The sequence below is a fragment of the Ranitomeya imitator genome, chromosome 3 (genome assembly GCF_032444005.1).
Source record: "Ranitomeya imitator isolate aRanImi1 chromosome 3, aRanImi1.pri, whole genome shotgun sequence".
NCBI classification, from domain to species: Eukaryota; Metazoa; Chordata; class Amphibia; order Anura; family Dendrobatidae; genus Ranitomeya; species Ranitomeya imitator.
In genome coordinates this window covers 396557537-396701715 of record NC_091284.1, presented here as the reverse complement: position 1 = coordinate 396701715, position 144179 = coordinate 396557537, and the positions used below count along the sequence as shown (strand labels likewise).

Genomic DNA, 144179 nt, shown 5'->3' with positions numbered 1-144179 from the left:
AAGGTAGGCTTATTTTCTATCTTCAGGCTAGTTAGTTTCTCAGGCTGTGCCGAGTTGCATAGGCAGAGTTAGGCGCAATCCACGGCTGCCTCTAGTGTTGTTTGGAGAGGATTAGGGATTGCAGTCTGCAGAGTTCCCACGTCTCAGAGCTCGTTCTATGATTTTGGGTTATTGTCAGATCACTGTATGTGCTCTGACCGCTATGTCCATTGTAGTACTGAATTGCCTTTCATAACAGGAGACCCAGGAAGACCCCACTTCTTACCCCGAGACAAAGCCAGGCTAGAGTTTTCCAAGACTTACCTGAAAAAGCCTAAAACGTTTTGGAAGAATTATCTCTGGTCAGAAAAAAGTAGAGCTTTTTGGGCAAAGGCATCAACATAGAGTTTACAGGAGAAAAAAAAGAGGCATTCAAAGAAAAGAACACGGTCCCTACAGTCAAACATGGTGGAGGTTCCCTGATGTTTTGGGGTTGCTTTGCTGCCTCTGGCACTGGACTGCTTGACCGTGTACATGGCATTATGAAGTCTGAATACTACCAACAAATTTTGCAGCATAATCTAGGGCCCAGTGTGGGAAAGCTGGGTCTCCCTCAGAGGTCATGGGTCTTCCAGCAGGACAATGAACCAAAACACACTTCAAAAAGCACTAGAAACTGGTTTGAGAGAAAGCACTGGAGACTTCTAAGGTGTCCAGCAATGAGTCCAGACCTGAATCCCATAGAACACCTGTGGAGAGATCTAAAAATGGAGTTTGGAGAAGGCACCCTTCAAATATCAGGGACCTGGAGCAGTTTGCCAAAGAAGAATGGTCTAAAATTCCAGCAGAGCATTGTAAGAAACTCATTGATGGTTATCGGAAGCGGTTGGTTGCAGTTATTTTGACTAAAGGTTGTGCAACCAAGTATTCGGCTGAGGGTGCCAATACTTTTGTCTGGCCCATTTCTGGAGTTTTGTGTGAAATGATCAATTTTTTGCTTCATTCTCTTTTGTGTTTTTTCATTTAAGACAAATTAAATGAAGATAATAATACCAAATAATTTGTGTTTGCAATCATTTGCAGGAAGAAAATGAGTATTATCTGACAGAATTGCAGGGGTGTCACTACTTTTGGCCATAACTATTATCAATCCATCTATAGATCTATCTTTCTGTGTGTAAACATTCTTCAATGAAGTATGTAAATGAAGAGGTTGGACAAGAAATGACATCACAATTCTTTTTTGTTCAATAATAGATCTTTATTTAGCCTTCAAAAACTCATACAAATCCGCATCAAAAATGCATCAAATCCAAGTGGCTTTTTACCTGCGTTTTCTGCCAAGAGATGCAGAATCTGTTCAGAAAATTCCACAAGCAAATCTGCAACGTGTGCACATACCCTTAAAGATCCACATTGCTGACTTCAGGCTGCATCTCCTTGACTGTCTGTCTTTGTATAAGGACATCCTGATCAGCAGTTGTGCATTGTCTTTTTGTCAGCCCCATTTAACCCCTTAAGGTCCCAGCCACTTTGTAGGTTAATGACCAGGCCTTAAAGGGAACCTGTCACCCCGGTTTTTCAGTACGAGATAAAAATACTGTTAAATAGGGCCTGAGCTGTGCGTTACTATAGTGTATTTTGTGTACCCTGATTCCACCCCTAAGCTGCCGAAATAACTTACCAAAGTCACCATTTTCGCCTGTCAATCAGGCTGGTCAGGTCAGATGGGCGTGGCGACATCGCTGGTTCTTCCCCCAGATCTTGCATATATTTCCGTTGGTGGCGTAGTGGTTTGCGCATGCCCATCTTCTGAATCCACTGGGCAGGAGAAGAAAAAACGTGCGATCGGCGCTATTTCCCTGGTGATCTGTGGGGGCAGCCATCTTTCTGAGGCCGCGCGTACGCATATGGAGTCCTCTGCTGCCCGGGGCAATATTTCTTCAAAATTTCTTGTTTGTGAAAAAAAAGTAAATTTGGCAAACATTTCGAAAATTTCACAATTTTCAAACTTTTAATTTTTACGCCCATAACCCCTCTCTGCCATCCAAAGTACTATTCTGTCCATGTGACCTGTGGACAGAATAGTTTGTCATCGCGATCGGCAGCGCACACAGTGGGTGGGGGGGGTGCGGGTGGGTGTTGGCTGATTCTCACAGCTGACACCCGGCACTAGGTGCCAGGAGTGGTCACAGACCGCTCCCAGCACGTTAACCCCCAAAACACTGTGATCGAACACGATCGCATTTCGGAAGCTGGCGCATGGGCTGCTAGCCCTTCTGCCTTTGCATCAGAGACCCCGCGGTGTGACGCAGGGTCCCGATCGTTGCCACGGTAACCCGATGTCGTCATGAACACATCCGGGTTACCAGAGCCAAGAAACTTCCTGGTCATGCGCAGTGCATGATCAGGAAGTCTCTCAGTGTCAGTGCACAGAGTACAGTGCTGACAGCTTCTATAGCATGCAGATGCTGCTTCATCTGCATGCTATAGAAGCGATCAGCCAGCAAAAAATGATTGTCCCATAGTGGAAAAAAGTGTAAAAGTAAGAATAAAGTAAAGTAAATATCAGTGTCCGTGTGTGTAATACTTGCGGCACACGTGTGGCATGCGTGTGTCGCATCAGTGCCACAAGGACAAGCGCCAGGGAAGAAGCGTTACAGTATGCGCTGTTCCCCAGCGCCGGGTGCTGAATATGGCTCTCATCATTCTCCCCTGCTCTGCTGGCGATCTGTGCAAGCAGGGGAGAATGATAAGAGTTACATTAAAGAAATAAAAGAAACAGCAGGCGGCGGCTGATGGGACTATTACTCCCATCAGCCTACCTATCACGATCAGCTGTAGCCGGCCCAGCCCATAAACGCCCCCAAGCCGACCAAACTCAGAAGGCGTGGGGCGCAAGTCCCCTGGGGACGAAATATGGACCCTTTAAACCGCAGAGGGGACCCGGGCCTACCTGAACTAGGGGAGGGCAGAGACCGGGGTTCTGTGGCAGCTGAGCATGTGGACAAAGAAAGAGACACGTAGGACTTGATTACACCGCACAACTTCAGGTATAGAGAAAGTGAAATTTACTAAAGTAAAGTCACGCAGTACATAAACCAAAACATGACGATGTCAGGCTCCCGATTCCACACCTCCAGAAGGGTACCACCCAGTGGATCCCAAGGCACCAACGGATCACAGAGGCACACATAGGCGGGACATCAGGACCCAGGCAGGACATCAGGGTACACGAAGACATCAGGATACAGACAGGACATCTGGACTCAGGAAAGACCTCAGGACATCAGGATACAGGCAGGGCATCAAGACACAGGAATACTGGATAGACATCTGGGACACTGGCATGGCAGCCCAGGTCATCAGCTGGGACACTGGCGTGGCAGCCCAAGTAATCAGGTTACATCAGGACATCAAACACAGGAAGGACATCAGGACACACAAGAATGTCAGGAAATCCGGGTCCATGAGGTCATCAGGACACAGGCAGGACATCAGGGTACAGACAGGACATCAGGACCCAGGGTCACCGGCAGACATCAGACAGGAGTCGTTCGGTTCTGGACATCCGACACGACCTACAGGCACCACCAGTCATCAGGCTCAAAGCTCATGGCAGCGGTCATCAGGTTCCAGACTGCGGTCCTCAGGCTCCGGGCATCGGACCTAGGAAGGAACTCAAGCGTGATGGTGCAAGCACCGCTGTACTAGAAGTGAGCCAGATGGGGTTAACACCGCATGGTAGTCAGAGCACAGAGTAGTAGATGCTCAACAGAAACACCGGTTTCAAGAGACTCAAAGTCACTGGGAGTGGGGCTCCAGATGCAAAGGGATTCCAGGAACATAATCACAGCAGACACAGTTCAGACAGCCAGGTACAGGACAGGTACAGGATCAAGGATTCGGGCCAGGATATACCGCCTCCAGGACAGGTGCCAGAACAGGACAAAACCGGAATCAAGGCAAGGACTTTGGTACCAAAACATAAACAGGAGAGATGCAGGAACACAAACACATAGCAAAGTTCAGGAGCTTTGTGAGTAGCTCAGGCCCTGCCCATAGGTCAGGGGAACTTTGTATAGGAGGTGCCCCTCAGCAATTGGCTGGGGACAGCATCTCAAGTACACACCCTAACTCTGATAAAAGCAGGGGAGGTGTGGCCGCGCACCCCCTAAGCACAAACAGAAACCATTACAGCACAAACAGTGCAGGATCTGAGGCTCAGGGCACCTGACTGAAACTGCATGCACTGACCCACGTGGAAACTCATCCACCAGCTGCAAATGACCTCACAACCCACGGACAGCTTCACAGCAGCAACCAGGGACCGCACATGAGGAAGGTATGCAACAGGGCAAATACCTAAAAACCCATGTACGACTGCGCAGCAGAGCAGGGAACTGAGAAGGCTCCATCCAAGTAACAGCCAACAGTATCCCAGCTCAAGTTAGGGGGAAAAGAGTAAAGGGTTAAAGCAAACATATGCACTGTCATGCCGAAAACCAGAAACAGAACGGCATGACACTACCCCTGCTGCTGCTAATAACAGTGACAGCAGGAGCGGCGGATGGGAGTATTCATCTGCCGCACCTGCGCTGTAAATAAATATGGTAATTAAAAAAAACAGCATAGGTTCCCCCCTATTTTTGATAACCAGCCAGAAAAAAAACTCGCAGCTGGGAACTGCAACCCTCAGCTGTCAGCAAGGTTGGATATCAAGAGTAGAGGGGTCCCAGGGCATATTTTTTAATTAAATAATAAAAAAAAATGGTGTGGGGTACCCCCCATTTTTGACAACCAGCCTTGCTAAATCTCACAGCTGGGGGCTGGTATTCTCAGGCTGCTAAGGGGCAATGGGTATTGACCTCCCCAGCCTAAAAATAGCAGCCTGCAGCTGCCCAGAGAAGGCACATCTATTCCCTGGTGCTTTGCCCAGATCTTCCCACTTGCCCTGTAGCGGTAGCAAGTGGGGTAATAGTTGTGGGGTTGATGTCACCGGTGACATCAAGCCCACGGCTTAGTAATGGAGAAGCATCTATAAGACACCTATCCATTACTAATCCTATAGTTGTAATGTTAAATAAAGACACAGCCAGAATAAAGTCTTTATTTGAAAAAAAAAAATGACACAGACACCTTTTATTATTCTTAATTAAACCATACTTACTGCAATGCCAAATCCAAGCAAAGCCCTCAATCTCCTGTAATAAAAGTAAAATAAAAAATGAACAATAATACCCATACCTGTCTGTCGTTCTGTCCCACGCCGCAATTCATATCTGGGGGATATACAGTTTTCAACCTGGACAGTGCTAAGATGTGACCGTCCTGGCTGAAAATCACTGGTAAATGAGCTGCTTTGAAGTGGAGCTTCAGTGACCGTGGGTGACATCCTAGAGGTTACCTCCGCTCCGGTCTCTGAGCTCCGTTCCCAGCCGGGCTGAACTGCTATCAGATCCCCGCTAGCACAGTGAGCGGTCATGGTGCTAGCGGGGATCTCACAGAAGTCTCTGCAGTAGTAAACCTCCTGGAAAAGTGGATCCGAGATGGTAAATCCATCTTGCGTCATGCTGCAAGATCAATTTATCCCAGTCACCACCACCCTTCGGTCTATCAATCTTGTCAATTCCCATAAATTTCACTGAAGAGGTAGTACCACTATGGACAGAATAAATGTGCCTTGCTAGTGGTGTATCTCTCTTTTTCACTATGTCTCTCAGGTGTTCACCAAATCTTCACCTGAATTCTCTGATGGTTTTACCAACATAGATTAAACCACATGTACACAAGGCCCTATAGATAATCCCTTCACTTCTGCAGTTAATGAAAGATCTGATCACATATTTCTTGATATTATCTTTAGCATAGAAGACTTTTCCAACTTCAATATTTTTTACAGGCTACACAGCCACTACATTTGTTGCAGCCGGTAACTTTTGAGGTAAGTCATGTTGTTTGTGGGGGTTGAGAGAAATGGCTTAGTACTAGCCGATCCCAAAGTGATTTACCCCTTTGAAATGTAATCTGGGGGTGTGTTGGTAGTAGGTCACCAATATCTCGATCCATCTTAAAAATCAGCCAGTGTTTTTTTTTTTAGAATTTGCCTCAATTCATTGGCACAATTATTGAAGGTGGTAATAAATCGAAGGCCTGAATATTGATCTGATTTAACAGAGGTGGGGGTCAATAATTCAGCCCTCTTCCTATTATGAACATCTTGATAGGCCTCTCTCAAAACCCCATTAGGATAGACCCTATCAAGAAATCTGTTATGTAGGTTGCCTTCTTGCCGCTTAAAATTGTCAGTGTCAGAACAATTTCTACGTATTCTGGTATACTGCCCTTTTGGGATACCTCCTTTCTGGGCCGTGTGGTAACTGCTTTCCCACCTCAGGAGGGAGTTAGTGGTTGTGTATTTTCTGTAGGTGCTGGTACTCAAAGTTCCGTTAGTCATCCTCTCAATCAAAACATCAAGAAAGGGAAGCCTCACCTAATTAGATTCAAAAGTGAAAGTGAGGCCAAGATTATTGGAATTCAATTTGGTGACACAATCAGCACAGATGTCGCCCGTGCCCTTCCATATTACAAACACATCATCAATATATCTTAACCACAAAAGGATATTTTCAATGCCCTTTACCCCTGTTTCACCAAAGATGATGGTTTCCTCCCACCAGCCCAGGAGCAAGTTAGCATACGACGGGGTACAGGGACTCCCCATTGCAGTGCCCCTGAGCTGGTGGAAGTACTTACCATCAAAGGTAAAGGCATTTTGTGTCCAAAGAAAATTCAAACACTCAAGTACAAATTCATTATGATTCATCAAGTGATGGCCCCTACTCCTAAGGTAATAATTAGGTTGTCAGGTTGTAACGAACATCTGGAGAAAATCGACCCAAAGTCTCAATGTCTTTAGAAAGCAATTGATGTCAAATCACTTTGGGGTGGAGGCATTTTCTTACTTTTAGCTTTTAAATCTCCTCATCTTTTTCAATCTCCTCTAGAGTTGGGATCCACATCAGATAAACTATAAAGCATTCTAATATATTCCAGTAATGAATCCGGGACACCCAATTCCATACTTGTTTTTTTTTTGTTTTCTTGGATGTGCGTAGTGGTTACTTGGTTAAAATTGATCTTGCAGCTTGAAGCAAGGTGGATTTACTGTCTCGGATCCACCTTTCCAGGAAGTTTAAATGAAAAACTTACCTTTGGTAGTTTTCTTTGAAGTTTTAGGGCATCCCTAGGGCCTTGTAGTGAGGGTGAGCCGTCGTTGAGTGTGGACATCATTGCGCAGGTCCTAAGGTGCCAACCTCCGCTGTTAGGCAGGGCAATCTAAATAGGGGTAAGTATAGGGGATGGATTTGTGAGGCTTTCCTTTTTTCTATTTTCCCCTTTCTGTTTCATATATATATATATATATATATATATATATATATATATATATATATATATATATAAATAAAAATATATATATATATATATATATATATATATATATATATATATATATATATATATATATATATATATATATATATATATATATATATATATATATAATAGTAAAAAGAAGGCAGCACTCCAAAAATTTCAGGTGAAAAAGGATGAAGTTTTAATCGACCCACATCACTGCGCGACGTTTCGGCTCACTGAGCCTTTTTCAAGCCTCAGTGAGCCGAAACGTCGCGCAGTGATGTGGGTCGATTAAAACGTCATCCTTTTTCACCTGAAATTTTTGGAGTGCTGCCTTCTTTTTACTATTTGGTATACATGTTGGATTAATGTTTGGACCATTTTATCCAGGGGGCTAGGCACCCACCATTGGTGAGCATTGTGCTGTTCCATTTTTTTCTATATATATATATATATATATATATATATATATATGTGTATGTGTGTGTGTGTGTATATGTATATATGTATATATGTGTATATATATATATATATATATATATATATATATATATATATATATATATATATATATATATATATATATATATATATATATATATATATATATATATGTCTAAGGGGCACGTCCGTCTGTTTGTTTGTCACGGAAATCCCGCGGCCACGACCAATCAGCGATAGAACAGTCCGGCCACGAATTCGCCCCTTCCTACTCTGTCAGTGCCCCCTCCAGTCAGCGCTCACACAGGGTGAATGGCTGCGTTATACCGCGTTATGCTGCGGTGTAACGCAGTCCGTTATCACTGCTATTAACCCTGTGTGACCAACTTTTTACTATTGATGCTGCCTATGCAGCATCAATAGTAAAAAATCTAATGTTAAAAATAATTTAAAAAAAAAAAAATCATTACATACTCACCGTCCGACGCCTTTCCCACTCCTCACGATGCTCCAGGCTATGCATTGCGGTCTCGCGAGATGATGACGTAGCGGTCTCACGAGACCGTTACGTCATCATCTCGCGAGACTGCAATGCATTCTTGGGACCGGAGCGTCGCGAGGAGCATCGCTAAACGCCTCGACTGGATCCGGGGCAGACGGAAGGTGAGTATATAACTATTTTTTATTTTAATTCTTTTTTTTTAACAGGGATATGGTGCCCACATTGCTATATACTACGTGGGCTGTGTTAATAATAATAATAATAATCTTTATTTATATAGCGCCAACATATTCCGCAGCGCTTTACAGTTTAACAGTTTCAAACACAAAAGTCATAAGTAACAACGTTAACAATACAATAATTAAAGCAAAATAAGACGACCCTGCTCGTGAGAGCTTACAATCTACAATGAGGTGGGGGAGATACAAAGTACAGGTGTGTATTTACAATGATGTATTTACATTGGTGTTATATACTACATGGGCTGTGCTATATACTGCGTGGGCTGTGTTATATACTACGTCTCTGCTATATACTATGTGGGCTGTGCTATATACTACATCGCTGTTATATACTACGTGGGCTGTGTTATATACTGCGTGAGCTGTGTTATATACTGCGTCTCTGTGCTATATACTACGTGGGCTGTGCAATATATTACGTGGCTGGGCAATATACTACGTGGCTGTGTTATATACTGCATGAGCTGTGCTATATACTGCATCTCTGTGCTATATACTACGTGGGCTGTGATATATACTACATAGCTGTGCAATATATTACGTGGCTAGGCAATATACTACGTGGCTGGGCAATATAATAATAATAATAATAATCTTTATTTTTATGTAGCGCTAACATATTCCGCAGCGCTTTACAGGTTGCACACATTATCATCGCTGTCCCCGTTGGGGCTCACAATCTAGGTTCCCTATCAGTATGTCTTTGGAATGTGGGAGGAAACTGGAGTACCCGGAGGAAACCCACGCAAACACGGAGAGAACATACAAACTCTTTGCAGATGTTGTCCTTGGTGGGGTTTGAACCCAGGACTCCAGTGCTGCAAGGCTGCTGTGCTAACCACTGCGCCACCATGCTGCCCAATATACTACATGAGCTGTGCTATATACTACATGGGCTGTGCTATATACTATGTGGCTGTGTTATATACTACGTGGCTGTTATATACTGTGTGAGCTGTGCTATATACTACGTGGCTGTGTTATATACTACGTGTGCTGTGCTATATACTACGTAGCTCTGCAATATACATGGCTGGGCAATATACTAAGTGGCTGTGTTATATACTACGTGGGCTGTGCTATATACTACGTGGGCTGTGTTATACACTGTGTGGGCTGTGCTATATACTACGTGGGCTGTACTATATGCTACGTGGGTTGTGCTATATGCTACGTGGACTGTGCTATATGCTACGTGGCCTGTGCTATATGCTATGTGGGCTGTGTTATATGCTATGTGGGCTGTGGTATATTTCTCTGCTGTATCTGTGCATCATGAATCGTGGTATGTGTTAAAGAGGGGGGCCCACTGAGACTCTTTCGCCTGGGGCCCTCAAAAACTTGGAGCCGGCCCTGGCTTCAATGATTGGTCACACCCGGCCGGCCGTGAACAATCAGCGACAGGTGCAGTCCGGCTGTGAATTGGTGCGGAATTTGAACCACGCTTTGCTAATTGGTCGCGCCCGGCCGGCTGAATCCTGTGTATAAATTGCATTATTCTGAAAACTTCATAAATAAATTACATACATATTCTAGAGTACCCAATGCGTTAGAATCGAGCCACCATCTAGTAATCTATAAGTGCTGTGGGGTTTGTTTGTGGGTGTTGGTGCCCCCCTCTCCTTCTCTCTTTTTCAATTTTATTCTAAACTAGCTGAAGAGCCTGGCGTTGCCTGGGCATAGTAAATATCTGTGGTTAGTTATAGCACCTCACGTCTCTCATTTTCCCCCTCACATCTCTCATTTTCTCCCTTACACCTCTCATTTTCCCCCTCACATCTCTCATTTTCTCCCTCACTCCTCTCATTCCCCCCTAACACTTGTCATTTCGACCTCACATCTGTCATTTTCCGATCACTCCACTATTTTCCCTCACTCCTCTCATTTTGCACTCACACCTTTTCCTTTTCACCTCACACCCCTCATTTTCACCTCACACCTCTCATTTTCCCCTCAGTATATACATGTTTGTCATCTCCCTTATATATAGTATACACCCGTATGTCATCTCCTGTATATAGTATATACCTGTATGTCATCTCCCCTGTAAATAGTATATACCTGCTGTATATCATCCCCTCCTGTATATTGTATATAACTGTGTCATCTCGTCCTGTATATAGTATATACCTGTATGTCATCTCGTCTGTATATACTGTATACCTGCATGTCATCTCCTCCTATATATAGTATATACCTGTATGTCATCTCCCCTGTATATAGTATATACCTGCTGTATGTCATCTCCTCCTCTATATACCTATGTGTCATCTCCTCTTTTATATAGTATATACCTGTATGTCATCTCCCCTGTATATAGTATATACCTGTGTCATCTCTCCTGTATATAGTATATACCAGTGTGTCATCTCCTCCTGTATATAGTATATACCTGTATGTCATCTCCTCCTGTATATAGTTGTCTCAAGACAAAAATAGGAAGACAGGAGATTAGTAATCTGGGCCCCTGAACTGCCCCTCAGGTTAGGGGAAGCCCTGTCTTTCCTTAACTTGGGGGTACCCTTGAAGGTAGGGAGGCCCAAGTCACCGACCTGTCCCTGTCTCCTGTTAAACCTTGTACTAAACCCCCAACCCCCACCCCAGGGGGTGAACAGTGTAAACAGCACCACAAAGGAAATAAACAATATAAGAGTGAGGGGAACACGATACCAAAAGGTGAATGCACAAACTACAAACTAACAAAACTCAGAACTTAGCTTGTGCACGCTGCTGCAAACTCCACAACAAAGATAGTACAGCAGCTGAGCTCCAAACACCAGACTTGGCTGACACCAGGGAGCTGCTACTGCGAGGTTGGTCTTCTGAAAGGAACTGTATAACCAACAGTCAGCTGATGCACCAGGTGACCTTATAAAGGATGGTGGGAGTGGTCCAAACATCAGCTGACCCAGCAGCAATGCAATGCAATAACACCAGCGGCCACCGGGGGGAGAAAACTGCATTAACCCCCAATGACCAGAAAAGGAAAAAAGGTTTAAATCTGAGGGAAACCAGATCTGCCACAGATCCAAACATGGATCGTGACAATAGTATATACCTCTGTGTCATCTCCCCTGTATATAGTATACACCTGTGTGTCATCTCCCCTGTATATAGTATATACCTGTATGTCATCTCCCCTTTATATAGTATATACCAGTGTGTCATCTCCTCTTGTATATAGTATATACCTGTATGTCATCTCCCCTGTATATAGTATATAGCTGTGTCGTCTCCTCCTGTATATAGTATATACCTGTGTCATCTCTCCTGTATATAGTATATATCTGTGTGTCATCTCCCCTGTATATAGTATATATCTGTTTGTCATCTCCTCCTGTATTAGACCGCGTTCACACATTATTTGGTCAGTATTTTTACCTCAGTATTTGTAAGCTAAATTGTTAGCCTGATAAATCCCCAGCCAACAGGAAGCCCTCCCCCTGGCAGTATATATTAGCTCACACATACACATAATAGACAGATCATGTGACTGACAGCTGCCGTATTTCCTATATGGTACATTTGGTGCTCTTGTAGTTTGTCTGCTTATTAATCAGATTTTTATTTTTGAAGGATAATACCAGACTTGTGTGTGTTTTAGGGTGAGTTTCATGTGTCAAGTTGTGTGTGTTGAGTTGCATGTGGCGACATCCATGTAGCGACTTTTGTGAGATGAGTTTTGTGTGGCGACATGCGTGTAGCAACTTTTTGTGTGTCGAGTTGCATGTGACAGGTTAGTGTAGCAAGTTGTGTGCAGCAAGCTTTGTGCATGGCGAGTTTTGCACGTGGCGAGTTTTATGTGTGGTGCGTTTTGAGTATGTGCAAGTTTTGTGTGAGGCAACGTTTGCATGTGTTGCAACTTTTGTGCATGTGGCAATTTTTCCAAGTGTGCAAGTTTTGCGTGTGGCGAGTTTTTCATGTGGCGAGTTTTGTGCGTGGCGAGTCTTGAGCGGCGACTTTTGTGTTTCGACTTTTATGTGGCGAGGTTGGTGTATGTGTGGTGAAATGTGTGCTGAGGGTGGTATATGTGTTCAAGCATGTGGTAGTGTGTGGCGCATTTTGTGTGTGTGTTCATATCCCCGTGTGTGGTGAGTATCCCATGTCGAGGCCCCACCTTAGCAACTGTATGGTATATACTCTTTGGCGCCATCGCTCTCATTCTTTAAGTCCCCCTTGTTCACATCTGGCAGCTGCCAATTTGCCTCCAACACTTTTCCTTTCACTTTTTCCCCATTATGTAGATAGGGGCAAAATTGTTTGGTGAATTGGAACGCGTGGGGTTAAAATTTCGCCTTATAACATAGCCTATGACGCTCTCGGGGTCCAGACGTGTGACTGTGCAAAATTTTGTGGCTGTAGCTGCAACGGTGCAGATGCCAATCCCGGACATACAGTACACACACACATTCAGCTTTATATATTAGATTCATTCAAATGTACGTTTGGGGCATAGTGGGCAGAGTATCAGTTGTACTGACAAGCCTTTAAGTTCCCCTATGTCCTATTAGGCCTATTTTATTGCATTGCCAGTTGTACTGGTATTGATAACTTTTCTGATAGATAATCAGTCCCCCATTTCAGCATATTTGTGTTTTGGTTGCTTTTTTGGGGAGTTCTGATCTCTACGTCTGTTATGTCTGGATATTTTAATAATTACCATTAAATGTTAAGTTTTAAGTTCCCTATTTTTGCCACCTTCTAATGATACTGAGGGATCCATACCTTTTGACTGCCTGGTTTATACCTTGTTTTGCTTATTTGTATTCCCATAAAATTACTAAAAAAATAATTATAAACACAATAATTTAACTTTTAATACACTTTTAATAAATAAATAAACATCATTTTTTCTACTGATTTTTTTTTTTTCTGCACATTCTCTACAGGTCTTTGCAACACATGACGCAATAACAATCTTTTCTGATTATTGCTTGTTTGATAGGTTTCTTTTATGCGTTTTCCCCCTTGTACTATATTTTTTTTGGCGCAGATGTGAATCCACGTTTCCAGGAAACTGTTCAGTTATGCACTGAAGATGGAACGATTCCTGTTATTGTCCAGCAAGATGGTGCACCAACAAATTATGGGTGTCAGGTCCGAGCATTCCTACATGAACAGTATCCTGTAAAGTGGATTGGTCATCATGGGCCAGTTGAATGGCCACCAAGATCTCCCGATCTGACCCCATTAGACTTTTATCTTTGGGGTCATCTGAAGGCAATTGTCTATGCTGTCAAGATACGAGATGTGCAGCATCTGAAACAACGGATACTGGAAGCCTGTGCTAGCATTTCTTCTGTGGTGTTGCTATCAGTGTGTCAAGAGTGGGAGAAGACGGTTGCATTGACAATCCAACAAAATGGGCAGCACTTTGAACACATTTTATAAGCGGTCATAAACTTGTAAATAACTCATGAAAGAATAGTTATGTTAAAACCAAGCACACCTCTGTTTTTCTTGTGAAATTCTCAATAAGTTTGACCATCTTCCCATTGAAAAAAATAAAGTTCGATCCAAAATGGCCGCCATGGTCACCACCCATCTTGAAAAGTTCTCCCCCTCCCATATACTAATTTGCCACAAACAGGAAGTTGATATCACCAACCATTCCCATTTCATTTAGGTGTATCCATATAAATGGCCCACCCTGTAATTATACATATACATGCAAAAAAACATTCACATTATAAAAGAAAAAGGCATAAGTTCAATATAGAAATAAGCACATACCTTGCAATCAATACAATGTAAAACACTCCCCATATGTGATAACATAAATAACATCATTAGCACGAAGACGACAGCAGCAATCATCAAATGAGAATCAAGCAACAATATAACCCAGGTAACCACCACCCAACAAAAGAACAACCCACCCACATGGTTAGTGAACTTGCATAGATATTGCCCAATCACAAGGCAGACATCCATGATGTCAGGGCCAGACAGGCAATACTGGCAAATGCCAGAAGGGCCTGTCTGGTCGTGGGCTGTCTTATCTGCAATGTTGTTAACAGAATCGCTGTTCTCGAGACAGCCATACTGTTAAGAGTTGTGACGGAGCACAAAGTCGCTAACTCCATCACTTACCCCAGCAGGCCCTGTGTTTCATGAAAAATATTGGTCTTGTATTCAATCTTCCTTTCATCTATCCAGGGTAATATATCCCCATCTGGTGCTTGAGGACGGGGATAACATGGGCCTGTGTGATTTCAAATGCCAGGGCTGAATTTCAGTCCCAGACCGCAACTTAGCGATGACCACAGCACACTGTGCATGTGTCCCACAAAAAAAGCAAGACGTCATATAGTGAAGCTCATATAAAGATGAGAAAGTTCTGACTGCTGTGACTATGAATGAAGGAACAAAAAATAAATCCACAGGTTCCAACTAGAGATACACAGGATGTACAGATGGCCGCATCAGCCTTGACTAATCAAAAACTGCGCCAGGGATGCTAGAAGGTAAGAGATTTGCAGCCTCCCATCCAGCCGCCAGATAACACTGATCTGGATGCTGGACTGGAGACCCGTGTATTGTTCCGCTCATCTCTAGTCCCAAGAGACCTGGATACAGAGGACAGTCCAGGATTTGGGTCTACGCTCTGCAGTCTTGGGCATCTGCTGAGTATCCCTCACTGCTACCGCCCGTCTGACATCTTCTCCTACTTGGGGAGAAAGAAATGGTAAATGGGTGTGGATTGAGGTGTGGCCAATAGCGTGGCCAAAATTTGCCATAATTTGTTCCTCTTTCTGTTCTTCAAAAGAGGTACGGAATCCTGTTTTTTATAGATTTACACAGAAACCCCCACCCAACATAAGTGCTCAGAGTAGCGCACAGGATAAAGGGAAAACGAGCCTAAAACAATTAAAAAAAATGCTATTTACTCCAAAATCGTGTCAATGAAAACCTTCAACTTATTCCCAAAAAAACAAGCCCCCACTCAGGTCTGTCATCCTTCAACAGAAAAATATGGGGTTTCCATATTACTGATGGATCAAAGGATCTGGCAAAGCGACACTGAACTACCACACCTCAAAAGTAAAATCCAGAGAAATCCAAATGCCCCCCTTCCTTCTGAGCTCTGCATTGTGCCTAAACCGTAGTTATGTCCACATTTAGCATTACGGGGTGCATGTCTCCAAAAGAACAACTGTGAACAATGTATTGGCCACAATGTATCAGGCACAAAGCTGGCACATTTGCAGTTTTCCCTCTGTATGCTTATTTCTGAAAAATACTAGCAGAATCAAAATAGATGAATTCCCAGAGGTGCGTAATTTCCAAAACAAGGGATATCGTTGTACTCAGGCAAAGGAGCGCCCAAACAGCAGCTTCTGACCACATGCGAGGTATCGTTGTGCTCAGGTGAATGAGCGCCCAAACAGCAGCCTCTGACCACATGTGGGGTATCGTTGTTTAGGCGAACGAGTGCCCAAACAGCAGCTTCTGACCACATGTGGGGTATCGTTGTGCTCAGGCGAACGAGCGCCCAAACAGCAGCTTCTGACCAAATGTGGGATATCGTTGTACTCAGGCAAAGGAGCGCCCAAACAGCAGCTTCTGACCACATGCGGGGTATCGTTGTGCTCAGGTGAATGAGCGCCCAAACAGCAGCTTCTGACCAAATGTGGGATATCGTTGTACTCAGGCAAAGGAGCGCCCAAACAGCAGCTTCTGACCACATGCGGGGTATCGTTGTGCTCAGGCGAACGAGCGCCCAAACAGCAGCTTCTGACCAAATGTGGGATATCGTTGTACTCAGGCAAAGGAGCGCCCAAACAGCAGCTTCTGACCACATGCGGGGTATCGTTGTGCTCAGGTGAATGAGCGCCCAAACAGCAGCTTCTGACCAAATGTGGGATATCGTTGTACTCAGGCAAAGGAGCGCCCAAACAGCAGCTTCTGACCACATGCGGGGTATCGTTGTGCTCAGGCGAACGAGCGCCCAAACAGCAGCTTCTGACCAAATGTGGGATATCGTTGTACTCAGGCAAAGGAGCGCCCAAACAGCAGCTTCTGACCACATGCGGGGTATCGTTGTGCTCAGGCGAACGAGCGCCCAAACAGCAGCTTCTGACCAAATGTGGGATATCGTTGTACTCAGGCAAAGGAGCGCCCAAACAGCAGCTTCTGACCACATGCGGGGTATCGTTGTGCTCAGGCGAACGAGCGCCCAAACAGCAGCTTCTGACCAAATGTGGGATATCGTTGTACTCAGGCAAAGGAGCGCCCAAACAGCAGCTTCTGACCACATGCGGGGTATCGTTGTGCTCAGGTGAATGAGCGCCCAAACAGCAGCTTCTGACCAAATGTGGGATATCGTTGTGCTGAGGGGAAACTGCCTAATAAATTATGGGGTCCAATTTCTCCTGTGAAAATAAAAAATATGGGCCAAATGAACGTTTTTGTAAAAAAAAAATCTAACATTTTATGTTTGTCCCCCTCCACCCCCGATATTATAAACTTTTGTGCAGCACCGCTCTGGGTCCATCATGGCGAATGTATCCCTAAGTCAAAGGGAAAGTTGCTGCTTATACTTTTAACCCTTTACATATCCTTATCCTAACGAAAAAAAAGATGTTTTAAAACCAACGCTGACACAAAATGCTATAGGGGCTGAGATTTATTATCTGAGGCGTGTGGCTACTGTGACACCCCCTGATTAGGCCTTGGAGGGGCAAGCTGCACCATTCTCGCCACCTCACATGAGAGGCGGGGGGAACTGTATAACCGTCCGTGCGCAGCACAAGGGAAGCGCACAGCCCTGAGCGCTGACTCCTCCCACACACGTGACCGATCACATGGGCTGACGTCACCACAGGTCCTTTAGCTGCTAGGATCCGGCACTTACCAACGTCTTCACCGGACTGTAGTGTCTCACTTCCCCTTCACAGCGTAGACAATGAAGGACCAGGAAATGCAAACTTGCACAACAGCTGCACTTCCAGCCTCCCCCAACAGCTCCCCTGCCCCCATACCAACTCCTGAAGGACAGGACTCTGCAGCTCCATGCACAGCTGCCAGCCAAGGTGAGTGCCCACCCTCACCCTCTAAATGTGCCCCCCACACTGGCCCAGGATGGGGTTATGTGGGTCTTGTTTACAGGGCGAGGAGTTTTGTTGTGTTCCTATTTGTTGCAGATTTTAATGGTTGCTTTTTTATTTGCTTGCACCCCAGCATTGGATAATGAGGAGAGATGACGGGAACATCCCACTTTATCCTCTGAGTCCCAGTTTGGTACCTTGTAAGTCCATTGCGGCCAAGGCTTTATGCAGGCGCCCATAATACTAGTGGATTGTAGCGTCCATACTCCAGCTGCCAGTCTAATGGCATCATGGATCCCTATCATACTGTTGGCTCAGGTTACAAAATCTACTTTCAGGCTGGAACTTGGACGCGTCAAAAAAAAAATTGTTAAAATGTGCCTCAATCAGTGCTATAAGGGGATGTGGAGTTAGGGGCTTTCACCAGGACGTCTTGGGGTATCCGGCACAATTACGTAGCTACGGAAAATGACTTAAAATGACAGCCCCAAGGCCTGAAGTGAGAGATCTGATTGGTGCCCGGTGCATTGTTGTCACGGAGACCACCATATACATAGAGACCACCACATACATTGATGTCCTTGTAGATCCGCCACTGCCCAGACTAGGTGGGACACGGTGCAGTGTGGTGATCTGAACTCAGACCAGGTCTCCCCGACAACACTGCACAAGTGACAGCACCGCAGGAAGTGTGGCATGTAAGTCCACATAAGCCTGAAAAGGGTTTTCCTAGAAAGTACATTTCAATCAATAGGCCTTTGAATAATAATAAGTTCCACAATTGGATGGGTTAAAAAAAATATGTCCCTGTGCTGAGATAATCTTATAACTGTGCCCCTGCTGTGTACTGTGTAATGGCCGTGTCTGGCCATACAGGGACATGGTCTGATCATAGCACAGCTCCTGGGCAGGAGTTGTGTTTTTTGTTTTTTTGTTTGTTTGTGTGTTTTTAACACATCCAATTGTGGAACTTAATAATTATTCCAAGATCTATTAATTAAAATGTACCTTATTTGTACAGCAAACCCTTTAAGCCTCCTCATACACGATAGATATCGGTCAATTAACCAATCAATGATTTGGCTGATATTCTGTTTCCCCAAACTCTTTCACCACAAAAGATACAGCTGGCAGAGCCTATCTGAGAGCCATTGTTTCATCACAGAACAGTGAAATAATAGTATAGAGAGTTGAGACCCAACATCCAAGGAAAATAGTTATAAAAAGAGCTTTACTTCATCACAAAAGATTTCTATATGACCAAGACATTGAGGGTATGTGCACACGTTCAGGATTGCATCAGGATTTGGTCAGGATTTTTCATCAGGATTTGTAAGCCAAAACCAGGAGTGGGTGATAAATACAGAAGTGGTGCATATGTTTCTATTATACTTTTCCTCTATTTGTTCCACCCCTGGTTTTGGCTTACAAATCCTGATGAAAAATCCTGACCAAATCCTGATGCAATCCTGACGTGTGCACATACCCTAAGTGCTAAAAAAAAACAATTAAAAAGACCCCAAATTGCATGTCGCGTCATATTCTAGGTGACAAGAGTATATATTTGTGCACCTGTCACAATATAGAAGTCGTGCATGACCACCTAATTACAACTTAAGTGTCCCATGCCAAATAACGTGAGCAGTGATAATAAATCGCTAGCAAACTCTTAGCAAAAAGTATTATTATAATAGCGCCATTCATTCCATGGCGCTTTACCTGTGGGGTATACATAATAGAAATCAAGTACAATAATCTTGAACAATACAAGTCACGACTGGTACAGGAGGAGAGAGGACCTTGCCCGCGAGGGCTCACAATCTACAAGGGACGGGTGAGAATACAGTAGGCGAGGGTGGAGCTGGTCGTACAGCTGTATAGTGGAATGAAGGTTACTGCAGGTTGTAGGCTTGTCGGAGGTAGATCTTCAGGTTTCTTTTGAAGGTTTCCACAGTAGGAGAGAGTCTGATATTTTGGGGTAGGGCAGATGCACGGGAGAAATCTTGTATGCGATTGTGGGGAGAAGAGATAAGAGGGGAGTAGAGAAGGAGATCTCGAGAGGAACGGAGTTTGCGTGCAGGTAAGTACTGGGAGACTATGTCAGAGATGTATGGAGAAGACTTGTTATGGATGGCTTTCTATGCCGTGTTTAGGGTTTTGAACTGGAGTCTCTGGGCAATGGGGAGCCAGTGAAGGGATTGACGGAGAGGATTGGCTGAGGAATAGCGGGTGGCTTAGTCGGGCAGCAGAATACAAGATAGATTGGAGGGATGCGAGAGTGTTAAAGGGAAGGCCACTGAGTAGGATGTTGTAGTAGTCAAGGTGAGAGATGATGAGGGCATGCAGTAGTGCTTTTGCAGATTATTGGTTAAGGAATGTACAGATCCGGGAGATATTTTTGATTTGGCAGGAGGTGGAAAGGGCTTGGATAAATGGTTTGAAGGAGAGATCAGTCAATGGTTACCCCCGAGGCAGCGAGCTTGTGGGACTGAGGAGAGTGAGCAGCCATTGACTTTGATGGATATGTTTTTTGGGGTGGTTGAATGAGATGGGGTAAAGATGATGATGAATTTTGTTTTGTCCAGGTTGAGTTTTAGAAATTGAGAAGAAGGATGGACTAGCGGACAGACATTGTGGGATTCTGGTTAGTAGGGAGGTGACATCTGGTCCAGAGAGGTAGGTCTGTGTGCCGTCAGCATAGAGATGATACTGAAAGCCGTAGGACTCTATACGCTCTCGTAGACCAAAGGTGTAGATGGAGAAGAGCAGGGGTCCTAGAACTGAAACTTGGTGGACACCGACAGATAGGGGTCATTTCATGGTAACTTACATTACCTTCACAAGCCAAAAACTGGCTACAGACTCTTCTTTGAAGGCAGGCACAAAAAGGAGTGAATGTATATTGTACATTATACTATTCTCAATAGATTTCAACACAGTTTGATTTTTCAACGATAAAATTAAATACAAAATACATTGTTATTACTTGGTAACTTACGTTACAAAAAAAGGAAAGACAATTGTCCATATCACGAGACTGCCAAATTTTCTGTTCTGGTAAACAGGGGAGAAGCACTATTTTTATTGTATTAAAACACCATAGTCCCAGCAACTTTAAAAAAAATTATTTTAACCTCTCAAGTTAAAAGCAACAGTTTTTATTACAAGAAATATAGATAACTTACGTTACCGCACAGTATAGTAACTTCCGTTACTAAGCAGATGGTAACTTACATTACAATATGTTTTATCCATTGGAGTAAGTTACTATATTGTGTTGTAACGTAAGCTACCATGGAATGACCCATAGGTGGGGTGTCAGTGGGAGACGCTGAATGTCCGGTCTGTAAGGTATGAAGAGATCCAGGATAGGACCAAGTCTGTGATGCCAAGAGATGAGAATCTGTAGTAAGTGGGAATGGGTCACTATGTGGAAGGCAGAGGACAGGTCCAGGAGGAGGGGGACAGCAGAGTAGTGTCGCTTTGGCAGTTGGTAGGTTATATGTGACTTTAGTTAGGGCAGTTTTGGGTGAATGATGCAGTCGGAAGCCAGATTGTAACCAGTCAAAGACGGAGCAGGAGAAATGGGAGGACAGTAAATAAGTAAACCTTGAAAAATCCCATATTAACAAAGATCAGTGCTAATGAAAAAAACAAAACTAAAAAACAAACAAACGTGGGGAAGATGTCATGCTAGATAGATCTGTGTTTCAGCAGAAAAATGGAAGGGGGGGAAAAGTCCCAACTTCCCTATACACGAGCTCTTGGCTTTGCTGAGCACTCCTCCTATGTTCTCTATGAAGGAGCCGTTGTAAGGGTACTGTCACACTATACGATTTACCTACGATCACGACCAGCGATACGACCTGGCTGTGATCGTTGGTAAGTCGTAGTGTGGTCGCTGGGGAGCTGTCACACAGACAGCTCTCCAGCGACCAACGATGCCGAGGTCCCCGGGTAACCAGGGTAAACATCGGGTTACTAAGCGCAGGACCGCGCTTAGTAACCCGATGTTTACCCTGGTTACCAGCGTAAAAAAAAAAAAACAGCACATACTTACATTCCGGTGTCTGTCCCTTGCCGTCTGCTTCCCACACTCACTGACTGCCGGCCGTAAAGTGAAAGCACAGCACAGCGGTGACGTCACCGCTGTGCTCTGCTTTCACTTTACGGCCGGCAGTCAGTGAGTGCGGGAAGCAGACGGCAAGGGACCTGACGGACACCGGAATGTAAGTATGTGCTGTTTGTTTTTTTTTTACATTTACGCTGGTAACCAGGGTAAACATCGGGTTACTAAGCGCGGCCCTGCGCTTAGTAACCTGATGTTTACCCTGGTTACAAGCGAACGCATCGCTAGATCGCATCGCTAGATCGGTGTCACACACACCGATCTAGCGATGACAGCGGGAGATCCAGCGACGAAAGAAAGTTCCAAACGATCTGCTACGACGTACGATTCTCAGCAGGATCCCTGATCGCTGCTGCGTGTCAGACACAGCGATATCGTAACGATATCGCTGGAACGTCACGAATCGTACCGTCGTAGCGATCGAAATGGCAGTGTGTGACGGTACCCTAAGACTTCTCTGGTGGTGGCTTATCTCACCAAGAGCAAAGGTATCAGCATTCTGAAATCGGACATGCTGAAGTCTATTCTCTCCTGACATCATCTGTTGGTGGATAGTCAGGAGGCCCCATACACTGTTGGCCGGACCTGCCTATATTGCTAAGATCAGATGCCATTAGTTTGTGTTTGGGGACCATAAAACCCTGTTCACACATTCATGATTTGATAGATTTGTGTGCAGGTCTGTGTGAAAGCATCCGCATCCCCTGTATGTAAATGTGGCTTCCACAATCAATATTTATGTGCTAGAGAAAATTTCCACCCAGATTTTTGGTCACGCTGGAAAAAAATGTACAAGAATAAGTAGCGTGCTATTTACTAGCTATACTGACTGGGGATAATCTTTTTTTCAGATCTGAGAGACTCGGCACATCCATAAGCAGAAAGTGTCATCTTTTGATTTCTGATGTAGTAGTTACATGTGGGATATAATGTGTGACTATAGCCTCATCCCGCTTTCAGATAGTGTATCCAGACAATGCCACACTCCAAGCAGTTACCGTATGCTTTACCCTTACTGATACACTAGTGAATTTACACCACAGCCATTTTTGTCCTGCAAATGATGTATTTAGCCCACTGACTGCATGTATAATTGTATGCTCCTCTTAGGGTACATTTATACAGGCTGATTCGCCTAATCTGACAGCAGCATAATCTAGAGACAGAGACCCTATTGTGTTTGCTAAAATCAGTTGTATCCGCAGGAGATTATCACTGGAGGACTAGCAAATCTGCTGCCATGTAGTCCTCCATATTCATGAGCTGTGTATAACCCCGCCCCCACTACTGATTGGCAGTTTTCTGCCTATGCACCATGCACACAGCTGCAAATCAGTGGTGAGGGCGGTGTTATACAGAGCTCAGCATTTATAGAACTAGATAAAACAGTGACTTATATCAAAATGACAGCAAGCAGCCCATTAAGTGCTACATCGAGGAATCTGGATCTGTGCCACTACATCATGCTACTATCAGATGGGGTCGAAAAACCTGGTTAGAGTCCCTTTAATGATCGCTGATGGAAAACACACAAGTTGTGCGGTGCTCGATAACGTACTTGTTTACATAGGCCAGCAAAAACTGATGGGGACAGCTCACTTCATCATATTGGAAGCACAGACTGAATATGCCATTTACAATGATTATTTTTCCAGGGCATAAAAACGGATTCAATACAAATGAAAGAAAAACAGTTGGCCAATTAACAGATTCCTTTTCCATAGACTTCAAAGTTTAAAAAAACAAATTCGGCAGAGATCATTTATTTAAAAGCGGACTTAAAAGTTCTGTCTGCGCCACTTTTTTTGCCAACGGATTGCTGCTGGATCCGTTCTAAGTTCTAAGTCATCTCTGCTAGACATGTGAACATAGCCTTACTTTGTTTTATTATGTTGCCTTTGCAGGTGAGGGAGCTGTTTGTCATGCTGCTGCTCCTAACTGTGATGTTTCGGAAGAACTTAGCAGGCAATTAGAGGATATTTTGAATACCTATTGTGTGACTGTCGGCCAAGAAGGAATGGCTGACTCTGAAGAAACTGATAAAGGTCCTCCCGAGACTGCTAAGAATGGACAAACTGAGGTTGTGGTGCCAGAAGTTAATGGAGTGAAGGAGGAACTACGTGGTGCGCATGATAACCGGACAATAAGTGACCCAGACAAAGATCAGAAGCGAGTGCCAGACAAGAAAAAGGCAAAGGGGCTCGGTGAGTAATAACTATGCCAGTGCAGAAACCAGATTCATGGTGAGAGTCCTACCCCATGCTGTGTTGTGTATCAAGGAGACATATCAATTACCTACTTGTATCTCATCGGGACCTCTGATAGGTATACATTTTACAATGGAGTTGGTGGTTCTATACGATCTAGTCTCCTGAAAATGTGGAAGCAGCAAAGCAGATATGCAGTTTTTAGAACTTCTAACTGGTGGAAGCGGTCACAGGATCACCATCTGACTCCAAGGAATCACCACTCCTTTTTGGGAATTTGGAGGGCTGTCTAGTGGGTGTGTACTTCTACCAAGTATTAGTGTGAAGAGGCCCTGTATGATAGAGATGTATGCGGGATGAGTAGAAAATGGAATAATGAACACTACTGCCAACCTTTATGCACATTGAGGCTGTGAACTGGTCCTCCAAACTGAATATTCCCATTCAGCCATGTCTTTGAATTTCAGGAAAGGAAATCACCCTGCTGATGCAGACCCTAAATACACTAAGCACCCCAGAAGAAAAGTTGGCTGCCCTGTGCAAGAAATATGCAGAACTGGTGAGAGCTGATAGAAATATGTTTTAATACTTTGTCACTTGATATGATACTAATGTTTACTGTGTTGTCCCCAAAGCTGGAAGAACATAGAACATCTCAAAAACAAATGAGAGTTCTGCAGAAAAAGCAGACTCAGCTCATCCAGGAGAAGGACCAGCTCCGTAATGAACACAGCAAGGCCATTCTAGCTCGTAGTAAATTGGAGAGTCTTTGTAGAGAGTTGCAGAGGCACAACCGGAGTTTAAAGGCAAGTATAAACCTATGTTTCATGTATAGAATACATAGAGGAAGCAATTCCCCCCTGGTGCCTTATGGTGTTCAAAAGCCCCTCTGCCATATAAGACACCAGGAGGTGATGGCCCCTGTACAGAATTTGCATTGGGGCCCAAGAGTTTCAACTTTTGCCTCATGATCCAGGGTTATAACTGTAGGAGGAAGTTGTTGTTTTTTTTCCAGTGCAACCATGTGTTTGTATCCATGAGATATTATCATTAATATGTAGTACAATTGATTTTGAAATATGAAAAAATAAATAAAAAATTAGGACCAGTTTAGACATTTCTGTTTTACCTATACAGGAGGAGGGTGTGCAAAGAGCCCGCGAGGAAGAGGAGAAACGCAAGGAAGTGACTTCTCACTTCCAGTTGACACTGAATGACATCCAGACTCAGATGGAGCAACACAATGAGCGCAACACGAAGCTGCGCCAGGAGAATGTCGAACTAGCGGATAGGCTAAAGAAGCTGATAGAGCAGTATGAGCTGAGGGAGGAGGTATGTAAGTAGTCCGCAAGACGTAAACATGTGAAGGCTGATAATCTCTCGAAGGAACTGGTTTAGCAGACAAAAGAAGCTTCACTGCTCCACTGAAGTAAAATGACAAAAAATGCTTAGGTAAAGGTATACAAATTCTCAGTTTGATGTTGGTTCATTATGATTATAATGTGAAGTCAGAGATGGTTTTTTTTTTGTTTTTTTTGCATCTTTTGGGGAAAATATAGCTTTTGTTGGGGATTTTTTATTTATTTTTTTTTGCTTCTCGTTGGAAGGTGTGTATTTTGTCTACCCCACCAATAGGAATGGGCAGATTTCTTTTACCATGCCTAAGGCATTTTTTTTGGGTGCGACACAATGCATGGAGATACAGTTTTATCGTTAACTACTGTGGAAGCTGTCCCATACTCCTGATAATGCTGCTTAGGCAGTGAAACAAGTTTGGGTACTGTGGGGGAGTAATTGAGTGTTCTCAGTCTAGTGTGTCAAGGAGTTATCCCCACCTTCTTAAAGAGGACTATTCACTTGAATTAGTATTTTTTTTTTTTTTTAAGTGCAAACTGAATCCCTACACCAATTACTGCGGCTGTGCCCCACTGTTTCAAAGTTATGCTTCCCGGTAATAAAGCACATTTTACCTTCAACTAACTGGCTGTATACCCCAGATCTTCTCTGTGGACATCCATCCTGTTAGACAGCGGTTCTGTGGTATATACCCAATTGGATGAAGGTACAATTTGCATCTTTGTTACCAGGGTGCATAAGTTTACAACAGAGGGGCACAAAAAAAAAAGAAAACTGTTCTAGAATCAGTGGAGCATCGGTAATTGGAGAAGGTACTCGGTTTCAGTTACAAAAAACAAATCCACTGAAAGGTCCTCTTTAAATGAGCATTTTGGGTTGTGCTTGTGAAAACCAAACAATTTACTTTTTAATTAAAGTTTATCTCTGATCTTTTTTATTTACTACCAATGAGACCATGCACAGTACTTACGAGCTGTTTGACACTGAGCTTGGAAGCACTGCACTGAGGCTGTCTGGAATTGCAGGAGTGCCATGTTGGCTCCTGATCTCGGCCAGTTTCAGCACCATGGCACTTCCAAGGCTTCAGAAGCAAGGCTCCCTGATAAAGCGACATTGGAGGTCACACAGTTAGGCCAGCAATCCTGCTGGCTTCAACTGTCAATCAAGCAGTAGCGCCCAACTACACCCATCATTTAGGAAGTCTGGAGGCTGGTAAGCAGTGTGCTTCTGCTTAGAAAGATGGGACGGCCATTGACTCCCCAGTGTGTGTGAATAATAAACACACTATTCATTTGGACCCAATTTCTTACTAGGGTCAGACAAAGTATAAAAAATTGTTGCAAATTTTTTTTTTCTCACTTGTCATTCCGATATTTATTTTTCAAATACGCAGCTAATAATAATTTACAAGGCCACTTACAGTTTTCTATGTTAGAGTTGTAAAGTATCCATAAAAATCAGATGCTATACTGTGGCTCTGTATGGCATCAACATTTTTTTTTCTCAGACCCACCTGATTTCAGAGTGATATAATGGTACACTGCAATTTGTTTCAGTCGATGATTGAATAACATTGTCCAAGTGCTGTCCGATTTATATGGTGGTGTGAGCGAAATGTAAGCGTTATTTTCTCTTTTCTTGCATACCAATAAAAATAAGCTGTTATACGTGTGTTTATAAATCGGTTGTGTAACTGGTGGGGCATAGTGCCCTCTTAGTTATGGTCTTCTGTTTAGTTATAGCTGTAATTAATTGCTTCATTACAATTCCTTAGCATTGACAGTGATCAGAGACAGCAGGACAGCCAAGCGCACGTTTTTCCTTCAGTTCCTAGAACTGCCAGATTTTCTCTTATGGCCAGGTCAGCACACGTGACCCCTCTCTCTTCTTCTCCTTTCTACAGCACATTGATAAGGTTTTTAAACACAAAGATCTTCAGCAGCAGCTAGTGGATGCTAAACTGCAGCAGGCTCAAGAAATGCTCAAGGAAGTGGAGGAGCGTCATCAGCGGGAGAAGGACTTTGTAAGTCAAACACCCACGTCTTTTTATATTTCCTTTGTGCTGACCAATATGATCTGCCATATTTTCTCTGCAACTATTTTATTACTGTTCCCTATTTTTCCTAACATTTTTGCTATTTATCAGAGCCACCTTGAGATATTGCGTTGAATCTACAGTTTGTGTGCTGGAGCGCGTTGTATACTTAGTCTGGCACATTCATTGTTGTTGATTTCAAGCTTCCTTCGCATTACGCTGCGTACCTAGAATATGGATGGCTCGTAACTCCATAAGTATGACAGGCTCTCAGTACACCACACTCACAGGTCATATGTCAGCCAATATTCAGCATATGTCTACTTGAGGAACGCATAGCTGGAATCACTACTTGCTGCTGCCTAATACTTAATCACTACTTAAGAGTGGACAAATTCTTTTTACTCACTTGTAAAAACATTTAGAATATAGCACCTGACTCATTCTTTGCTGTTGTATCCATCTGTGATATCCATAACCTCTCTTTTGGGAGGTTATTTGTTCAGGCAAAAACAACTAAATGTGAGAGCTTGTTCACACGCTGTGTTTTTTCCGCAGGGAAAAAAAAAGCAGCGTTTTGCAATAAGAGCAAAATGATGGAGATGATGGAATCTCATGCATATGCAGCTTTTTTTCGTTGGTTTAAACCATTAAGGCTATGTGCACACGTTCAGGATTTTTCGCAGTTTTCGCTATAAAAACGCGATAAAACCACAAAAAAACGCATACATTAAGCATCCTATTATTGGAATGCAATCTGCAATTTTTGTGCACATGTTGCATTTTTGCAGCATGTTCATTCCTTGTGCGGAATCGTGGGGATTCCGCACACATAGGAATGCATTGATCCGCTTACTTTCCGCATGTGGCTATGCCCACCATGCAGGAAGTAAGCGGATCATGTGCGGTTGGTACCCAGGGTGGAGGAGAGGAGACTCTCCTCCAGGCCCTGGGAACCATGCCAAAAGGAGAGCAATTCAGAGCAATGATTTATAAAACAAACTTTAATTGCCATAAATAATACAAAAACATATATCAAAATATTACATAATCTAATGACTAGAGCACCGGATGAATGTCCCAGGAATGCTGGAAAAGCGCCCATCCCCCCACTCCCCCAGATGTAAATACCCTTGTAATGGTATGCATAAGAAAAAGCACCTACACTATCCAACCAAGGTCACCCCAAAGCAGTGGGATTCTATAGTAATGCCATTAAGTATGGTGGTGGAAAAAGGGTGCTAGCACTTACCACTACACAGAGGTAGGGGGGGGGGCGGTCGGGCGATGGTCCCCAACGCACGTTTCGTGGCCACCAGTGCCACTTCCTCAGGGGGATCAATGTAATTGTTAAAAAAAAAATCGTGACACTCCGGCGTCCCTCGCAGCGTTGCCGCTCCTCGCAATGCTCCCGTTCCCAGTGATGCTTTGCGGCAATGAATTGTGATGACGTGAGACGCTACGTCATCTGAGGTCATTTCCGCTAGGCATTACTGGGAACGCGAGCAGCGCGAGGAGCAGGAAGACGGCCGGGGACGCCGGAAGGGGAGAATATCACGATTTATTATTTTTTAAAATTATTTTTAACATTAGATCTTTTAATATTGATGCTGCATAGGCAGCATCAGTAGTAAAAAGTTGGTCACACTTGTCAAACACTGTTTGACAAGTGTGACCAACCTGTCAATCAGTTTTCCAAGCGATGCTACAGATCGCTTGGAAAACGCTAGCATTCTGCAAGCTAATTGGGCTTGTAAAACGCTAGTGTTTAGCGGGAAAACGCATGCGGCCACAGCAATTCCGGACGTGTGCACATAGCCTAAAACTTTTTTTTTTTTTTCCTTTCCAAATCTGAGGCATGTTAATTCTTTGAGTGTTTCTGCAGTGTTTCACTAATGCCAATGACATGTCAAAAACTGTGCATATTTTACTCAGTGATTTTCTTGCCAAGAGTATATTCAGTATATTTCTCCTACGCCTCATTGGGGGACACAGGACCATGGGTGTTATGCTGCTGCCACTAGGAGGACACTAAGTAATACAGAAAGAATAGCTCCTCTCCTGCAGTATACACCCTCCTGCTGGCTCCAAGTGAACCAGTTCTTGCTTAGTGTCTGTAGGAGGCACTTGGGTCTGCTTTCAGACCCCCACCGTTTTTATTTTTATTCTATTTTTTTCCCTTAACGGAGCGAATGGGGGCGACGGATCCCTTCTAGGTTCCAATCTCCCCCGAACCATCAACAGGCGAGAACGCGGAGCGTCCCTCCCCGTACCCTTTCCTGCACCGTTGGATGCCAGCCCTGAGCTCTCTTTACGGGCGACAGTTCCTTCGAGTTCCGATCTCCCCCCTCCATAGCAGGCGACCACATGGAGTAGCCCTCCATCTACCTCTCCTGGAACCAGGTGCCTAGCCGGACATGATGTTTATGGCGTCCGTGCAGCCCCCCACTGCATCACCACTGTTATACCGGATGATAGAAGACTGCAGAAGCTCTCCACCCCCTCCTTGACTATGGCGACGGTAGATTGAGCACCGGCCCACCGCATCTACCATGAGTACACCTGCGGGGCCGAGGCGCTGGGAGGTCCGCATATATCTTAAAGCCCGGGTGCGTGGGGCAAAAATAGCGGTGCGCCAGGCCACAACAGCAAGCTTAAAATTTAGCACCCCGGCTTTTCTCTCGTCCAGGCCGGAACGTTGGCTCCGCCCACCGGCGGTTACCGCCGCCCAGTCTCTCTGGCGCTTCTTGTTCTGCGAGAAGTGCCTTCTCTTCCTGATCTTGGCGTTCATCTTTGGACACCCACAGAGCTGATGCTGCAGCGCTGCTCCAGCGTTCTGAATCACAGCTTCAGGGATTAGTGATTTCGTTGGACACATTGCGGACCTCCCCCGGGGACTCAATACACAGGACCTGGGTAAGCTGCAGAAACATAGCTTAACCCTTCCCCTGCTAGTAAGCGCTCTCCTCAAGGCTACACTATGTCTCAATCAAAGCCTAACAAAAAGTCTGGGAAAATCCACCCTGTGTTTTTTGCTACTTGTACCTCTTGTAAGGTATCTCTACCCCGGGGTCACAATACTGCGTTATGCTCAGCTTGTGAACTGGTGACTGCTCAGGGACCACCTGTTACTGATACCGAACCCAGTGAGCCTAGTCCCCCTGAGTGGGCTACCTCCCTTACCCAGTATATGGCATTCCTGGCCAAAGCGTTAGACTCGTTCCGAGACCCTTCCTTTAACCAGGGCACTATAACGGACAACGCTTCCGATGATCAGAACCCCTTGTAGACTAGGGGTCGTACCTTACCAAGGAGCTCTCGCTCTTCCAGGAAAAGGACTCATGCCTTGTCCCCAGACCATCACCGTGAATCGGGTTCTGAGAGTTCTTTTTCTCGTTCCCCCTCCCTTGGAACTAGTAGAGAACCTGGCTCAGAGGACGATTCTGACACATCCCTAGATCAGGAATTTCAACATGATCAGGAGACTCTCAACTCTCTCATTGAGTCAGTAAACAAGGCCCTGAAGCTAGATGAGGAATCTTTATCTAAAACGGATCATGCTGTGTCCTTTAAGAGGACCAAGCGGCCTCACAGAGTGTTCGCCAATCATCCCGAATTTAAGGAAATCGTTGAATCTCATAGGATCAGTCCAGATAAACGCTTCACAGGGCAAAAGCCCATGGAGTCAAAATATCCCTTTGCTCCTGATCTAAGAAAAGATTAGTCACAGTCTCCTCCGGTAGATCCTCCAGTATCACGCCTAGCTACTAAATCTATTTTATCCTCTTCAGAGGGCGTCTCGATTTAAAACTCCACCGATCGTCAGATCAACAATATGGCTCGTTCAGCTTTTGAAGCCTCAGCAGCTGCACTCTTTCCATCTTTTGCCGCTACGTGGGTGGCTAAGGCTATGACCCATTGAGCTGAGGTCTTGTCTTCAGCTGTTCTGGATACCAATCTTCCCCCCCGAGGTAGCAGACCTTGCTACTCAGATACCTAGAGCTGGGGATTTCTAGTGCCCGCGTCTCTGGATGCCGCTGACTGCGCTTCTCAAGCAGCAGCAAACGCCATCACCATTCGGAGGTCCTTATGGCTCAGGGACTGGCGAGTGGATTCTGCTTCCAAAAAGTCATTGACTTCTTTACCATATCAGAGTGGTCGCCTTTTTGGCTAAAAACTCAATTAATTTCCGACGCCACTGGAGGGAAGAGTAAATTTCTCCCGCAACAGAGACCCTTTCGGAACCAGCAACAGCAGGCTCGGTCCCGATTTTATTTATTATTTATTTTATTTATTTATTTTTTCTCTTCTCTCCCTCCCCCCCTTCTTCCCCCCCCCCCCCTCCCGGCCGGACACAACGTAGGGATAGAGGTCCCCAAACCTCTTACAAACCTTCCCCTTCATGGAGAGGCAGACCTAGGCAGTCAGGATCCAGGGTGTCCAGACCGGGCAGATCTCCCACAAAATGACTCCCTGTGGTATCCGGGGGACACACTAAAAGTAGGCTTCCGCCTGCTTTCCTTCAGCGACGCGTGGCTCTCGGTTGTTCACGACGAATGGGTCCGTGACCTAGTGTCCTCCGGATAGAATAGAATTCTCCTCTCTTCTACCAAATCGCTTTTTCCTGCCTTCTCCTCCCAGGGCAGAGGCATCAGAGTTCTTCCAGGCCATAAACTCTCTAAAAGAAGACGGGGTTATTATCCCGGTCCCTCAAAGCGAAAGGTTTCAAGGTTTTTATTCAAACCTTTTCATTGTTTCAAAGAAGGACGGTATAGTACTGCCCATAGTGGACCTAAAACTGCTGAACAAGTTTGTCAGGGTACAACGGTTCCGAATAGAATTGCTTCGTTCTGTCATCGCCTCCATGGAAAAACGTGAGTTCTTGGCGTCTATAGACATCCAGGACGCGTACCTCCACATTCCTATTTTACCTTCTCACTAGAGGTTCCTTCGCTGCGCAGTTCAGGAATAACACTTCCAATTCGTTGCTTTGCCCTTCGGCCTCGCCACCGCTCCCAGGGTATTCACCAAGGTCATGGCGGCAGCCGTGGCCATCCTTCACACCCGAGGTGTGGTGGTGCTACTGTATCTAGACGATATCCTCATCAAAGCCCCCTCTTTCCGCACCTGCAAGGAGGCTGTGAACATCACAATAGATTCTCTTTCTCGCCTGGGTTGGAAGATAAACTTCAAAAAATCTTACCCAGTACCAGCTCAGCGAATTTCCTTTCTAGGAATGATACTGGACTCGTCCCAGGGGTTGGTGCTTCTTCCCCCGGAAAAGATCTCAGCCTTACAGCGGGAAGCTCAGAAGCTCTCTCAACCTCGCACTCACTCTCTGCGCTTCAGTATGAGAGTCTTCGGCAGGATGGTAGCAGCCTTGGAGGCGGTTCCATTTGCCCAATAACACCTCCGTCCCTTACAGCATGCCCTCCTGGCTGTTTGGGACAGGAAGCTGTTCTCTCTCGACCGTCGGTTCTTCCTTCCCCTCCGAGTCAGTCTCTCAGGTGGTGGACATTAAAGTCCTCCCTGAATCAAGGGAAGTCTTTTCTTCCAGTACATTGGCTAGTTGTGACAACAGATGCCAGTCTTCTAGGCTGCGGAGCGGTGTTCTTACACCACACTGCTCAGGGCCGCTGGTCACTTCAGGAATCACGCCTTCCGATCAACATCTTGGAAATTCGGGCAATCAGGTTAGCTCTTCTCCAATTCCATCCCTTCCTGGCGGGTCGTCCCATCAGGATTCAGTCCGACAATGCCACTGCAGTGACATGCATCAACCGACAAGGGGGAACCCGCAGCATGGCAGCCGTGGACAAGGTAGGCTACATTCTCCGTTGGGCCGAGGAAAACCGCTCAATGATTTCTGCTGTCCACATCCCGGGACTGGACAATTGGGAGGCAGATTTCCTCAGTCGTCAAGGCCTCGGGGAGTGGTCTCTCCATCCGGAGATCTTCCACCAGATATTTTTGAATATTGGCAAATGTGGTGCCAATATTCAAAAAGGGCTCTAAAAGTGAACCTGGAAATTATAGGCCAGTAAGTCTAACCTCTATTGTTGGTAAAATATTTGAAGGGTTTCTGAGGGATGTTATTCTGGATTTTCTCAATGAGAATAACTGTTTAACTCAATATCAGCATGGGTTTATGAGAAATCGCTCCTGTCAAACCTATCTAATCAGTTTTTATGAAGAGGTAAGCTATAGGCTGGACCACGGTGAGTCATTGGACGTGGTATATCTCGATTTTTCCAAAGCGTTTGATACCGTGCCGCACAAGAGGTTGGTACACAAAATGAGAATGCTTGGTCTGGGGGAAATTGTGTGTAAATGGGTTAGTAACTGGCTTAGTGATAGAAAGCAGAGGGTGGTTATAAATGGCATAGTCTCTAACTGGGTCGCTGTGACCAGTGGGGTACCGCAGGGGTCAGTATTGGGACCTGTTCTCTTCAACATATTCATTAATGATCTGGTAGAAGGTTTACACAGTAAAATATCGATATTTGCAGATGATACAAAACTATGTAAAGCAGTTAATACAAGAGAATATAGTATTCTGCTACAGATGGATCTGGATAAGTTGGAAACTTGGGCTGAAAGGTGGCAGATGAGGTTTAACAATGATAAATGTAAGGTTATACACATGGGAAGAGGGAATCAATATCACCATTACACACTGAACGGGAAACCACTGGGTAAATCTGACAGGGAGAAGGACTTGGGGATCCTAGTTAATGATAAACTTACCTGGAGCAGCCAGTGCCAGGCAGCAGCTGCCAAGGCAAACAGGATCATGGGGTGCATTAAAAGAGGTCTGGATACACATGATGAGAGCATTATACTGCCTCTGTACAAATCCCTAGTTAGACCGCACATGGAGTACTGTGTCCAGTTTTGGGCACCGGTGCTCAGGAAGGATATAATGGAACTAGAGAGAGTACAAAGGAGGGCAACAAAATTAATAAAGGGGATGGGAGAACTACAATACCCAGATAGATTAGCGAAATTAGGATTATTTAGTCTAGAAAAAAGACGACTGAGGGGCGATCTAATAACCATGTATAAGTATATAAGGGGACAATACAAATATCTCGCTGAGGATCTGTTTATACCAAGGAAGGTGACGGGCACAAGGGGGCATTCTTTGCGTCTGGAGGAGAGAAGGTTTTTCCACCAACATAGAAGAGGATTCTTTACTGTTAGGGCAGTGAGAATCTGGAATTGCTTGCCTGAGGAGGTGGTGATGGCGAACTCAGTCGAGGGGTTCAAGAGAGGCCTGGATGTCTTCCTGGAGCAGAACAATATTGTATCATACAATTAGGTTCTGTAGAAGGACGTAGATCTGGGGATTTATTATGATGGAATATTGGCTGAACTGGATGGACAAATGTCTTTTTTCGGCCTTACTAACTATGTTACTATGTTACTATGTGCTGTCGTTGGGGAACTCCGGACCTGGATCTGATGGCCTCACGGCTAAATTCCAAGGTTCCCGACTTCATAGCTCGGTCCCACGATCCAGCATCCATCGAGGTAGATGCACTCATACTCCTGTGGAATCATTTTCGGCTTCCGTACATATTTCCCCCGCTCCCCTTACTGCTGAGGGTCATCAAGAAGATCAGAGCGGAGGGAGTACCGGTAATCCTGATTGCGCCAGATTGGCCGCGTCGGGCGTGGTACGTGGAACTAGTCGCCGATGTTCCCTGGCAATTACCGAATCACGCAGACCTGCTATCACAGGGCCCCATTTACCACCAGAACTCCGAGGCCCTGTGTTTGACGGCATGGCCGTTGAGTCCTGGGTTCTAACCCAGGCAGGTTTCTCTCCGGACATCATCTCTACCATGATCAGTGCTAGAAAGCCTATGTCTATGCGCATTTATCATCGCACTTGGAAAATCTTTTCCTGGTGCAACGACCGGAGACGTTCTCCTCTTGAATTTTCCATTCCTTCCATGCTCGAATTTTTACAAACGGCTTTGGACTTAAGTCTCGCCCTTAGTTCTCTCAAGGGGCAGATTTCAGCCCTGTCCATTCTGTTCCAATGCAGGATTGCCAACAGATTACAAGTGAAGACATTCATTCAGGGAGTCTCCCATAGGGTACTGCCCTATAAGATGCCTTTGGAACCATGGGACCTCAATCTGGTCCTCGGAATCTTGCATGAAGTTCCTTTCGAATCTCTACAGGAGGTTTCCCTGTCCTTTCTTTCATGGAAGGTTGCCTTCCTGGTTGTGGTCACGTCCATTAGACAAGTCTCGGAGCTGGCGGCTCTCTTGTCAAGTTCCGTTCCTGAATTTTCATCAAGATAAGGTGGTTTTGAGAACATCCTCATCCTTTTTGCCAAAAGTTGTCTCATCCTTTCATCTCAATCAGGAGATTGTCTTACCGTCTCTCTGTCCGGCATCAGTACATCGCATCGAGAAGGCCCTCCACACACTGGCACTGGATTTAATGAGAGCTCTCAAGAGATACGTCTCGGGAACGGCGTCCTTCCACAGGTCGGATGCCCTGTTTGTGCTCCCGGAAGGGCCAAGGAAGGGGTTTCCGGCTTCCAAGGCGACAATAGCAAAATGGATTTGTTCAGCTATTCAGGAGTTCTACCGAGTCAGAGGTCATTCTGTCCCAGCAGGGATTAAGGCTCATTCCACTCGGTCAGTGGGTGCGTCTTGAGCCATCCGGCACCAAGCTTCGGCAGCACAAGTTTGCAGAGCTGTGACTTGGTCCAGTCTGCATACGTTTACAAAACATTACCGTATTCATTCTCAGGCCTCGGCAGGTGAATTTTGCAGGCGGCTGTGCCGCATCTGTAACCTGTGGGTACAAGGAGCAATTACAGTTGATTGTTCCCCACCCAGGGACTGCTTTAGGACGTCTCATGGTCCTGTGTCCCCCAATGAGGCGTAGGAGAAACAGGGTTTTTGTGTACTCACAGTAAAATCCTTTTCTCTGAGCCAATCATTGGGAGACACAGCACCCACCCTGTTAGCCTAACGGCTTTGGTTTTCTGTGTTGGCTTCGTTTTGACATGGTTCATCCTGGTTAAATGTTAAGCTCCTACTGCTTTGTTACCGAACTGGTTCACTAGGAGCCAGAAGGAGGGTGTATACTGCAGGGAAGGAGCTATTCTTTCTGTATCTTGGTGTCCTCCTAGTGGCAGCAGCATAACGCCCATGGTCCGGTGAGTACACAAAAATCCCTGTTTTTTTGTAGCAAGAAAGGGAAATGTGCATGTACTGTTACTGTACATTTATAAAAGGTTTTTCATATATTACTGAATGGTGGGATCCAGGTTCTGAAACCTCCTCCGTTTTGTCAGAACACTGCTTTGAAGTGTGTATATTATTTTAGTTTAGTTTAATTGTTCATTTTATTTTTCTTTATATATAGCTTTTGAAGGAAGCGGTGGAATCGCAACGTATGTGTGAGCTGATGAAGCAGCAGGAGACCCACCTCAAGCAGCAAGTAATACCTTCATTCTTTCGTCCTCATTGAATCTGCACACTTCTCTGTAAAGCTCCCAGATTGAGTTTTATAGGCATTTAATAATAATTATTTTATCATATAGAGCCAATATATATTCTGCAGCATTTTACAATTAAACCGGAACATGTACAGATAATAAAGACATTACAAAGTAACAGATATATCAACAGTTAAAGGAGGAGTGAGGGTCCCACTCGCAAGCTTACAGTCTATGAGGAAATAGGGGAGACACAATAGGTATAAAGTGCTTGTCATGTACGGTCCAGCCTTCACTATAATAGGGTTCTTCTAAAAAACTGCGTGAGCCGGTCACTAGCCAGTATTGTTATAGTTACCAATTGCTATTGGGTGCATGAAGGATGTGGACACAGATGAATTGGAAGGAGCAGATTTAGAAAGTGGTAACAAGGAAGAGTTAGGTTAGTGAGTTGAGGTGATAGTTTTGTCTAGAGATGTGTTTTTAAAGCATGCTTAAATGTGTGGGCTAGGTACTAGTCGGAACATCTGGGGGAGTACATTCCAAAAAACTGGGGCAGCATGAGAGAAATCTTGAAGACAGAGGTGCAAGGTTCAGATTATGGAGGATGTTTGTCTTAGATCAGTGGCAGAAAGGAGAGCACAGAGATGAGGGAGGATCTAGGGTGATGCAGATCTGTTTAGAACTGAGAAGTTTGTATTGTATTCTGTAGCGTGCGGGCAACCACTGCAAAGACTGACACAAGGTGGAGGCATCTGTGAAGCTTCTGAATAGACATAGGACCTTGGCTGCTGCATTCAGGAATTTGAAACAATGGTCTGAGTTGCTATTTGGGTATTGATGGATCTGTCCGTTTTTTTTTCTTTTCCTTTTTATATGATTGAAGAGAATTTCTGAACATCTACTGCACAGTTAATCATTTCTAATGGTAACATTTGTGACGTATTACCCATACATGACCTGTTACTTAGGAAATATCGGGTATGATAGGAAGACCATGTATGCTTACAGCAATTGTCGGCCATTGTAGTGCTGTCTCATTCTTTTATTTCTCCCGTTACATTCAGTTGGCCCTGTATACGGAAAAGTTTGAGGAATTTCAAAACACACTTTCTAAAAGTAATGAAGTCTTCACAACATTCAAGCAGGAAATGGAAAAGGTGAATTCTTCTAATCCCTGTCTTGCTCCTCTAACTTCTTTTAAGATCTCATTTTTGGCTGTCTTGCTGTCCTCCATCGCATCAGAAGCTTACAGGGCCTTTAGCAGACCCCTTGCTACATCCCGTGAACGTGTAGCGGAAAGGAAGGGTGGGCAAATAGGAGCCAATGCATGCGTGCGCTAGCACCACAGCCATTTAAATGCAGCTGTCAGTGATTGACATCAGTATCTAAATCGTTGCACAGCAGCAATCAATGCCAGCTCTGGTCGCTGCTGTTAGTGGCAGCAGCCACCTGTGTAAAACCTCTGCCATGCTTGGAGCGGACTCCGCTGTGACAGTTTCAGGGGACGCAAATGTGTTAATAGCAATTTCCCATATATCCCACTTCCTTGTCTTAATATGATCTCCACATGACAGAAGTAATACTATTTTATGTACTTTTATTTGTTTTATGTAATATGTCTCAAAACAGAAAATGCAATTAGCTAGAAAAAGATATGCAATCAATTAAGTTTTTTCAAATACGAAACAGAAGTCATATAAATACTACTATTATTTATTGTTATGATGGTATTTGTCTTGCAGATGACAAAAAAAATTAAAAAGTTGGAGAAAGAGACAACTATGTACCGATCCAGATGGGAGAGCAGTAATAAGGCACTGCTTGTCATGGCTGAGGAGGTAAGATTTGTGAACTATTTGCTCTACATAAAACAACTAGTAATGACAACTTTAGTGTAAATGATCACACTTTATTTTTCTATTACGTGGCTTTCTTTTTTTATAATAGAAATGCGATTTTTGGGGAGTAAAATGTATTTTTGCAACCTGAATGCTGTAATAAAGCATCTGGAAAATCATATCCATGCTAGGGGCTTTTATGGACTAGGAGACTCATGGTCAGCTTGTCCTATAGGGACAAACTTCTGTCGCTTTAAACCACACAGCCCAGTAAGTGACACATCGCCATAATCAAGGTCTTTGCCCCTTCATCATGCTCCTCTCAGATTACACAGCAAAGACCTGCTGACAGATTCCCTTTTAAATTCTGTTCACTTGGAACCATAACCTGTACATCTTAAAGAAACTGGTGTTATATAACCTGTGCAAATTTTTCTGCGGAATTGCTACAGATAAATGGATATATAATTTGGAAGATTTGCTTTCGTGTTTTGTAACAATCATTCTACCATTAAAGCTTTAAAATCTGACATATTACAAGAAGTTAAAGGAAAAAAAATGCCGTTCTAGAAAAGCCGCTATGAATTAGACATCAATAGTTGACCCATAAGGAATTCAAAATGGTGAAGATGACGGAGCTAGACTGGTGCTAGGCCAGATGTCTTTCGCCTCTGCTCTTCTACTGATAATTCTGTTTTAGATCTTAGCTGGGGGGCAGATGAGATGCCTTGTATATGCTTCATGTGTACCCCTCTTACCACTCTGTGCTTTTATCATTCTGTTTCCTCACGTTACTATTGTTCCACTAAATCCTTCTCCATATTTCATCCCCCCCAATTTAATTGTAATAACATTTGCTTTCCAGAAAACTCTTCGTGATAAAGAGCAGGAAGCTCTGCAGGCCAAGATCCAAAAATTAGAAAAGCTCTGTCGTGCCTTACAGACAGAGCGTAATGACCTGAACAAGAAGGTGCAGGGTCTCAGCGGACCTCCAGCCCCCTCTCCAGAGACCACTCCAGATGATTGTATGAGTTGCGCTGCACCCACCACCAGTGAGAATGTTGAACTGAACAGCAGTGGTGCATGCGGGCAGGATGCCCTGCCAATCTCCCCGCCGTCTCCTACTCCAGCTGCCGCAACTGAATAATACAGATGGGAGTGAATGCTTCATATGTAATGTCCTCATTCCTTTTATAAAATGGCTTCCACTTTTATAACCCGCCTTACACACTTACACTTCTGTTTGCTGTTATGTTATTTTTTTTTCCTTTCCAAATGACCCTGTAAGACAGTCTGTATAACATACACCAGTGGCAGTCTACTCTGGAGCCACATGCCTTCTGCAGGTTGCCCAAACTCAATGTACTTCTTTTTTGTTGGATGCTATTCTGTCCTGATTAATTTTAAGGAAAATAATTTAATAAAATAAGGCATACTTCCTCTTAGTGTAAAATATCTGCTGGAAAGCGGTGTGAAGGATCTCGGCTTGGACGTATGTTGCCGATCCATAATTGATGCATGTACACGAGTCATATCTAAAGTTTGCATCAATCCTGGAACGTGTGAGAGTCTCTGTTCTAGGTGCTAACTTTGGGATCATCGGCTATATGTGACACCTTGTAGATAATCCCAAAGACCGCTCGGCCTCATTGCCAACCCAGAAAAGGGAGAGGATGACATATGTTGCACAGGACCATTAGAGTTTTGTCAAGTTGCTCTTTTATTTTACAACCTGCTAGAAAATAAGACCTTACATCTGATTAACAGAAAGATCAGTTTTTCATTTTTTTTTATTTTTGTTTTAAATTAACCACCTCGACTTATTTTTCCCATGCAACCAGAGCACAGTAAAATGTTATATAAGAAAAAGTGAAAGTGCTTAGTGAGAAGCTAATGGGGAATGCAAACTGCTGGCATGTGTTTCCCTGATGATGGCTAGTAGAATTGAGGCCTTTCATTTAACTCTCTCATTTGCCATCGTGGACAAAATGTTCATTTAGTGGCATAGTTAACTTGTTTGGTTTATTAGGTCTCCCCCACCCCTAATAATGGCACCTATCCACTGTGCAGGTGATAAATGTTCATTGTGGGACACCCCCGTCCCCATGCAGAGACCCTCCACCGATTACTAGAGCCTCCTATTTCTCCTTGCTGTCTGTCGAGCAATGTATGGACATTCATTGTTTTTGGGACAGTCAAGGGCTGTACTCTCTTGAAGGAGAGTTTCCATTTGCAGCACAAAAGATCATTCCACCCGATGAACCAGAGTTTTATTTGTTTGAGTCTTAGGCCGCCTGTTTATAGTGAAACCAGCCTTCCTAGGAACGTTCGTTCACGATAATCTTTGTGTTAATACTCTTTAATTTTGTCCGATAAAATACTAGGAGCATCACAGTGCTCTAATTTAATCCCAATTGCAGCAAGGAGGAATAGGGGCTCCTAGGAAAAAGGATCACTCTGATCAATTGGCCGTTGCAGATTTTGCAGCTCCGCCTCATTCGCGTGAAGCGCAAAGTCACGCGGCCTACTCCAGTACTATCCAATCAGTGTGGCTTATTCTGTTATCGGTCATTGTTTTACAACAGTCTTGTTTCTTTCTTATAGCATGTATCTGTGGAATAAATATCAACTCTTATCTTTTTTGTATTTATTACCACCGTCCATTACTGGCATGGCCAAACGTGGAGTCTGTGAAGAGCTTTACTTTGCACCCCTTAATTTTTCAGTATTCCCATTGCTGAATGTACGTATCACAACATGCTGCAGTAAACGGGGCTGTGTCTTGCACATGAATATATTCTACTTTTATGCACACACCAGAAGTCTTTCATTGTCACCGCGGGTTTGGTACAACATAATAATTGTTAGAATGAAAAACCTTTCCACTGTTACGTGTGTCATTGTGTGATAAAGGCTACTTCATATGTCATATATAATTGCGATTAATGAATCAGAATGATAACCTATATTTCCCCGGATTCTCATTGGTCATGCCTTGGAAAGATATCCCATATCAGCAAGAAAAACATTCTTAATATCAGTTCTTCAGTGAATGGTGAAACCAGTTTGTGAATGATGTTGTAAGGAAACTGCTGCTATATATATCAGGGGCTCTTCAGCCGTCAAATGGGGACCAGTAATAAAAGCCTCCTTGGCCAGGCATTGCGGTGTGGTGTATCCAGCACTTAGGTACCAAAGAGACTGTCCTACTCTGTGAGATAGGCAAGCAGGCTGATCTTCATTGTTATAATGGAAGTAGCGTGTAATATTGAAAATAAATAAATTGTGGCTTTCTATTCCATCAGTTTGTTTCTTTTATCTACAGCCTTTCTAGCATACGGCTAAAGGGCACACAAACCTTGCCTACTGTGATACACTGGTGATTGTGTAACGTAATCTCTTAGCTTTTTACTTATTTTTTTTTGTGTGGGTTTATATGTCAGAAACGGTATTACCGGATCCACCAATTTTGATAGTGTATGACCCAATGCTGGCAGCTCTTCTTGCACTGTGGGTAAAACAATCAAGCTATTATCGCCCATTTTAGGGTACCTTTATAGCAGCAAGGAATAAATTAATTAAATTTTCCATTTAAATAAATAAAACGCTTACATTTACAAAAGATGAATTAATAAACAGACATGCATAGAAGCAACAACAGTATAACATAAAAGGGATAAAATACAGATACTTCTTACAAATTGGATCCATGAGAGCTTCTGTTGAACGTCGCATGAAACATGAACAGATCTGCAATGCTTGTTGATTCTTGTTGGGTCTGACACTGATATTTGATATTTATACACTACAAAGTGATTTCCCTTGGTAACGCGACCAATGTCTAGGCAGTACTCTAGTTCTGTACAGACATGTACAGGCATATACTCTGATGTGTACAGCACTGTTTCAGCGATGTGTTGTAGCAGATCGTTCAAATCTTGTGGCTGAAGGATACACCATACAGAAATCTCAGTGTTAGATTTGGCGATCATGGAGGACAGCGCAACATTGGTGAATCGGCTTGAGAGAATGTCTCACTGAAACAGTAGTGTCCATGTCGGAGGATATGCTGGCATGTGTCTGCTAAGAACTGGATTATACCCTAGACATCTGCTGGGTCACCAGTGGAAATCACTTGAGACATTTTAGATTACAGAACAGGAGAAGGACTTGGGTATTCTAGTTACAAGTAAGCTGAGCAGCAGTACTCAATGTCAAGCAGCAGCCGCAAAAGCAAATGAGATTTTAGGGTGTATAAAAAGATAAAACGCTGCGATCCCAACGTATTGTTATCCCTTTATAAATCACTGGTGAGGTCACATCTAGAATATGGGATACAGTTTTGAGCTCCACATTTTAAAAAGGATATTCAGAAGTTAGTCAGTTCAAAGGCGGGAAACTAGAATATTACAAGGGATGGAAGGCCTCTCATATAAGGAGAGGTTGGAAAAGTTGGGCTTGTTTAGCTTAGAAAAAAGACGCCTCAGAGAAGATCTCATATACAAACATATGTGTGGTCAGTACAAAGGACTGGCGCGTGACTTATACCTTCCAAAATCTTACCAAGGACCAGCGGACACTCATTACTGAAAGAAAGACGATTCTAGCAGCTAAACAGGAAAGGGTTCTTTACAGTTAGAGCAGTCAGGCTGTGGAAAGCCCGACCACAAGAGGTAATAATGGCAGACACTATAACAGCTTTTTTTTTTTTTTTTTTTTTTTTTAAATAAAAGGACTAGGTGATTTTCTCAGTACACATAACATTGTGGGTTATAGTTAAATTAGTGACAAATGTACAATTGGTGGAGAAAGGTTCAACTTGATGGACCTAGGTCTTTTTTTCAACCTACCGTATATAACTATGTAGTGTATTGACAAAACTTGGATTGTGTGCCTTTTCATGTTAATAAATTTGTGGTATGTTCTCGGTTATGAATATAGAGGCTATAATTTTGCACCACCCTTTTATAATCACCTTCTGTATACAGTGGGGAAAAGGTATTTGATCACCTACCAATCACATCATTTAGACATTGCGGAGCATTACATTCATTTTATGGGGTGCTTTTTGTCACCCGGAATCCACCTGAAAAAAAACACCTTGTTCACATAGCCTTGAGGGGTTTTCCAGGGTTCAACACTGATGGTCTATCCTTGGGACTGCACGCTTACTTAACTCTTTATTGCACGCTTTGCAAGTATCAGTTTTACAAATGTTTCACTCTGTAGTCAGTAAAGTAATGAGGTCTTTGTAATTATATAAATTCTGTTCGGTATTACAATTCTCATTTATTTCCCCCAGATGGCTGCATATAAAAATCAGTGTTGCTTACAGTTCACACTGTGTGCAAAATGTAAAACTGATATGTTGTCTGGAGATTAGTGGGTGTAATCTCAGGTTTAAAACCTTTTCTCTTTTTTTGTTAATAAAAATTAAAAAGGTCCTTCAAAAATAAGCAGATGATGGATCTTTCAATGTTCAAACTATTTGAGAAAGAAATGGGTAGCTAGTGTTCCCTTCCTGTGCAGCACCACCATAGAAGAAATGCAGCAATGCATGGCGCACATTAAAGCTATGACTATTCTCTGCCATGTTTTGCCTTTTATTTGTGTGAAGTAGGATCAGCAGTTTTTCGCTATGGTGACACCGGGCTATCACGCTGTATTAGGTACATTTCTTGAGTTTTAGTTTCAAATGTTTATGTGCATATGATAGAATCCCTCGTCCACAAAAATACAAGGGCTCTTGCCAGGAACTCCTCCAATAGATAAAATGTATAGACAAAAGGTGCAATGCATACTAATAGGAACACCTAGTGAAAGGAAAACAAAAGCATAGCTAACATACTGCTGCATATTTAATGTTCCAGCACTAGATGTTAACTCTTTAAGGGAAACCCTTGAAGACACTAATGATTAATATGCTGTAGGTTTTGAGCAGTAAAAATGTGCATCATTTTACATGATATTTCAATTCCTGTCTTCCGTAAGTACAATGGGGGATGGTGCACATTTTGGTGCTAAAATGTAAAATGTTTCAATATAATTAGGGCTTCAGGATACGCCTAAAACACTGACTACTTTCAGGGAACAGAGGTGTTGTAACTGTCTACTTTCAAATGAATAACATTTATGGCTATTTTGTCAGAGCACTTCTTTGTCCTGGATTCAACATTTCCAAGGTAAGGAACTTTAAATGTGGGGCTTCTAGAGATGAGCGAACTTGAACTGTAAAGTTTGGGTTTGTACCAGACAGCTACTGTCCTGTGCTGAACTCTGGACACGGACTTCTCCAGAATGTCCGTTTTAGTGTTAGAAGTTCGAGCGCAGTAAAACGTGCAAATCAGGCAAGCAGTCCGAGCCCAAAGTCATGCAGCAGTCACTTCTGCTTTTTGATGACTGTTGGCTGTGGCTCTGTGGGCCATTCATCTGGCCCTGCCCCATAAGTGGAAGAGACTGAGTGTTTTGATGCCCAACCACTTGTTCTGTTTGAGGATGAGTATGTGGAAAGGATAGTGCAAATGGTCAGGAGACCACTGCATCTACTTTCTGCAGTGTACAGACCGGCAAGGAGGGCAGACCGGCAAGCAGGAGAGGGTGGAAGATGATGCAGGGGGATGATGAGATCCTAGACCCCACATGGAGTCAAGGCCATCTGAGTGATGTGGGCAGTTCGGAGGAAGAGGTGGTGGTCACGCTGCACAGCAAACGCGGGAGTAGGGTGCAAAAGCATAGCGGCCAGTACATCGGATGCTACTGCCAACCGCGCCGACTAACTGAGCATACCAAAGTCAGTTCAAAGGAGTTCCCTGGTGTGGCATTTCTTCAGGCAATGTGCTGATGACAAGACACTGGTGGTGTGCATTCTGTTCCATCAGAGCCTGAAGCAAGGTATAAATGTTCTTAACCTGAGCACCACCTGTTGTGAATTCTGTGGTCAAGCTCCCTCCTGTGGTCATGAGTGGTACTTCGGCTGGTTCTGTCCATGAGCTTCCTCTGGTGGATGTGAGTGGGGCTGCGGCTTCTGAGTTTCCTTCCTCAGGTGACGAGGTTAAGTCGTTAGGTGCTGCTCTATTTAACTCCACCTAGTTCTTTGTTCCTGGCCTCCAGTCAATGTTCCAGTATTGGTCTTGCTCTCTCCTGGATCGTTCTTGTGACCTGTCTTCCCTGCATAAGCTAAGTTCTGCTTGTGTTACTTTTGTTTGCTATTTTTTCTGTCCAGCTTGCTATATTAGTTTGTCTTGCTTGCTGGAAGCTCTGGGACGCAGAGGGAGTACCTCTGTACCGTTAGTCGGTGCGGAGGGTCTTTTTGCGCCCTCTGCGTGGTTGTTTGTAGGTTTTTGTGCTGACCGCAAAGCTATCTTTCCTATCCTCGGTCTATTCAGTAAGTCGGGCCTCACTTTGCTAAAATCTATTTAATCTCTGTGTTTGTATTTTCATCTTTACTCACAGTCATTATATGTGGGGGGCTGCCTTTTCCTTTGGGGAATTTCTCTGAGGCATGGTAGGCTTATTTTTCTATCTTCAGGGCTAGCTAGTTTCTCAGGCTGTGCCGAGGCGCCTAGGTCTGGTCAGGAGCGCTCCACGGCTACCTCTAGTGTGGTGTGATAGGATTAGGGATTGCGGTCAGCAGAGTTCCCACGTCTCAGAGCTCGTCCTATGTTATTAGTAACTATCCGGTCATTTTCTGTGCTCTTAACCACCAGGTCCATTGTGGTTCTAAATCACCAGTTCATAACAACCACCTACATGACGGGGCATCTGAATGATGCAAAGCACGAACTGCAGTGGAGTACACACCTGAAAAACCAGGAAAGATCTAAGGCTCCTTCTTATGCGGTCTTGGCCTCTTCCTCCCGCTGCCAAGCAAAAGGGCCACCTGGTTCCTGGCAAAAAGAGAATGTGACAGCATCACCACCAGCAGTGTCACAAGCATCCCCCCCACCATCCCAGTAGCTGCTGCAGATCCTAATGAAAGTGCAGACGTGCATCAGCTGAATCCAGATGATTGGGTGGTCATACGCAGCCTAAGGCTACTTTCACAGTTCCATCTTTTTTCCTCCGTCGCAATCCGTCGTTATGGGCAAAAAACGGATCCTGCAAATGTGCTTGCAGGATGCGTTTTTTGACCATAGACTTGTATTAGCGACAGATGGGCACACGTCGCATCCGTCGTGTTTTGGCGGATGCGACGCACAAAAATTTCAATGTAACGTTTTTTTGTGCGATGTATCCCCCATTTTCGACCGTGCATGTGTGGCCGAAACTCCGCCCCCTCCTCCCCGCTCATCACAATGGGCAGCGGATGCGTTGTAAAACTGCATCCGCTGCCCACGTTGTCCTAAATTTAGCACAACGTCCGTCGGGCCGACGGTTTGCGACGGCCCCGTACCGACGGAAGTGTGAAAGTAGCCATACGCAGACACGTGAGAAGGAGCCTAGATCCACGGTTTGATGGCCCGTTCCAAGTCCAACTGACCACATCCACCTTGGTGAAACTTGAAGGAAAGTCCACTTGGATCCACGCACCTCTGCAAAAAGGTCACTTCACCAGCAGAATGACTGTTCTACTAATCACCTTGCTGGCTGGATTTTTGCACTCTACAGACATACTGGATAAACTTTTAAATGTTGACTGGGACAACAAACTTATTCGACATCATGCTCTTATAAAAGACATGGAAGGACAAAAACCAAAAGACTGTTGGATCTGTACACACAGCCCAGTATCTGCAAGGACTATGCCGTACTTAGCCTTACCTCTGGAGCCATCCATCCCCCAAATTCCTGGCTTTTGAAATGCTGCCATTCCAGCTGGTGAAGTTGGACACTTTTAAAAAGTACTTGGTTCTCAGCAGCTACTACTTTTCCAGGAGAGCCATCCCCGCCCTGCACGAACATGTGGCGGCCAAAATCTGGTGTGCACTGCGCAACGCTATCAATGGCAAGGTCCACATATCTCCCTAACTGTCCACTCAGTAAATATAGTAGCAGATGGGCCTGAGGCGGAAATCGTTTTGTGGCATGTCTTACCTCAACCAAGGATTGCTGGATGTTTCTCTGTCCATGGTAACATCTTCACAACTTCAGCACAGCCAGGGGGACATGACAGCAGGCTGTCTGTTGAGGGAAAAATCCCATACCGCGTAGAAGCTCTGGACAGGGATCAAACAACAGACCGATAAAATAAAAAAGCCTATACTTGCCTCTTGTGCCGGCGCTGTTCCAGCTGTGTTGGCACTCACAGTCCCAGGTCTCTCGTGCAGTTGCATGATACGTGTTGCCCAGCACCCAATCAGCATTGGCATCACTGTTTCCACTTTCTGTCCAATTGAACATGGAGAGAAAGCCGATTTCCCATTTAATTTTCCTCCCCTCTGATGTCCCCTAATCCCCCCGGTACTTCCGGTGTCCCTGGATCCTCCTGCATCCCCCTGTGATGTCCCCCAGCTGGCGACATCTTTCTGGAAGAAAATGGAGGGCACATGAGCAGTGTGCCTGCCGAGATCTGCAGGCCGGCAACAATAGGAAATTTTTCCTATTGGTTCATTTTGATCAAAATAAAAAAAAATAGTAAATCAAACCCCTCTTTATCACCCCCTTAGGTAAAAATAACAATAAAAAATTATTTATTTCCATTTTTCTATTATGGTTAGGGTTGGCTAAAGTTAGGGTTAGGGTGGGCTAGGGTTAGGGTTGTGCTAAAGTTAAGGTTGGGCTAGGGTTGTGGTTATGGTTGGGATTATGGTTAGGGTTGGGCTTAGGGTTAGGGGTGTGTTAGGGTTAGGTTTGTGGTTCGGGTTATGGTTAGGGCTGGGATTAGGGATGGGGCTGTGTTGGGGTTAGGGTTATAATTGGAATTAGGGTTAGGGGTGTGTTAGGGTTTGGAGTTAGAATTGTAGGGTTCCACTGTTTAGGTACATCAGGGGGTCTCCAAGCACGACATGGCGCCATCATTGATTCCAGCCAATTTTGCGTGCAAAAAGTGAAACGGTGCTCTTACCCTTTTGAGCCCTATCATCCGCTCAAACAGTGGCTTTCCCCCACATACGGGGTATTGGTGGAAAAATTGCACAACAAATTTTGTGGTCCATTTTCTCCTGATACCCTTGTGAAAATAAAAAAATTGGTTCCAAAGTACATTTTTTGTGAAAAAAGTAAAATGTTCATTTTTTCCTTCCACATTGCTTTAGTTCTCGTGAAGCACCTGAAGGGTTAATAAACTTCTTGAATGTGGTTTTGCGCACCTTGAAGGGTTCAGTTTTTAGAATGGTGTCACTTTTAGGTATTTTCTGTTATATTGACCCCCCAAACTCACTTCAAATGTGAGGTGGTCCCTAAAAAATGGTTTTGTAAATTTTTGTTGGAATAATGAGAAATCGCTCGTCAACTTGTAACCCTCATAACTTCCTAACAAAAAGGTTTCCAAAATTGTGCTGATGTAAAGTTGACATGTGGGAAATGTTATTTATTAACTATTTTGTGTGACACCACTCTTTGATTTAAGGGTACACAAATTAAAAGTTTGAAAATTGGAAACTTTTCAAAATTTTTGCCAAATTTCCATTTTTCTCATAAACGCAAGGTACATCAACTAAATTTTACCACTAGCATGAGGCACAATATATCACGAAGAAACAATCTCAAAATCAGTGGGATACCTTGAAGCATGATAGAGCTAAAACTTCATAAAGTGACAGTGGTCAGAATTGCAAAAATTGGCTTGGTCATTAAGTGCCAAATTGGCTCTGTCACTAAGGGGTTAAGCAAGAGAGACCTTTACCCAAACAACACCATGAAGACAAGGTGATCTCCAAACAAGTCAGGGCCAAAATTGTTGAGAAGTACAAGTCAGGGTTGGGTTATAAAAAAAATCTTAATCTCTGAGGAAACCCCATAGCACCATCAAATCCATTATCAGAAATGAGGGCATTAATCAGAGAAGCAGCACAGAGACCAAAGGTAACCCTGAAGGAGCTGCTGAGTTCCCCTGCAGAGACTGGAGTATCTGTCCATAAGACCACAACAAGCTGTATAATCCATAGACGTGGCTTATATGGAAGAGTGGCCAGAAAAAAAGTCTTTGCTTACACACAAAAATTTTAAGGCTCATTTTGAATTTGCTTAAAAACATGTGGGAGAATCCCCAAACGTATGGAGGAAGATGCTGTGGTCTGATGAGACAGAACTTTTTGACCAGCAAGGTAAACATTTTGTCTGGCTTCAACCCAACACAGTTCATCACCTCAAGGACATCATGCTTACTGTGCAACATGGTGGTGGCAGTATCATGCTGTGGGAATGTTTTTCGGCAGCTTGGACAGGGATAATTGTCGAGAGGAAGACGGATGGTGCGAAATACAGGGATATTCTTTAGGAAAACCTGTTTCAGTCTGCAAGTGATTTGAGACTGGGACGGATGTTCGCCTTCCTACAAGAAAATGACCCAAAGCATACTGCTAAAGCAACACTTGATTGGTGTAAGGGGAGACGTGTAAATGTTTTAGAGTGGCCTAACCAAAGCCTAGGCCTTAATCCAATGGAGCTGGAGCAGTTTTGGCAAAATGTGGAAAGTTCATAGAGATTTATCCAAAGCGACTTGCAGCTGTAATTGCTGCAAAAGGAGGATCCACAAAGTACAGACTTTAGGGAAGTGAATACTTATGCGCACTGACGTTTTTAGTTATTTCATCATATTTGTTTTTTTATAACCATTTTTATAGAATTTTTTTAAAAATACAATAACAAACCAGACTTTCAGATAAATCTAGATCCCCAAATACAGACAAGGCGTACAATACAAATTTTTGCGAATTAAGTATGGTATAAAAAAAAATTAACATTAAAGACTGCAAATTATGATCAACAAATTAAGGGTGTGAACTAGCTGAAATTGATCTTTATTGAACACCGTCATGAAGAAAACTGTCATACTGTAATTGAATTATAAACTTTGTCCTGGAGATATCCTCCCCTACTTTAATTCAGATGTAGTAACCCCAGATTGTTGTTGAGATCCTCAAGTATATACCAAGCTGTAGATGTGATGGGCACAACCATATAAATTTTTTCCACTAAAGAGCAACAATTCACAAAAAACTGCCTCCATTTCAGAAGAAACTTGCCCGCTTGCACTTCTTTATTACCCAAGGCATCCCTTTGTTCCACCTCCTTAAAATGCTTCATTTGTGTTATCAATTCTGCAGTGGGGGGGAGTTTGGATCTAACCAGTATTTAAGGAGTAGTTTCTTCGCTAATATAAGCAAGATATGCATCAGTATGGGAGGACCACTCAGCTTTCTGCCACCATTATCCGTATTACACCAAAAGTGCACCTATATGCTTTTTGCTTCATAATAAAAAGAAAGCCAAATGCTCATAGTCAGGGCCACCATTAGGGCATTACTGCCCTGACTGGCATATGGAGCCCAGTCTGCAGAGGGGCTCACATTGGGCCCCGTCTCTTCTGCTGATCGGGCCTCAGCTGCAGGATTTACTGAACCCTTCGTCCGAGATGCAGGGTTCAGTTACACTCCATTGCCGTGCGGGCCCGGCCCGGACTCGCATGGCAAAATTTAAAGCCACCAGCCAATAGGAAGCTGGCAGCTGACGTCAGTGTGCACGTCACCGGTGTCTGACATCATTGTCAATCGCCAGCGAGCGCGCTCTTTCAGCCTGGAGGGAAAATCGCTCGCAGCAGGAGCGCGGCAAGGTAAGACACGGGGAAGAATGGAGACAGGGGGCAGGGTGAAAGATATCAAGGTGTGATTGGAGACACGGGGGCAGAATGGAGACACGGGGCAAGAATGGAGACATGGGGAAGAATGGAGACACGGGGCAAGAATGGAGGCAAGGTGGAGAATGGAGACACGGAAGCAGAATGGAGACAGGGGCAGGGTGAAAGATATCAAGGTGTGATTAGAGACACGGGGGCAGAATGGAGACACGGGGCAAGAATGGAAACACGGGGCAGAATGGAGACACGGGGCAAGAATGGAGACAAGGTGGAGAATGGAGACACGGGGCAAGAATGGAAACACGGGGCAGAATGGAGACACGGGGCAAGAATGGAGACAAGGTGGAGAATGGAGACACGGGAGCAGAATGGAGACAGGGGGCAGGATGAAAGGTATCGAGGTATGATTGGAGACACGGGGCAGAATGGAGACATGGGGGCAGAAAGGAGACACGGGGGCAGAATGGAGACACGGGGCAAGAATGGAGACACGGGGCAAGAATGGAGACACAGGGCAAGAATGGAGACACGGGGGCAGAATGGAGAAAGGGAAGGGTGAAAAATATCGAGGTATGATTGGAGACATGGGACAGAATGGAGACACAGGGGAAGAATGGAGACATAGTGGGGCAGAATGGAGACAAGGGGCAAGAATGGAGACACAAGGCAAGAATGGAGACACGGCAGAATGGAGACACAGGGCAAGAATGGAGACACGGGGCAGAATGGAGAAGGGGCAGGGTGAAAGATCGAGGTATGATTGGAGACACGGGGCAGAATGTAGACACGGGGCAAGAATGGAGACACGGGGCAAGAATGGAGACACGGAAAAATGGAGACACCGGGCAAGAATGGAAACACAGGAGGCAGAATAGAGACACAGGGGGCAGAATGGAGACATGGGGCAAGAATGGAGACAAGGTGGAGAATGGAGATGGGGCAGAATGGAGACACGGGGCAAGAATGGAGTAATAAGTAATGTGTTCTGCAAGCGGTGCTCTAGCTAACTGTGTTATTTCCCGCAGAGACTAGCCCTGGCAGGAAGAAGTGACGTCGATCTGTGCTGGATGAAGATGAAAGACTTCACCTAGAGGCGTCACTGGTGAGCCAGTGTGTTACCTATACACTGATACTATACACTGTATACTATATATGGTCCTGTGTACAATATCACCAGTGATAACTGTATTCCCTTTACACTGACACTGCATACTAAGTACAGATCTCCTGTGTATAATGGCACATATGGTGATATTTGTATTGTGTTTTTTTTATTACCGATCAGTATTGTAGTATTCAGTCACTATGTGGTGGTAATATGTTGTCCGGCTATGGTGTGGTGGTATTTGTTCCTTCTTCTTTGTAGTATTATTGGTCACCATGTGGTGGTAATATGTGGTCTGGTCATGGTGCAGTGGTATTTGTCCCTTGCATGTGATATTATTCGGTCACTGTGGTTTTAATATGTGGTTTGGACATGGTGTGGCGGCATTTGTTCTTTGTATGTGGTATTATATGTCACTATATGGTGGTAATATGGTGTCTGGTCATGGTACGGTGGTATTTGTCCCTTTTGTGATATTATTGGTCATTTTAAAAATTTAAAAATACACCCAAATTGTATTGCATATTTTACCACATGTTTAATAGGTTAGAGTAGAGTAGGGCCCGGCCAAAAGAGTCTATCATGTCGTGGTGGTGGCGGCTTAAAAAATCTTTTGGCCAAAACAAAGTCTGCTGGCTATATATGTGATCTGGTGATGGGAACTGTTAATGTGTCATTGGGGAGAAGTGGAGTTTTTCCAAGAGAGAGCGGTGGGCTGTGGACAGTTCGAGGGGTGGAGGCGGGGCGGAGTCTCAAGGGGGCCCCGAAAATTTTGCCAGTATGGGGCCCCAAAATTCATAGTGGCAGCCCTGCGTCACAGTTGTAGGCATGTTCTTTATGTGAACTAATGCAAACTCTCAAAAAACCAGTGAAATTCCAGGTTGTGAGGTAGCACAACACAAAAATTGCAACACAGTGGTTGAAATAAAGATAAGGTTGATGACCGCAATATGGAACTGAATGTGATCCAGCAGTCTCATAAAATAAAATACAGCATTTATGTCAGGCATAGAGCTTGATTGGAATAAATGCTTTTCTTTCATTTCTTTAATTTTTGTATGGGGAACTGACCTGCGTTCAACCCGCTGATGGTTTTTCCCTTTTGTGTTCAGCTGTATAAGGAGAATTTATGGGTGGGACATGAATAAAGATTCTTATTCTTACAGTGGTCTCTTTCCATAGCACAGAGTGTAAAGTGCTGCTTAGAATAAACCTATTTGTACTGGATGAGATTAGATGAGTGAGGAGGAGGCATATTGCATCTGTGAGCGAGGCGTTACCACAGGGATGCCCAGCAGTGTGAGGGGGATGTGGAGGATGGATGAAGAGGAGGAGGAGGAGACACAGAGGAGGGACGAGGTGACAGCAGTGTAGTGGTACTGGGATAATGGAGGCGTGATTAGTACACAAAGTACATAGGGATCAGTGTGAGGAGAAGGGATCATCCGCCTTCAGCCCAGGTAATGTCCACTCTCACTTATTGGGGTCGGTTTGGGATGTGGGGAGAACATTGGGCTTCCTTTTATCATAATGGGATTATTGACACCTCCTATATCCTCATCCTAATGTCTTCTTTGTGCTTGTTGTGTTCTGTCATGGAGCCCTAAACCATCTGCTCCTTGTTGTGTCCCCACTCCCTGCCCTATCTACCGTATAGTCTTACAGTTATCACTAATATATCTTCTGATAAGTGTACTGTACAGAGTTTATTATGTTTACTGTAATAATCCGCATCTTTCGGTTACATGTAACCACTTGGCAAACTTACAGTCAGGAACTCTTGGTATTACAAATTAATAATGCTGAATGAAAACTAATTAACGTGAGTGATTCTTGAGACATAATTCAGAGTCATAGCTAAGCTCTCCCTCATCTGTGCAATTATTCTGGCTCTTTATCGAAATACTCCAGTTAAAGGGAAGCAGTCACGTTGTACATGCCGTCCGATCTATGAAGGAGAAGCTGAGCAGAGAGATATACTGAATATTTTCCGTATAAAACACATACCTGAAAAATCGGTATCATTAGTGTTTTGGATCAGTGTGTCGTCAGTGGTTTCCGGTATGACACAGGTATCATCAGTGTTTTGGATCAGTGTGTTGTCATTGTTTTTCTGGTATGACACCGGTAACATCAGTGTTTTGGATCAGTCTGTCGTCAGTGGTTTCCGATATGACACCGGCATCATCAGTGTTTTGGATCAGTGTGTCGTCAGTGATTTGCGGTATGACACCGGTATCATCAGTGTTTTGGATCAGTGTGTCGTCAGTGGTTTCTGGTATGACACCGGTATCATCAGTATTTTGGATCAGTGTGTCGTCAGTGGTTTCTGGTATGACACCGGTAACATCAGTGTTTTGGATCAGTGTGGCGTCAGTGGTTTCTGGTATGACACCGGTATCATCAGTGTTTTGGATCAGTGTGTCGTCAGTGGTTTCCGGTATGACACCGGTATCATCAGTGTTTTGGATCAGTGTGTCATCAGTGGTTTCCGGTATGACACCGGTTAAATCAGTGTTTTGGATCAGTGAGTCGTCAGTGGTTTCCGGTATGACACCGGTATCATCAGTGTTTTGGATCAGTGAGTCATCAGTGGTTTCCGGTATGACACCGGTATCATCAGTGTTTTGGATCAGTGTGTCGTCAGTGGTTTCCGGTATGACACCGGTATCATCAGTGTTTTGGATCAGTGTGTCATCAGTGGTTTCCGGTATGACACCGGTATCATCAGTGTTTTGGATCAGTGTGTCGTCAGTGATTTGCGGTATGACACCGGTATCATCAGTGTTTTGGATCAGTGTGTCGTCAGTGGTTTCTGGTATGACACCGGTATCATCAGTATTTTGGATCAGTGTGTCGTCAGTGGTTTCTGGTATGACACCGGTAACATCAGTGTTTTGGATCAGTGTGGCGTCAGTGGTTTCTGGTATGACACCGGTATCATCAGTGTTTTGGATCAGTGTGTCGTCAGTGGTTTCCGGTATGACACCGGTATCATCAGTGTTTTGGATCAGTGTGTCATCAGTGGTTTCCGGTATGACACCGGTTAAATCAGTGTTTTGGATCAGTGAGTCGTCAGTGGTTTCCGGTATGACACCGGTATCATCAGTGTTTTGGATCAGTGAGTCATCAGTGGTTTCCGGTATGACACCGGTATCATCAGTGTTTTGGATCAGTGTGTCGTCAGTGGTTTCCGGTATGACACCGGTATCATCAGTGTTTTGGATCAGTGTGTCATCAGTGGTTTCCGGTATGACACCGGTATCATCAGTGATTTGGATCAGTGTGTCGTCAGTGGTTTCCGGTATGACACCGGTATTATCAGTGTTTTGGATCAGTGTGTCGTCAGTGGTTTCCGGTATGACACCGGTATCATCAGTGCTTTGGATCAGTGTGTCGTAAGTGGTTTCCGGTATGACACCGGTATCATCAGTGTTTTGAATCAGTGTTGTCATCCGTGTTTTTCTGGTATGACACCGCTGTCATCAGTGTTTTAGATCAGTGTGTCGTCAGTGGTTTCCGGTTTACACCGGTATCATCAGTGTTTTGTATCAGTGTGGTCATCAGTGTTTTTGATCAGTGTGGTCATCAGTGTTTTTCTGGTATGTCTGGTATGACACCGGTATCATCAGTGTTTTGTATCAGTGTGGTCATCAGTGTTTTTCTGGTATGACACCGGTATCATCAGTATTTTTCCGGTATGACACCGATATCCTCAGTGTTTTGTATCAGTGTGGTCATCAGTGTTTTTGATCAGCGTGGTCATCAGTGTTTTTCTGGTATGACACCGATATCATCAGTGTTTTGTATCAGTGTGGTCATCAGTGTTTTTCTGGTATGACACCGGTATCATCAGTGTTTTAGATCAGTGTGTTGTCAGTGTTTTCTGCTATGACACCTGTATCATCAGTGTTTTGGATCAGTGTGGTCATCAGTGTTTTTCTGGTATGACACCGGTATCATCAGTGTTTTAGATCAGTGTGTTGTCAGTGTTTTCTGCTATGACACCTGTATCATCAGTGTTTTGGATCAGTGTGGTCATCAGTGTTTTTCTGGTATGACACCGGTATCATCAGTGTTTTAGATCAGTGTGTTGTCAGTGTTTTCTGCTATGACACCTGTATCATCAGTGTTTTGGATCAGTGTGGTCATCAGTGTTTTTCTGGTATGACACCGGTATCATCAGTGTTTTAGATCAGTGTGTTGTCATTGTTTTTCTGGTATGACACTGGTATCATCAGTGTTTTAGATCAGTGTGTCGTTAGTGTTTTCTGCTATGACACCGGTATCATCAGTGTTTTGGATCAGTATGGTCATTAGTATTTTTCCAGTATGACACCGATATCATCAGTGTTTCACATCAGTGTGTCATCAGTGTTTTTCTAGTATAACTAAAAAAAGAAGTAAATTACAAAATCCTCCTATACTTTGCAATGTTAAACACAGATGGCACACTGGTACCATCCATGTGCTATTTGTCTTTTTCACAGACCCGTAAGACTTGTATTGCCCCTTGTCATCAGTGCTGTCCAAAAAAAAAACAGAAAAGTCTCTGAGTGGACACAGTCTGTGCAAAAACATGGACATGTGCATAGCCCCAAAGGTTAAAATGGGTATGTTTGGTATCAGTGAAAAAAACATACAGTACGTACTGGTGATATGGATGTGTGAAGGAGACCTAACTAAAAGTTTTACTGAAACTTTCTCCAACATAAATGTATATCAATCTGCTATAATATCCGTCCTGCAGATGAGCTACCATTCTCACCATGACTGGTTGTTCCCTTTGAGACTTGTATGCAGCATCCTGAAAGGATGAGGAAAAAAAACAGCGTCCGCAGAAAAAAATAAAAAAGATAAATATGAATATAATAGATCAACAGCATCCCGCTATAGCCCAGTATCTCCATTCATAAAGAATGCCAGTAAATGTTTCTATGTTTTTTCCTTCTCATTGTTTCTTGCAATAAAGAAAAAAAAGAGACTGAAAAATTGCAGTTGAAGTGATCTGCATTCTTAGAAATTCACTTCACACATCGCAGTTAATAAATGCATCTTGATGTATGTTGTGTTACTTTCAAGCCAATGCATTTCACTTCCATCATGTTTATACAGTTTAGCATTTTTATCCTTAGCAGCCCCATGTTTCCTTGGAAAATGTTTCAGGAACTTTTCTAAAAAAAAGTACCATGAGTATTTAATGTGAACCTGTCACCAGTTTGGTCCTGTGTTATCTAAAGCTGTGACCTTAATCAGCGCCTGTGCTCCAGTCTGTCAATGGTTGTATAAGCCCCTGACTCGCACAGTATACCTCCAAAAAACATTTTTAAGTTGCATGTTATTCCTGTCGGTCCGGTCCGATGAGCCTGGTTGCCTACAGTCTCTATCCCTCCTCTTGGCTTCGCTATGCCACCCCCATGTTGCTGACAGCCATCCTCCTGTTATAATAGACGTGGATGACACCTCCTGCGTCATCCACATAGTCTGGCACATCTTGCGCATGCGCATAGAAATTGCCGACTCGCAAAACAACGCCCATTGGACCAGACCGACAGGATTAACATACAGCGCGGGAGAACTTCAAAAGGTTTTTTTGGGCAGTATTCAGAAGTCAGGGGGTTATATAACCTTTGATGGACTGCAGCAGAGGCGCTGATTAAGGTCATAGTTTTAGCTGACGCAGGACAGAACTGGTGACGGGTTCCGTTTGAAAGGATATGCACAGAAAGAACATTTATCATCCATTATCAGAGGCATCATCACCATGAACCTTTAATATCAGTAGAATTGAGGTCTCAAATCTCCCATCCCCCCATCACTCACAATAAGAGGAGTTAAAAAAATGACGGTACAAGTGGGAAAGTTTTTTTCTTTTTACTATGACAATGGTGATACTTGCTGCTGCGTTATTTTCTGATGTGGGGAGATAATACTACATATACTTTTATTACTAATGGCACAAACTACACCAGGCCTAAAACCAGCCAGTAGATACAGTTGTGGCCAAAAGTATTGACACCCCTGCAATTCTGCCAGATAATACTCAGTTTCTTCCTGAAAATTATTGCAATTATTGGTATTATCTTCATTTAATTTGTCTTAAATGAAAAAACACAAAAGAGAATGAAGCAAAAAGCAAAACATTGATCATTTCACACAAAACTCCAAAAATGGGCCAGACAAAAGTATTGGCACCCTCAGCCTAAGGCCAGGGTCACACTACAGCGAGATACGGCCGAGTCTCGCAGGTGAAAACCAAGCTCTGGCACCGGCACTCCGGAATGGAGCGTGCAGCTCCATGTATTGCTGTGCGGCCGCACGCTCCGCTCTGGACTTGGTTGCACAACCTTTAGCCAAAATAACTGCGACCAACCACTTCCGATAACCATCAATGAGTTTCTTACAATGCCGGCTCTATTCTTGTGATAGAGTTTTTTGTGCCTGTGCACGGCACATCCGGTCTAGCTTTCTGTGGGGAGGCACGCCTGTCACCGGCCGCGACGGCGACCCCCGATATACCGGCACTTGCGATTTTGTTTTTTATCAGCCATCTTCTGGCATCTGCCAGAATTTGCATAACAGCTTCTAAGGACATCTACGGACATTATCTACAGGACTTTGCACTACCAGGAGACACACGTCTATACACAGCGCACCAGGATTAAGGTATGCCATATGCGGATGCACCTTATTAACGCTTGGCTTCATGGTGTTATATCCTTATTTATATACTGACATTTTGAGCGCAAATATACTTTTTATATATTCTTTATAGTGTTTTTCTTTGGATGAATAGGGTGGTTTTCATCATTATATTTGCTGCAGATTAACTCAGTTTTCAAGGCAGCGCCTTCCTGGACATTTGTTTATTTTTCATAGTTTCTTACAATGCTCTGCTGGAATTTTAGACCATTCTTCTTTGGCAAACTGCTCCAGGTCCCTGATATTTGAAGGGTGCCTTCTCCAAACTGCCATTTTTAGATCTCTCAACAGGTTTTCTATGGGATTCAGGTCTGGACTCATTGCTGGCCACCTTAGAAGTCTCCAGTGCTTTCTCTCAAACCATTTTCTAGTGCTTTGTGAAGTGTGTTTTGGGTCATTGTCCTGCTGGAAGACCCATGACCTCTGAGGGAGACCCAGCTTTCTCACACTGGGCCCTACATTATGCTGCAAAATTTGTTGGTAATCTTCACACTTCATAATGCCATGCACACGGTCAAGCAGGCCAGTGCCAGAGGCAGCAAAGCAACCCCAAAACATTAGGGAACCTCCGCCATGTTTGACTGTAGGGACCGTGTTATTTTCTTTGAATGCCTCTTTTTTTCTCCTGTAAACTCTATGTTTATACCTTTGCCCAAAAAGCTCTACTTTTGTCTCATCTGACCAGAGAACATTCTTCCAAAACGTTTTAGGCTTTTTCAGGTAAGTTTTGGCAAACTCCAGCCTGGCTTTTTTATGTCTCGGGGTAAGAAGTGGTGTCTTCCTGGGTCTCCTACCATACAGTCCCTTTTCATTCAGACGCCGACGGATAGTACAGGTTGACACTGTTGTACCCTCGGACTGCAGGGCAGCTTGAACTTGTTTGGATGTTAGTCGAGGTTCTTTATCCAACATCCGCACAATCTTGCGTTGAAATCTCTTGTCAATTTTTCTTTTCCGTCCACATCTAAGGAGGTTAGCCACAGTGCAATGGGCTTTAAACTTCTTGATGACACTGCGCACTGTAGACACAGGAACATTCAGGTCTTTGGAGATGGACTTGTAGCCTTGAGATTGCTCATGCTTCCTCAAAATTTGGTTTCTCAAGTCCTCAAACAGTTCTGTGGTCTTCAGTTCTTTTGGTCCATGCTCAATGTGGTACACACAAGGACACAGGACAGAGGTTGAGTCAGCTTTAATCCATGTCAACTGGCTGCAAGTGTGATTTAGTTATTGCCAACACCTCTTAGGTGCCACAGGTAAGTTACAGGTGCTGTTAATTACACAAATTAGAGAAGAATCACATGATTTTTCCAACATTGCCAATACTTTTGTCCACCCCCTTTTTATGTTTGGTGTGGAATTATATCCAATTTGGCTTTAGGACAATTCTTTTTGTGTTTTTTCATTTAAGACAAATTAAATGAAGATAATAATAACAAAGAATTTATTTGTGTTTGCAATCATTTTCAGGAACAAAATGAGTATTATCTGACAGAATTGCAGGGGTGTCAATACTTTTGGCCACAACTGTAAATATAGGCGAGTGAAGTGTGAAGTTTGTACTGTAGAGGCAGGTTACTCCACTGTTGTAAGGTCTAATGGAGGAGGGGTCCAATACTAATGGAGAAGGGGTACCAACCAATGGACCCCCATCTTCCCTACACGTGAGGTACCCAAACATATTAGATGGCTGTAGGCCGGAGAAGTGAGCTCTTCCATCTCCCTCACACACATAAATGCTTGGCTCAGTCAAGAGATCTGTACAGGGAGAGGAGAGAAAGAAGAGTATATGTAGGGGAAGAATTAGAGGGCTCTATACCCAATAGACAGTTGCCCATTCCCAGGTTCTCTCTGCTGCAATATCTTTAACCCCTTACTGATACATGGTGTATGAGGCAGACTCTGGAGCCAAACCCATATACCATACCTGACAGATACTGGGTGTTTTACATAGCCAGCATCATACTGTGACAAAACCAACCAGAACTTGATCCATTATCTGCAGTTTTACCATTTAAATGCCGCTATAATCATGAACAGCGGCATTTAAATGGCACAATCGCTGATGCCCACGAATACAGTTTTCCATCTTCCATCTCTGCAATCCACTGATGGGGTGCTGATGGGTTGTCATGACAGTCGGGCGTCTGCTGATGGTCGCTACCTGGTCCGTCTTTGAAGCTAAGGCTCAGGACATCATTTTGACACTATACTAGAGATAAAAAAAAGAGTAAAAAATATTTTTTTTTAGTTAAAAAATCAAAAATGTCTGTGTGATTTATTTTCTCAGACACTTGAAATCGGTTTGCTTGATAGGTGAAAATCACAGATAGAAAACGTACGTGAAAAATGAACATCTGAATGAAGTCTAAGTAGTTTGCAACAGCCCGTTTGCTCGCTATATTAATAGTATACATTTGTCTGAATACTGCAGTCTTCTCTAAGGCTATGTGCACACATTGAGTATTTGCGTGCAGAAATTTCTGCAAGGTTTCTGCATCTCTTGGAAGCAAAAACGCTGCTGGAATAACACGTGTTTTACTGCGATTTTTGGTGCCTTTTTGCTGCAATTTTGTATGCGTCTTTTGCCATGCTTTTTGCATGCGTTTTTGTACAGCAATGAATGCTTTTTTTAAGCTAAAAGATATAAAAAACATTTTTGTGTGATGTAATTTCTTGGTTCAACGCGAACTTTTTCATTCTGATGCAGTAGCATCAAAGTAATTGGATTAGGACTTGGTGTCAGCAGCTGTCATTGACACCAAACCCTAGGCTTAGTAATGAAAAGGTGTCAGCCCGACACCCTGGTTACTAAGGCGGTAAGTAAACACAAACATACACACAAACATACACACAAACAAACACTCACACATTGTCAGCAGCCTATGTAGGAGTGTTAACAGAATGAACCTACATAGGCTTTAACCAAACAGCATAACCAGCAGAGTGAAAGCTGACAGCTGATCTTAATATTCTGGGAAGGAGCCAATAGCCATAAAGGTTCCTAGGCAATTAATATCAGCTTACAGCTGTTTGATTAGTCTTTACTGGTTAGTTTACAGGGGGAACCCAGAAAAAATTTATTTTAAATTTATTTCTAGGACACATGGGCATTGGGGATTGGATGTTAAGGTGAGTATACGTTGTGTTTTTATTTTTATTTAAATATGTATGTGATTATTTTACACGTTGTGTTGTTTTTATTATTTTTTTTTTTTTAAAGTGTGATTACAGGCGCCGGCTGACGAGGGCCTACGTCTCCCATCAGCGGCTCCTGCCATCCCTTGTTATCATTGACAGCAGACATAAGCTGATCGGAGGAGTAGTCTCTTATTAGCCCACGCCTGCTGACCTGCGGTAAGCTTTTTACCGCGGGTCACTGCTGTGGGTCACAGTCACAGCTGCGGGGTCACGCTGACATCCAACAACATGACCCCGCAGTGCTCTGACCGACCGTCTTACCAGTGGTAGCGTTACCGCCAATAAGAACTACCATGCCGCTGTTTCCCACGCGGTCACGCAGATGACCGCGTGGGAGACACCATAGGGAGCAGGTAGAAACGCAAATAGAAACTCAGTAAATCTGCAGCAAATCCGCAAATCTTTTTATACCTGCATTTTGCTGTGGATTTGACTGACTCACTTGAAGTCAGTGTGGAAAATGCTGCAGAAACGCACAAAGAATTGACATGCTGCAGAAAGAAATGCACTACAAATTTACTGATCATATACACAGCACTTCAGGATTGTCATTGAATTAGCTTGCATAAGGTTTCCATAGCGTTTTTGTCCCATTTCTGCATGGAAAAACTGCAGTAAAAACGCACCAAAAACGCACCATGTGCACATAGCCTAAAAGTTCAAAAATGGACAATGCTATTTCCCTAGTCCAGGGGCAGATGCAGAGAGAAGAGGGCCCCTATGCAAGAGCAGTATATGGGCGCTTTGCAGTTCAATAGGTCATCATAATGCACAATTTCTCCTGCACTGGAGGTGGAAATAGCCCCTTTACCTCTTGGGCCCCTGTGTAAGTGTACACATTGCACCAAGGATATGTCCGCCCACGCCGGTGGCCTCCTTCTCATGTTACCCACATGATGTCCAGTTTAGCATTGTCAGGAACCCCATACTGTTCCACCTTCAGACAATGACTAGTGATGAGCAAACGTGCTCGGATAAGGTGTTTCCGAACATGCTCGGCTGCTGAGCTAGTTAGTTTGGCGTGCTTGAATAATATGTTCAAGGCCTCGGGGCTGCATGTGTCGCGGCTGTCGAACAGCCACGAGACATGCAGGCGCGGGGACTCGTACATAATTTTCGAGTATGCTGAAGACACTTGGTTAGCACCGGAGCATGCCCAGATTACACCTTATCCGAGCACGTTCGCTCATCACTACTTTCTAAAAATCAGCATAGCTGAGGGAGAGAAGAACTCTCTTGATTCGGAGGCTGAACGCTGGGCAACCTCATCAGTGCGGTGTTTGGTGTATCCTTGGCACCTAGTTTGCATTTTCCTAGAAGAAAACAACAGCAAGAGCTGTCACATTTCCACCAACGTCAGGGATGGTGGATTGTAGCGATGGGCCAGGATGGGGAAACGTTACTTTTAGAAGGAAGAAGAGGCTACTTGTATATGAGTGAATCGCAGTTTGGGGTGTACAGCACGCAGCGCTAACGTCTTTCTCTAGCTTTATGTAGATGAAGAGTTAATGCAGTAGAATAGGACACCTCTCCATGTCTGGCCGATGATATCACATTAAAAAATAGTACCATGTGTCACAGTGAGCAATGCTAGGAGACTTTCTAATGTCACCAGACAGGAAGATCTCATGTCACTAAATCATTCATCCAGCAGATTATGTTAGCGAAAATGAAACATTCTATATGGCGGTGTGCAAGTGAAGAAAATATTCACCCTATGGAAATGAAGTGGAAATGTGTTAATTCTAAGGCTGCCGTCACACTCGCAGTATTTGGTCGGTATTTTACCTCAGTATTTGTAAGCCAAAACCAGGAGTGGCTGATAAATACAGAAGTGGTGATGTGTTTCTATTATAATTTTCCTCTATTTGTTCCACTCCTGGCTTTGGCTTACAACTACTGAGGTAAAATACTGACCAAATACTGCTAGTGCGAGGGCAGCCTAAAAGTAGAATCTTCCCTCGAAGCAATGCACTCAGGCACTTCATGGCGGCACACCGGCTCTGCAGTATGAGAATCTGTGCTTGTGTCTATACTGTGTGCATGACGCCTTAAAGTAGTTTGGGCAGCTCAGAAATGTTTTTATAGGAGGACAAAAATAAGGTAGTACAAAGTTACTGATTTTCACTTGTACTATTGATTCAAGAAAATCATGATGGGTACGCTTTCCGCCTGTATATAGAATAGAGGCAGTGCTCATTAATATTATGGTTTATTGCCAAAATACGCAAGTAAACCTACTCATAAAGTGACTATCTAATGTGTAAAGGGGTGTCCCAACTCTCCTCCATGGCGAAAGATAAACCACTGCCAGCAGCTTATTTTCCTCTCTCCATCGACAGCACATGCAAAGTTGGCCGAGTTTTGCAGTGTTTTTTACCCATACGTTATGTTTGTTCTTTGTGTTTTTGCTGCGTTTTTTTTTTTAGGCAAATCCTGCTCTCTTGGCAGTAAAGAAGCTTCTAAGAAAACGCAGGTTCTGCTTTGTTTTTTTTGCTGCGTATTTGCTGCGTTTTTGTTGTCTCTGGTGCGTACTGATAAAGTTTAGTGCCCTCCCCAAAAAAAAAATAAAAAATCACGATGCGACTTCCTTAAGGTTTCTCCACCAAAAACGCAGCAAAACCTGATACCTGGCGTTTTTTGCTGCGTTTTTGCACTCATTGTAGAAAAAAAAAAAACCGCCGCAAATATACAACGTGTGAACATAACCTATTGGTGAAAAAAATGCTGCCGATACGCTGAAAGTAGTTACATGTTGCAGTTTGCAAAAACGCAGCAGTTTTCCAAATCAGTCAAGAAAAAAAAAACAACGTTTGTGCACGAGATTTCTGAAACACAGCTTTTGATGGTACTGTAAAACGCAGCTTAAAATTTGCATTACAGCAAGCAGCAATAATGCAGCGTGTGAACATAGCAAATGAGTAAGTGCAGAATAAAAAATTTTTTTTTCAGGTTTTGCTGTGTTTTTGATGCAAAAAACCTAAGGGAAGTTGCATCATATTTTTTTTTTTTTTTTTTGGGGGGGGCACTATAGTTTATCAACGTGCACAAGAGAGAACGAATACACAGCAAAAGAAATGTGGTCAAGAAAATCTGGTACCAAGAGATTATAGTAATGTGGTTTTTATTCGACGTGTTTTGAAATATATCGCACTTCTTATCCAGGAGATAACCACCTAAGGACACGTTGACAGTTTTTTTATGAATGGGTTTCAAATGAAGGTGCCAAAAACGCTTTTTTGGCGCGTATATTTGAAACTCATTCATTTAAAAACGCGTCCAATAAAGAAATGTATTAATACAATCTCTTGGTACCGGATTTTCTTACATCTCAACAGCGCAAAAAACTCCACATAATTTTCCTTCGTGATCTGCAATTAGTCTGGAGACCCGTGGATCTGCAGCAGATGATTCTGCAGTTATATGTGTGATTTCTCCTACATCAGGCTAGCACATCCTGTTTTTGAAATAAGTGAAGTGTTTTGGATAAGACCCTCTTTTCGCTTTTCTGCTTCCTATTAGATGTAGCAATTCTAAAAGTCAATATCCACCCTTTAAAGTGGTTGTCAACTACTCGGGCAACCTCTTCTCAGTTCCTATGTCTTCCCCTTGTAAAATAATAGCACGTACTATCACCTCTGGTGCCGCTGCTATACCAGTGGTATGGTTATGTCACGTGATCCCTGCGGCCAATCAACACTGGCTTCATTCTCCCTGCCATTGGGCAAATTACATACATTAGGACCTCTGGATGTATGTGATTCACAACAATGTCACGGCATCCCCAGGAGAGCCAGCTTCTTCTCCATGCCCACTTCCCTGGAGTGACAGGTCTCTCTCTGCGTGGGTGTATGGAGAGACCGATCACTCAAGAGCAGTGGGAGGGTGAGAAGTCGCTGGGGACCCATCTGTCCTATTAACCTCCCGTGCGGCTTGGTCCTCGAAGGCTATTAACTAAGTTTTTTTCTTAAGCACCGCTGTGCTTCAGAGTAAAATCTAATATATAAAGCTGAATGTGTGTGTGTGTGTGTGCGTGTGTGTGTGTATGTATATCCGGGATTGGCATCTGCACCGTCGCAGCTACAGCCACAAAATTTTGCACAGTCACACGTCTGGACCCCGAGAGCGTCATAGGCTATGTTGTGAGGCGAAATTTTAACCCCGTGCTTTCCAATTCACCAAACAATTTTGCCCCTATCTACATAATGGGGAAAAAAGTGAAAGGAAAAGTGTTGGAGGCGTCGCAGCTAAAGCCACAAAATTTTGCACAGTCACACGTCTGGACCCCGAGAGCGTCATAGGCTATGTTGTGAGGTGAAATTTTAACCCCGCGCTTTCCAATTCACCAAACAATTTTGCCCCTATCTACATAATGGGGAAAAAAGTGAAAGGAAAAGTGTTGGAGGCGTCGCAGCTAAAGCCACAAAATTTTGCACAGTCACACGTCTGGACCCCGAGAGCGTCATAGGCTATGTTGTGAGGTGAAATTTTAACCCCGCGCTTTCCAATTCACCAAACAATTTTGCCCCTACCTACATAATGGGGAAAAGTGAAAGGAAAAGTGTTGGAGGCAAATTGACAGCTGCCAGATGTGAACAAGGGGGACTTAAAGAATGAGAGCGATGGCGCCAAAGAGTATATACCGTACAGTTACTAAGGTGGGGCCCCGAAATGGGATACTCACCACACATGGGGATATGAACACACACACAAAATGTGCTTGAACACATATCACCCTCAGCACACATTTCACCACACATACACCAACCTCGCCACATAAAAGTCGAAACACAAAAGTCGCCGCTCAAAACTCGCCACGCGCAAAACTCGCCACATGCAAAAACTAGGCTCACGCAAAACTCGCCACATGTGCAAAACTCACCTCATGGAAAACTCGCCACACGCAAAACTTGCACACGCGGAAAAATTGCCACATGCACAAAAGTTGCAACACATGCAAAAGTTGCCTCACACAAAACTTGCACATACTCAAAAGGTACTACACATAAAACTCACCACGCGCAAAACTCGCCATGCGCAAAACTTGCTGCACACAACTTGCTACACTAACCTGTCACATGCAACTCGACACACAAAAAGTTGCTACACGCATGTTGCCACACAAAACTCATCTCACAAAAGTCGCTACATGCATGTCGCCACACGCAACTCAACACACACAACTTGACAAACGAAACTCGCCCTAAAACACACACAAGTCTGGTATTATCCTTCAAAAATAAAAATCTGATTAATAAGCAGACAAACTACAAGAGCAACAAATATACCATATAGGAAATACGGCAGCTGTCAGTCACATGACCTGTCTATTATGTGTATGTGTGAGCTAATATATACTGCCAGGGGGAGGGCTTCCTGTTGGCTGGGGATTTATCAGGCTGCCAATTTAGCTTACAAATACTGAGGTAAAAATACTGACCAAATAACGTGTGAATGCGGTCTAATACAGGAGGAGATGACACACAGGTATATACTATATACAGGAGAGATGGCACACAGGTATATACTATATACAGGAGGAGATGACACACAGATATATACTATATACAGGAGGAGATGTGTTATGATCCGGTGGTTTGGACAAATAATGAACCTGATTGTTACTGATAATAAGGACGAGCTCTGGGACGTGGGAACTCTGCTGACCGCAATCCCTAAACCTATCAAAACACACTAGAAATAGCCGTGGATTGCGCCTAACGCTCCCTATGCAACTCGGCACAGCCTAAGAAACTAGCTAGCCCTGAAGATAGAAAAATAAAGCCTACCTTGCCTCAGAGAAATTCCCCAAAGGAAAGGCAGCCCCCCACATATAATGATTGTGAGTAAAGATGAAAATACAAACACAGAGATGAAATAGATTTAGCAAAGTGAGGCCCGACTTATTAAACAGACCGAGGATAGAAAAGGTTACTTTGCGGTCAGCACAAAAACCTACAAAAAAACCACGCAGAGAGTGCAGGGAAAAATACATTCCGCACCGACTCACGGTGCGGGAGGCGCCCCTCTGCGTCCCAGAGCTTCCAGCAAGCAAGGCAATATTGACAAAAGCAAGCTGGACAGAAAAAATAGCAAACATGCAAAATGGCACAGAGGAACTTAGCTTCTGCTGTAGCAACAGGAACTCAGAACGATCCAGGAGCGAACAAGAGCCATAGTACAACATTGACAGCTGGCATGGGGCAAAGATCTAAATGGAGTTAAATAGAGCAGCCCACTAACGAATTAGCCTCGTCACCTGTGGAAGGAAACTCAGAAACACCCACAGGCACCAGAGAAAGTCCATGGACAGAACCAGCCGAAGTACCATTCATGACCACAGGAGGGAGCCTGACAAAAGAATTCACAACAGAGATGACACACAGATATATACTATATACAGGAGGAGATGACATACAGGTATATACTATATACAGGGGAGATGACATACAGGTATATACTATATACAGGGGCAGATGACCTACGGGTATATACTATATACAGGAGGAGATGACACACAGGTATATACTATATACAGGAGCAGATGACCTACAGGTATATACTATATACAGGAGGAGATGACATACAGGTATATGCTATATAGAAGATGACATACAGGTATATACTATATACAGGAGGAGATGACACACAGATATATACTATATACAGGAGGAGATGACATACAGGTATATACTATATATAGAAGGAGAAGACATACAGGTATATACTATATATAGGAGGAGATGACATACAGGTATATACTATATACAGGGGAGATGACACACAGCAGGTATATACTATATACAGGGGAGATGACAAACAGGTATATACTATATACAGGAGATGACATACAGGTGTATACTATATATAAGGGAGATGACAAACATGTATATACTGAGGTGAAAATGAGAGGTGTGAGGTGAAAATGAAAAGGTGTGATTGCAAAATGAGAGGAGTGAGGGAAAATAGTGGAGTGATCGGAAAATGACAGATGTGAGGTCGAAATGACAAGTGTTAGGGGGGAATGAGAGGAGTGAGGGAGAAAATGAGAGGTGTGAGGGAGAAAATGGGAGATGTGAGGGGGAAAATGAAAGATGTGATTGGGAAAATGAGAGGCGTGATGGGAAAATAAGAGAAGTGAGGTGCTAACCACAGATATTTACTATGCCCAGGCAACGCCAGGCTCTTCAGCTAGTATATATATATACATATATATATATATATATATATATATATATATATATATATATATATATATATATATATACCTAGAATCATGCATCCACTGTCTGATACAAGCTGGCCAAAGTATCGGGCAGCATGTAAAAGCTTTCACGTTCCTTTTAACCCCTTTACCCCCGAGGGTGGTTTGCACGTTAATGACAGGCTAATTTTTACAATTCTGACCACTGTCCCTTTATGAGGTTATAGCTCTGGAACGCTTCAACAGATCCCAGTGATTCTGAGATAGTTTTTTCGTGACATATTGTACTTCTTGTTAGTGGTAAAATTTCTTCAGTATGACTTGCATTTATTTGTGACAAAAATGGAAATTTGGCAAAAAATTTCCGAACATTTCACAATTTTCAAAATTTTAATTTTTATGCCCTTAAATCACAGAGATATGTCACACAAAACAGTTAATAAATAACATTTCCCACATGCCTATTTTACATCCGGATAATTTTGGAAAAAAAAAATTTTTTGTTAGGAAGTTATGAGGGTTACAAGTTGACCAGCGATTTCTCATTTTTCCAACAAAATTTACAAAACCATTTTATTAGGGACCACCTCACATTTGAAGTCACTTTTAGGGGTCTATATGAAAGAAAATACCCCAAAGTGATACATCATTCTAAAAGCTGCACCCCTCAAGTTGCTCAAAACCACATTCAAGAAATGTATTAACTCCTCAGGTGCTTCACAGGAATTTTTGGAATGTGGGGAAAAAATTACCATTTAACTTTTTTCACAAAAAACTTCAGATCCAAATTTGTTGTGTAATTTCTCCTGACTTTGCCGATACCCCATATGAGGGACAAAACCACTGTTTGGGCGCACGGCAAAACTTGGAGGGGAAGGAGCTCCATTTTACTTTTTGAATGCAAATTTGCTCAAATAATTAGCGGATGCAATGTTGAGTTGTTTTGAGAGCCTCTGATGTGCCTAAACAGTGAAAATCCCCTACAAGTGACTCCATTTTGGAAACTAGACCCCTCAGGGAACTGATCTAGATGTGTGTTGAACATGTTGCACCCTCAGGGGCTTCACAGAAGTTTATAATATTGAGCCGTAAAAATAAAATATTGAATTTTCAAAAGGGTAACAGGAAAAATTTCACCATACAATTTGTTGTGCAATTTCTCTTGAGTTCGCCAATACCCAATATGAGAAAGAAAACTACTGTTTGGGCGCACGGCAGGGCTCGGAAGGAATAGAGCGCCATTTGACTTTTTGAATGTAAAATTTCCTGGAATCATTAGCAGACTTCATGTCCCATTTGGAGATCCCCTGATGTGCCTAAACAGTGAAAACATATTGCCTTTTCATAAGGGTAACATGAGAAATTGCATCATACCATTTATGGTGCAATTTCTCCTGAGTACGCCGATACCCAATATGTGGGGGAATAGTACTTTTCAGGTGCAGTGCAAAGCTCAGAAGTGAAGAGGCGCCATATTGGAGTTCAGATTTTGCTGGAATGGTTTGAGGGTACCATGTCACATTGGCAGAGCCCCTGAAACTCCCTATATGTGAACTCATTTTACAAACTACACTCCCCAATGAATTCATCTAGTGGTGCAGTGATCATACTGACACCACATGTGCCTCACAGTATTTTATACAACTGAGCGGTGAAAAAATAATTAATTAAATTTTTACCACTAAAATGTTATTTTAGCACCAAGTTCTACATTTTCAAAGGGTTAATAAGACGTTTTTTTTTTTTTTACAATAAACTGAGGTCCCTTTTTTCCTGAGTGTGCCAATACCCTACATGTAATCGGGAAATATTTTTCAGGCACTGTGCAAAGCTCAGAAGACAAGGAGCTCCAGATTGTACTGTTACGGTTTCCAGGTGCCATGACCCACTGGGAGTGCCCATGAGGTGCGAGAACAGCAGAACCCCCCCCCCAAAGGGACCCATTTTATGAACTACACCTTTCAATGAACTCATCAAGGGGTGCATTGATCATATTGATACCACAGGTGTGTCACAGAATTTTATACCATTGGGCAGTGAAGAAAAAATAATTACATTTTTGCCATCAAAATTTAGTTTTAGCCCCAGATTTTACATGACACTAATATTTGTCCCACAATTTCTACTGAACGTGGCAATATATGTGGCCGTACAGAATTACTTAGTCATACGGGGAGACTCGGGAGGGACGGAGTGCCATTTGCCTCCTGGGGTGCAGATTTTCCTAGAACAGTTTGCAGACTCCATATACAGAGCCCCTAATTGCTAGAAGAGCTGAATCCCCTCTCAAGTGACCCCATTTTGGAAAATATACCCCTTGGAGAATTTATCTGCAGGTGTAGTGACGATTTTGACTCCATGGGTATTTCCCATAAACCAGCAGCAATGAATATTGCCACGTTCTTCTGGAGACACGCACCTGTAAGTTAGGAGGGCTCTCATCGCTTCAGAAATGCCAAACATGGACACAATATGTGGTTTAGGTACACTGTGGGGCTCAGAAGGGAAGGGGCATTTGGATTTGGGAGCGCAGAATTTGCTGAATTTCTTTTGGTGGGTGAGGAGCCATTTCTCTTTTTAAGAGATTTTGTACTACCAGTAATGTGGAAGCCCCCTATACAGTATTTACATTAACAGATGGCAGACCTGAGTGAGGACTTTCTTTTTTAGCAGATTTTTTAGAAGCTTTTATTGGGAACATTTTACATAACGTTTGGGATCAGTTATCCGGCGCTCTTCAATGACCACTAACTTTGGGGTTTGAGTGACATAATTCAGGTGAAACCCCCAAGGGATCCAATCACTATAATGAGGCAGCAGAGTTACTCTGGTCTCTGTCTGGCCTCTGTTCAGCAATGTCCTTCTATTCAGAAGTGCACAAAACTGTGGCCGACTGTACTTTTATGCAATCCTAAAAAGACAGACACCGACGATCACAGGTCAGACGGCGTCCACAGTGCCTCCATCTGCCTTACTATAGGGAATCTTCCACCGGGGGTTCTGTCTGTTTCAGGGATTTACACGGAAATCACAGTGTAAGGGCTCAGCGCAGAGCGCAGGATAAATGTGTGGCGAGTCTTACTGCGATCTTTGGGAGGTAGAATGAAAAAAAACAACAACAGGTGAAGAATTGGTTTTATTTATTTTTTATGCCATTCCTCATGCGGTATAAGTGATTAGGATACTTTATTCTTCGAGTCGGTGTGATTACATCGATACCAGATTTATATCGGGTTTTTATGTTTGGCTGATGTCACACACTAAAAGACGCTTTTTATTGCGAAGACTAGTTTTTGCATCACCACATTTTGAGAGCTATAATTTTTTCATATTTTGTCCCACAGAGTCATGTTAGGGCTTATTTTTTTGCGAGACGAGTTGACGTTTTTATTGGTAACATTTTCCGGCACATGACATTTTTTGATTGCTTTCTATTCTGATTTCAAGGAGGCAGAATGAACAAAAATCAGCAATTCAGAAATATTTTTTTTTTTTTTTTGGGGGGGGGGGGGGGCTATGCCGATCCGTGTTTGGTAAAATTAATAAGGCAGCTTGATTCTTCAGGTCAGTACGATTACAGCGATACCTTATTTATATGTTTTTTTTTTTAAAGTTTATTAGCTTTTACACAATAAAAACTTTTAAAGAAAAAATAATTATTTTTGCATTGACTTAATCTGAGAACTCTAACTTTTTTATTTTTCCGCTGATGATGCTGTATTGCGGCTTGATTTTTTGCGGGACAAAATTACATATTCAGTGGTACCATGTTTTTTTATATCCGTCTTTTTGATCATGTTTTATTCCACTTTTTGTTCAGCGGTATGATAAAGCATTGTTTTTTGCCTTGTTTTTTATTTTTTTTTATGGTGTTCACTAAAGGGGTTAACTAGTGGAACAGTTATATAGGTAGAGTTGTTGCAGATAGGGAAATACCAAATATGTGTACTTTTATTGTTTTTTTTTATTCAAATATTTATTTACAGATACAATATGTTTTGATTTATTATTATTTTTTATTTTTTTAAATATTTTTAAAATTATTTAAAAAGTGTTTTTACTTTGTCCAAATATGGGACTATCATTTTTTGCAGTCTGATCGCTTGTACAGCATGAGGATGAAGCAGCTCTGCACTGACACAGAAACTTGCTCATCATGCATGATCAGCAAGTTTTCTAATATCTGGTGACCCTGATGTGGTCATGATGACATTGGGTCACCATTGCAATGATTGGGACCCCGCGCACAGCATTTAGGGGGTTAAAGTGTCGGGAGCAGTGTGTGACTGCTCCTGGCACTTAGTGCTAGGTGTCAGCTGTCAGAATCAGATGACACCCGGAGCAGATCGCCCACTCACAGCCTGTGTGGGATCGCAATGTCATAATAATATGTTCCTGTTCAGATAGGCCCAGGGCACAGTGAGTCAAAAGACGTGAGCACAGCTACTAGGGTGCACGGCTAGGTTCCCAAACCATATGCATATAGATATAAAGAACCCGGCACTCAACTTGAATTAAACTTGAGGTTTTTTATTCCGTAGTACGAAAAAGCGTTTCGGCCTAGTGTGGCCTTCGTCAGTTACGTACTGAAGGATGACTGAGAATAACCTCAGTATGTGTGATAGATCCGTGGGTTATCACTTAATGGTGGTCCGCTTGAATAGATATAGCGCAGCTGTGAGCTGAGAGTGGCCGGGTCCTGACGCGGTGTCCACCGCTGTCGGCGTGAAAGCCTCAGGCCACCAGTCATACGGGTTTTGTCCTATCCGTCAGGGGGACAGAGAGGAAGAGACTTAACATCGACAATAGTTGTGAGGACCTTACCGAGTTGCTCAGCAGGGAGGGACTACAACACTCAGGTACTAGAGGAAGCCTATTGAATTCCACCTGGATAAGGGGACTCTGGATTTGCCTTCAGACCGGCCGGACTCTGCCTACCCTGTGGTCCCTACCCTGGACTGTGGATGCTGAAGCCTTCAGTAAAGGTAAAGAGACTGCAACTTTGTGTCCTCGTTATTCACTGCACCTTACGTCATCCACCATCTACACTCTGGGAAGCCCTGGGGACATACTTCACCTGTGGGAAGGTATACCATCTAGCTGCCATAACATCACCCCAGCGGACCACTAAACAGCGTCGGTCACCCTGACCGAATAACACAGGTGGCGTCACGAACATTATCCCTTTAAAGACCTTTCCCCATTTACAACGGACCTCCCCTAGGGCTACGGACCGGGTCAGACACCGTGACATCCCTGATGAGAACCGAAGGGCCCGGTACCGAGTAACCCCTAGCCCTTGGGGGCGCTCCACATGCTTAGTGTGCCCAAGAGCCCTGACATTCATCTCAAGGTTCCCAGGTTGACAGATGGATTTGCACGGAAGGTTTCTATGGCAATCCACTGCCCCTGAGTAACAGGCTCACGTTGTCCTGAGCAGCCTACTGCCTATGACCACTGCTGCCACTTCTCCACACTTTCTCGAACTGCCCTTGAAACTTACTGAACTTGGCAATAACTATCAGTTCCCTCTGACTAATCTGGGGCAGCCATTACAGTTAACCCTGTCTAGGCTAAACTGCAGCTCCAGAGGGTTTTCCTTTCAGATAACATACATTACAATAAAATACATTTAACCAATTGGTGTCTCAGAATGTAGAACATCATCGCCACCACTCCTACATTCCTCCACACTTTAATTATTGCCATCCATAACTGGACCTTAAAAGAAAAGTTAGTGCATATATCATAAATCATTGTAAAAACATTTGGCTGAAAACTTGCCCCAACATATTTTAAAGTGACACTGTCACCTGAATTTGGAGGGAACAATCTTCAGCCATGGAGGCGGGGTTTTGGGGTGTTTGATTCACCCTTTCCTTACCTGCTGGCTGCATGCTGGCTGCAATATTGGATTGAAGTTCATTCTCTGTCCTCCGTAGTACATGCCTGCACAAGGCCCGGTTAAGGGCCCCGAAACAGCAAGTGACATAGTCCATAAATTTTAAAACTTTTATCAGCATTAGTCCTTCTCGGTAAGGACCCTGGAAACAGAGTATCCATGTCTATATTTTTAACAGGGGCCCGTAGGCCAGCACAACGGTAGCCCTTTTTACCCAAGGGCACAGTCCAGAAAATGCACAATCTCTGTAATTGAGGACATCAGACTTTCATGGTTGCATCAGCGCCTACAATTTAAGCAGAAAAAGGCACAACAAAAACAAACAAAAACTTAGGATAAAATAAACTTTAGCTGATTCGACTTTCACAGGGCTCCCCGGCCTCGATGGTGTTCGAACAGTCCCACAGATTCTGTCCAAATGCAACAAACACAAACTCTGGAAGCCAGACAAATAGTCTTTAACTGAAACGGAGGCAGCTCGCCCCCAACAGGGATTTTTCAGATGTCTCACCCGATTTTCACTAGATAGGATTGAGACAGTTCCCTATTAAACTTTTGATTCCAGCACTAGAGCACTTTGAGCCCCGACAACCTCTTTTTTCAGGATTTCTTCATGGCATCCCGCCGCTCCTTTATAAAGGTGTCCCAGGCAGTGGGTGAGGGTGGCCTCTTTCACTTCCAGGGCTGATGTGGAAACTTCACTGGTCAAGGATCATCTCCCTCGAACATAGCACTTCCACAACCCACTTGGGTGGGCCCATAACTGGTTACCTGGAAGTTCTGGACCCCTTGTTCTGCTGTGGCGCTTTCCCTCAAATGGTCCCTACTTCAAGCAGCCTGAACCTTCAGCTTGCAACTTTGGCAAGCTCGTCGACTGTGTCTCCCTAGACAACTTAGCCAGTTCATGGCCTTCCTGAGAGTCTTGAAGAATCGCTTCTGACTTAGTCAGGAGAGACTATTCAAGGATCATTTTTGTCCCTTGTCAACAAGACATACCAGCTTTAGGGCCTGTAGGAACCCCTGTGGAGCCTTTTCGGACCGTTTCTGTCAGGCCTCCTTCACAACACAGCTGTCGGGTGACCCGGGACCAGGGGCTCCTTCCCTGTGCCTAACACTAGGGGGCGCCCTAGCTCACCCTGCTCCCCGGGATACTTCAGATGGCGAAGATGACTGGGCCTACGCCCTTGACTTAGCTCCTAAGTTAGCATCCATCTATTCTCCTCCCTCACCCAGGGAAAAGGGGGCGCTACTGTGCACCATAGTACAACAACCTGACAAACAAGGCAACATGGACAAGGGTTAACAGAAAACTCCAGGCATACAAAATATTCACTGACATGTAACAGATGAATGCACCGGGTTTTGAAGGTAGAGGAATAAACAAAAACAGAGAAGGATAAGGAATTACCATGCATACAAACCAATCAAGACTCACTAATAACTCCTCAACTCTCCTTCTCATATGTGCTCCTCTCCCACCGTTGGCCATGCAGCAAATGCTAGCTATGATGAGGATCAGTAACAGAGCCCAGATTATAAAGGGAAAAGGAGTGGCTAACTGGGCACAGCTGTGAGCACAGGGATTAACAACATGGCCGACTAACCCCTGTTGTGCCAGAAGAAATACACATATTTAAAATGAAGAAGTGCTTCTTCTTGGCTCTGAAGTAGGAGCAATTAGAAGCTGCAGTCTTCTGGCTCCACACTGTCGTGGTAACCTCGTGAAAGCCTCCTTTCGGACCCTTCGCCATAAGACTTCTTGGTTCCACTCTTTCACGTCATCATAGGTGTAAGGACGTACCAGGGCTATGCGTACCAGCCTCTCTTGCATTCGCATTTCATGAACTCCACAATCTCGTCTGCATACAGACTGTGGAGTCGGGAAAGCACGGTGGCACAGTGGTTAGCACTGCAGCCTTGCAGCGCTGGAGTCCTGGGTTCAAACCTCACCAAGGACAACATCTGCAAGGAGTTTGTATGTTCTCTCCGTGTTTGCGTGGGTTTCCTCCGGGCACTCCGGTTTCCTCCCACATTCCAAAGACATACTGATAGGGAATTTAGATTGTGTGTCCCATCAAGGACAGCGATGATAATGTGTGTAAAGCGCTGGGGAATATGTTAGCGCTATATAAAAATAAAGATTATAATTTTCACCACATCATCGTCACATAGACCTTGTGCCCAGTCCACTCCTTTTCCAAGAACCCAAACCCCATATTGATGTTGAACTCTATCACTCGACCTCTGGTCTGGGCATCTTCCACTGCCTGCCGTTGGGCATTGTTAGGCCCCTTTGTATAGAAACAAGAAGAATTCTACATGAAAGAGGTCTGAGCATGGAAAGGCGTTTCTGCTTGGCGCTATAAACTGGTGCAGGGAGACAAAAGGTATCCATTTCCGGAGGTAAAATCAAAGAAATCTTTATTTCACAATAATAAAAAAAGGAGAAAGATTAGCTGCTAGACATTGACTGGTATCTACCGGAGGAAAAATGCCATTGTACGTATTTCGAACATGTGTAGTGTTTTTAGTCCTCAGTATGTTAGACCCCTCCAGACACCACCTCAGGTAAAGATCAGTCCACTTCCTATGGCAAGCAAGTTGTCCATCTCAGGTGAATGTTCGGTCAAGTACTTCGGTCGGTAGTCAGGGGGCTGTGGTTCGGTGGGGTGTTAAACAAGTCCCATTCTATCTCTAGCTAGATGATACGATGGATCTTTGTCTATTCCGGTCTTACCTCTGCCATGCTGACATCAGGTTCGATGTCAGGGAGAGTTATTCCAATGCTGGTGGTCTTCTTTTTCTTAATCCACGAGGCCTCTTCCTCCTGCATATGGCTCCTGTAAAGCACCGTCAACACGTGGACCAAGAGTTCCATGTCTCTCTGTGGCGTGGTCGACAAATGGTTCACCATATGTGGTGGCGGTAACGGTCCTCGGGCAGCACCCGTCATCTGGTGATTCCCTGCTGCAGTCTCGGGGTGATGATTTCAGGCATTTCCTCCACCTTTGTCTCCTTCTCACTCAATTCCATTTGAGAGATTCTCTTGAGTCTTGTCTGCTTTGCGCCACCGCTGCTCAGAGCTCACTTATTTGCTCTTCACTCCTCGTGTATTGAAGAGAAAATAGCCCCAGTCGCTCCTCGATAACGTGTTTACTACGCGTCTGGCTCCGCCTCTTCCTAGGCTGGACATCTGACATGATCGCCATGTCTTGTTTTACTCCTGGCAACTCCACTTTTGGCAGCGCCTCCTGCCATTGCCATTCTCTACCCAATGGGCTGTGCTACACGCTGCACCACACCCTCTTCCGGAGTGCACCTTCCATTTTGGCTTGGATTCTGGCAAAAAGGCACATCCTTCTTCGGGCTGACACTCTTGGGGCCTAGCCATATTTTAGCGCTCTTTGGCTCCGTCCACTCCCACGATAGGCTGTCCATCTTCTCTTCACTGCCGCCATGGTCATCTTGAAATCCATGCTCCTGGCCACCATCTTGGGCATCACATATTTGGGCGCTCTTCCATCAGTGCCACAGGTTTTCCTTACTCCGCTTTCTTTATGCGATGAACTCGTATCCTGCCAACTATGCCAAATGTAAAGTGCCCGAGCGAGGTAGCCATGGATGAGCTGCTGCTTCTGCTCGCTCTGGCACATACAGACAAAAAGTGTCCTAGTCCCAGTGTGCTGTTGAGTGTGGGGTGCATTACACTTACTTGTGGCCCATAGGCCTCCACGGTCTCCAGGCTTTCATCTTCCAGAACCTTTAAAACAAACAAGTCAGGGGACACTGAATTTGTTAATACACTCAAACTTTTACTTGGCAGGTTACGATCATTACAACGGATCATATAGGATAGTGCCCAACGAATTACAGTCTTTCCAACAGGTACTGGACATAACTTCAGCCCTAGTTCTCAGTATGAATAGAGCATCCCTCTGCAGCCCCATAGTGTTTTACTTTCAGAAAACACACATTACTATAAAATACAGTTGTGCTCAAAAGTTTACATACCCCGGCAGAATATTTGCTTTCTTGGCCTGTTGACATAATGACAACCCAAAACATTCAAATGACCCTGATCAAAAGTTCATGGACCCTGGTGATTTTGGCCTGATAACATGCACAGACGTTAACACAAATAGGTTTGAATGATCACTAAAGGTAACATGCTCACCTATGAACGGTTTGCTTGTAATCCTCACTGTAAGCAAAAAAAAATTGAATGATTTTTAAAAGGATTGTGCAGATTAGTATTTGTAGTAGGCCGGTTTCACACTTGCGTGTGCAATGCGAGAAACTCGCACAAGTCTCTCGCATCAATACCCGACACTGCCGCCAGCACTCGGGACCAGAGTGTGCAGCTGTATGTATTTCTATGCAGCTGAACACTCCGGTCCCGAGTGCCGGCGGCAGTGCTGGGTATTGATGCTAGAGACTGGTGAATGTTTCTCGCATTGCACACGCAAGTGTGACCCGGCCGTAAACTGAGTGACCAGTTTTTCCATTGAAATTCTTCTCACCTATTCTTAGTAGCGGATTCAAACACATTTGTAGGCTGAATTTATATGGCAACATGGGCAGCACAGTTGATCAGTGGATAGCACTGCACCCTTGCAGTGCTGGGGTCCTGTGTTCAAATCCCACCAAGGACAACATCTGCAAGGAGTTTGTATGTTCTCCAGGCATTTGTGTGGATTTCCTCTGGGTTCTCTCCCACACTCCAAAATCATACTGATAAGGTATTTTAGATTGTGAGCCCCAATGGGGAAAGTGATGATAATGTCTGTAAAGTACTGTGGAATATGATGGCGCTAAAAAATATTAATAACTTGTCCGAGATGTTCATGGTCATGGAGTCCTGTCGGTTTCACCATTACCAGTCAATCTTTATGATGTACCACATTGATAGAGCGTAAAACATTGCTGCTGGGAATGCCCGGTGGATTTCTTGTGGTTACAGAAAAGCACTTTAGTGTGGTAGATTCTTTCTCTTCTCATGACTTCCAGGAATAGTATAAGCTGAGAATAGATTCTTGGTTGAAGAAAATGTAAAGAAGTAATCATCCTCATTTGGCACTAAGATTTGTTTAACCATCCAAAGAAACTAGCACTGATTTTAACTCCTTCACCCTCAAGCCTATTTTCTGAGACTATATTTTCATGACACATAACACTTCATTTTAGTGGTACATTTAGGTCAATATATTTAGGTTTATTTATGAAAATATTGAAAATGTGACAACAGAATTAGAACATTTTGCAATTTTTGAATTTGATGCCCTTAAACCGATAGTTATACCAGACAAACTAGATAATGAATAACATTTCCCACATGTCTAATTTACATCAGCATCATTTTGAAATTTTTTTTTTGTTAGTTAGAAGGGTTAAAAGTTTTTCCAACAAAATTTACAAAAGCAGTTTTTTAAGGAATCACATCCCATTTGAAGAGACTTTGAGGGGTCTATGTGACAGAAAATAGTGACACCATATTAAAAACTGCAAAATGCTCAAAACCACATTCAAGAGGTTTATTAACCCCTTAGGTGTTTCACAGGGATTAAACCAATGTGGAAGGAAAAAATGAAAATTTAATTTTTTTCCACAAAAATGTTGCTTTAGCTGCAACATTTTCCTATTCACGAGGTTAACATAAGGAAATGGATTGTACAATTTGCTGTACAGTTTCTCCTGAGTACATAGATACCCTGTATGTGGTGGAAAACAGCAGAACTTGGGAAGTGACCCCAGTTTGGAAACTAATCCCATTGAGGAATTTATTTAGAGGTTTGATGAGCACAAGGATACCCCATATGTGGTGGAAATCTACTGTTTGGGCATGTAGAGGGAAGTGCCCCAGGCACTACTGCTGCTGCTACTGTGCACACACACTTTACATCATAGCCACTCTTCTTATTTAGTCCAGGCTTCAGGTCTCCAACAGCTACATTATTGTAACTTTAGGATACAGCATATTTATGTACCTCCTGGACTCTACATGCTGAGGGATAATATAGGGCCTTTTTTTATCCGATTTACCTGTACTGCAATTAAACTCTGGCTGGTTTGCATGGGCTAGATTGTCAGTCTTTCCCCCATTTTTGTGGGTCTCTTTTGCTATTGTGATTTTCATTTTGCACTGCTATCATGTTTTTTTTTTAAATAAATATTTCTGCTTTATAATACCTTAGTGTTCTTTGCTGCTTTCCTTCCACTATAGTTTTTTCATTTGGTATGCTTTGCTATATTGATTGGAACGCTATTAACCCCTCTGTGACCTTAGACGTACTATCCCGTCGAGGTGCCCTGGGCTTATCTGACCCTGGACGGGATAGTACGTCATAGCCGATCGGCCGCGCTCACGGGGGGAGCGCGGCCGATCGCGGCCGGGTGTCAGCTGCTTATCGCAGCTGACATCCGGCACTATGTGCCAGGAGCGGTCACGGACCGCCCCCGGCGCATTAACCCCTGGCACACCGCGATCAAAGATGATCGCGATGTGCCGGCGGTGCAGGGAAGCACCGCGCAGGGAGGGGGCTCCCTGCGGGCTTCCCTGAGACCCCCGGAGCAACGCGATGTGATCGCGTTGCTGCGAGGGTCTCACCTCCCTCCCTGCTCCCTCCAGCCCCGGATCCAAGATGGCCGCGGATCCGGGTCCTGCAGGGAGGGAGGTGGCTTCACAGTGCCTGCTCAGAGCAGGCACTGTGAAGCCTGCAGCGCTGCATGTCAGATCAGTGATCTGACAGAGTGCTGTGCAAACTGTCAGATCACTGATCTGTGATGTCCCCCCCTGGGACAAAGTAAAAAAGTAAAAAAAAAATTTTCCAAATGTGTAAAAAAAATTAAAAAAAATATTCCAAAATAATGAAAAAAAAAAAAAAATATTATTCCCATAAATACATTTCTTCATCTAAATAAAAAAAAACCCAATAAAAGTACACATATTTAGTATCGCCGCGTCCGTAACGACCCGACCTATAAAACTGTCCCACTAGTTAACCCCTTCAGTAAACACCGTAAGAAAAAAAAAAAAAACGAGGCAAAAAACAACGCTTTATTATCATACCGCCGAACAAAAAGTGGAATAACACGTGATCAAAAGGACAGATATAAATAACCATGGTACCGCTGAAAGCGTCATATTGTCCCGCAAAAAAAGAGCCGCCATACAGCATCATCAGCAAAAAAATAAAAAAGTTATAGTCCTGAGAATAAAGCGATGCAAAAATAATTATTTTTTCTGTAAAATAGTTTTTATCGTATAAAAGCGCCAAACCATAAAAAAATGATATAAATGAGGTATCGCTGTAATCGTACTGACCCGAAGAATAAAACTGATTTATCAATTTTACCAAACGCGGAACGGTATAAACGCCTCCCCCAATAGAAATTCATGAATAGCTGGCTTTTGGTCATTCTTCCTCACAAAAATCGGAATAAAAAGCGATCAAAAAATGTCACGTGCCCAAAAATGCTTTCAATAAAAACGTCAACTCGTCCCGCAAAAAACAAGACCTCACATGACTCTGTGGACCAAAATATGGAAAAATTATAGCTTTCAAAATGTGGTATTGCAAAAAATATTTTTTGCAATAAAAAGGGTCTTTCAGTGTGTGACGGCTGCCAATCATAAAAATCCGCTAAAAAACTCGCTATAAAAGTAAATCAAACCCCCCTTCATCACCCCCTTAGTTAGGGAAAAATAAAAAAAAATGTATTTATTTCCATTTTCCCATTAGGGCTAGGGTTAGGGCTAGGGTTAGGGCTAGGGTTAGGGCTAGGGTTAGGGCTAGGGTTAGGGCTAGGGTTAGGGCTAGGGTTAGGGCTAGGGTTAGGGCTAGGGTTAGGGTTAGGGCTAGGGTTAGGGCTAGGGTTAGGGTTAGGGCTAGGGTTAGGGCTAGGGTTAGGGTTGGGGCTACAGTTAGGGTTGGGGCTAAAGTTAGGGTTAGGGTTTAGATTACATTTACAGTTGGGAATAGGGTTGGGATTAGGGTTAGGGGTGTGTCAGGGTTAGAGGTGTGGTTAGGGTTACCGTTGGAATTAGGGTTAGGGATGTGTTTAGATTAGGGTTTCAGTTATAATTGGGGGGTTTCCACTGTTTCGGCACATCAGGGGCTCTCCAAACACGACATGGCGTCCGATCTCAATTCCAGCCAATTCTGCATTGAAAAAGTAAAACAGTGCTCCTTCCCTTCCGAGCTCTCCTGTGTGCCCAAACAGGGGTTTACCCCAACATATGGGGTATCAGCGTACTCAGGACAAATTGGACAACAACTTTTGTGGACCAATTTCTCTTGTTACCCTTGGGAAAATACAAAACTGGGGGCTAAAAAATAAATTTTTTGTGGGAAAACAAAAAGATTTTTTATTTTCACGGCTCTGCGTTATAAACTGTAGTGAAACACTTGGGGGTTCAAAGTTCTCACAACACATCTAGATAAGTTCATTGAGGGGTCTAGTTTCCAATATGGGGTCACTTGTGGGGGGTTTCTACTGTTTAGGTACATTAGGGGCTCTGCAAACGCAATGTGACGCCTGCAGACCAATCCATCTAAGTCTGCATTCCAAATGATGCTCTTTCCCTTCCGAGCCCTCCCATGCGCCCAAACGGTGGTTCCCCCCCACATATCGGGTATCAGCGTACTCAGGACAAATTGGACAACAACATTTAGGGTCCAATTTCTCCTGCTATCCTTGGAAAAATACAAAACTGGGGGCTAAAATATAATTTTTGTGGAAAAAAAAAAATTTTTTATTTGCATGGCTCTGCGTTATAAACTGTAGTGAAATACTTGGGGGTTCAAAGCTCTCACAACACATCAAGATGAGTTCCTTAGGGGGTCTACTTTCCAAAATGGTGTCACTTGTGGGGGGTTTCTACTGTTTAGGTACATTAGGGGCTCTGCAAACGCAATGTGACGCCTGCAGACCATTCCATCTAAGTCTGCATTCCAAATGGCGCTCCTTCCCTTCCGAGCCCTCCTATGCGCCCAAACGGTGGTTCCCCCCCACATATGGGGTATCAGCGTACTCAGGACAAATTGGACAACAACTTTTGGGGTCCAATTTCTCCTGTTACCCTAGGGAAAATACAAAACTGGGGGCTAAAAAATAATTTTTGTGGGAAAAAAATTTTGTTTTATTTTTATGGCTCTGCATTATAAACTTCTGTGAAGCACTTGGTGGGTCAAAGTGCTCACCACACCTCTAGATAAGTTCCTTAGGGGGTCTACTTTCCAAAATGGTGTCACTTGTGGGGGGTTTCAATGTTTAGGCACATCAGTGGCTCTCCAAACGCAACATGGCGTCCCATCTCAATTTCTGTCAATTTTGCATTGAAAAGTCAAACTGCGCTCCTTCCTTTCCGAGCTCTCCCATGCGCCCAAACAGTGGTTTACTGCCACATATGGGGTATCAGCGTACTCAGGACAAATTGGACAACAACTTTTGAGGTCCAATTTCTTCTCTTACCCTTGGAAAAATAAAAAATTGGGGGCAAAAATATAATTTTTGTGAAAAAATATGATTTTTTATTTTTACGGTTCTGCATTATAAACTTCTGTGAAGCACTTGGTGGGTCAAAGTGCTCACCACACATCCAGATAAGTTCCTTAGGGGGTCTACTTTCCAAAATGGTGTCACTTGTGGGGGGTTTCAATGTTTAGGCACATCAGTGGCTCTCCAAACGCAACATGGCGTCCCATCTCAATTCCTGTCAATTTTGCATTGAAAAGTCAAATAGCGCTCCTTCCCTTCCGAGCTCTCCCATGCGCCCAAACAGTGGTTTACTGCCACATATGGGGTATCAGCGTACTCAGGACAAATTGGACAACAACTTTTTGGGTCCAATTTCTCCTGTTACCCTTGGTAAAATAAAACAAATTGGAGCTGAAGTAAATGTTTTGTGTAAAAAAGTTAAATGTTCATTTTTATTTAAACATTCCAAAAATTCCTATTAAACACCTGAAGGGTTAATAAACTTCTTGAATGTGGTTTTGAGCACCTTGAGGGGTGCAGTTTTTAGAATGGTGTCACACTTGGGCATTTTCTATCATATAGACCCCTCAAAATGACTTCAAATGAGACGTGGTCCCTAAAAAAAAAATGGTGTTGTAAAAATGAGAAATTGCTGGTCAACTTTTAACACTTATAACTCCCTAACAAAAAAAAAAATTGGTTCCAAAATTATGCTGATGTAAAGGAGACATGTGGGAAATGTTACTTATTAAGTATTTTGTGTGACATATCTCTGTGATTTAATTGCATAAAAATTCAAAGTTTGAAAATTGCGAAATTTTCAAAATTTTCGCCAAATTTCCGTTTTTTTCACAAATAAACGCAGGTACTATCAAAGAAATTTTACCACTATCATGAAGTACAATATGTCACGAGAAAACAATGTCAGAATCACCAGGATCCGTTGAAGCGTTTCGGAGTTATAACCTCATAAAGGGACAGTGGTCAGAATTGTAAAAATTGGCCTGGTCATTGACGTGCAAACCACCCTTGGGGGTAAAGGGGTTAATCGTGGCACTTAGGGGGTTAAATAGCTATGGGCGGTGCAGGTACGATCTCAATGATGTAACTGTATGACATTTTGCGGGAATCCAAATGTCATGATTTACAGTTAAGTGAAAGGGGTTAATGTTCACATTTAAAGGGGATCATCCTTCCTAAGCCGTCTATATAGGCATGTGGTCATAGGAAGCTGAATAAAATGACACCTTGGTATCTGCGATTTGATCTCTCATTCCAGATAAATCCACGTTTTTCTTATATGTAAATGAGCGGTTCCAGGCTCTGGATGGGGACACAGCTTTGCATGAAAATCTGCCTCCAGAAATATTTTGTGTAATGGCTGCGCTCTCCTCTCCTGATCTCAGTGCAGAGCTTTGGGTGACTATAACTGACTCATCTGCAGGTTCCTCTCTGCTTCAGCTTCCATCTCACAGGCAGACAAGGTTCCAATATTATTGCAATACATCAGAGCTGTGAGAGCTGCAGCAAATGTGTTTGTAAGAACACAAAGTTCACTTCTACTGTACTGTATAAGTTACGTCTCACACTGGTAATGCTTCCATTTATCTACTATATAATTGTCTAAGGGTCACTTCCGTCTTTCTGTCCTTTTGTCTGTCTGTCTGTCACGGATATTCATTGGTCACGGCCTCTGTCATGGAATCCAAGTCGCTGATTGGTCGCGGCAAAACAGCCACGACCAATCAGCGACGCGCACAGTCCGGAAGAAAATGGCCGCTCCTTCCTCCCCGCAGTCAATGCCTGGCGCCCGCATACTCCCCTCCAGTCACCGCTCACATAGGGTTAATGCCGGCGGTAACGGCCCGCGTTATGCCGCGGGTAACTCACTCCGTTACCGCCGCTATTAACCCTGTGAGACCAAGTTTTTACTATTGATGCTGCCTATGAAGCGTCAATAGTAAAAACATCTAATGTTAAAAATAATAAAAAATCATTATATACTCACCTTCCGCCGCCTTTCCCGCTCCTCGCGACACTCTGGTGACCGCTCCATGCAACCGGCAGGTTCCGGTGGCAATGATAGTATGCAACAAGGACCTAACATGATGTCACGGTCATGTGACCGTGACGTCATCACAGGTCCTGCGCGCCTGCGCGAGAAGGACCTGCCATGGCGTCACGGTCATGTGACTGTGACGTCATCACACCCTGGGACCGGAAGCTAACGCGCGGTGACAGAACTACAACGGGCCCTCGGATCGGAAGGTGAGTATGTTTATTTTTTATTTTTTAACCTGTGACATACATGGCTGGGCAATATTGTCATACCGGCCTCCTCTGACGCTGCGGCCGCTTCTCCTATCAGTCCCGCTCTCTCCATTTCTCCTCGCCGCTCTCAGTGTCGCGCCGATTCCCCGCGTCCTCTTCCTGCTGCTCGGGGATTTCGGCGTGGGGTGCGCGCTCCTCTTTCCTCCCGTCCTGTACCTGCTCCACACATGCACCTTAGGACGCGGGCGTGCACTTCTTCCTTCAATTAACCATTTCGGATCCTCCCTGCTCCTGTCTTCTCCAATCAGGTATTTCTTTGGGCTATATCAGGCCTCGCCTCCATAATGGAGGTGCCTGATTGTTGTGTGCAGTTTGTACCTTCGTTTGGCCCTGTCTGGTTCAGATCCTTTTCTGCTCCGGTCTGGTCTGTTTTCTCAGGCTTATTCTCCTCCTGACTTCTCTCCGTTTTTCCTGAGCCATCCCTCTTGGTGCCAGCTGTTGCGGTATTGTTCCCCTCGGGCCTGCTCCCCAACTATCCCTGTATAGGGGTTGTCATCTCGGGGTCGCTCGCCCCTGGGTGTATCAGTACCGTGACCCAGAGGGTCCACTCTCTGTCCGGTTCTTCCGTCCTCACGTTCACTATTGGACTGCGCTCAGATTACATCAGAGTGCAGCCAGATTGTCACAGTCTTCCGTCCTCACGGTCACTATAGGACTGCACTCAGATTACATCAGAGTGCAGTCAGTGTGTCACAAATATACTATGTGGCTGGGCAATATACTATGTAGCTGGGCAATATACTACGTGGCTGAGCAATATACTACATGGTTCTGTGCTGTATACTACATCAGGGGTGTCAAACTGCATTCCTCGAGGGCCGCAAACCATGCATGTTTTCAAGATTTCCTTAGCATTGCACAAGGTGCTGTAATCATTATGTGTGTAGGTGATTAAATTATCACCTGTGCAGTACAAGGAAATCCTGAAAACATGACCTGTTTGCAGCCCTTGAGGATTGCAGTTTGACACCCCTGTACTACATAACTGGGCAATATACTACGTGGCTCTGTGCTGTATACTACATCGCTGTGCAATATACTACGTGGCTACGTAATATACTACGTGGCTGGGCAATATACTACGTCACTAGGCAATATACTACGTGGCTGGCCAATATACTACGTCACTGGGCAATATACTACGCAACTGGGCAATATACTACGTAACTGGGCAATATACTACGTGGCTGGGCAAAATACTACATAGGCTGTGCAATATACTACGTGGGCTGTGCAATATACTACGTAGCTGGGCAATATACTATGTGACTGGGCAATATACTACGTGGGCTGTGCAATATACTACGTAGCTGGGCAATATACTATGTGGCTGGGCAATATACTACGTGGGCTGTGCAATATACTAAGTAGCTGGGCAATATACTATGTGGCTGGGCAATATACTACATGGGCTGTGCAATATACTATGTGGCTGGGCAATATACTATGTGGCTGGGCAATATACTATGTGGCTGGGCAATATACTATGTGGCTGGGCAATATACTACGTGGCTGGGCAATATACTACGTGGTTGGGCAATATACTACGTGGCTGGGCAATATACTACGTGGACATGCATATTCTAGAATACCTGATGCGTTAGAATCGGGCCACCATCTAGTTAAAAATAAGCTCTGAAGGCAGATTCTCATGCAAACCAATGTCCGGGCCATAGCTCTGAACAGCTCATTTACATGTAAGTAAAACATAGATTTCTCAGTATCTGGACATTGGATGGCAGATATCAAGGTATCATTTTGTTCGACTTTCTATGACCTGTGTGCCCATATAGACGGCTCGGAGAGTTGATCCTACTGACAGATTCCCTTTAATGGTCATTAAATGCTATATCATTTCACCTTGGGCAAAGATTTTATGTTGCTAACTGTAGTTTTATACATTTTACAGAGTACTGTAAATGGAGGATAAAAGGAAAAAGAAAAGTCCAAAAGTATGTGTAAACCAAACGCTTCCACCAGCTCCTGTGAGAAGAGTTTCTGCTCCTCCAAGTAAGAGTGCCACCTTCAGCTTAGGCCTCCCACATCCACCCTCACCAAAGCAAAGGAATAAGATCAAGAGGTAATAATCACAATATCTATCGCTTATAGAAAATGTGTATATTGTTATCTGTAGTGAAGAAGGTCAAAGGCCTATCTTCATGTTATTTTCTCCTGCCATCACTTTTACTCAATGCTTTTTTGGACAATGCTATTGGATAAATTCATATGCTTCATTAAACTATTGAAAAGGCCATAAACAACTCATTTTCTAAGAATCATACACCCCACAACATTAGAATTGCCACACCAAGAAGAAAAATTTGTGGAATGATTTAGATCACAGGACTGGTAGACATGTAAAGGATGAAAACTGGCTAAAGATCTTGATTTGGAATATAATATGAGTTCTACCATGCTGAATGCAATACAATACAAAATGGATCAATCATGGAACTAGTGGTATGGCCATTTCTCCAACGTGTTCCAAGAGCTATTTTTCAACAGTACAATGCCTAGCCACATGTTGCTTGTGCTACTGTGAAGAGCCTGCATGACCTAAACGTGCTACCATTACCTGCAGCCAGGGCTGGATTTAGGCAAAGTGGCGCCCTAGGCAAAGTTTTAAATGGGGCCCCAAATGCTAACATATTGCACATCACACAGAAGCATTTCGGTTGTATTTACATTCCCTGAGTTCAGGCCGCTAAACGAGTGTGATCGACAATACTGAAGTCGTTGGACGCTTGTTTCCCAGCCTCTTTCCACCGTCTGAGAAAGAATGATGGGGACAGAAGATCACTAATAGATCACTAAAAGATCACCATACAGTATCATGTTATCAGCAGCACATCTACAGTTTACACCAGCGATGTGCTGCTGAGAACAAGGATTTTTATTCTGGCATAAACGATCCAATCACCCAATGAATATGCAGCATTTTGCTTGTTTAGTATAATACACCCCATACTCCTCCATATATTATAATGTGCACCACAGTCCTCCATATTGTAAAATGCACACCCCATAGTCCTCCATATAGTATAATACACTCCTCATAATCCTCCATATAGTATTATACACTTCCCATAGTCCTCCATATAGTATAATACACTCCTCATAGTCCTCCATATATTAAAATATACTCCTCAGTCCTCCATATAGCATAATACACTCCTCACAGTGCTCCATATAGTATAATGCACCACCATAGTCATCCATGTAGTACAATTCACTTCCCATAGTATAATGCACCCCATAGTTCTTCATATAGTATAATGTATTCCCCATAGTCCTCGATACAGTATAATGCAGCCCACATATAGTATAATGAACCCCCATAGTATATAGCACAGCCCACAGAGTAATATATAGCACAGCCCACATAGTAGTATATAGCACTGCCACATAGTATATAGCACAGCCCATACAGTAGTATATAGCACAGCCCACAGTAGTATATAGAACAGCCCACACAGTAGTATATAGCACAGCCCACACAGTAGTATACAGCACTGCCCACACAGTAGTATATAGCACTGCACACACAGTAGTATATAGCACTGCCCACACAGTAGTATATAGCACTGACCACACAGTAGTATATAGCACTGACCTCACAGTAGTATATAGCACTGCCCACACAGTAGTATATAGCACTGCCCACACAGTAGTACATAGCACAGCCTGTTATGATACGGTGGTCTAGGAGCAACATGGAACGAGCTCTGAAAAAAAGTGGTAACTGTACTGACCGCAGTCCCTAAGCTCAACACAACACTAGAAGTAGCCGTGGAATGCTCCTAACTCTCCCTAGGCATCTCGTCACAGCCTAAGAGCTAACTACCCCTAAAGAAAGAAGCAGGAAAGCTATCTTGCCTCAGAGAAAATCCCCAAAGGATAGATTAGCCCCCCACAAATAATGACTGTGAGTGGAGAGGGACAAGACATACACAGAATGAAACCAGGAAGAGCACAGGAGGCCAGTCTAGCTAAATAGATAGGACAGGATGGAATACTGTGCGGTCAGTATAAAACACTACAAAAATCCACGCAGAGTTTACAAAAAATCTCCACACCTGACTAAAGGTGTGGAAGGCAAATCTGCCTCCCAGAGCTTCCAGCAAGACAGAATTAATTCACACTGATAAGCTGGACAAACATAGAAAGCACAGAATGGATAAGTCCACACTCTATGGACAGAAAAGAGCAAGCAAAAACTTAGCTTTGCTGAACTGGTCAGGATAACAGGGAACTCCAAAGAGATGTGAATCCAACCAGGAACCATTTACAAGTGGCACTGGCTGAAGGAAAAGCCAGGCCTAACTAGCCGAGCAGAAGAGACGATAAGTGGAGGCAGCTGAAGACAGCTAACTCCAAGGAGCAGCCATACCACTTGAAACCACAAGAGGGAGCCCAAGAGCAGAACTTACAAAAGTGCCACTTACAACCACCGGAGGGAGCCCAAGAGCGGAATTCACAACAACAGCCCACACAGTAGTACATAGCACAGCCCACACAGTAGTACATAGCACAGCCCATAAAGTAGTATATAGCACTGCCCACACAGTAGTACATTTCACAGCCCACACAGTAGTATATAGCACAGCCCACACAGTAGTATATAGCACTGCCCACACAGTAGTATATAGCACTGACCTCACAGTAATATAGCACTGCCCACACAGTAGTATATAGCACTGCCCACACAGTAGTATATAGCACAGCCCACACAGTAGTACATAGCACAGCCCAGAGTAGTATATAGCACAGCCCACACAGTAGTACATAGCACAGCCCACACAATAGTACATAGCACAGCCCATACAGTAGTATATAGCACTGCCCACACAGTAGTACATTTCACAGCCCACACAGTAGTATATAGCACTGCCCACACAGTAGTATATAGCACTGCCTACACAGTATTATATAGCACAGCCCACATAGTAGTATATAGCACTGCCCACACAGTAGTATATAGCACCGCCCACACAGTAGTATATAGCACAGTCCACACAGTAGTATATAGCACTGCCTACACAGTATTATATAGCACAGCCCACATAGTAGTATATAGCACTGCCCACACAGTAGTATATAGCACTGCCCACGCAGTAGTATACGGCACTGCCCACACAGTAGTATACAGCACAGCCCACATCCCCCTCCCCTCCTCTCCCCCCCAGAATGGCCCCACTGTCCAGTAAATAAAAAAAAAACACAAGCTCCTCACCTCTCCACGTGCCTGTGGTGCTCCCTGCTCCTGTCTCAACGGCTGCCGCTGCACTGCCTGGGACACAGTGAGTTACATTTTTTGGGTCGCCGAGACATTGCATTAAAATGCAATAACGGGCAATCAAAAGATTGCATCTGCACCAATATGGTATCATTATGCAAAAAATAAGCCCTCACCCAACCCCAGATCATGAAAAATGGAAACGCTACGGGTCTCGGAAAATCGCGCATTTTTTTTTAGCAAAGTTTGGAATTTTTTGTCACCATTTAGATAAAAATCAACCTAGACATGTTTGTTGTCTATGAACTCATCATGACCTGGAGAATCATTAAGGCAGGTCAGTTTTAGCATTTACTGAACCTAGCAAAAAAAACAAACAAAAAACAAGTGTGGGATTGCGCTTTTTTTGCAATTTCACCGGATTGGACTTGGATTTTTTATCCCGTTTTCTAGTACACGACATGGTGAAACATTGGTGTCGTTCAAAATGTACAACTCGTCCCGCAAAAAATAAACCCACACATTGCCATATTGATGGAAAAATAAAAAAGTTATGTGTCTGGGAAGGAGGGGAACGAAAAACGAAAATGCTAAACCCGAAAAATCTCCAGTCATTAAGTGGTTAAATCATGAGAGACTGTGGTCCCAGTTCTCTTCAGGTCATTGACCAAGTCCTCCAGTGTAGTTCTGGGCTGATTCCTGACCTTTTTCAGAATCATCGTTACCCCACCAGACGAGATCTTGCATGGGACCCCAGACCGAGGAAGATTGACAGTCATCTTGTGCTTCTTCCATTCTCTAAAAATTGCGCAAACAGTTGTTGCCTTTTCACCAAGAAGCTTGCCAATTGTCCTGTAGCCCATCCTAGCCTTATGTAGGTCTACAATTTTGTCTCTGTTGTCCTTAGACAGCTCTTTGGTCTTGGCCATGGTGGAGAGGTTGGAGTGTGATTTGATTGAGTGTATGGACAAGTGTCTTTTATAGAGGTAATGAGTTCAAACAGGTGCAATTAATACAGGTAAAGAGTGCAGAGTAGAAGGGCTTCTTAAAAAAAACTAACAGGTCTGTGAGAGACAGAATTCTTGCTGGTTGATAGGTGATGAAATACTTAATTCATGTAATAAAATGCAATTTCATTATTTAAAAATCATACAATGCAATTCTCTGTTTTTTTATTTTTAGATTCTGTCTCTTGTAGTTGAATCCACACAATGGGCCCAATTCATCAAAGCTTATACACCAGTGTTCTGGCGTAAAAAGCTTTGAAGTCGCTTAATTTTGACACAACTAGAGACAGCGCTTAACTTCTGCAACTTTTGGCATTGTTACTCCATTTTTGCCAGTTTTAACAAAGGGGCATGGCTGTGGTGGGTTGGTAGTGTGGCAACCTCCACTCGGCAAATTGATGAAGAGTGGTGGCGTTTGGTATATCACAAATCATACTCCAACAGGGAATGGAGTAGGATTTGTAGCGAGGCGCCATCAGAAGTGTATGCCTTTTGTCTGCCACTCCTGAAGAGGCGTATGCACATATCCTCATCAAGACCAGAGTGAACAATGCCTATTGTGGCTTACATGCCAGCAGACATTATCATTAAAGGGGTTCTTCTGGACTTTAACATTGATTAAGGATCGATCATCAATATGGGTGGGGGTGCAACACCCTGCACTCCTGCAGATCAGCTGTTGCCAGGGCCGACTGAAGCCGAAATTACTGAGCTGCATAGCCCAGCTCTGTCAAGGGTATAGTGTCAGTGGCTGAGTACCGCACATACGCCTCTTACTGATTAAAACAGGTGGTGGATGTGCATTATCAGCCATGGCCACAATGCTGTTGACGGAACTGTTTTACGCAGCTACACAACTCAGCACATCCAGCTGGCGCTGGCATCAGGAACAGCTGATTGGAGGGGTTCCCGATCAGATACTGATGACATGTCCTAAGGATAAGCCATCAATGTAAAAGTCCTGAACAACTGTTAGGGCTGGCAGAACGCACCAAGTAAATAGAGAGATGTTATTTGGTGCGTTCGCAGCCTGGGGTCCACCGTGCAGAAGAGAACCTGCTGCTGGCAAATGGCGGCCCTATATGGCGGTAGAAGCGAACTCTGTTACTTCACAGAGTCGCCTAAAGAAAGCCCTGTGTCCTGTTAACGTCACAGGAGCACACAGCGACTGCCGAGCAGATAGCAGTTGGTGGTTACACAAACATACAATCTCCTCACCAGAGGAGCCGGTATTCTAGGGGCTTATTTCAGCTGGGGCCCTGAATCCATACACACAATCTCCTCACCGGAGGTGCCGGTATTCTAGGGGCTTATTTCAGTCGGGTCCCTGAACACATACAAACGTAACCAGACTGGCGCAAAGCACATAACTTAGATTTGATACTACCATGCGGCCATGCAAACCTTTTATAGCTGCAGCAAGTACAGGACCTACCTAGAAGGACCAATGAGAGGCTGCGACAGAGCCTGAGGAACTTCAGGACCTTCCTGGAGGACCAATGGGTTTTGCTGCAGTATCTAAGCATGTGACCCTCGATCTCTAATGAGAGATCTTACCCTGGGCATGCTCAGAAGGGAAAAAGCAGGACTTAGTCCCAAAAGCGTCTGCTCGCCGCTGCCCAGCACTGGCTTCAATGGCAGAAGCAGGAAAAGCAGCAGTAACCCTTTGCACAGAGTGAGACTGAGTGAGACGCTGGGACTGACGTCTCCGCTGAGCAGGCTCCACTGCGGCAGGAGAAAAATGGGAGACCGCAGCGGAGATGGCCCGAGATTCCCCCTGTGCAGATGTGGGAACTCGACCCCTAACAACAACCACTTTAACTGTTATTAAATAGTTTTAAAAAAAGGCCGTGGTTTATTTTTCACATCCATTTTTTCTGTAAAGTGCAGTTTACTACTCTTGTAGAATTTGACTGTAGGACGCCTTTTTACCATATGTTTGGACAGTAAAATCTACAAGCATTAGGAGATTTTTCCAGTATATACACCAACTATTTCTTCATTCATTCTTATCAATATGTTGTATCAGATAAGGGCAACACTATCTCATTACATGGCAAAAATACAGATCATTTTAAGGGCATTACCTAATTTGAATGGTTAGGACCCAATTTATACAATTTACAGTATAATATGTTTGGATTTCATTTTGAAACTCAACTTAACATGCAAAATTCTACTTACCCAATCTGTTGTGGAAATGTTATTGATTTTTCCCAACAGATTTCACCCTTTGCTATGCAAAAACCGCTTGCGAGAGAGAAAATCTTTAGCATGTCTCAATTCGAACTCAACGTACTTTTGTTTTAATGCTACATGTGAATGGGGTTTCAAACCCTTGTCTACATTTGTTGTACTGCAGATTGTTGTACATTGGTTACAGAATGTTTGAACTAAGATATATATAATCTTAATATATACTTACCTTGTAATGTCTTCACATCCTGTTCCATCCAGATGTGTCCGGATCCCAGAATTCCCAGCAGTGGGAGTTCACCGACCTCCATATTGGGACACTCAAGTGATGGGTGTCTCAATATGGAAACTGCTGGTGGTACCAGCCTCCTGTACACGCCACACACACACACTGTATATGCCGTATGCACCACACATACTGTATACGCCGTATGCACCACACACAGACACTGTATATACTGTACGCAGCCTCTTGCACGTTACCACCAGCAGAACACAGTCGCGAACACGCCGCCGCCGGGATCAGCCGAATGATTCACTGACCGCCGCCATCTTTCAAGGGGGATATCACATGGGATAGACAGGTCAAAGAAGAGTGCACAGACGGGAGGTCAGCACATGGGGAAAGAGAAAGTGGATAGGTGGGCAAGCACATGGGGGAGAGAATCTCAACACAGCAAAGCCTGCCCCCTTCGTGACATTGCCGCCCTCCTGATGCGATAGCATCGGGTTATTTAATTACATGACATTCATTGGAGAGTGCCATTAGTAAGAGTTCTCACTTCTTATGTTTTTCAGGAGTATTAAGGAGCGCGTTCGTCCATCCGCTCCCAGTGAGGTGGTGACTCCTGGGCCTAGTCTTCAGCACTCCTTCCTAACTGAAGTGTCTCATGTGTGTGAAATGGAAGGAGGCCTCTTGAGTCTTCTCAATGACTTCCACTCTGGAAAACTTCAAGCATTCGGTAGTTGTGATAAAGGAAGCAATGGTCTAAAAGGGGAAAAAACAATGAGGCTTAACTATAACTAGTGTTAAGCGAATGTGCAGATATTGTGGACATGTACAGTATATATTTCCCTTCCTTTAACCCCTTAGTGACGGAGCCAAATTTTTTAAATCTGACCAGTGTCACTTTATGTGGTAATAACTCTGGAACACTTCATCAAATCCCAGTGATATTGAGGTTGTTTTTTCGTGACACATTATACTTTAAGATAATGGTTAACTTAGGTCGATATGTTTTGTGTTTATTTATTAAAAATATCAAAAATTTGAGAAAAATTAGCAATTTTCACACTTTGAATGATTATCTCTTTAAGGCCGGGGTCACACATACACGAGATACGGCCGAGTCTCCCAGGTGAAAACCCAGCTCTGGCCGTATCTCGCGTATGTGTGATCCCGACCTAATCCAGATAGTTATACCACAGCAAAACATTAATAAATAACATTTCCCTCATGTCTGCTTTACATCTGCACTGTTTGTAAAGTGTTCTTTTATTTTGTTAGCATTTTAGGAGTTTTAAAAATGTAGCAGCAGTTTTTCGTTTTTTTTTCAAGGAAATGTACAAAATTTACTTTCTTATGGACGTATCCATGTTTGAAGTGCCTTTAGGGGTCCCATATATTGGGAAACCCCAAAAAGTTATACCATTTTAAAAACAGCACCCTCTGACATTGAAAACTGCAGTCAATTAGTTTATTAACCCTTCAGATGCTTTTCAGGAATTAATGCAAAGTGACATGACAGAAATGAAAATGTGTATTTTTACCACCTAAATGCCTCTAACTTGTGAACGGATTACTACAGCTGTCAGACTCTAAAGGTACCTTCACACTAAACGATATCGCTAGCGATCCGTGACGTTGCAGCGTCCTGGCTAGCGATATCGTTCAGTTTGACACGCAGCAGCGATCAGAATCCTGCTGTGATGTCGTTGGTCGGAGCTAGAAGGCCAGAACTTTATTTGGTCGCTGGCTCTCCCGCTGACATCGCTGAATCGGCGTGTGTGACACCGATTCAGCGATGTCTTCACTAGTAACCAGGGTAAACATCGGGTTACTAAGCGCAGGGCCGCACTTAGTAACCCGATGTTTACCCTGGTTACCATCCTAAAAGTAAAAAAACCAAACGCTTCATACTTACCTTCAGCTGTCTGTCCCCGGCGCTGTGCTTTCCTGCACTCACTGTGAGCACAGCGCCAAGGACAGACAGCGGAAGGTAAGTATGAAGCGTTTGTTTTTTTACTTTTAGGATGGTAACCAGGGTAAACATCGGGTTACTAAGCGCGGCCCTGCGCTTAGTAACCCAATGTTTACCCTGGTTACCGGCATCGTTGGTCGCTGGAGAGCAGTCTGTGTGACAGCTCTCCAGTGACCAAACAGCGACGCTGCAGAGATCCGGATCGTTGTCTGGATCGCTGCAGCGTCGTTTAGTGTGAAGGTACCTTTAGGCCGCTATTTGGTCATGAATTGCCACGGCAAACATCAGGACCACACAATCATGATCTGAGGGCATCAATTGGGATAAAGAGGAAGCCCCCACAGTGGGTTAACCATTTATAATGATGTAGTCACTATTGAAAGCAGCATCTGAGGGGTTAAACAGATTTGGACGGTGCAAACACTGATCCTGGCTGATGCAGCAAGTTGTCAGCTATAGTGGACAGCCGACAGCTGCTGGATTGTTACCTGTATGGGGAAGCTAATCTCTTATATCTCAGGTCAGTTAAAAGATGTATTGGCGGTCATTAAGAGATTAAAGGAAGACAACAGTGTGAAGAGGACAGTCACATATGTTAGCCAGATGCTCCCAACCAAAAAGCTGTAGGAACGCTCTTGAATATTCTGATTGAAAGTAGTTCACGCTATGTTCCCTTTGAGCTGGATGGCAGGCATAGCATAGGGCTCCAAAAGTCTCTATCCAAAGTACTTAAGGACAAGCTGGCACCAAGTCAGAAGTGCCCAGTTATTGTTCTAATTATATGACTGCAGAGACCCAAAGAAACTATATTCCCACAAAGTGACGCCACACCCGAATATTTCAAATATGACTTCTTTTATTAAACTTTATAAATAACTTGCTTAAAGTCAACTTCAATTTGTCAATTTTCTCTTTTGGCTTAATAATTAAGGTCGCAGCTTATAACCCGGCAACATTTTGCCAACCAAGCGGGTGTAGGGAGATTTACTGCCCTCCGGACACCCGGCGCAGGTATCTTCACCAACCTCATAACCACCCATTCCGCCACGGAGTAGCCCGTGACACGAGCTACGACCCACCCAACGAATGGAGCGCCTGAACTACGCCCTCTCTAAGCCCATCCAGGAAGATGTCCAGACCCGCATCATTAAGATGCACCCCATCTAGCAAGAGAAAACCGGAGTTATCTCCTTCTAACCGGTGGTGTCTCACCACCACACCGCTCTTGAATCTGATGAAGCGAGAAATTCTCTGGTTAAGCGTGCGTCTGGATCTTTCCATGGCTCCAGTTCCCTGGCACCTCGCCAAACCAATCTAGGGATCATCTCGGACCACACCAAACGCATTACAGGAAAGAAGCCTGGAAGTTTGTCCAGATCGGCTCTCATCAGGGTCAACAGCTCAGCGAGAGGAAAAGAGGCCAAATCATTCCCACCGGCGTGGATAACCACCACTGTAGGCGAGGATGCTACTCTTGCGATTCGCACAATCTCCGGCAGGACTTGTGACCATGTTAAACCTCTTGTTCCACGCCAGATGACGTCCATTCCTGTAAGGCCAAGCGAACGACCTCCTGGGCATAATTCCGCACGCCGTGCTGCCCAGTATATATAAGAATGGCCCACCAGCCATATGCTGGGTATCATACCATCTGAAACCAGAGACAAACAGTTGTTAGTAAATAAAAAACTCGAAACGGAAAGGACAAGAGGGAGATCAACAATAGGGAAGACACCTACGAAAAAGAAAAGCAACCTACTAGCGCAATCTAAGCAAAACTTATTGCAACACTAATTCCGGCCTGATATATCTAGTGAAACAGCGAGATCTCCATCTACTCACTCTCTGTATATCTGATTCAAACAGACCAGCCCTGGAGGCTTCTGTTGCTGCACCGATCCTAAATGAATGAGTACCGAATTCCGTTGTGGGCAAACCGAGAAACGTCAATGCCTGTCTAAGGATCGCTAGGAACTGACACGCAAACAGAGGGGAGCCGTTCTCATGGATGAATAATTGCAACCCGCTGCCCCTAATTTGCATGTAACTTCTAACCAATGATAGCGGGCAAATCGATCCCTTGATGGCAAAAAGGGGGAACCATACACCCCTGCCTTCCTGGTCGGTTTTGGATCTGCGCACCCTTACCCTCAGCCCGTCGTCACAGATCACCAGGTCTTCCAGCTGCAGGCCGCCTGCCCTGCAGCAGGACGAGGGGAGGATCTCGCTAACCCGCATAGCCCCGAAGAAAGCCAGGCTGAAAGCCGCTGAAATCAACGTAGCCTCGTAAGTGGAGTCACAAACCGAGCCCGATACCCTAACCAAATTGGACAGGAGAGTAAAAGAAATGGGCCTCCTTTGATCGCTGCGCGCACTGGCCCGCCGCCAGCCTTTTAAAACCTGTGTAATTAAAAAATGTTTGGTAGAATCCGGCCAACCGCGCAGCTTAAAATGAAACGCCACCCCCGCAATGCGATTGCGAGCCGCTGTTCCCGACACCCCCGAAGCCTGCAAGCGCGCCAAAAAGGCCAATGTAATCTGGAGTCTCAAACTATCAGAGCTACCTACCGGTTTTTCAGCTGCCACCAAACACCACTCATCCCATGCCTTACCGTATGCTTTCCATGTGGCAGGAGCTATGGAAGACCTTAACAACGAAATCAGCTCTCCAGGGCATCCCAAACCGAAAGCGGGCATCCCCGCATTTGCTGCTGTTCCCACGGCTGCTGACCATACCGCATCTGTGAATCAGAACAAAGTTTAACATCCATAAAACCGACCTTTTCCACACTGTGAGAGATCGCCTTTAACCATGTGTTGCTCTCCAAACATTTTAATACTGTGAACCCGATGACCTTTATGACCGGCAACGAGGATGATGATAGGAAATTAAGGGCATGCGTGGCCTTGTCCGATTTCAGCCTGAAACACACACGTTTGTTGGCCAAAAACTGGCCCCAAAGCTCCATGGCAACCGCTAGGGGAAGCAGTTCCAGGAGCACCAAATCCTGGGTCCAGGCTCTGGTTACCCACGATTCGGGCCATGTGTCCGCGCACGTCTGTTCCCTAAAACTGACGCTGAAACCCACCGCATCCACTTTACCGAGCCTGAGCCCTAAGCTATCACTGTCACATTCATTTTCCTGAAAGCATGTTCTCCCGTTGTAAGAAAAGAGAAAACGCTGCCATATAATCAGATCGCTGCGCAATTGCGCCATGATCCTGATCCTGTGGCGGGGTTGTTTCGCACCTTTCGTAGCCAAAATTAACCTGCGAGAGAAGATTCTGCCCATTGGCATTACCTTACAGGCAAAATTCAGGGATCCCAGGAGGGATTGCATTTGCACTAGTGTAACCTTACCGACCGATAGACATCCCGCAATTAGTTCTTGCAGTTTTGAGATCTTGTCTTGGGGCAACCTAAATTCCATAGCAACCGAGTCAATTTCGATTCCTAGGAACGTGATGACAGAGACGGGGCCGATGGTTTTCTCTGACGACAAGGGGACTCCAAAACAGGACATAACGTCCTTAAATTGGACCAGGGCATCGTGACACACCTCCGAATTAGCCGGACCTACAAATAAAAAAAGTCATCAAGGTAGTGCGTAATAGATGGCAAACGCGTAACCTTGCGAGCTACCCACTCTAGAAATGTACTAAACATTTCAAAGTAATGGCAAGAAATTGAGCATCCCATAGGCAGGCATGTATCGAAGTAGTACTTGTCCTCGAACATGGCTCCTAACAGGTGATAGCAGTCCGGGTGAACCGGAAGCAGCCGGAATGCAGACTCAATATCTGATTTGGCCATGAGGGCGCCTGGTCCTGCTTTTCTAACCATTTCCACAGCTCTGTCGAAAGGTATGTATGTTACCGTGGTGTCATCTTCGGGAATACCATCGTTCACCGATCTGCCTTTTGGGTATGACAGATGGTGAATAAGACGGTACTTACCCGACTCCTTCTTAGGGACAATGCCCAAAGGGGAAACCCGTAGGTTAAAAAAGGGGAGAGAATCAAACGGGCCTTGAAAGCGGCCTGCTCTAATCTCTTTATTCAACTTGTCGTGTAAAATGGCCGGGAGTTCCCTGGCCGATTTTAAGTTCTTTGACAACTGGGGTTTTCTTGAAAAAATAAAAGGAATGAAAAAACCGAACGAAAAACCAAAACTTAGCTGAGCTGCAGCCGGTTTATTGGGGAATCTGGACAACCATGGTTCCATGCTTTTTACGCTCACCGGTGTCAGATGGCTCACCCCCCGCGGATGACTTGTTACTGATCGATTTTTGAGGGGTTTTTGAGCATTTTGATGCAGAGTGAGGTCCCCCACAAGCGGAACATTCGTGCTTATACTTGCACAATCCGTAAAATTTGCAGTGGCCCTCGTTGAAGAGCCAACAAGTGCCTGGCCTGCGTACGACTGCCGACCCAGCATTGCTGGCACTGCCGGCGGATGCCCCGGGAAAGGGCTGCATAGTCTTCTGGGCCATCATCAGCCGCAGCCATGAATCGGTGGCTTTTACCCCCCACCCCAAATGTGGATTGACAGCTAGCCTGCGGCTGAAATCCTCATCGTATTTCCACCAGGCCGAGCCACCATGGGACTTATATGAACTGTATATGCTGTCCATATAAATGAAAAGCTCGGTGCATCGTTCTGGGTGTTTCTCTCCCATCACGCATCCTAGAACTGCGAAAGCCTGCAGCCAATTGTTGATAGTTTTGGCTACCTTCGGTTTTCTGTCATACACTCTCTCGCCTACCCGTCTCTCCTTATCCACCGAGTGTTACTCTGTGGATACAAGGGACCAAATGTCTATGAATTCGTTCGCCCAAATTTGTTCCTTTACGGCAATATCTAGGTGTGACCCCAGGGGTGGGACCCCGCAAAAAAGGCCATCCTTGTAAATATCGGGGCGTGTGGGAGGTATTGTCTTAGGCTGCGTGGCGGGTTGCAACAGCTTGGGGTTTACGAAAATCCTGCCGCAGCCTGCGCTAAACGGGGCCGCATCTGCCATATTACCCGTAATTCCCCTATCAGCTCCCCAAGCACCAGTAAAGGCGTACTCACCGGGTTGTATACTGGGTTCTGAGCGACTCTGCTCCTGAGGTGCGTGGATAGTAGCACCTCGCTGCCCGATTCGTGAAGTGGACCTGCGTTCCGAGGCGTCGTGATGACGAGAACGACCAGATGAACTGCCCGAAGAGGATGGAGAGCGCCACCTTGACGCTCTAGACCGCCTGCTGCGACGGCTGGAACGGGACCTGTGGGAGCGTCTCCTGCTATCATAACGTTCCCTGCGCCTTTTTCTATGACGGCGGCCATGCCCGGATGACGACGACGATGACGCGCTGCGCGGTTACTCGCGCTCTGAACGCCGACCAAAGCCGTGGTGCCAGCACCCTGTATGGGGAGTCCCACACCAGTTGCCATCGGCGATATGCCTGCCGAGGCGTTCAGATGTTCCCCCACCCCCGACGCTAAGTGAGCTTGGGCTGTTTGACACCCAGCAGTAAGTTGGTGAGGTGTTGAAAAAATTACCGGGAATGACGGGAAAGGGGACTCAATTCTCACCCCTGTATGTCCAAACCCTGTCTGCTGTCCCATTATGGGGGCAGAATGCTCCTGCTGCTGGGCCGCTGCACCTAGCTCCTGTCCCTTCCCAGTATTATTCCCACTCCCCCCCAAAGGCTGTAGAGTAGGAGAGAACAAATCCTGTGACTCCCCCGTCCCCTCGGCTCAAGCGCGCGCTCCTCTTTGAAATTACTGGCGGGCTCAGACGTGCCGGAGGCCGGGAGGCTCTGCCAGATCGCCGCCCGACCGACGGCACCGCCTGGCTCGCTGCAGGGAGGGAGCCGCTCGCGGCCAGTAGCGCCGCTAGCCAACCGCTACCCTCCCTGCCAATCTTCTCCCTCACCGCTTCCTGGAGCAGGTCCATTTACCGGCAGCCCCAAGACAGGTCCGGGTGCAAGTGAGGGGATCCGGAAGGGCAGGAAGCAAAGCGCCGCCTCTTTTGAAAAGGGCCCCGCCCCAAACCAAGCCCGACCCCCCCGGAGCTCGGCAACGTCACCCCGTGGGAGACCCGGTGAGAGAAATGCCGAGGCCCCGCAGTCAGGGGACATCGGCGATAGCCGTAGTGTCCCGCATTAGTGTTTTGTTTTGTTTTTTAAATCACCATATGGTTCCAGAGATTTGGGCATTTTTATTTAGTGCTATTTTTATGGTCTTTACAATGGGGCAGGGTTCACATGATACTCTGGGACTCATCTTTAGACTGCTCAGCATTATTCCCAATGAGCTTTTGTAAACACTAAATAAATAGTACTAAAAAAATGGACAGTATAGCGGATTTTTTTAAAATTGCGTGTTCACAGGATCAGTGGTAATAAAATAGGAGAAAAAACTGGGCACTAGTATGGCGGATTTAAAAAAAAAATGTATGTTCAGGGGTAATAAAATAAGAATTTCATCAGAATTATGACATAAATTGATTTAAAAAGTCCCAGAATTTTGGTGCAACATAGGGTGGCGCAAAAAAATTGCTATTTTTGGCTTTTTCATGAAGAGTTGCGGCATTCCCTACACCAAAAATCCTACTTCAGTTAGGCTACTTTCACACTGGCGTTTTGAATACGTTGCAATGCGTCGTTTAGGGGAAAAAACGCATCCTGCAAAGTTGTTTGCAGGATGCATTTTTGCCCCATACAGTAACATTACCGACGCATTGCGACATATTGACACACGTCGCAACCGTCGTTAAATGTAACGTTTTTTGCTGCCGACGGACCGCTTTTTCTGACCGCGCATGTGTGGCCGGAACTCCGCCCCCACCTCCCCGCACCTCACAATGGGGCAGCGGATGCGCCGGAGAAATGCATCCGCTGCACCCGTTGTGCGGCGCATCAAACACTAGTGTCGGAATCTCGGCCCGACGCACTGCGACGGGCCGAATCAGACGCTAGTGTGAAAGTAGCCTTAGAGACCGGAGTAAGATTTCTGATGTGACGCACAGAGGTGCAAGACACTTGTTAGACGATCCCAATACATTAACAGGCATTTGCCTCTCAATGAATCAGGAGGGTCTGACTCCTTCACGCCCCTCATCAAGATGGAGAGAAAATCTATGCAGTCTGTGCTTTATTTTATTAAGCCTTTTCCTTGTTACCTGTTTTCTGTAGGACGAGTATGCTCTTTCGAGCAGCTGGAAAAGGTGAGAGAGATGCAAGAAAAGTTAGCACGTCTTCACTTCAGTCTGGATGTATGTGCAGAGGAAATAAAAGATGAGACCCACGCAGAGAGAAACCTGGAGCAATTGCTAAATAATGTAAGACCGAAATTGATTTATTACAAAATAAACTGTATATCAAAGAAACAATGTGATCTATGTTTAAGTTCACATGTGTACATCTGCAAACATATGACGTATGGGTTGGATGTACACATTAGACATGTAAGCAAACCTGAGCTAAACTTCACCCTACACCTGTCTATATTTCAAGGTTTAATGCATGCAATACGTGCAGAAGGTGTGTTTAGAAGAGTATACATTTTTTATCACCAAATCCATTAAAAAAATATACGTTCTAGACATAATGACGAGTACTGTTTTACACTTTACTCCCTTAACGACCAGCCATGTGAGGGCTTATTTTTTGCAGGACAAGTTGTAGTTTTGAACAACACCATTGGTTTTAACATATCGTGTACTTGACATTGGTATTGTCGACCACCAGGAATAAGTGTCTCCCCAAGGGTCTCTGACCCCTTTCCTTCCCATCATCCGAATAATGACATGAGTCTCATGTTGGATATAATTGGCCACAGCGGCCTTTATTATAAACAGACAAACATTTAACATGTAACATGATCCGGGAAGGGGTCCTTGAAGCTAAAATCTGGTGTTAACCATAGTATAAACAGGTGGACAAGAGACCAACCGTAGATTACTTTCAGCCGTTACCCCACAGGCTCGAGAGCACCAAAATACCCCGAAGGGTTACCCTTGTCCAATTCCAGCTTAGGAATCTGGCCCACCGTTACCAAGATTCCCCCAAATCACCAGACCCGCAACCAAAACATATACCAACTGGAGGATCCGTATCCCGACGGACCCCTAGACCAATTTAGCACCAACTCCAAGGACCCCTCCCCCTGCCACCACGAAGATACTTGACCCCCTCAAGTACCCGAGACCCCACCAGCCTTAACCGCTATGGCCCGCTCAATTCCAGACTGCAGCCCGAGGGCCCACAAGTCAATGCCCACCGCGTTCAGATGAACGCCATCACCCAAAAGATATTGGTCACCACCACGCTCCAACTCAGAATGACGCACGGAAAAACCGGCATTCCGTGCGACAAAACCAGACACGGCCCAATTCACCTTGATGCGGGCCTTATTAATCCTGTCCACCGACCTAGCGTGCCTCCAGGATTTCCGTAGAACGATCTCCGACCACACGATAGACATGTCCCGAAAAGAAACCCATAGCCATAGCAAGTCATGTTTAATGTCCCGGATCAACTCACGACAAGGACGAACTCCCAATCGTTTCCCCCAACGTGTAAAACCAAAATGTCGGAAGGCCTGTCCAACCGCACGCCGTTGTGTACCTCCTCCAGGACTCTATTCCAACCTATGCCCCGAAACCCCTTAGGCAACAACTTAGGCACGCGCCGACAACGAGTACAATGACCGACAGTCACCAGCCTCTCAGGGCCTCACGTAACTCCGATAACGACCCGACTCCCACTGTCCTTTCCTCTGTACTGACCGCAGGAGCCAAACCACTCCGCGCCTCCGTAGCGGCCCCGATCGGAAAAGAATGCGAGGCGAACCTGGAAGAATCCACGCCAATGGCCTCCAAAGACTGCCGAAAAACCGCTACAAACTGGTATTTAGACAGAAAAGACCCGTCCTCATGACATAAAGGCCCATCACCCCGCGGGTGGAGCCTATCAAAATCCTGCCAGCAACGGACAGGACACATAACGGTGCCCAAAACCACCCTTTTACCCCTTCCCGTCTGATCCGTCTTAGACTTCTGAATTCAAAACTGCAACGACCCCTCGGAAACAAAAAAGTCCCCCGCCCAAAGGCCCCCTGACGAACTGTAGTGGGAGACACCAACTCCCCCACCCTCAAGGCCCCGTAAAAAGCCAACGAGAAAGCTAGGCGAAATAGCGCAACCTCAAAACCGGAAACACATATCGCCCAGACGTGCCCCCAACCGCTCCAACATCTCAAAAGACACTGGGTGCCTGCAATCGCCACAGCTACCTGATCTTCTCAACCCCTTCGCAGCTTGCTTTACCAAAAAGGACGTCGTCACGTCCTGCAGGCCCCGGAGCCTGAAACCAAAAGCTAAAGCCGCTATCATCCTATCAACCTTTGCCACCGACCATCCCTGGTCCGCCCCGTGCTTCAACCACAACAACAACGCCCCCACTTGTTCCCGACCAGTACCCGCAACGCCACAAGACGCCAACCAGCTCTCCCACGAACTCCATACCGCCTGATAACACAACCACGTACTCGGCGCCAAGGACGCTTGAATTAAAGGGTCTGCAGCCCGGACACCACGCTCCAAAGCTCCGCTGGGCATTCCCACCCCGTCTCCTCGGCCTCCGGAGTCAGTGACCGAAAACGCTCCCACTGGAAACGAGACAGAGAATCGGCAATGCAGTTATTAACACCGGGCACGTGTGATGCCGTGAAATAAGCATTCAAAGATAAACAAGACAAAACCAACTGCCGAAGAACTCTGACCACGGGGGGGCGACGCTGCCGTCAGACTGTTAATGGCACACACGACCACCATATTATAATTAAAGCGCACCCTTTTGTTTCGAAAATCATCGCCCCAAAGCTGCACCGCCACCAAGATCGGAAAAATCTCCAACAAAGTAATGTTCCGTACCAACCCTGTTTCAAACCAAGCTTCCGGCCACCTAGCAGCACACCAATGGCCACCGAAAAAGGCCCCAAATCCAATACCACCTGACGCGTCGGTAAACAAATCCAAATCCGCGTTACCCACTGCTTCCTCCATCAACAATGAACGCCCATTGTAACAAGACAAAAAACGATCCCAAACCTCCAAGTCGGCCTTGTGTTCAGACGACAAACGAACAAAATGATGTGGGGCGGTAATCCCGGCCGTAGCGCTAGCCAATCTACGTGAAAAAATCCTCCCCATTGGGATAATTCGGTATGCAAAATTTAATTTCCCCAAAAGCGACTGCACCTCTCGCAGCGGCAATTTCTTCACACGTCTAGCACGGGCCACCTCCTCTCTCAAACCCAACACCTTGTCAACCGGCAACCTAAACTCCCACTTCAGAGTCGATAACAATACCCAAAAAAGACAGACTCGTGCACAGACCCTCAGTCTTGCACGGTGCAAGCGGGACCCCAAAACGCTTAGCAACCCAAACAACCGTCCTCAACAGGACCTCACAACATTGAGACTGATCAGGGCTTATGCACAAGAAGTCATCCAAGTAATGAATCACCGAGTCCAAACCGGACACATCCTGCACCGCCCACTCCAGAAAGGAATTGAAGGCCTCAAAATAAGCGCACGACAGCGAACAGCCCATCGCCAAACAACGGTCAACATAAAACCCGCCGTCCCAATAACAGCCTAACAACCGTACGCTATCGGGGTGAACCAGCAGTAAACGAAAGGCCAACTCAATGTCGGTCTTAGCCAACAAAGCCCCTCTACCACAACTGCGCACCCACCTGGCTGCCTCATCAAACGACGTATACACCACCGAACAAAGCTCAGGATCGATCCCATCATTCACGGACCTCCCTTTCGGGTAGGACAAATGCTGAATGAGCCTAAATTTATTAGGCTCCTTCTTGGGGACCCCACCCAATGGCGACACCACCAAATCGTCCACGGGAGGAATGGAAAACGGTCGAGACATCCTACCCAAAGCCACCTCTTTGCCTAACTTTTCTGACACAACTGATGCATGCAACAAGGCCGATCTGAGGTTCTTCAAACTCGGTGGTCCCACAAAAGCCGGGGCAGGTATACGAAAACCAACACTAAAACCAACCCGGAGCAACTCCGCCTTCTCCCTGTCGGGAAACCTATTTAGATGGGGGGCCATCGCGTCCAACCTCATCGGAGTCGCCCCCTTTGGAATTACCCTCTGGCTTCCCTTTTTTCTTAAAGCACTTGGAGGCTCCGTGCGACGCGCCGTTGCAGTTCGAGCACAAATGCTTGAACTTACACGTCGCTCCGAACTTACACTGGCCCTCATTGAACTGCCAACAAACTCCATGCCTCTGGTCACTGGATTGTCCCGACTGACCCCCGGCTCCTGAAGAGGAACCTTGCGAAGCACCTTGGCTGGAAGTTCCGGCCCCGCCTTGAAAGGAGTGACCAAACTTCGTTGGCGCCATCACCCGCAATCACAAACCAATGTCCTTCTGATCCCACCGGATCACAGGACGAACCGCCTTCCACTGCCGGAACTGCTCATCGTATCGTAACTATGCTTGCCCACCATAGGCCCTATGCGCCTCACCTATGGCATCCATATAGCAAAACAAGGCGGAGCAATTCTCGGGAGCCTTCTCGCCAATAACGCTTGCCAAAATTGCGAATGCCTGGAGCCAATTTACAAACATCTGAGGAATAAGGCGCCATCGCCGCTTTTCCTCATCTTCCTTCTTACTATCTTCCTTTTTACTCTTATCAAGGTTAAATTTCTCCAACGGCAAGAGCAAAAATATCTCGACATACTCGTCCTTCCAAATCTCACGCACCTCCTTTTTCAAGTGCGCCCCCCCAACGGCCCTTCAAAACATACACCTCACCCCGCGCCTTATCATCCAACCGAATGCCCCCCTCCTTCTCTTTCTCAGTCTGCACGGATACCGAGACCGGCTCGGTCGACCTGCCCGATTCAGCAGACCCTCCACCGGATAACACCAACCCCAGATCAGACGATCCGACCCAAGCTGACAAAGGGGATGGCCCTGGCCTACCACTGCCCAACCGTGACAACAGCTCTCGTACACCTGACAACAACTCCCCCATGCCTTCACGACTCGCATCAGCCCGCATACCGACTCCATCACCCCCCTCCACATACTCCACAACCCGATTCACAGAAGTCAAAGTCGGCGTCGATAACGCCGGGGACAAACAATACATAGAAGGGTTCTCACCAGACTGCAGGGGAGCTGTGATCCCCCCAGCCGCAGACGCTGTCACCGTCCAGCCGTCTCTCGATCCCGAAGCCGTCCTTGGGCCCTCCTGGACGTGAACTTCGCTCCGCAATTCCGCTCCAACCGATCCGCCCCCTGCGGAGTGGACTGTGCCGAATCCGTCAGCCGAGGTGACCGCCTGATGTCCTGCAGGCCCAGTCCCGGACCCGCCGTCCGAAACACTGCCGTCTGACGTCGCCACCCTAGAGGATGCAGGCCCGGCCGCCAGTGCTGGAGGGAAATTGTGCCCCCTGGTCGTGTCCAGCAGCCCCGCTGGGTCTGGGGTGCTGCCCGCCGCTGCCGCTGGTATGCTCCCCCACTGACTCACGGTGCCGCAAGAGGCAGGCCGCCTGGCCTGGTCATCGCCAAGGCGACCCGCCGTGACACCGCTCCAGCCGTTAGGAGCTCTGGCGCGCATAGGCCCTGTAGGGTCTCCATTTTTCGTGATCTGGGGCTGGGTGAGGGCTTATTTTTTGCGTGCCGAGTGATGTTTTTATTGATGCCATTTTGGTGTAGATGCAGTCTTGTGATCGCCTGTTATTGCATTTTATTGTAATGTAGCGGCGACCAAAAAAACGTAATTCTGACGTGTTGAATTTTTTTTCTCATTACAACGTTTAGCCATCGGGTTAATTCTTTTTTATATTGATAGATCGGGCGATTCAGAAAGCAGCGATCCCAAATATATGTGTATTTGATTTTTTTCATCGTTTCATATTGGGGCAAAAGAGGGGTGATTTGAACCAATATATATATATATACAGTATATATATATATATATATATATATATATACAGTATATATATATATATATATATATATATATATTTAAATCTTTTTTTTACTTTTTGCATGCTTTAATAGGATGGGAGACTAGAAGCTGCACTACTTCTATCGCCTCTGCTACACACAGGCAATGATTAGAAATGCTCACTTGCTATGAGCGCTGACCACCGGGCGGTGCTCATAGCAATCCAGCAATGACAACCATAGAGTTCTGCTGGAGAACTCTGGTTGTCATGCCGAACAATTGGTGACACAAGATCATGTGATGGAGTCACCGATTGGCGGGATTAGTGACTCGCTTCTGGTAAGCGCAAGTTAAATGCCGCTGTCAGAAATTGACAGTGGCATTTAACTAGTTAACAGCCCCGAGTGGATCACGATTCCACCCATGGCTGTTGCGGGCACATGTCAGCTGAATAAATCAGCTGACATGTGCCCAGAAAGGTGCGGGCTTAGCACCGGAGCATGTACGAAACAGGGGGAGTCCAACATCGGCGTACTATTACACTCGATGTAGGAAAGGGGTTAATATGCTTTCCATTAACCCCTTCCTGACCTTTGACGCCACGTAGGCATCATGAAAGTCGGTGCCAATCCGACCCATAACGCTTATGTGGCGTCATGGAAAGATCGCGTCCCTGCAGATCGGGTGAAAGGGTTAACTCCAATTTCACCCGATCTGCAGGGACAGGGGGAGTGGTAGTACAGCCCGGAGGAGGGGGGGGGGTGGCTTCACCCCCCCCATGGCTACGATCGCTCTGATTGGCTGTTGAAAGTGAAACTGCCAATCAGAGCGATTTGTAATATTTCACGTATTAAAACTGGTGAAATATTACATTCCAGCCATGGCCGATGCTGCAATATCATCGGCCATGGCTGGAAACACTGGTCTGCCCTCCCTCCCACCCCACCGATTGCCCCCCCAAGCCACCGATCTGTCCTGTACACTGCTCCGCTCCCCTCCATCCTCCTGTCCGCTCCCCCCGTGCTCCAATCCCACCCCCCGTGCTCCAATCCAACCCCCCTGCACTCCGATCCACCCCCCGTGCTTCAATCCACCCCCGTGCTCCGATCCACCCCCCCGTGCTCCGATCCACCCCCGTGCTCCGATCCACCCCCCCGTGCTCCGATCCACCCCCCTGCGCTCCAATCCACCCCCCATGCTCCCCCCTACCCCATCATACTTACCGAGCCTCCCGGGGTCCGTACGTCTTCTCCATGGGCGCCGCCTTCTTCCAAAATGGCGGGCGCATGCGCAGTGCGCCCGCCGAATGTGACGGCAGGCAGATTCGTTCCAATGTGCATTTTGATCACTGTGATAAAACCTATCACGGTGATCAAAATAAAAAAAATAGTAAATGACCCCCCCCCCCCCTTTGTCACCCCCATAGGTAGGGACAATAATAAAATAAAGACATTTTTTTTCCCCACTAAGGTTGGGGTTAGAACTAGGGTTAGGGTTAGGGTTTCGGTATGTGCACACGTATTCTGGTCCTCTGCGGATTTTTCCGCAGTGGATTTGATAAATCCGCAGTGCTAAACCGCTGTGGATTTACCGCGGTTTTTCTGCGCATTTCACTGCGGTTTTACAACTGCGATTTTCTATTGGAGCAGTTGTAAAACTGCTGCGGAATCCGCAGAAAGAAGTGACATGCTGCGGAATGTAAACCACTGTGTTTCCGTGCAGTTTTTCTGCAGCATGTGTACAGCGATTTTTGTTTCCCATAGGTTTACACTGAACTGTAAACTCATGGGAAACTGCTGCGGATCCGCAGCATTTTCCGCAGCATGTGCACATACCTTTAGAATTAGGCTATGTGCACACGGTGCGGATTTGGCTGCGGATCCACAGCGGATTGGCCGCTGCAGATTCGCAGCAGTGTTCCATCAGGGTTACAGTTCCATGCAAACCTATGGAAAACCAAATCCGCTGTGCCCATGGTGCGGAAAATACCGCGCGGAAACGCTGCGTTGTATTTTCTGCAGCATGTCAATTCTTTGTGCGGATTCCGCAGCGTTTTACACCTGTTCCTCAATAGGAATCCACAGGTGAAATCCGCACAAAAAAACACTGGAAATCTGCGGTAAATCCACAGGTAAAACGCAGTGCCTTTTACCCGCGGATTTTTCAAAAATGGTGCTGAAAAATCTCACACGAATCCGCAACGTGGGCACATAGCCTTAGGGTTAGGGTTGTGGTTAGGGTCATGGCTAGAGTTGAGATTAGGGTTAGGGGTGTGTTGGGGTTAGTGTTAGAATTGAGGGGTTTCCACTGTTTAGGCACATCAGGAGTCTCCAAACGCAACATGGCGCCACCATTGATTCCAGCCAATCTTGTATTCAAAAAGTCAAATGGTGCTCCCTCACTTCCGAGCCCCGACGTGTGCCCAAACAGTGGTTTACCCCCACATATGGGGTACCAGCATACTCAGGACAAACTGCGCAACAATTACTGGGGTCCAATTTCTCCTGTTACCCTTGAGAAAATAAAAAATTGCTTGCTAAAACATCATTTTTGAGGAAAGAAAAATGATTTTTTATTTTCACGGCTCTGCGTTGTAAACGTCTGTGAAGCACTTGGGGGTTCAAAGTGCTCACCACATATCTAGATAAGTTCCTTGGGGGGTCTAGTTTCCAAAATGGGGTCACTTGTGGGGGGTTTCTACTGTTTAGGCACACCAGGGGCCAGGTACGGACGGAGGAAAGGAAGATTTTCTACAAGACCAATAAGTCTAATGCTACCTGTGGCCTGCTGGGGTAAGTGACTTTGTGCTCCATCACAACTCTTAACAGTGTGGGTTTCTTGAGAACGCCGATTCTGTTAACAACGTAGCAGACAAGGCAGCCCATGACTAGACAGGTTCTTCTGGTATTTGCCAGAATTGCCAGATGGCCAGTCCTGCCCTGCCAGGGGCTCTGCAAACGCAACGTGACACCCGCAGACCATTCCATCAAAGTCTGCATTTCAAAAGTCACTACTTCCTTTCTGAGCCCCGACGTGCGCCCAAACAGTGGTTTACCCCTACACATGGGGTATCAGCGTATTCAGGATAAACTGGACAACAACTTTTGGGGTCCAATTTCTTCTGTAACCCTTGGGAAAATAAAAAATTCTGGGCTAAGAAATTATTTTTGAGGAAAGAAAACGTATTTATTATTTTCACGGCTCTGCGTTATAAACTTCTGTGAAGCACTTGGGGGTTCAAAGTGCTCACCACATATCTAGATAAGTTCCTTTGGGGGTCTAGTTTCCAAAATGGGGTCACTTGTGGGGGGTTTCTACTGTTTAGCCACATCAGGGGCTCTGCAAATGCAACGTGACGCCCGCAGAGCATTCCATCAAAGTCTGCATTTCAAAATGTCACTACTTCACTTCCAAGCCCCGGCATGTGCCCAAACAGTGGTTTACCCCCACATATGGGGTATCAGCGTACTCAGGAGAAACTGGACAACAACTTTTGGGGTCAAATTTCTCCTGTTACTCTTGGGAACATAAAAAATTGCGGGCTAAAAAATCATTTTTGAGAAAAAGAAATTTTTTTTTTATTTTCATGGCTCTGCGTTACAAACTTCTGTGAAGCACCTGGGGATTTAAAGTGCTCAATATGCATCTAGATAAGTTCCTTGGGGGGTCTAGTTTCCAAAATGGGGTCATTTGTGGGGGATCTCCAATGTTTAGGCACACAGGGGCTCTCCAAACGTGACATGGTGTCCACTAATGATTGGAGCTAATTTTCCATTTAAAAAGCCAAATGGCGTGCCTTCCCTTCCGAGCCCTGCGGTGCGCCCAAACAGTGGTTTACCCCCACATATGAGGTATCAGCGTACTCAGGACAAATTGGACAACAACTTTTATGGTTCAGTTTCTCCTTTTACCATTGGGAAAATAAAAAAATTGTTGCTAAAAGATCATTTTTGTGACTAAAAAGTTAAATGTTCATTTTTTCCTTCCATGTTGCTTCTGCTGCTGTGAAGCACCTGAAGGGTTAATAAACTTCTTGAATGTGGTTTTGTGCACCTTGAGGGGTGCAGTTTTTAGAATAGTGTCACTTTTGGGTATTTTCAGCCATATAGACCCCTCAAACTGACTTCAAATGTGAGGTGGTCCCTTAAAAAAATGGTTTTGTAAATTTCGCTGTAAAAATGAGAAATCGCTGGTCAAATTTTAACCCTTATAACTTCCTAGCAAAAAAAAATTTGTTTCCAAAATTGTGCTGATGTAAAGTAGACATGTGGGAAATGTTATTTATTAACTATTTTGTGTCACATAACTCTCTGGTTTAACAGAATAAAAATTCAAAATGTGAAAATTGCAACATTTTCGCCAAATTTCCGTTTTTATCACAAATAAACGCAGAATTTATTGACCTAAATTTACCACCAACATGAAGCCCAATATGTCACAAAAAATAATCTCAGAACTGCTAGGATCCGTTGAAGCGTTCCTGAGTTATTACCTCATAAAGGGACACTGGTCTGAATTGCAAAAAACGGCAAGGTCTTTAAGGTCAAAATAGGCTGGGTCATGAAGGGGTTAAAAAAATAATGCAGAAAAAAAGTATATATCTTTATTTGTGCTTAACTATACTTTTCTGTACATAAAAAAAGCAAAAACACAACATGTCGTTAACCTGGCAAGTCTAACCTAAAGATGTTAGCTGGGACTTAAAGGGACTGGCCTCTATATTTTAACAAGTCTGTTGTGAACATGATTTTGTGTCACTAATACATTAGTATTACAGGTTTTCCTATCTGCAACATTTCAGTTGATGGAGAAGCACGTGACTAAAACAGTTCATCAGAATCCACCAATGAAAAACAGATTTTCCAAGTGCAATATTTTTCAGTAGGAGGAGGCTGATAGGACTGTTCACATGTTCCTTCATCAACAGAAATTTTGCCAACAGAAGCTCTTTGCAGGCAGACTGTAAGGAAAGCTGCAAAAGCAAGCAAGATGAGAACCTACAATATATTACTCATATATTGGTAAGTGTCACAAAATCATGTCTCCAACACACTGGTTAAAATAATGGTAAAGTGGGCAATCCCTTTAAAATTGATGGTCTATACTTAGGATAAACCAAACTTGCATGTTTGACTCTGAAATGCCAAAGAGATTTCATCAGCTGACATGTGCCCCTAACAGCTCCAGGTAGAATCGTGATCCACCTGTGGCTGTTAACATGTTAAATGCCGCTGTCAGTCTCTGACTCTGACAGCTATTAATATCAGCTCTCAGCTGTTTGCTTAGTCTTTACTGGTTATTATAGGAGAGACCCCGCAAGAAAATGGCATGGGGTCTCCCTATATTTACTCATCAGCAAAGGCTAAACAAACAGCCATTTCTGGGGTGGCTTAGGGCTGATGTTTTCAGTCTGTGAGGAGGCCAATATCCATGGTCCCTTCCTAGGCTATAAATATCAGACCGCAGCTATCCGTTTAGCTTTTTGGGTTAGTAAATAAAGAAGGGACCCCAACTCGCATTTCACGTAAGCTTACTCGTGGGGATGTGTGTGTGGGGGGTGTCAAAGAGGAGCACTCAGGAGCGTAGCGTGCGGCTCCATGTGTTGCTGTGCATCTGCACGCTCCGCTCCGGAGTGCCGGCGCCAGAGGAGGGATTTCAACTGCGAGACTCGGCCGTATCTCGCGTATTTGTGATCCCGGCCTAAGCTGTGGACGAACCTCACCCTAAACAATCACATTATGTGTTCTATCCCTTGTTTAATCAGGGGTTAGCACCCTAGTGACCTTCGAATGTTACTGTCATTGTTGTCTATCCTTGACTAAAGATCCTGCAAGCCTACACTGCACCAACAAATGCAATAAGAGAAAATGGTGTAAATACAGTATATCACCTCCTATTACATCAGTCTGTACTGGTATACTGCGATGGAAGTCAGTGCAAATACCATTAATGAGCCACCATCCATGTACTGCAATGATAATGTGTCAGTACCAATACCATTAAAGGGAAGGTACCGCGTTTGTAGATCATTAATTAATCAATGTAATGTAGCATAACATGCTGTTATAACCCAGATTTGAATGCATGTAAAACAGATTCCGTGTGTTATAAGAGTAGAAAGAATGCACTGGGGGCTGACATCTTGGTTTTGCAGCAGCAGTAGTACGTCACTATCAGTGTCAGATTACGGCACCCCATGGACATAGGAGATAATAGACCGGCTCGGACCCTATCTATAACATTGCAGCAGCATTAGCAGTGAGCTGGGCACGCCTCTGGGGGCTGCACAACTCACTGCTGTAGGTGTGACTAGCTGCCATTTTATTATAGTCCAGTGCTATTTGATGAGCTCCACTTGCTCTCTATCACAGGAGAGAAGAAGCCCTCACTTCTCCTCTGTACTTCAGGCACTGCAGGTTCTGGGCAGACATCCTCTGCTCTCACACGCTGCCCTGTGTGCTTCTCCTGCTCTGTCTCCGCCTCCCCACAGTCCCAGTGATCTCCGGTAAACTGCACTCTCCCCCTGTGTCGCTCACCCCCTCTCTGTGTGGTGTGGGGGGGGTCTCTGTGCGGCGTGGGGGGGGTCTCTGTGCGGCGTGGGGGGGGTCTGCGGTGTGGGGGGGTCTCTGTGCGGCATGGGGGGTCTGTGCGGCGTGGGGGTTTCTGTGCGGCGTGGGGGGGTCTCTGTGCGGCGTAGGTGATCTCTGTGCGGCGTGGGGATCTCTGTGCGGCGTGGGGGGGTCTCTGTGCGGCGTGGGGAGGTCTCTGTGCGGCGTGGGGGGTCTCTGTGCGGTGTGGGGGGGTCTCTGTGCGGCGTGGGGGGGGTCTCTGTGCAGCTTGGGGGGGTCTCTGTGCGGCGTGGGGGGGTCTCTGTGCGGCGTGGGGGGGTCTGTGCGGCGTGGGGGGGGTCTCTGCGTGTATGCAAGCATCGTCCGATGGGACTAAGTCCCATCGGACGATGCCTACTACAATGACAGTGATTGACACATTAGCCAATTATGGGACAGTAATAGTCCCATCATCCGGCTAATGTGTTGAATGAAAAAAAATAAAAAATACTCCATACATACATGCCACATACATGCTACATACAATACATTACATACTTATAGACATACAGTACATTAAACATAGATTTCATACTCACCATTACTTGTCATTTTGTTCCCCGAAGCCAGTGTCATCTGTAAAAAAAATATGAAAAAAACAAACAACCAATATACTCCCTGTCCGCAGAAATCCACGAGTGTCCCACTGCGATCTCCCGTGGAGAGCAGCAGCATCAGATAATGCGACTGCTCTCTAGGGGATCCAGGAACACAATGACAGCAGGAAGGTATCCTTCCACCACTGTATTCCTCCGCCGCTGTAAAAAAAAAGTCCCTAGTCTCACTTTATGCCATTGCTGTATGAGAAATTTTCCCATGCAGCAATTGCCATAAAGTGAGACCTTGTCCTAAGGTAACCTCTCAGTGATGCACTGCAGGAGCCATTGCCTCCTGTCAGTGTGTCACTGAGGGTCCTATAGAGCAGTGACATCACCCGATGTCACTGTTCTATAGGGGAGATCGTCGTGGGACACTCGATATTAATTGGACTACGGCGGACAGGTAGTATACGGTTTATTATTTTACGTTTTTTGCAGGCGCTGAAGTATGGTAAGTATGGTGAAATGAAGAGTATTAAAATACTTTTTTCCTAATGTGTGCGTGTTTTTTTTAACCCTTTCTTACTATTGGATTAATAACGGATAGGCGTCTTATTGACGCCTCTCCGTTATTAACCCGGCTTAATGTCACCTTACAATAGCAAGGTGACATTAACCCTTCATTACCCCATATCCCACCGCTACACGGGAGTGGGAAGAGAGGGGCTAAGTGCCGGAATTGGCGCATCTTACAGATGCGCCATTTCTGGGGCGGCTGCGGACTGGTATTTGTAGCCCGGGGGGGGGGGGGGGGGCAATATCCATGGCCCCTCTCTAGGCTATGAATATCAGCCTGCAGCTGTCTGCGTAGCCTTTCTGGCTATAAAATATAAGGGGACCCCACGTCATTTTTTTTTGGGGTCCCCCTATTTTAATAGCCAGTAAAGGCTACGCAGACAGCTGCGGGCTGATATTCATAGCAGGCTACAGATATTGGCCCCTGGCCGTCGGCTTTCACCCTCTGGCGCAGAAAATTGCACGGGCGCCCACACGTTTTTTTTGTTTTGTTTTAATTCAACCCTCATAAAGGCCTCTTTCACACTTGCGTCTGTACGAGTCCGTCGCTATGTGTCGGGCCGACGTACCGACGCACGTTGTGAAATTTGTGCCCGACGTGGGCAGCGGATGCAGTTTTTCAAACACATCCACTGCCCATTCTGAAGTCTGGAAGGAGGGGGCGGAGTTTTGGCAGCGCATGCGCGGTAGAAAATGGCGGACACGCTGGAAAAAAAGTTTACTTGAACGTTTTTTTGTGCCGACGGTCTGCCAAAACACGACGGATCCGTTGCACGACAGACGCGACCACGCGACGTGTGGCCATCCGTCACGATCCGTCGCTAATACAAGTTTATGGGAAAAAAACGCATCCTGCGAGCACATTTGCAGAATCCGTTTTTTTCCGCCAGATCCGTTTTTTCCACCAGATCCATTTTTTCCCGCTGGATCCGTTTTTTCCCGCCGGATCCATTTTTTCCTGCTGGATCCGTTAATTCCCGCCGTATCCACTTTTTTCCTGCCGGATCCGTTTTTTCCCGCCGGATCCGTTTTTTTCCACAATTTCCTTTTTTTTTCTGCCAGATCAGGTTTTTTTTCCATCGGATCCATTTTTTCCCGCCTGATCCGTTTTTTTCCACAATTTCCTTTTTTTTCTGTCAGATGATTTTTTTTTCCATCGGATCCTTTTTTTCCCGCCTCATCCGTTTTTTTCCGCCGGATCCGTTTTTTTTCCACAAGTTCCTTTTTTTCTGCCAGATCAGTTTTTTCCGCCGGATCCGTTTTTTCCCGCCAGATACGTTTTTTCCACAAGTTCCTTTTTTTTCTGCCAGATCAGGTTTTTTCCGCCGGATCCGTTATTTTCTCATTGAGTTGTATTAGCGCCGGATAGCCACACGTTTCATCCGTTTTTTGCAGGATCCATCAAAACAGCTGTTTCCGCCGGACGGAAAACACATACAGAGGAACGGTTGAATCGCGATTTCACCCGCCGCTATTGCGGGCACATGTCAGTCATGTTTTTTTTTATTGACAGATCGGGCGATTCTGAACGCGGCGATACTAAATATGTGTAGGTTTGATTTTTTTATTGTTTTATTTTTGATGGGGCAAAAGGGGGGTGATTTAAACTTTAATTTTTTTATTTTTTTTTTCATATTTTTAAAAACATTTTTTTTTACATTTGCCATGCTTCAATAGCCTCCATGGGAAACTAGAAGCTGGCACAACTCGATCGGCTCAGCTACATAGCAGCGATCATCAGATTGCTGCTCCGTAGCTGAATCACAGGCTTGCTATGAGTGCCGACCACAGGGTGGCGCTCACAGCAGGCCGGCATCAGTAACTATAGAGGTCTCAAGGACCTCTATGGTGACCATCCTGACGCTATTGCGCGCACATGTCAGCTGTACAAAACAGCCGACATGTCGTGACTTTGATGTGGGCTCAGCGCCGGTGCCCACATCAAAGGAGGAGACACGACATGCGCAGAACATGTTGTGTTTTTTACTGCGATGCGTTTTTTCCCCAGAAAAAACGCAACATATGCACAAAAATTGCGGAATGCATTATAAATGATGGGATGCATATGTATGCATTTTTAAATTGTTTTTATCGCATTTTTATAGCGAACAAACGCAAAAAAATGCGAAAAATCCTCAACGTGTGCACACAGCCTCAAGGTGTATCTCCCCATCACACTCCATCTCACTCATCATACTTCACGTCTCTTTCTCTCCCATCAGTCACTCTTAGGCTGGGGACACACACAACGTATAAAAAAAGGTCCGTTTTTGACGGACGAGAATCGCACAAATTTTACCAAAACAGTGATCCATGTGCAGTGCGAGGATGCGATTTTCTCGCATCCAATGATCCGTGTGACATCCGTATGGCATCCGTATGGTGAGATTTTCTCACACACTTGCAAAATGAGCAAATAATGGCTGAACCTTTCCTGTCACCTGCCCAATGCCTGAGAATTTCTCGCAAGTCACACTGATGGTCCGTGTGCTGTGCTATTTTTTCTCACCCCCATAGACTTTCATTGGCGATTCTCGGCCGAGATACGCGGACAATCGCAGCATGCTGCGATTTCACTCGGATCCTGAATACGGCCGAGAAAATATCGGATGATGGGAGCTGCCCCATAGATTAACCCCTTTACCCCCAAGGGTGGTTTGCACGTTAATGACCGGGCCAATTTTTACAATTCTGACCACTGTCCCTTTATGAGGTTATAACTCTGGAACGCTTCAATGGATCCTGGTGATTCTGACATTGTTTTCTCGTGACATATTGTACTTCATGACAATGGTAAAAATTATTTGATAGTACCTGCGTTTATTTGTGAAAAAAACGGAAATTTGGCGAAAATTATGAAAATTTCGCAATTTTCCAACTTTGAATTTTTATGCAATTAAATCACAGAGATATGTCACACAAAATACTTAATAAGTAACATTTCCCACATGTCTACTTTACATCAGCACAATTTTGGAACCAAAATTTTTTTTTGTTAGGGAGTTATAAGGGTTAAAAGTTGACCAGCAATTTCTCATTTCTACAACACCATTTTATTTTAGGGACCACATCTCATTTGAAGTCATTTTGAGGGGTCTATATGATAGAAAATACCCAAGTGTGACACCATTCTAAAAACTACACCCCTCAAGGTGCTCAAAACCATATTCAAGAAGTTTATTAACCCTTCTGGTGCTTCACAGGAATTTTTTGAATGTTTAAATAAAAATGAACATTTAACTTTTTTTCACAAAAAATGTAATTCAGCTCCAATTTGTTTTATTTTACCAAGGGTAACAGGAGAAAATGGACCCCAAACATTGTTGTACAATTTGTCCTGAGTATGCCAATACCCCACATGTGGGGGTAAACCACTGTTTGGGCGCATGGCAGAGCTCGGAAGCGAAGGAGCGCCATTTGACTTTTCAATGCAAAATTGACTGGAATTGAGATGGGACGCCATGTTTCGTTTGGAGAGCCCCTGATGTGGCTAAACATTGAAACCCCCCACAAGTGACACCATTTTGGAAAGTAGACCCCCTAAGGAACTTATCTAGAGGTGTGGTGAGCACTTTGACCCAACAAGTGCTTCACAGAAGTTTATAATGTAGAACCGTAAAAATAAAAAATCATATTTTTTCACAAAAATTATCTTTTCGCCCCCAATTTTTTATTTTCCCAAGGGTAAGAGAAGAAATTGGACCCCAAAAGTTGTTGTACAATTTGTCCTGAGTACGCTGATAGCCCATATGTGGGGGTAAACCACTGTTTGGGCGGATGGGAGAGCTCGGAAGGGAAGGAGCGCCGTTTGACTTTTCAATGCAAAATTGACAGGAATTGAGATGGGACGTCATGTTGCGTTTGAAGAGCCACTGATGTGCCTAAACATTGAAACCCCCCACAAGTGACACCATTTTGGAAAGTAGACCCCCTAAGGAACTTATCTAGAGGTGTGGTGAGCACTTTGACCCACCAAGTGCTTCACAGAAGTTTATAATGTAGAACCGTAAAAATAAAAAATCATATTTTTTCACAAAAATTATCTTTTTGCCCCCAATTTTTTATTTTCCCAAGGGTAAGAGAAGAAATTGGACCCCAAAAGTTGTTGTACAATTTGTCCTGAGTACGCGGATACCCCATATGTGGGGGTAAACCACTGTTTGGGTGGATGGGAGAGCTCGGAAGGGAAGGAGCGCCGTTTGACTTTTCAAAGCTAAATTGACAGGAATTGAGATGGGACGCCATGTTGCGTTTGAAGAGCCACTGATGTGCCTAAACATTGAAACCCCCCACAAATGACACCATTTTGGAAAGTAGACCCCCTAAGGAACTTATCTAGAGGTGTGGTGAGCACTTTGACCCACCAAGTGCTTCACAGAAGTTTATAATGCAGAGCCGTAAAAATAAAACAAAATTTTTTTCCCACAAAAATTATTTTTTTAGCCCCCAGTTTTGTATTTTCCTGAGGGTAACAGGAGAAATTGGACCCCAAAATTTGTTGCCCAATTTGTCCTGAGTGCGATGATACACCATATGTGGGGGGAACCACTGTTTGGGCACATGGGAGGGCTCAGAAGGGAAGGAGTGCCATTTGAATGCAGACTTAGATGGAATGGTCTGCAGGTGTCACATTGCGTTTGCAGAGCCCCTAATGTACCTAAACAGTAGAAACCCCCCACAAGTGACACCATTTTGGAAAGTAGACCCCCTTAGGAACTTATCTAGATGTGTGCTGAGCGCTTTGACCCACCAAGGGCTTCACAGAAGTTTATAATGGAGAGCCGTAAAAATAAAAAAAAAATTTTTTCCCACAAAAATTATTTTTTAGCCCCCAGTTTTGTATTTTCCCGAGGGTAAAAGGAGAAATTCGACCCCACAATTTGTTGTCCAATTTGTCCTGAGTGCGCTGATACCCCATATGTGGGGGGGAACCACTGTTTGGGCGCATGGGAGGGCTCGGAAGGGAAGGAGCTCCATTTGGAATGAGGACTTAGATGGAATGGTCTGCAGGTGTCACATTGCATTTGCAGAGCCCCTAATGTACCTAAACAGTAGAAACCTCCCACAAGTGACACCATTTTGGAAACTAGACCCCCTAAGGAACTCATCTAGATGTGTTGTGATATCTTTGAACCCCCAAGTGTTTCACTACAGTTTGTAACGCAGAGCCGTGAAAATTAAAAAAAAAAATCTTTCCCCCCAAAATTATTTTTTAGCCCCCAGTTTTGTATTTTCCCGAGGGTAAGAGGAGAAATTCGACCCCAAAAGTTGTTGTCCAATTTGTCCTGAGTACGCTGATACCCCGTATGTTGGGGGAAACCAACGTTTGAGCGCATGGCAGAGCTCGGAAGGGAAGGAGCGCCATTTGGAATGCAGACTTAGATGGAATGGTCTGCAGACGTCACATTGCGTTTGCAGAACCCCTAATGTACCTAAACAGTAGAAACCCCCCACAAGTGACCCCATATTGGAAACTAGACCCCCCAGGGAACTAATCTAGATGTGTTGTGAGAACTTTGAACCCCCAAGTGTTTCACTACAGTTTATAACGCAGAGCCGTGAAAATAAAAAATCTTTTTTTTCCCCACAAAAAATATGTTTTAGCCCCGAGTTTTGTATTTTCCCAAGGGTAGCAGGAGAAATTGGACCCCAAAAGTTGTTGTCCTATTTGTCCTGAGTACGCTGATACCCCATATGTTGGGGTAAACCCCTGTTTGGGCACACGGGAGAGCTCGGAAGGGAAGAAGCACTGTTTTACTTTTTCAACGCAGAATTGGCTGGAATTGAGATCGGACGCCATGTCGCGTTTGGAGAGCCCCTGATGTGCCTAAACAGTGGAAACCCCCCAATTATAACTGAAACCCTAATCCAAACACATCCCTAACCCTAATCCCAACAGTAACCCTAACAACACCTCTAACCCTGACACACCCCTAACCCTAATCCCAACCCTATTCCCAACCGTAAATGTAATCTAAACCCTAACTGTAACTTTAGCCCCAACCCAAACTGTAGCCCTAGCCCTAACCCTAGCCCTAACCCTAATCCTAACCCTAGCCCTAACCCTAGCCCTAACCCTAGCCCTAACCCTAGCCCTAACCCTAGCCCTAACCCTAGCCCTAACCCTAACCCTAGCCCTAGCCCTAACCCTAACCCTAGCCCTAACCCTAGCCCTAACCCTAGCCCTAGCCCTAACCCTAGCCCTAACTCTAACCCTAGCCCTAATGGGAAAATGGAAATAAATACATTTTTTTAATTTTTCCCTAACTAAGGGGGTGATGAAGGGGGGTTTGATTTACTTTTATAGCGGGTTTTTTAGCGGATTTTTATGATTGGCAGCCGTCACACACTGAAAGACGCTTTTTATTGCAAAAAATATTTTTTGCGTTACCACATTTTGAGAGCTATAATTTTTCTATATTCTGGTCCACAGAGTCATGTGAGGTCTTGGTTTTTGCGGGACGAGTTGATGTTTTTATTGGTAACATTTTCGGGCACGTGACATTTTTTGATCGCTTTTTATTCCGATTTTTGTGAGGCAGAATGACCAAAAACCAGCTATTCATGAATTTCTTTTGGGGGAGGCGTTTATACCGTTCCGCGTTTGGTAAAATTGATGAAGCAGTTTTATTCTTCGGGTCAGTACGATTACAGCGACACCTCATTTATATCATTTTTTTATGTTTTGGCGCTTTTATACGATAAAAACTATTTTATAGAAAAAATAATTATTTTTGCATCGCTTTATTCTCAGGGCTATAACTTTTTTATTTTTTTGCTGATGATGCTGTATGGCGGCTCGTTTTTTGCGGGACAAGATGACGTTTTCAGCGGTACCATGGTTAGTTATATCTGTCTTTTTGATCGCGTGTTATTCCACTTTTTGTTCGGCGGTATGATAATAAAGCGTTGTTTTTTGCCTCGTTTTTTTTTTTTTTTTTCTTACGGTGTTTACTGAAGGGGTTAACTAGTGGGCCAGTTTTATAGGTCGGGCCGTTACGGACGCGGCGATACTAAATATGTGTACTTTTATTGTTTTTTTTTTTTTATTTAGATAAAGAAATGTATTTATGGGAATAATATTTTTATTTTTTTTTCATTATTTTGGAATATTTTTTTTAATTTTTTTTTACACATTTGAAATTTTTTTTTTTTACTTTTTTACTTTGTCCCAGGGGGGGACATCACAGATCAGTGATCTGACAGTTTGCACAGCACTCTGTCAGATCACTGATCTGATAGCAGTGCAGGCTGCTTCACAGTGCCTGCTCTGAGCAGGCTCTGTGAAGCCACCTCCCTCCCTGCAGGACCCGGATCCGCGGCCATCTTGGATCCGGGGCTGGAGGGAGCAGGGAGGGAGGTGAGACCCTCGCAGCAACGCGATCACATCGCGTTGCTGCGGGGGGCTCAGGGAAGCCCGCAGGGAGCCCCCTCCCTGCGCGGTGCTTCCCTGTACCGCCGGCACATCGCGATCATCTTTGATCGCGGTGTGCCGGGGGTTAATGTGCCGGGGGCGGTCCGTGACCGCTCCTGGCACATAGTGCCGGATGTCAGCTGCGATAAACAGCTGACACCCGGCCGCGATCGGCGGCGCTCCCCCCGTGAGCGCTGCCGATCGCATATGACGTACTATTGCGTCCTTGGGAAGAAAAGCCCACCCCACATGGACGCAATAGTACGTCTAATGGCAGAAAGGGGTTAACATTGGGACGAGTGCTATGCGATTTTTTATCGCATTGCACTTGTCCGTATTACGGTCTAGTGTGACCCCGGCCTTAGCCATACAATGCATCTCTCCCCTCCCTCCATAATGCCTGGCTATTCACTGCAGAGCTGGAGCTCCTTCTTATCTTCTTGAGGGATGAGTCCCAGACAGCTCCCAATGCTGCTCCATGCACACCAGATGTCTTCACTCTTCTTGGGTCCAGATTCTGCTGAGTCCACTGTGTTCTGCTCCTCTGTAAACAAGCTGTCACTCTGATGCAGTAACTGCTGGAGATAGCAGGTCACAGGGCAGTCACACACAAAATGGTGCTGCCCTGTGATGCTGCTCTTCATACTTACTGTTGGGGCAGTAACTGCTGACCATTTCCCTCCCCTTTTGGGTGGTCTAATATCCCTGGGGCAGAGCTGCTAAATCTTACTATAGCTGCTTGAGGTCTAAAACGGAAAATGCTCCCCCTAGTGGTAAATATGTATATTTGTAGAAAAATATATAATATTTTTCATATAGAAATGTTTGCAAACAGTGCAAACATTGCATTAATACATTTTAATTACTATTTTAAGCTTAATTTCACAAAAAAACAAAATGCAAGAAAACTGGTGGCACCTTCCCTTTAATATGTGTACAATGCTAAAATGTGAATACACAACCATAGTGAGCCAAATCCAAACCGCAACAATGTGCTACTATAAACAGCTATCAGTCTCACTAATAGATATAGCTTCTATGTAGCTCATAATGTTTCAGATACATAACCCTGGTTCGAAAAATGCAAATATTACTGGTCTTACTAACCCTCGCATACTTATCGTGTAGCAGGGGTCCAGTCTCTACATCTACAGCTCTGGCAAAAATTTAGAGACCACTCCAAAATGTTCAGTTTTTCTGATTTTTCTCTTTATAGGTATATTTGAGTAAAAAAGTAAAATTTTTATTTATTCAATAAACATCTGACAACATGTCTCCGAATTTCCAAGCAATAAATTTTGTATTTTTTTTTTCTGACAAAGAAAAATGGTCAAAATGTAAAAAAAAACAGTGCTTTAAGACCTCAGACAATGCAAAGAAAACAAGTTCATAATCATTTAGAAACAACAATACTAATGTTTTAACTCAGGAAGATTTCAGAAATCAATATTTAGTGGAATAACCATGATTTTTAATCACAGCTTTCGTGCGTCTTGGCATGCTTTCCACCAGTCTTTCACACTGCTTCTGGCGCAAAGATGTAAGCAGTTCTTTGTTTGATGGCTTGTGACTAGCCATCATCCTCTTGATTACATTCCAGAGGTTTTCAATGGGGTTCAGGTCTGGAGATTGGGCTGCCCATGACAGGGTTTTGATGTGGTGGTCTCTTAATTTTTGCCAGAGCTGTAAGAGGAGTATGCCAGGGTCAGCAGGACCATTCATAGCTACAGAAAAATGCACGAGTCCAGTCTGGGCCAGTACCCTGCTATAAGGTGTTTTTTGGATTTGATGTACATTTCTGTATTCTAAGATTTTATGTCCCTAATTCTTTGCATTTATTGTACAATAAAACTGTATCACACCTTTTCGATTACCTACTCCAGCTGTTTACTCCCCTACTCTTATTGATTGTCTTATTCACCACATTACTCCTTTCTGTATACAAATGTGAATCTTCACCTATTTCACTTGAAAACGTTCTATTGTAGGAGAAATAGCTTTGTATTGTACAACAATATGTGTGCTTGGTGCCAGTCCTTACAATTGTATATTCATCTGTTATATTAAAGAGAATCTGTCACCAGATTTTTGCTGTGTGATCTGAGAGCAGCATAATGTAGGGGTAGAGACCCTGATTCCAGAGATGTGTCACTTATTAGACTGTGTGCTGCAATTTCAATGCGAACGGTGTTTCTTTATCGCTTCATTGAGGACTCAGGTAACCATGGGTGTGTGCTACTGTCACTAGGAGGCTGACACTAGACAAAAAAAGAGTTAGCTCCTCCTCTGCAGTATATGCCCACCGACAGAAACAAAGCTTGTCACTGTCAGTTTAAGCTTAGTGTCTGTAGGAGGCAGACGTGGATCTCATCCCAGATCCATTTTTTCCTACAGGATCTCTGTTTTTTTAAATTAATCTTTTCCCTTTTGTCTTTCAGGTTCCTCTGGGCAGCAGAGTGTAATATTCACTCTGCTTTCCCACGTACGTGCAACCGAGAACACAATGTGGCATTCCCCACTCTGTCCACTTCCGTCTCGCCAGGCAGGACCCTATCCACTGCCACTTCTGTGCTCAGGGTGATTTGTGTTGGCCAGTCCTTACCCTATTTCCCAACTCCAGCCCCCTCCTTGGAGTGGGCCGGGAGGAAGACTGTGGTCCCTACACCTGGTGAACAACCACCACCGTCTTCTGCGTCATCAAGGAGACATGGCGGTGCGGGAAGGAGAACACCTCTTCAATACCAAAAAGTCCCCCTTATTCCAAAAGGGCGGCCCCTGATGCCTTGTTTGAGAGTGTGAAGAAGGGACTCACCATCAGATATTGTCCCTCTCTCTTCACAGGGGATGGGGGTGCATCAGAGTTTCCTCCGATGCTCTGGGCGGTGCCACTCTTACAAGGTCCCACACCTTTTTTCAAACTTGCCACACCTGGTACAGTGCTTGCTTTCCTCCCCTTTGCCCACTCCTTACTGTTTGCGCGCATCTTCCCTTGGCGCCTTTTTTTTCAAAGCGGCCAATAAGGATGCAGCGGCGAGACTAGGGCATGCCCCCTTCTCTCCGTCCTATTGCCGGCCCAGACACTTCAGCGCGATCTGCCAGCCCCGCCCCTTTTCTCCTCGCCCTTTCTCTGTCAGGCAACGTTCTCGGCAGTGCCGAGGCTTTTTTCCGGCAGGACACCATCTCAAATGGCGATTCCTTCCACAGTACCCGGCATCAAGCAGCATCTAGCTGCCGCTGTTCCTCCAGCAGTCTGATGTAGAGTGTTGCCTTATCTCAGGGGTCCCCAACTCCAGGCCTCGAGGGCCGCCAACAGTGCAGGTTTTCAGGATTTCTTTAGTATTGCATTGGTGGTAATGTGATCATCTGCACAGGTGATGATTCCAACCCCTGTGCAATACTAAGGAAATCCTGAAAACCTGCACTGTTGGCGGCCCTCGAGGCCTGGAGTTGGGGACCACTGCCTTATCTGTTTGATTGTATAGGAGTTGGCGACTCTAAGCACCTGTTCAGACATGATTTATGTTTGGATGTGGTGGTCATTTTTTTTTATATTTGTATGTATTTGCCTTCTGACTGAGCACTCCGCCCCTTAGCTTTAAGTGTTTTAAATTGCAGCAGGATTCTGCCCCTCCACAGAGATATAGACTTCAGTCCAAGAGAGGATTCATATTAGGTTCCCAGAGAGATGTAGACTATCTAAGAGAGCATTGGCATTAGGTCCTGGCAATGAGAATCGCCTTAACAAGGTTGCCAGGTACACGTGAATTGGCCAATTTATACGCTAGGCATTCTCAATTTTTCATATTTCTAGTGCAGTAATGCAATTCAATTTTCATATTTTATGTTTGCGTGCTATAGCGCTACAGAGTGCTGCCTTCACATATGCCCAGTCCTGGGGAGTCTCTCTCCTGTCCCCTCACTGTTATTCATTGCGCCTGCAACATTTGTAAAATAAAGTGGCCCACAGGTCAGATTACGGCCTTATGCAAGCCCTGCACTCCTCCAACCATGATGGCACCTCAGGAACCCCCCGCCGCCTGAGAGGAGTCCAACCCCTCTCCTCCAGAGTGGGCCGTGGCTATTTCCTAATCTGTGTCAGACCTTACCAGAATCTCTCAGTCCCTGGTCTAGGTCCTTGAACATCTGCCTACCCTACCGGCGGCCACCAGTGCTCCGATTGCTCCTGTGGAGGATTCACAGGCACCCTGTCACCACTCACAAGGGCAGATCAAGAGTCAGTTCAAAGAAGCGGACATACTCGAGCTCCTCGACCAGCTTTCCATCCCCCTCCACATCCTCTTCTGAGGTGGCCCTGGGGTTTTATTCTGAATCTGGTTCAGAATGTGAGCACAATAAGGACAAAACCTCTGCTCCCAGGGTGATCACCAAGTTGATGGCGTCTGTCATGGCCAGCGTTCCATGGCCTGCGTTCCAGAGGGATTGTCATTGTCCCGTACCTGGATGACCTCTTAATCAAGGGGCCATCCTTCAGAGACTGTTGCCAGAGCCTTCAGATTACACTGGACACTGGGAGTACCCGTAATTCTGGTGGCTCCAGACTAGTCCAGAAGGGCCTGGTATGCAGAGCTAGTAAACATGCTTGCAGACACCTCATGGAAACTTCCAAACCTTCTTTCTCAGGGTCCCCTCTTCCACCAGAATTCTCATGCGCTGAGTTTAATGGCATGGCCATTGAGGCCGCCGTTCTGAAGCAAGCACGTTTTTCACCTCAGGTAATACAAATCAAGACTAGTGCGAGAAAAGCTGTGTCTTCTCACATTTATCATAGGACCTGGAGAGACTATTTCCGCTGGTGTGAAGACAATCAGTCTTCCCCATGTCCTTCTCACTCCCAGTCATCCTGGCTTTTCTCCAGTCAGGCCTTAACTCCAACTTCACACTTTTTCAAGGTTCTACCTAATTCATACCTACGCTTCGGCGGATGCCAGCTTAGTAAGAAATTTTTGCAGACGGTGGTCACCAGCCGTCCAACCTGAGTATTCGAGATTTACTTTCCCCCTCCCTTGGGACTGATTTAAGATATCCCATGGTTACCTGTGTCTTCCAAGTGATAGAGAAAGATGGATTTTTGGTACTCACCGTAAAATCTCTTTCTTGGAGCCTTCATTGGGGGACAAAGCACTCTCCCTAATGTATGCCTATGTTGGGCCTGTTAATAGATTGGATTTACGGTTGTTTCTCCTACTGCTTTTTCACTAACCGCTGACTGACGAGCTAACTGCTGAGGAAGAGCTACCTCTTTTTTGCCTAGTCTCAGCCGCCTAATGACAGCAGCATACACCCATGGTTCCTGTGTCCCCCAAAGAAGGCTCCAAGAAAGATTTTACGGTGTGTACCAAAAATCCATATTTTATCAGCAAGAGATTGTCACTGCTGGACTAGGTGGCACATGCCAGTCAGTCCAGCTAATCTGTGTAACCCCGCCACTAACACTGATTGGCAGCTTGCTGACAATGCATAGTGTACTCTGTAAACTGGCAATCAGGGTGTGGGCGAGGTTGGACACAGCTCAGCATTCTGACCACTGCTATATCTGCACAAGAGAAAATAGGGATTCTATCCAAACCACACTAAGTAGTCCAGTACGTGCCACATTGCTGGAATCAAGCGCTCTGCCCCTACATCTCACTGCTCTCAGATTACATAGAAAGCATCTGCTAACAGATTCCCATTTAATTATTTAATCCATTGTAAAATTCCTTTTATTTCAAGGCTGCACTATTTCCTCACAGTTGAGAATCTCTGCAATCTGTCTGATGTCTCTGTGGTTTACTGAGATAAACCACAAAATGTGGATGTCTGCGCCACATTGTAGATGGGACGCGGACTCCAGTTGGAACGGTGCCAAATATTGATTCCAATCAACTACTTCTCAACTCCTAGCATTTCCATGCATTATTTATTATTACTTCTTATTTTTCATAATGTCCATAATGTTCACCTTCAGTGGAAGACTTCAAACAGACATCTGTCTGAGATGGTTCAGGAAATCTTACATTGGTCCCTTCCAACTCTTACATTCTATGATTCTATGATCAGAATAAACCCATCTTTTAAAAGCAAGCTGTGTTTCTCACTAACCATCCCTAGTATCTTTATACTTTTACAGTCACCCAGGAACAATCAGACATTATTGCAATATCATCGGTTTATCAATTATATAAACCTTGATCATCTATTCTATCCACCCATCCATACATTCATCTATCCAGATATCTACAGTATCTATCTAATCAAGAAATTACAATAAAAAGTAATAGAATCAGCAGAAAGAAAGAAATAGAATTTCATGTGCTCTACACTAAAAAAGTAACATGTCAGTTTCATATATGTTTTGGGGGATTTATGCACCTATCACTATATATTTATTTTATAAATTTGTTCCTTCTGTATACAGTGACTCCAATGGTCAGTGACTCTGCTCTCTGTTAATCCTCTGGCATACTCTCCTATAGGAACATGGGCACTCCCTGCCAATTCATGCTGTTGTTGCAGAATATGTCCTAGGTATATGTTGGAAGAATTTCCCAACATATATCTCCATCCAACATGGTCAACTGATTCTACTGTATAGGCATACGGTGTCATATGTTGATCATAGACCCCCGTGTTTAAAAAAAACCCAAAACAACCTAGTATACTACGTGGGGTATGATTTTTGTATATAATAACATTGGGAAAATGGGAGCCTATGGATAGATTTATCATATACACCAAGACGTATATTGCATACACAACAAATACACCCCTACATAATGTGTGCAACATCTGCCTCTCCATCACATACTTTTCCATAGGAGGATTGATTTTTTCCATTTACTGTATAGGAAATACATGGTATGCTATTGTTATATTGGTTATGTTCATTTTATTTGTGTTCTCTCTGAAATTCAAGTGACTAACTCACTGAACATCTTATATTTCAGCTGGAAGAACTGAGTAATTCCATGTATCCTTTTCAGTAAAACCTGCGTAAGAGGTAATAGTCACTGGGCAAGCCTTGGATAAATCCTAAGGACATGCCATAGTATTAGTTACCTGGATGCACCTTTAAGAAGAGAACACCGATTGTTTTCTTTCTACCGTCCCATTCTGCTTAGTGAAGGATTAGTAGTAAAGAATTGTATGTGACATTATAAGCACTAAAATGTACCCGTTATGGTGGTTTTACCTATAATTTGGTTGGTTCGGCTGATAATGAGCAGTTGGAGCAATGATTAGAACCTCTGTGGGATAAAAGGACCAATGTGGGTTTCCTCCGGGTACTCCGGTTTCCTCCCACATTCCAAAAACATACTGACAGGGAATTTAGATTGTGAGCCCCATCAGGGACAGTGATGATAATGTGTGCAAAATGTAAAGCGCTGCGGAATATGTTAGCGCTATATAAAAATAAAGATTATTTATTAATACTTCCTGACCTTTTGTGCTTTGGGCATTTTCATATAAGCTAACATAAAGGTCAGGAGATTATTGCCCATATCCTTCTTTAACCAGAGGAATATGCAAGGTCCATTCTTTTAACTACTGTTCCAGTTACTTATGTAACCCTTTAGATGTCAGAAGCCTGGTAGCTGTCTTATTCTACCATGTTTCTACATACAGTACTTCTAGACAGTGACATCGAAGTACGGTACATAAACTAATGGGAAGATAGCGCCATCTAGTGTTCAACTTGCAGACTGTTTCATTTACTATCTAATTCTAAAAAAAACACTGTGACAACACTTAAATTAATTAATTCATCTTTCTAAATACTAAGAGAATGCTAAGAGAATCAGCAAGGCTGACAGGGAAGATTAAAGAAATAAATGTGATTCATATTGCATTTACATTTCCCACTTACATTTCAGTGACATCCAATTAGTAGACTAATTAATTACAGTTAATTAGCACGAGTTGCCTGCCCGCAGTATGGCACCGACCATGCTGAGCCCAATGCATTGAGACTTTTGCTGTGCCTGATCCATACTGTATATATCCCGTACCTTGCTCAGATTTAAAGAGGAGGTCCTATGTATGGATATGAGCACTGCTAAAATGTTGAAGGTGCTCAGGTCACTGGACACCATATATATATTTTTTTACAAATATAGTACTGTAAAGCCCTCTCCTTTTTTAAAAAGAGTGATACATAAAAAAGATATATCCTGATGAACCCATTTAAAAAGAATCCACAACCAGACTTAACCTCTGTACAAACCACTGATAGGTGTCGACAAAACAATTATAAAGGGGTTTTTATAAGAGAGTAAGTTATCAACTGTCCATAGGGATATTAGGATAGGGATAACTTGCTGATCGCTGGGGGATTTCACTGCTGTCCACTTTACAGCGCTCCGTCTGAATGGAGCAGGGGTCAAGCATGAACATCTCCGCTCCTTTCATTGTTTAGGAGACAATGGGTCAGTTGCAGTTTTTAGTTGGTTACCTAATTTCCCGAGTGACTTAGGCTGTGTCACACTATCAGTATTTGGTCAGTATTTTACATCAGTATGTGTAAGCCATAACCAGGAGTGGAGCAATTAGAGGAAAAGTATAATAGAAACATATGCACCACTTCTGTATTTATCAAAATCACAGACGTGATGACAGCTATAAACATTACTCAAGAGCAAGACCTGGGAGGATTCCCAGCCATGAGCACAGTTCTCTGCACCGACAAAGAAATGGCCAGCAGTTACTCGGCATCTCACTAATATTCTATTATTATTCTAGTAGTATGACTGGCAACATAAGTATGATTAAAATCCTACTAGAAATCCCCTCTTGGTTCCTCCTCCCTCACTATAAAATAAAAATATGATAAAATACAATTACTGCTCTGGGCAGTATAATAAGAATAGGATCAAGGCAGAATACTGCACGTATTAGGGCAGAGACAGACTGTCGTATTTCTCGTGCGAGAATCGCATCGCACTGCCCGGACTGGCTGTCGGCTCTCCTGACCGGAGCGAGACAGTATGATGTATTTCTATGCAGCTGTCGGCTCTCCTGACCTGAGCTTGACAGCCAGTACGAGGAGTATGATGCGATTCTCGCACGAGAAGTACGGCAGTCTGTCTCTGCCCTTACAAAGTCTTCAGGACTTGGGCGATGGATAGACAATTGAGTGAATAATAAAAAAAGAGGGCTGAAAATTAATTGATAGGGAAGAAAAACGTAAAAACTTTTCAATGACGTTCTTATACATCCTTAATTAATCCTTAGACAAAAACTCAACCTAGCAGAAAACCAGAATGCGCCGCCATCTCCTAACGAAGACATGACAGAGAGTATCCACTAGGGAGGACAATGAAGACTCATCATACAAGAGTCCACAAGTCCAAAAAGGTCCTCGCTGATCTGTGCCGCCGTTCGGAAACACTAAGGAGAAATAGGCAAGAACCGGCTGTCCTACAAGGACAGATAGAGTTGGCATCAAGCAATATAGAAAATTCTGCAACTTTAAGAGACTATACTAGAAGAGGAAACAGGTGTTTGTTAGTCTACCAGATAACATTGTTTTAATATTTGTAATATAGGAATGAACTCCTCACTTCCTAATAAAAAGCCTAATATACAATGAACAGGTTGTCCAGTTATTTTTTAAAGCTGAGTTCCTGGATCCAGAGTATTTAAAGTAGTAATCCCCAACTGTTGTGAAACTACAACCCCCAACATGGTGCAGGCACTTAAGATAAAAAAAACTGTAAAATTCTACAACAATTAAAAGGTTATACCCATGATCAGATGTTCACAAGGAAGTTTAAAGGGGTTGTCCACTGCTTTATATTGATCACCTACGCAGGCTTTATCGTCAGAACTGCTGAGTCCAGTGATTGGCTGCAGCGGTTGACACTCGGGGTGGATGCTGGTGTTCGGTGGTAGGATGGATATCCCAACAATAGACCACAATGATCCTTAGTTGCAGTGCAGAAAGCTACATTGATCTGTTAGCATGTCATGTTTAGGGGTACTGTAATTTACAAGATGGCCATCTTTTCGATCCACCCAGACCTTGATCACAACTTTGGAGAAAAATAGATCTAAAACAACGGTAAGTACGCATCCACAAAAAAATACATAGGTAAGTTGTGGTATTACAGCTCCAAGATCTCAATGTATGCAATTAAAGGGATTTTCCACTTTAAGTAAACTATTGTCCCCAAGTTCAGTTCAGTATTAAATAAACAAGATGTGCTTTATTTACTCTACCCAGGTCCAGCGTTGTGTCTCTGTCACTGGCCTGGTCTGTATTGTTTGGCTACAACACCGTTGATGTGAAGTCAGCGCTCAAGAGAAACAACAGAGATCAGGAAAAAGGTAGAGACTCAGTGCTGGACCTAAGGAGGGTGAGTAAAGACAGAAAACCCTTTTAAGTAAGCGGTGCAAAATAATATATTGCAAACATATCTCCATACACAAAATCTATAGAAGCGAAAACATTTAAGGCCCGATTCATCAAGACCAGTGTGAACAACAGGGGGCATACTGGAGTCAGACGCTGCTGATTCATGAAGAGATGCATGCTTCTTCATGACCTGGAGTGTCTGATGAGTGGCCCGCGCCTCCATGCAGCATGACGGAGATCTTACTCCAGGCAGGTACTGGAATGAGATTTCTGGCAGCTTGTCATGCATTATATGGCATCTTGCCCCATCTGGCCCCTTTTATACCCATTATGGCAGAGCTGGGAGAAAATTAAGTGAAAAAGCCACAAAATTTAGGCGCAACTCTGTGTGCACCTAAATTTTGCAACTTTTCAAAGATTTGACTCCAGAATTCTAGCGAGAAAGCTTTGATGAATCAGAGCACATAGACTTATACAGAGGTATAGCATTTGAACTGTAGTCATTACATCACCACTTGTAGGAAAAAGGATCCAGCTTCACCTGGGAAAATTAAAAAAAAATTTTTTATTTGTTTTACATATAAAATAATTGCTGCTGCGACATACTGATGTGGAATTAAGGGTTGGAAATCATGCTGCATTATTAATATAAATGTCTTTGAGCATGATTTTCCGCCGCATTTTTATTATGATGCCTGTTCGGTCTATCACTGAAGACTGTCACACTGCTACGATTCCCCTGGATTCCCTGCATGGAGGAGCATTCACATGCCCTCATGTATGCAATATTCATACTTGTGATCATGAGCCTCCTTGACTCTCCGCTTCACTCAGTTCTCCTTTACTGAACAAGGCTGGGAGACACTAACCAGCACATGTATGCGAATCACATACAATCGCACACAGTAACCCTTTAGGCTATGTTCACATGTTCCTGATTTCCCTGCTGTTTTTTCTGTACTAAAAACCGCAGCTCTTGGCAGAAAACGCAGGTGCGTTTTTTGGTGCTTTTTGGTGCGTTTTTTGATGCGTTTTTTGATGCGGTTTTTAGTGCAGTTTCTGTGTGTTTTCTAGGAAGTTTTTTTAGGGTTAAAATGGCTGAAAATACCCTAACCCTACCCCTAACCCTACCCCTACCCCTAACCCTAGTTCTAACTGTAATGGGGAAAAAAAAAATAATTCTTTTTATTTTATTATTGTTACTACCTATGGGGGTGGGGGGTGATAAAGGGGGGGGGGCATTTACCTTTTTTTAATTTTGATCACTGTGAGGTTATCACAGTGATCAAAATGTGCCTGGAACGAATCTGCCGGCCAATTCGGCGGGCGCACTGCGCATGCGCCCGCCATTTTGGAAGATGGCGGCGCCCAGGGAAAAGACGGCCGGACGGACACCGGGAGGCCCGGTAAGTATAAGGGGGGGAGATTAGGGCACGGGGGGGTGGCATCGGAGCATGGGGGGTGGGATTGGAGCACGGGAGGGCAGCCACACTGCAGCGGTTCTGCACCACAAACCGCAGAAAACCCGCAGATATCTTTTTCGTCTGCGGGTTTTACTGCGGGTTTAACCTCACAATGGAGGTCAATGGGTGCAGAACCGCTGCAGTTCCGCAAAAAGCGCGGCTTTTTTGGGGATTTTCCGCAATGTGGGCACAGCAGTTCTTGTTTTCCATAGGGTACATTGTAATGTACCCTGCATGGAAAACAGCTGCAGACCCGCAGCGGGAAAATCGCGGCGGTTCCGCATTAAAAAAAGGATGGTGTGAACATGGCCTTAATCTGCAATCACATACAGTACCTGCAGTCTTTTTGTGATGCTAGTCACTACTCTGGTCCGAACAACGAAAGCAATTGTTACCATCCATCTCTCGTGTCTCCCCTACTTCCTCATAGTTTGTAGGCTTGCGAGCAGGGCCCTCATTCCTTTTGGTATCAGTGGATTTATTTGATTATTATTATGCTGTAATGTCTACTGCCTGTACAAGCCCCCTCTAAAATGTAAAGTGCTGCAGAATATGTTGGCGCTATAGAAATAAAATGATTATTGTTATTATTACTACTTACGGACAAGCTGTGAGGCAAGGTAGCCAAACATTCTGGGGTTAACTACCAAGAGAGCACATAGTAAACAAACAGGGCCGTAACTACAACTGGGGCAGCGGGGGCACTGCCCCGGGGCCCCAACCACCCAAGGGGCCCCAAACTGATGGTAAAAAATTAATTTTTTAAAATTTTCCAAACATATTCACTGAATATTTAACTTCTAAAACTTGCATCATAAACAAAATCTATTAAAGGTCTTGCGAAACGAGGTGAAGCCTGTGTGTTGTATACAACAATGCGTAGCAGGCTTCACCACATTCCGCACAACCTCTAGTGATTGAAATGTTGAGGGGCCCCACTATCAAGTTTTGTCCAGGGGCCCCGAAGTTTATAGTTACAGCACTGTAAACAAAAGGGGAAAGACAAAGGCAAAGTCAGGTCATGGTCCGAGGGAAGAATACCAGGGAGATAGAAAATCAGAGCAAAGGGGCTAGGCAAACTACTGATGGTCAGAATGAGGTCCAAGGTCAGGCAGCAATAGATCAATAAACAAAGCACAAAAATGCAAGGCAAACCACCAAGCAGATACTAAGTATGGCAGAGATCAGACAGCTCAGCTAAGTAGCTGGGTAATCATCTGCAACAGGGAACATCTGTAAAAAGCTCAGCACCTCCCAGACTCCGATTGGATGGTTGATCTGTCCATCAAAACACCAACAACTCAGCACACTCCTGCACCAGATTGGATGACGGAGCTGCCAGTCAATGTATTGAAGAGTCACACTTTTCTTCTGAGACAGTGCAACCCCCTTTAAAAGGGATTGTTAGTGTTTGTTTTTTTTTAAACAATCTTCACATAGATTATTGGGGTATGCTAGATTAATAAAATGGAGTTACCTGTATGCTTGTCCTAAAGGCCTACCATATTAGGGGTTTACACAAGTTATTTTTAAACCTGTTCGTGTCTGAGTCAATATTTGTTTTTGCTTTTTCAGTCTTTTTTTCCCCTTCATTTCTTCAAAGAATCTTTTTTATTTTTCCGTTGACTTAATCTTATGAGGGATTGTTTATGTGGGACTAGTCATAGTTTTGAATATAAATGTATACTGTGTGTATATATAACACTTAAACAACACAATGTAACTTCAAGTTAATCAGACTTCTGAGAAATCAACCTGTCCAGTTATGAAGCAAACTGATTGTGAATAAATTTCTCCTGCTGTTATGCAAGTGGAACAGATAACAGGTAGAAATGATAGGCAATTAGCAAGACAACCCTTATAAAAAAGTGATTATGCGGGGGTGGGGGTGACCACAGACCATTTCTCTGTTCTCATCCTTTTTGCCTGTTGTTTTGGCAAGAAGGGTAGCTGTGTCTGTCAGCACAGTGTCCAGAGCATGGAGCAGATACCAGGGGACAGGCCAGTACACCAGGAGACATGGGGGAGGGAACCTTAGAAGGGAAACAACCCAGAAGCAAGACTGCTACCTCCTCCTTTGTGCAAGGAGGAACAGTGCCAGAGCCCTACCAAATGACCTCCAGCAGGCCACTAACATCCACGTGTCTGTTTTCCAATGAACACCAAGATTGGCAGATTCGACATTAGCGTCCTGTGGTCTTTAAGGAGGAGAGAAGGTTAACACAGAGCACTTGTGGCAGACGTGAGAGTCTGCAGATGCCGTAGTGAATGTTCTGCTGCTTGCAACATCCTCCAGCACGACCGATTTGGCAGTGGATAAGTAATGGTGTGGTGAGGCATTTCTTTGGAGGGCCACACAGCCCTCCATGTGCTAGCCAGAGGTACTCTGACGCCGATTAGGTACTGGGATGAGATCCTCAGACCCATTGTGAGGCCATATGCAGGTGCACTGCGCCCTGGTTGTTTCTGATGCCTGTGCGGCGCCCCAGGGTCCTGGTCGTCGCAGTGGTATTGCTTTCCTCTTGAGGAGAGCGGTGCTACGTTTGGAGGCAATGAAGGATAACTGCATCCAGGTAACACATTTCACACTCCAGACCACCAGGGGGAGCTTCTGCTCCTATTTTTAGGTCACTCCCCACATAGGTAAAACTGGTCGCCTGTAGGGAAACTGAGTTAGTTGCTGGCTGAGCTCAGCTCAGTTAGTTGGTCCCTGACAGGGGTGGGATCCTGTCAGTAAACAAAGGAGAAAGGACACGGAGCTGTGCATGCCCTCAGAGCTGCAGCTCCTAGGAAGAGACATCGAAGGCAAAACTGTATTGCAGTGAGCGTGAAGGAAGTCGTAGCAAAGGAGAGGATAACAGAAGGGGACCAGCCCTGCATAGGCTGCCTCCTTCTGAGGCGCAGAATCCCGGTGGCTGGAACACCGAGGGAGTGAGGACCTTTATGCTTTGCTCCAGAGACCGGCAGGACAGCTAATTGCAAGTTACCTGTCCGCCCCTACACCGAGGAGGCATGGTGGCAACCTTTGTAGGCCAGGGCATGCTAGAGTCCCTATAAACAGCCTCAAGCCACCAGTCATACGGGTTTGTCCTATCCTATACGGGGACAGAGAGAGACATTACATCTGTGAGGGCCTTATGTGAAGCCATAGGCAGTAAGGGACTACACCACTGCAGTGCAAGGGAAGGCTACTGTTTTCCAACTGTCACACCCCCTGACGAAGGAGCTGTGCATCCGAAACGCGCGTCGGGGTGCACCATACACTATTTGGCGACCAGTCCATCCAGCTCATATACCCTTAAGTAACTGGCTTTATATGTGAACTATTGCACTTTATTCATAAGAGTCTCTTTTTGCACTTTATGCAGTTGCACTTTTTCCTTAGTTTGCACCTTTATTGATCTTACTCCTGGAGGCACATTGTTGCACTTTATTACGAATTTTTATAAACACATTTTTTAAAAAAAATATTTTTCGTTACTTCACTACCCCTTTTTTTCATAGTAAGTCCTTACGGGTATTAATATATTTATATAATATGGCAGCCAAATAGCTATGGGCCCTATTTGATATTACTTATATTACATACATACAGGTCCTTCTCAAAAAATTAGCATATAGTGTTAAATTTCATTATTTACCATAATGTAATGATTACAATTAAACTTTCATATATTATAGATTCATTATCCACCAACTGAAATTTGTCAGGTCTTTTATTCTTTTAATACTGATGATTTTGGCATACAACTCCTGATAACCCAAAAAACCTGTCTCAATAAATTAGCATATTTCACCCATCCAATCAAATAAAAGTGTTTTTTAATAACAAACAAAAAAACCATCAAATAATAATGTTCAGTTATGCACTCAATACTTGGTCGGGAATCCTTTGGCAGAAATGACTGCTTCAATGCGGCGTGGCATGGAGGCAATCAGCCTGTGACACTGCTGAGATGTTATAGAGGCCCAGGATGCTTCAATAGCGGCCTTAAGCTCATCCAGAGTGTTGGGTCTTGCGTCTCTCAACTTTCTCTTCACAATATCCCACAGATTCTCTATGGGGTTCAGGTCAGGAGAGTTGGCAGGCCAATTGAGCACAGTAATACCATGGTCAGTAAACCATTTACCAGTGGTTTTGGCACTGTGAGCAGGTGCCAGGTCGTGCTGAAAAATGAAATCTTCATCTCCATAAAGCATTTCAGCCGATGGAAGCATGAAGTGCTCCAAAATCTCCTGATAGCTAGCTGCATTGACCCTGCCCTTGATGAAACACAGTGGACCAACACCAGCAGCTGACATGGCACCCCACACCATCACTGACTGTGGGTACTTGACACTGGACTTCAGGCATTTTGGCATTTCCTTCTCCCCAGTCTTCCTCCAGACTCTGGCACCTTGATTTCCGAATGACATGCAAAATTTGCTTTCATCAGAAAAAAGTACTTGGGACCACTTAGCAACAGTCCAGTGCTGCTTCTCTGTAGCCCAGGTCAGGCGCCTCTGCCGCTGTTTATGGTTCAAAAGTGGCTTTACCTGGGGAATGCGGCACCTGTAGCCCATTTCCTGCACACGCCTGTGCACGGTGGCTCTGGATGTTTCCACACCAGACTCAGTCCACTGCTTCCTCAGGTTCCCCAAGGTCTGGAATCGGTCCTTCTCCACAATCTTCCTCAGGGTCCGGTCTCCTCTTCTCGTTGTACAGCGTTTTCTGCCACATTGTTTCCTTCCAACAGACTTACCATTGAGGTGCCTTGATACAGCACTCTGGGAACAGCCTATTTGTTGAGAAATTTCTTTCTGGGTCTTACCCTCTTGCTTGAGGGTGTCAATGATGGCCTTCTTGACATCTGTCAGGTCGCTAGTCTTACCCATGATGGGGGTTTTGAGTAATGAACCAGGCAGGGAGTTTATTAAAGCCTCAGGTATCTTTTGCATGTGTTTAGAGTTAATTAGTTGATTCAGAAGATTAGGGTAATAGGTCGTTTAGAGAACCTTTTCTTGATATGCTAATTTATTGAGACAGGTTTTTTGGGTTATCAGGAGTTGTATGCCAAAATCATCAGTATTAAAAGAATAAAAGACCTGACAAATTTCAGTTGGTGGATAATGAATCTATAATATATGAAAGTTTAATTGTAATCATTACATTATGGTAAATAATGAAATTTAACACTATATGCTAATTTTTTGAGAAGGACCTGTATATATCAAATGTTATAATTTTTTGTTTTTTAATGATGAAATTTTTTTTATGTATACCATGCAATAAATAAAATATTAATTACTTATATTCTTTGCTGTGAGTGGTTTTCTTGGTCTTGGGCATGTTATAAGCACGACTTTTTTCTGTTTTCCAACTGGACAAGGGGACTCTGGACTTGCCTCCAAACCGGCCAGACTCTGCCTGCCCCGTGATCTGGTGCCCTGGACTGTGGATGCTGAAGTCTTCAGTAAAGGTAAAGAAACTACAACCTTGTATCCTTGCTCTTCTCTGCGCCACCATCTACACACCGAGAAGCCCTGGGGATATACTTCACCTTTGGGAAGGTATACCATCTAGCTACCATAACATCAGCACAGCGGACCCCCTTAAAGCAGCGTCGGTCAGCCTGACTGAATACCACAGATGGCGTCACGAACACAAATGCTATCCCTTTAAAGAGCTTTCCCTTTTACACAGACATCCCAGGGCCATGGACCGGGTCAGCAACCATGACATCCCCCTGTTAACCCCAGGACCCGGTACCGAGTACCCCATGGCCCAATGGGGGAGACTCACATGACAATGCCAGGCATTATAATATATATATATATCTATATCGATAGATATATTAGGGCTAGGGGAACGCACCAAATAATTAGAGAAAAGGAATAAGGTGCGTTCTCAGCCCGGGGTCCACCGTGCAGAGATGGTACCTGCTGCTAAGCAATGACGGACTATATGGCGGTACAATGAGGATACACACGGATTAGCTTCACCCTGTTATGATAAGATAATTCAGTACCACAATGGACAGAGGTCAGAGCACATACAGTGACCTGACAATAACCCAAAAACATAGAACGAGCTCTGAGACGTGGGAACTCTGCTGACCGCAATCCCTAATCCTCTCCAACCACACTAGAGGCAGCCGTGGATTGCGCCTAAAGCTCCCTATGCAACTCGGCACAGCCTGAGAAACTAGCTAGCCTGAAGATAGAAAATAAGCCTACCTTGCCTCAGAGAAATACCCCAAAGGAAAAGGCAGCCCCCACATATAATGACTGTGAG

General features: G+C 44.6%; 2 protein-coding genes across 3 annotated transcripts; both read left to right on the top strand.

The window, feature by feature from the left end:
- The first annotated feature begins 17385 nt into the window (after window positions 1-17385).
- TXLNA (taxilin alpha) lies at window positions 17386-41968 on the top strand. The gene is made up of 10 exons (XM_069757014.1): window positions 17386-17618; window positions 23667-23966; window positions 24437-24528; window positions 24605-24775; window positions 25107-25301; window positions 27229-27348; window positions 36754-36828; window positions 37894-37986; window positions 38572-38667; window positions 39533-41968. The coding sequence occupies exons 1-10, from the start codon at window positions 17492-17494 to the stop codon at window positions 39812-39814; spliced, it is 1551 nt and encodes a 516-aa protein (XP_069613115.1). The 5' UTR covers window positions 17386-17491; the 3' UTR covers window positions 39815-41968.
- An 11866-nt stretch (window positions 41969-53834) lies between these two features.
- CCDC28B (coiled-coil domain containing 28B) lies at window positions 53835-135678 on the top strand. 2 transcript variants are annotated; one of them, XM_069757012.1, is made up of 6 exons: window positions 53835-53968; window positions 89235-89405; window positions 96563-96726; window positions 105148-105293; window positions 133036-133058; window positions 135320-135678. In XM_069757012.1, the coding sequence occupies exons 2-6, from the start codon at window positions 89245-89247 to the stop codon at window positions 135393-135395; spliced, it is 570 nt and encodes a 189-aa protein (XP_069613113.1). In that variant the 5' UTR covers window positions 53835-53968; window positions 89235-89244; the 3' UTR covers window positions 135396-135678. The 2 variants fall into 2 exon arrangements, with proteins under 2 accessions (XP_069613113.1, XP_069613114.1); XM_069757013.1 differs by lacking the exon at window positions 135320-135678 and having other exon boundaries at window positions 133005-133058.
- The last annotated feature ends 8501 nt before the right edge of the window (window positions 135679-144179 follow it).

Coding starts and splice junctions, on each gene's coding strand:
- TXLNA (XM_069757014.1), top strand. CDS start 17,492: ATGAAGGACCAGGAAATGCAAACTTGCACAACAGCTGCACTTCCAGCC. Junction 25,302..27,228: donor AGTATGAGCTGAGGGAGGAG/GTATGTAAGTAG, acceptor TCCTTTCTACAG/CACATTGATAAGGTTTTTAA. Junction 38,668..39,532: donor TGCTTGTCATGGCTGAGGAG/GTAAGATTTGTG, acceptor TTTGCTTTCCAG/AAAACTCTTCGTGATAAAGA.
- CCDC28B (XM_069757012.1), top strand. CDS start 89,245: ATGGAGGATAAAAGGAAAAAGAAAAGTCCAAAAGTATGTGTAAACCAA. Junction 89,406..96,562: donor CAAAGGAATAAGATCAAGAG/GTAATAATCACA, acceptor TATGTTTTTCAG/GAGTATTAAGGAGCGCGTTC. Junction 96,727..105,147: donor TGGAAAACTTCAAGCATTCG/GTAGTTGTGATA, acceptor TGTTTTCTGTAG/GACGAGTATGCTCTTTCGAG.